This window comes from Anomaloglossus baeobatrachus, unplaced genomic scaffold (genome assembly GCF_048569485.1).
Source record: "Anomaloglossus baeobatrachus isolate aAnoBae1 unplaced genomic scaffold, aAnoBae1.hap1 Scaffold_281, whole genome shotgun sequence".
Taxonomy (NCBI): Eukaryota; Metazoa; Chordata; class Amphibia; order Anura; family Aromobatidae; genus Anomaloglossus; species Anomaloglossus baeobatrachus.
Window position 1 is genome coordinate 128,245 of NW_027442287.1, and position 144,179 is coordinate 272,423.

A 144,179-nucleotide genomic window follows, 5' to 3' on the forward strand; every position below is an offset into this window, starting at 1 on the left:
AGTTAAAACAGCAATTTATATGCAAGGTTAATGATGACAGGAGGGACCCACAACACAGTACAATTATATAAAAAAAAAAAAATAAATAAGAAATGTAATTACATGAAAAGGCCACCAGATGGCAGCTGGAGCCCAAAACAAGCGAGCACACATGGAAAACTGCCACAGAATAAATATATATATATATATATATATATATATATATATATATATATATATATATATATATATATATATATATGTGCAAATACTATAAATTATATATAAAGTGCACAACAGTAATAATAAAGTGTATAATAGTGAAAAAGTGCACTATAATTAATAATACTATGGCAGACAATTCATGTGAAGTCACATGCAAAGAGCATCAAGATAACCACCTGGGGTAAATCCACAATGCTTAGTCAAAGTTGGACTATATAAAAGTGCAATGTGCAAGCAAATAAATGTAAATACATTTAATTAGATGGGTATACCTGAAGCCATATGGACTGTGTATAGGGAGCCTCCAACCCACCCTACACGTGTTTCGGCGTACCTTCGTCAGGGGAATGTGTCAATTCCCATCTAATTAAATGTATTTACATTTATTTGCTTGCACATTGCACTTTTATATAGTCCAACTTTGACTAAGCATTGTGGATTTACCCCAGGTGGTTATCTTGATGCTCTTTGCATGTGACTTCACATGAATTGTCTGCCATAGTATTATTAATTATAGTGCACTTTTTCACTATTATACACTTTATTATTACTATTGTGCACTTTATATATAATTTATAGTATTTGCACTTATATATATATATATATATATATATTTATTTACTAGAAGGTGGCCCGATTCTACGCATCGGGTATTCTAGAATTTACGTATTGTGTAGTTAATGTATGATTTTTGTTATATATATATAGATGTTGTTGTGTGTAGTTACCAAGTGTTTGTGTTGGGGTTGTACATGTTCTGGGTGTTGTCTGGGTGTGGCGGGGGGTGAGAGCGGTGTTGTTTGTGTGTTGCGTTGTGTGTGTTGCGTTGTTTGTGTAGCGCTGTGTGTCTGTAGCATTGTGTGTGTGTGTGTTGCGTGGTTTGTGTGTGTTTTGGGGAGAGGTATGTTTTGTGCAGTGTGTGTGTTGCGCGGTATGTGCGTATATTTATGTATGCCGCAGTGTTTGTGTGTTGGGTGTTGTGTGTGTGCAGCGTTGTCTGTGTGTGTGGGTGTCTGTGTAGGGCGGTGTTTGTGTTTCCCAGTGTGTGTGTGTTGTGCAGTGCGCGTGTGTGTGTGTCTGTGTGTGTGTGTGTTGGGGGGAGGTGTGCACCTCCCATCGTGCTCCATCCCTTATGCTGCGCACCCCCCATCGTGCTCCATCCCCCATGCTGCGCACCCCCCATCGTGCTCCATCCCCCAAGCTGCGCACCCCCCATCGTGCTCCATCCCCCAAGCTGCGCACCCCCCATCGTGCTCCATCCCCCATGCTGCGCATTCCCCATCGTGCTCCATCCCCTATGCTGCTCATTCCCCATCGTGCTCCATCTCCCATGCTGCGCATTCCCAAACGTGCTCCATCCGCCATGCTGCGCACTCCCAAACGTGCGCCATCCGCCATGCTGCGCACTCCCAAACGTGCTCCATCCGCCATGCTGCGCACTCCCAAACGTGCTCCATCCGCCATGCTGCGCACTCCCCATCGTGCTCCATCCGCCATGCTGCGCACTCCCCATCGTGCTGCATCCCCCATGCTGCGCACTCCCCATCGTGCTCCATCCGCCATGCTGCGCACTCCCAAACGTGCTCCATCCGCCATGCTGCGCACTCCCAAACGTGCTCCATCCGCCATGCTGCGCACTCCCAAACGTGCTCCATCCGCCATGCTGCGCACTCCCAAACGTGCTCCATCCGCCATGCTGCGCACTCCCAAACGTGCTCCATCCGCCATGCTGCGCACTCCCAAACGTGCTCCATCCGACATGCTGCGCACTCCCAAATGTGGTCCATCCGCCATACTGCGCACTCCCAAACGTGCTCCATCCGCCATGCTGCGCACTCCCAAACGTGCTCCATCCGCCATGCTGCGCACTCCCAAACGTGGTCCATCCGCCATGCTGCGCACTCCCAAACGTGGTCCATCCGCCATGCTGCGCACTCCCCATCGTGCTCCATCCCCCATGCTGCGCACCCCCCATAGTGCTCCATCCCCCATGCTGCCCGCAGCATCAGCCTCTGTGCACACAGCATCAGCCTCTGTGCCCGCAGCATCAGCCTCTGTGCCCGCAGCCTCTGTGCCCGCAGCATCAGCCTTTTCTGTCCCCAGCATCAGCCTCTCTCCTCCAAGCCTACCCCAGCCTCAGCCTCCCCCAACATCAGCCTCTCTTCTCTCAGCCTCCCCCTCCCAGCCTTCCCCAGGATCAGCCTCTCTCCTTCCAGCCTCCTCCAGCACGCCGTGCTCCTCTGTCGACAATCACACACCCGATCGCATACACTCACACACACACACCCACCCGATCGCATACACTCACACACACCCACCCGATCGCATACACACACACATTGACGATATTACACATACGCGCTCACACTCACAACATCTGGAGATACCACATGCTTCTGGCCATGTGATCCTCCGGCAGGTCCTGAAAGCTCACAGCACAGGATCGCCGCCGAGAAGCAAGCGATATCCCAGGATGTTGTGAGTGTGTGGATGTGATGTGTGTGTGAGGTGTGTGTGAGAGTGAGTGTGATCTGATGTGTGTGTGTGTACTCACCTAGGAGTCGGGGTCCGTGTCAGTTGGGGATTGCGTGCGGGGGGCCGGGCCAGAGCGAGCGTGCATTGCGTGAGGGGGGCGGGGCCTGCAGAGAGCCGGGGCGAGAGGCCAATCCGTGGGGGGGGCGGGGCCATGGCGAGCCCAGCGGCCAATCAGCTTTGTGTCACCGTAAGGACACAATTTTGGAGCATGACAGACAGACAGACAGACAGAATAAGGCAATTATATATATAGATTCTGTGGCAGTTTTCCATGTGTGCTCGCTTGTTTTGGGCTCCAGCTGCCATCTGGTGGCCTTTTCATGTAATTACATTTCTTATTTATTTTTTTTTTTTTATATATAATTGTACTGTGTTGTGGGTCCCTCCTGTCATCATTAACCTTGCATATAAATTGCTGTTTTAACTACATTACTAATAAAGGAATATATATTTTATTGGAATTTGGCTGTTTTTCTTGTCGGTTTTATATTTATGTGAATAGCCTATTTATTGGAGTTGGGGTGTATTTAATATATTTATATATAGTGATAGTTTTTAAAAATACAAAATATCATACCCCCCACCTTGGCATTAATCTGTTTAGATAAGAATGATGTAATGTGACGTCATCAGAATCTCTCACCTCTCCAGTAAGCCGGAAGAGGATCTCTAGGGTGAGGTGTAATATCCTCTCCGCCATCTTGTCCCTGTCCATATCCATCCTTCACGGGGCAATCAGGAAAATTCTCTTCTATAGAAGATCTCCACTGAGAGGATCCGATATTGTAGGGACCTGAATGGGAAGGAGATGAGCCGATATGTAAAATTAATGGAGATGAGGGAGGTGAGATATCATTTGGATAGGAAAAAAAATTCAACATGAAATGTGCTATGTAAGTAGTAAAACCGACCGATAAAAGTAGCACATTATATTTATAAAAAAAAACCCCACAATCCTTCATACGACAATGTGAACGGAAAAATAAAAGAGTAATTGTTCCCGAAATAAAAGTAGGAAAATACAAAAGTGCAAAAACAAATAATTTCCCAGTTTTTTGGTTAAGAACAGGACAATGGGATTAGGATTTGATGTTTTCTTGTCTCTAACGGAAGAGGAGGGGCCACACATGGCGTACGGATCTGTGCACTCGCTGACGCGCACAATTTACCACCCATTTCTTGCTTGAAGGCAGAAATATAGTGGAATTATCCCAATTACAAAATGTGCCCACATTATATTTCACTCCTAAACTAGAAAAATTATGTAAATAAAGTTTATATATTCTAAACTGGTTTCGGAGCTCGTAGACTTTAACCCTTTAATGACCGCGGACAGTAAAATTATGTCCTATCGGTCAGTGTTAATTCCCTCCCACTGCTGCCGGCAGCCGGCGGAGATAGGCGCACACCTCAGATGATTTGTACAGCCAAGATGTGTGCCTAGCAGATACCAGCAGATCCGCGATCTGCCCGTGCCTGTTAACCCCTTAAATGGCGCTGTCAAAATGTGACAGCGCCAGTATAATCGCAATCGCCATAAAACTTTACTCACAGGCCTCCACCGGAAGTCACGTGACGTGATCATGTGGATTCGATGGTTGCCATAGTAGTACAGGGTCATATGAGGAGTCCTGTAGCTCACATGACTTAGGTCCTGTAATAAGCAGCCAAGTACTGCAGGTTACAGGAGGGTTGTGGCTAAATCAAAGTGGGTAGGACCTGTGGGCGTGACCAGCTTCTTTAGTGGGCGTGACGGCTTTGGTGGGCGTGGTGATGTTTTCTTCAGTCCATTATACTCATGCAAGGGGGGGCTTCACCCCCCCCTGCACTCCCCCATCTGGAGGTCTTATCCCCAGACCCTCGCTTCTATTATAATCAACTCTATGCCGATGTGGACTTAGAAGAATAATGTATCTTTTTGGTATGAACAATGTCGTGGAGGCCCCGCCCCTTTCTGGTCACATGTGCGTGATGTCAGCAGAGGTCCCGCTAGCCACTGGGATTTAGATGTTACTGTTACAGAAGATGAGTATTTTTCCCGATCTATAAAAATAAAAAAGTTACGGCTCTCAGAAGAAGGAGAGCGAATAAAACCGAAAAATCGGCTGGGGGTGAAGGGGTTAAACATCTGGGCCATCTGACTCCTACTCTATAGTGATGTTCTACAATGTCATTACATAGCAGTGCATCTATACGCAAACATGTAGCAACGGAGAGGAAATCCGTCCATCTTTACATAAGGCAGAGATGGTTTATTACTGCCTCTGCCTTCTCTGTCACTGTATACAAAACTCTGCGGAGCAATGCTGCGGGAACGGCAAGGGACCTGACAGCGACACAGATCTCTGCGTGAGAGCCCATCCACCATCGGTACTTGCCAATTGTAATTGTTTGGAGTCTGGTAAGTTTGATTTTTGTTTTGGGGGGGGGGGGTGTCAGTCTGCTTTCTTTTCGGGATGTCTGCTTTCTTTAATGAAGAGTCCTGCAGTATTCTTTAACTTTTTTAGATGCTTGGACACTTCCCTATGGAAACGCAACTAGGGCTTATTTTTAGAGTAGGGCTTATATTTTAATTACAGTATAGTCAAAAAAGCCCCAAATATCCTACTAGGACTTATTTTCTGGGTAGGCCTTATTTTCAAGGTAGAAAGAGCTGACTGTGCTTCCTCCCCCATACACAGAGGCCATGTGGTCACTGCTAAGAAGTAAATTAAAAATACTTAAATACGGAACTGATCCCCCCCACCCCCCTCCTTGGAATATGTGAAATATAGGAAAATACCATTGTGAATCCAAACCTCTGTTATTAGCCCCAATCAGGTAAAAAACAGCCATATATACAAAATAATAAGTGTTACAAAATAGCTAAGAAATAGTTACATGAGGTCATAAACATATAATAATATGAGTGTCCGGCTTTCAGTCATATAAATGCATACAGTTGCACACTGAAAAAGCCAAAAATGTACAAGGGAAAATAGGGCACTGCATGATTTAAAAGAGAGATATTTACCGTAGTTTATGTATTGGCCAATGCATATAAGCCCAGAAACCAAAGGCAAGGTATATCTCTGTTATCCGGGAACCTACCTACCTTGCCGTTGGTTCCGGGCTTACATGCATTGGCCAATACATAAACTAAATATCTCTCTTTTGCAGTAATGCAGTGCCATATTTTCCCTTGTACACTTTTGGCTTTTTCAGTGTGCAACTGCATGCATTTATAGTTACTATGTTTTTGCAGTTAGCACCTGTTCACATTTGTTGGATGTGCGGGTCAGTTTTTTGATACTTCCGGCTTTCAGTCATAGGGATTGCCCCGATGAGGTTTTAGTCTTTGCTTTACAGTGATCAGTGGTTGTATACGCGCTCTCAGCACTGACTGACAGCAGGTTCTAATGCTGAGCGGCTGTCAGTCACTGCGGGGGATCAGGGTATACACTGTGTGCAGCATTATTAGGCAAGTTGTATTTTAGAGGACTTTTTTTTTTATTATTGCTCAAGAACTATGTTCTCAATCAACCCAAAAGACTCATAAATATCAAACCTTAATATTTTTGGAAGTTGGAGTGGTTTTTTTTTAGATTTGGCTTTCTTAGGAGGATATCTGTTTGTGCAGGTAACTATTACTGTGCAGAATTATTAGGCAACTTAATAAAAACCAAATATATTCCCATCTCACTTGTTTCTTTTCACAAGGTAAACCAATATAAATGCACAAAATTTAGAAATATACATTTCTGACACGCAAAAACAAAACCCCAAAAAATTAGTGACCACTATAGCCACCTTTCTTTATGATGGCACTCATCAGCCGACCATCCATAGATTCTGTCAGTTGCTTGATCTGTTTACGATCAACATTGCGTGCAGCAGCCACCACAGCCTCCCAGACACTGTTCCCAGAGGTGGACTGTTTTCCCTCCCTGTAGATCTTACATTTTATGAGGGACCACAGCTTCTCTATCGGGTTCAGATCAGGTGAACAAGGGGGCCATGTCATTATTTTTTCATCTTTTAGACCTTTACTGGCCAGCCATGCTGTGGAGTAGTTGGATGCATGTGATGGAGCATTGCCTGCATGAAAATCATGTTTTTCTTGAACGATACCGACTTCTTCCTGTACCACTGCTTGAAGAGGTTGTCTTCCAGAAACTGGCAGTAGATCTGGGAGTTGAGCTTCACTCCATCCTCACCACACCAGAGATTGTCTGTCTGCTGTCTCTCAAAGCATGTCCTCCCTCTTTCTGAAACTGAATCTCTCCAAAACTGAGTTTCTTGTGTTTCCTCCCTCTACCAACCAATCTACACCCGACATCTCAATTACCTTCGATGATTTAATCATTATTCCCAAGCAGCATGCTCGCTGTCTTGGGGTCATATTTGACTCAGAACTCTCCTTCATTCCCCATATACAATCACTCACTCGCACATGTCGCCTACATCTCAAAAACATCTCCAGAATCCGACCATTTCTTACTTTGGAAACTGCAAAAACCCTTACTGTCGGTCTTATTCATTCCCACCTAGATTACTGCAACTCTTTATTGTTTGGTCTCCCTCGGACCAAACTCTCCCCTCTCCAATCCATCTTGAATGCAGCTGCCAGGGTCATATTCCTGTCCAGCCGCTTCACCGATGCCTCTCCCTTGTGCCAGTCACTACACTGGCTACCTATCAGCTACAGAATACAAAACAAACTCACATCCCTCACCCACAAAACTCTCCACAGCTCTGCACCACCATATATCTCATCCCTCATCTCTGTCTGTCATCCTACCCGCCCCCTTCGTTCAGCAAATGATCTTAGACTAACATCCTCCATAATACGAACCTCACACCTCCGTCTCCAAGACTTTTCTCGTGCCGCGCCAGTTTTCTGGAATGCGCTACCCCAAAGAATGCGACTAATATCCAGCCCCCAAGTTTTTAAGCGTACATTAAAAACACATCTCTTCAGACAAGCTTATCATAATAACTTACTAACCTAACTGTCCCCCGTCCCACCATCTAAATGCTACTCATAACCTTCTCTCTCCTATTTCTGTCCTCACATCCTACATACAACCAATAGCACGTAAGGACACCCAAAAGGTTACTGTCTAAAGACCAGATCATTCATCTTTATATGTAACTACCGTATTTTTCGCTTTATAAGACGCACCTGATTATAAGACGCACCCCCAAATTTGGTGAAGGAATAGAGATTTTTTTAATAAATGGGGTCCGTCTTATAATGCCAGTGTCCGTCTAACAAATAATAAAGGGTATATGTCCCTCATAGCCCCCTCATCCTAAAATTAGCCCCCTTAATCTGGATATGGCCACCTTATATTGAACACGTCCCCCAGTGATGTCACATTTCCCCTATGGCTGGCACACATCCTCTATGGCTGGCACATGGCCCCTGTGGCTGGCACACAGGCCCACTCTGGCTGGCACACAGGCCCACTGTGGCTGGCACACGGCCCATTAATGCTGCACACGGCCCCCTGTGGCTGGCACACAGGCCCCCTATTGCTGCACATGGCCCCCTGTGGCTGGCACACGGCCTACTGTGGCTGGCACACGGCCCACTGTGGCTGGCACACGGCCCACTAATGCTGCACACGGCCCCCTGTGACTGGCACACAGACCCACTGTGGATGGCACACAGGCCCCCTATTGCTGCACATGGGCCCCTGTGGATGGCACACAGCCCACTGTGACTGGCACACAGGCCCACTGTGTTTGGCACACAGGCCCACTGTGGCTGGCACACAGGCCCACTGTGGCTGGCACACAGGCCCACTGTGGCTGGCACACAGGCCCCCTATTGCTGCACATGGCCCCCTGTGGATGGCACATGGCCCACTGTGGCTGGCACACATCACCCTCTGTTAGATATCGCCCCCATGTTGCTGCTTTTAGTAAAATAAACTATTTCCTTACCTTCTGCAGCACTGTCCTGTCTCGTGTCTCCCTCCTCGGGGTTGAGCTCCTCCTGTCTCCTGCACTTCCCACTTCCTGGTTCTAGTGCCGGTCATGTGATCGGGACAGCAGAGAGATATCTCTGCGTGCCTGATCACAGCGGCAGGAGGGAGACCGGGCAGACATGCAGGAGGAGGTGAGTAAAGAATTTATTATTTTACTATGGGCAGCAGCATGGGGGCCATATCTAACACAGGGGGGGCATGTGCGATCAAAGGGAGCACAGGCAGATATAATATGTGCAGCTCCCCCAGCCCATCAGCGCGATGCAGTTTCAGCACCACGCTGATGGACAGCGGCTGTGCATATTATATGAGCGGGAGCAGGAGATCAAACGCTGCCGCCCGCAGCTTCACCTGCCTTCACCAGCACCCCCAGCACCGCTCCAGAGCGGCCCGCACCTCCACTGAACTCTATACATATATATATACACTCCCCCTCCCGTATATTCAGTTTATAAGACGCACCCCATACTAACCCCCAAAATTTGGGGGAACAAAAGTGTGTCTTATAAAGCGAAAAATACGGTAATTAACTAGCATAACAATAGCCAGCCAGATCTACAAGTGTGCTTCACCTCTTGTGTCCCCCTTCTTCCCCTAAGATTGTAAGCTTTCGAGCAGGGCCCTCATTCCTACTGTAGATGTTGAATTAAGTACTATTTTGTTTTGTATTTGTCTATACAACCCCCCACCGGATTGTAAAGTGCTGTGGAATATGTTGGCGCTATATAAATAAACTTTATTATTATTATTATTATTATTATTATTATCCTCAACTTGAAAAGGTCCCACAAGTTCATCTTTGATGATACCAGCCCATACCAGTCCCCACCTCCACCTTGCTGGCGTCTGAGTCGGAGTGGAGCTCTCTGCCCTTTACTGATCCAGCCTCTGGCCCATCCATCTGGCCCATCAAGAGTCACTCTCATTTCATCAGTCCATAAAACCTTTGAAAAATCACTCTTAAGATATTTCTTGGCCCAGTCTTGACGTTTTATCTCATGTTTCTTGTTCAGAGGTGGTCGTTTTTCAGCCTTCCTTACCTTGGCCATGTCCCTGAGTATGGCACACCTTGTGCTTTTTTATATTCAGTAACGTTGCAGCTCTGAAATATGGCCAAACTGGTGGCAAATGGCATCTTGGCAGCTTCACGCTTGATTTTTCTCAATTCATGGGCAATTATTTTGCGCCTTTTTTGCCCAACACGCTTCCTGCGACGCTGTTGGCTTTTTGCCATGAAACGCTTGATTGTTCGGTGATCACGCTTCAAAAGTTTGGCAATTTCAAGACTGCTGCATCCCTCTGCAAGACATCTCACAATTTTGGACTTTTCAGAGCCCGTCAAATCTCTCTTCTGACTCATTTTGCCAAAGGAAAGGAAGTTGCCTAATAATTAAGAACAACTTACATAGGGTTTTGATGTCATTACACCACACCCCTCCTCATTATAGAGATGCACATCACCTGATTTGCTTAATTGGTAGTTGGCTCTCAAGCCTATACAGCTTGGAGTAGGACAACATGTATAAAAAGTATCATGTGATCAAAATACTCATTTGCCTAATAATTCTGCACACAGTGTATATGTGGTAACAGACATTTCCCTTATTTTCCCACCAGTATCGCTCGACATCAGCAATAAAAAACTCGATGCTGAAGTTGGTTTCTTATTTGGATTGTTTTTCTGTTTTTTTTACAGGTTTAACAACAAACGTAAAAAAAAAATCACAATAATTAAGTACAATACAGCGAGGAGCCCGGATGTGAATACACTTAAAAGCAGTTACAAAAATTATAAAACTGGCACAAAAATGGGCATCAAAATGGGTAACAAAGGATGTTTCTGAAAGGGTTAAATGACCTTGGGTCACTAATCTGACCCCACCATTATATAGTGATGTCTCGCATCAGATTCAGGTCACCTCAGCCCGGCCCAAATGGGTTCTGGGCATCAGAACTGGCAGCAAAGTGACCAAATAGGCAATTCACCCAGATGTGAATGAGTAACTGGTGTTCTGTAAAGTTCTCTTCCGGCTGATGGAAATGGGTTTCTGGCATTAATTTGTAATCACAAAGGGAAAGCCGCCATTGTTCTCTGATTTCAGTCTATGGGCAAATTATTATGGTTTTACCTATATAGATCAGTGGCCCAAAGTCATTTAACCCTTTCCATAAACCGGGCTTTACACGCTACGACATCGCTAATGCGATCTCGTTGGGGTCACGGAATTTGTGACGCACATCCGGCCGCATTAGCGATTTTGTTGCTTGTGACACCTATGAGCGATTTAGCATCATTGGAAAAACGTGCAAAATCGCTCATCGGTGACATGGGGTCCCTTCTCAAGAATCGTTGCAGCTGCAGCTAGCGATGTAGTTCCTCGTTGCTGCGGCAGCACACATCGCTATGTGTGATGCCGCAGGAACGAGGAACTTCACCTTACCTACGTCCCGCTCATCTCCGCCCCTCCGCTTCTATTGGGCGGCGGCTCACTGGCGCTACTGTGACGTCGCTGTGACGCTGAACGAACTGCCCCCTCAGAAAGGAGGCGGTTCGCCAGTCACAGCGACGTCGCAGAGCAGGTAAGTAGTGTGACGGGTCCGCACAATGTTGTGCGACACGGGCAGCGATTTGCCCGTGTCGCACAACCGATGGGGGCGGGTACGCACGCTAGTGATATCGGTCACGATATTGCAGCTTGTAAAGCAGCCTTAACGCTCTTTGGAGCCACTTTGATGCCCATTTTAGTGCCAGATTTATCATTTTTGTTGCTGCTTTTCAGTGTATTCACATCCGGGTTCCGCACTGCAGTGGATATTTTTGTCATGTTTTATTTTTGTTATTAAAAAACGTTAAAAAAAAATAAAAAATTGCCAAACAAGAAACCGACTTCAGCCTCATCATGAAAGCAAGGAAATGATAAAGATGACGACAGTAACAGGAAAATGAAGCCGAGCAAATCACGAGAAAAGATGCAACATTTACTTGAATATCCGAACAAAGAAAAAGATTGTCACAGATCTTTAACCCCTTTATGACAGCCTTACGGATTAAAAATGCGGCAGAAAAAGGTACTTATTCTGATCCGCTGTTTTAAAACGGTGGCAAGAAATAAAGTGTACACCGTCCCCCAGCATAGGAAAATTTCCGTGGTTTCAGCTACCAGAGGTAGCTCAGACCCTGGAGAGCACGATTCAGGCCGAAAAAAAGGATTTATCTCGCAACTGGCATAGATGGCTAGATAAATAGATGTCCAACATTTATAGAATGTTCCTCCCCCCTGCATATTCTAAGCTGGCACTCTTTAGTAACTTTCATGTGGCTCTAAGGGGTGTTTAACCTTATGTTTAGCATTAAAAAAAACAGCTAAGGTAAAGCAGACGGCTGCAGACCACAGCTGGCAGCTTCACCTTGGCTGGTAATCCAAAATGGAGGTCTCTCCATGCTGTTTTTTTAATTATTTATAAATAATTAAAAAAAAAAGTGATGTCCCCCCCAAATTGAATTACCAGCCAAGGTAAAATGGACAGCTGTGGTCTGGTATTCTCAGGGTGGAAAGAACCATGGTTATTTGTCCCTTCCCTGCCTAAATATAGCAGGCCGCAGCCGCCCAGAAGTGGCGCATCCATTAAATGCGCTAATCATGGCGCTTCGCACATCTCATCCCGTTGCCCTGGTGTGGTGGCAAATGGGGTAATAAATGGGGTTGTTGGGGTTAGGGTTAGTGATATCACGGTGTCTATCAGATACCCGATATCACTAGCCTAGTCAGTAATAATAATAAAAAAAAAGATCCTCTCACATTCCCTCCTTCACTAATTTATTGAAAGGAAAAAAAAAAAAATCAGGTCCGCCGTAATCCATTTTGGAGGTCCTACAACATTGATGGCGAACCTATAGCACGCGTGCCAGACTGGGCACGCAGAGCCCTTTCTGCCGACACGCGCGCTGTCGCCACATTCAGCCACTTTGAACTGTCAGTGTGATCGCGCCGGCAGTTCAAAGTTGTATTGGAGCAGAGGAAAGATTTTGCCTCCCTCTGACACTCCTCCTCTTCTAGGCTGCAGCCTGTTGTCTAGGAGACGGCAGAGTGTCAGTAAGCGGCGCCGGTGTCTTGTAGCCGCGCAGGGAACTGAGGACCCAGCAGCGTGCAGCGGTGGAGCTGGTGCTGGAAGGTGAGTTTTTGTTTCATTTTTAAACTGTGTGCGGCTGTGCCAAGGTGTGGGGGACAGTGCCAGCACGAATGGGGGGGGATGACAGGGCCAGCACGGATGGGGGGACAGTGCCAGCACGGATGGGGGAAACATGGACAGCACGGATGGGGGGACAGTGCCAGCATGGATGGGGGAATCATGGACAGCACGGATGGGGGGACAGTGACAGCACAGATGGAGGAAATATGGACAGCACAAATGGGGGAAACACATGGCTGCAAGGATGGGGGAGAAACATGGCTGCAAGGATCGGGGGAAACATGGCTGCAAGGATGGGGGGGAAACATGGCTGCAAGGATAGAGGGGGAAACATGGCTGCAAGGATGGGGAGGGAAACATGACTGCAAGGATGGAGGGGAAACATGGCTGCAAGGATGGGGGGGAAACATGGCTGGAAGGATGGGGGGGAAACATGGCTGCAAGGATGGGAGGGAAACATGGCTGCAAGGATGGGGGGAAACATGGCTGGAAGGATGGGGGGGAAACATGGCTGCAAGGATGGGAGGGAAACATGGCTGCAAGGATGGGGGGAAACATGGCTGCAAGAATGGGGGAGAAACATGCCAGGATGGGGTACATTTAGCAGGAAGGGGAACATGGCAGGAAGGGTGACATTTAACAGGATGGGATACATGTACCAGGATGGGGGAAAACATGCCAGGATGGGGGTACATGAACATGCCAGGATGGGGAACATTTAGCAGGAAGGGGAACATATCAGGAAAGAGGACATTTACCAGGATAAGGGAACATGCCTGGATGGGGTACATTTACCAGGATGGGGGGGGAACATGCCAGAATGGGGTACATTTACCAGGATGGGGGAACATGCCAGAATGGGGTATATTTACCAGGATGGGGTCACTTAACAGCATGGGGGAACATGCCAGCGTTGAAATACATTTACAATAATGGGGTACATTTACCAGGATGTGGTACATTTACCAGGATGGAGGACATTTACCAGGAATGGGGTACATGCCGGGATGAGGTACATTTACCAGGATGGGGTCATTTTACAACATGGGGGAACATGCCAGCGATGAAATACATTTACAATAATGGGGTACATTTACCAGGATGGGGGAACATGTCAGAATGGGGTACATTTACCAGGATGGGGGAACATGCCAGAATGGGGTACATTTACCAGGATGCGGTCACTTAACAGCATGGGGGAACATGCCAGTGATTAAATACATTTACAATAATGGGGTACATTTACCAGGATGGGGTACATTTACCAGGATGGGGGACATTTACCAGGAATGGGGTACATGCCGGGATGAGGTACATTTACCAGGATGGGGTCATTTAACAGAATGGGGGAACATGCCAGTGATGAAATACATTTACAATAATGGGGTACATTTACCAGGATGGGGGAACATGCCAGAATGGGGTACATTTACCAGGATGGGGTCACTTAACAACATGGGGGAACATGCCAGTGATGAAATACATTTACAATAATGGGGTACATTTACCAGGATGTGGTACATTTACCAGGATGGAGGACATTTACCAGGAATGGGGTACATGCCGGGATGGGGCCATGATGGGGACAAATATACCAGAATGTAGGAAATATATATCAGGATAGGGGACATGTTTAACAGGATGTGGCCCAGGAAGGGAGACATAATTACACAATGAAAGGGGAGGGGAGCAACTCGTACGTCTTTATGGGTTTTCAAGATGTTCAGACTTTGAAATGTAGATGTGGATTACAGGGTGAAATGTGATTGCATTCCATGCTAAAATATCAGTCTAATATGCTGCATTTTTTTTCCAGAAACATTAATCCAACTGCTGTGTCTGGAAAGGGCAGGGGCTCAGCTTCAATGTGTGGTAAGCATGCATGAGCGTGATGCCTCCTGCTGAAGAGAAGACTGCAAAGGTAAGGTTAAAATCAATTATTTACATAATAGGATTGGTTGGCACTTCGGAAAAAAAAATTGGGTTTAGGGCTACAGTTTGGGCACTCGGCCTCTGAAAGGTTGGCCATGACTGTCCTTCGACTCTGGACCTTCCAGAATATGGGGGCACGCTCAGAGAACGTATCCCCCGTTTTCTGGAAGTGCAAACCCTGCATGTGAGGACTGTGGATACAGTGATACTGCGCTCACACTCCTCTGGTCCACAGCACGGCAGTGTGAGCTGCAGTAAGCTCAGTGTCACTATTAGCATGGAGCCGGCTGAGGGCCGCTCTGCACATGTGGCCAGGATCTTCTGAGAAGGAAGAGGATGGATCGTGGGGGATCGTCACTGCTGGAGGTAATGGGAGACCGGGGATTCACAGGGGGTGATTTGGCTGGACCTGGGGAAAACTTTATTTATTTATTTGTCAAACTTGTATGCAGCGCTTCTCCAAAGACTCACAGTGGCTCACGACATAAATGCAAATTACAAAGCCTTTAACAAATAAAACAATTAACATAAAATAAATATATCTTTTTTTTTTATATACCTTAAAAATTATAAAACCCCCAACAGACATACTCCATTCATACCCATCTTAACACAGTCATAAATTATTAGCTTTATTAGCTGTATCCGACACTAACAATCCCAGGCCTGATGGCATAGGTGAGTCTCGAGGTCTTTACAGAAAGCCAGTAAGGTAGGGGCGAGACGGAGACCTGGGGGGAGATTGTTCCAGAGGGATGGAGCTACTATGGAGAAGGCTGTAGCCTGGGAGTCACCAGTCGACAGTGAGTTATCAGCGGGACTCGAAGGAGGCCTTCCCTATGGGCTCGAACTGGTCACTGAGACACATGAGGTAATAGACGATCTGGAAGGTATGCTGGTCCTATAGCATGTAGGGCTTTATAGGTGATCACCAATACTTTGAATTGTACTCGGAGACTAATTGGTAGCCAGTGCAACTCGCTGAGTGTTTGCAAAATGTGGGAATGCCTAGGAAGTCCCACAATGGTTCTTGTGGCTGCATTCTGGACTACCTGCAGTCTCCGAATACTTTTCAAGGGTAGCCCCATGTAGAGAGCGTTGCAGTAGTCATTCCTCAAAGTAATAGGGGCAGGGGCCACTGTGCGTAGAGCCTCACAATCCAAATAAGGGCGCAACTGGTGCACCAGGTGAACCTGGGCAAACGCCCCCCTCGCCACAGCCGATACATGGTGGTCTAATGTTAGCCGTGGATCGAGGAGGACTCCCAAGTTGCGAACCTTCTCTGAGGGGGTAATAAACTCCCCCCCCCAAGCTAATGGAGGGATAGTTTGAATTGTCCCTAGGAGGCAATACCCACAGCTACGCCGTCTTGTCGGGATTCAGCCTGAGCCTATTATCACCCATCCAGACCATCACAGCCTCCAGACACCGACACATCACTTCTGCTGCTTCATTGACTTGACATGGGGAAGAAACGTACAGCTGTGTATCATCCGCGTACTGGTGGCAACGTACCCCGTGTCATTGGATGATCTCACCCAGTGGTTTCATATAGATGTTAAATAGCAGGGGCGAGAGGACTGACCCCTGAGGCACCTCAAAAAGAAGAGACCTAGGAGATGACCTCTGACCCCCCACTAATACCGACTGCAACCGATCAGAGAGATAGGAGAACCACCATAAAACAATGCCTCCCACTCCCAATCCCTCTAATCGGCGTAGGATACCATGATCGATGGTATCGAAAGCCACTGAGAGGTCAAGAAGCACCAGAATAGAGGACTCATCCCTATCCCGGGCCCGCCAGTGATCATCCATCAATGCAATCAAAGCAGTTTCAGTGGAATAGCCAGGCCTGAAACTGGACTGTAAAAGGGCCTAGGTAATCGGTCTCATCCAAGGACCGCTGTAGTTGGAGACCCACCACCTTCTCTATAACCTTCCAAATAAAGGGAAGGTTGGAGACCGGACGATAGTTATTAAAAACGGCTGGGTCCAGGGAAGGCCTCTTGAGGAGGGGACGCACAATTGCCTCCTTGTAGGGAGCCGGAAAGGACCCTTCCCTCAAAGAAGCATTCACAATTTTCTGGATCCAGCACCGTGTTACCTCTCTACCAGCCACAACCAGCCAGGAGGGGCACGGATCCAGTAAACAAGTAGCAGAGTTCACAGCTCCAATGGTCTTCTACTTTATCAGGAGACACTAGATCAAACCTATCCCAGATAACCTGCTCAAGACATGCCCCAGTACCTCGACTGAATCATTATCAGTCGACACTGCATTCTAATTGGAGTCCAGATTCGCCCGAATCTTTGAGACCTTATCACAAAAAAGTTGTTAAAATCCTCGGCACTACCCTGCAAGGGTTCTGCAGCCCTCTTGATGTTAAGGAGGGTGTGTGGTCACCTTAAACAATGCGGCCGGGCGATTTTCCACAGACGCAACCAGAGCGGAAAAGTACAAAGACTTTGCCGTTCTGAACGCTTTCAGATACCTCTTAGTACAAGATATTAGTCTGGTTCGCGCAGATTCAGACATACAGTGCCTCCACTGCCTCTCTAGACATCTACATAGATGCTTCATTCCCCTGAGTTCCTCAGTAAACCAAGGAGATCTCCTGGGTTCATCGCCGTGGAGAGGCTGGATAGGCGCAATCTGGTCAAGAGCCTCCTTGGCATCCATATTACAGGCTGATGCTAGAGACTCCGCCGAAGTATGGACAAACGAATCCGGTAATTCCCCAAGCGCCATCTGAAAGTCCTTCGGATCCATCAAGCGTCTGGGGCGGAACCACTTAATCGGTTCCGCCTCCCTGAAAGGAAGGATTGGCATCTGAAAGTCAAGCCGTAGCAGAAAATGATCCGACCATGACAAGGGCGAAGTATCTAAGCCCCTTACATCGAGATCATCTCTCAATTGCCCCGAAAAGAATATCATATCGGGGGTGTGTCCCCCCCTGTGAGTTGGACCCTGTATTACTTGATTCAGGTCCATGGTTGTCATGGAAGCCATGAACTCCCGTGCCAGCCCAGAGGATTCACCGAGCGACGGTAAATTAAAGTCCCCCAGCACCATCAATCTGGGGAACTCAACCGCCAACCCAGCTATCTCCTCGACTAGCACTGGTAGAGCTGTTGCCACGCAGCTGGGAGGCAGGTATGCAAGCAACAAGCCTACCTGAATCCCTAGGTCCAACTTCACACGGAGGAACTCACACCCCTGAAACTCGGGGGCAGAGAGTCTGCGTAGGCCAAGGGACTTCCGGGCAATAATAGCCACTCCTCCTGCTCTTCCCTGGGGTCGCGGTTGATGCCACACCTCAAACTTGGCCGGGCAAATTTCCGAGAGAGGAACCCCTCCCTCGGGTTCCAGCCAGGTCTCGGTGATACAGTCCAGGTCGGCCCCCTCATCTAAAAGAAGATCATGAACAAGGTGGGGCTTTATTTTTAACCGATCTGGCATTAAACATTAAAAACCTGAGCCCAGGGTCTGGAATTCGTCTATCTCCAGAAAACCAATAAGTTGAGCCAGAATGTTTCTGGGGAGCCGAACAAGGGACCACTATCATGCAGCGGCCCCTTGTTCCCCGAGAGAAGTCCATCCCCCGGCTCCCACCATATCTGCCCCTACCTAATACGACCGAAATATTTTAGCCCTAAACCACCATAGGATCATCCTCCCTTCCCCCGCCATTTCCTCCCTGGACAAGCCTGCCAATTCCCACTCTTCATTGATACATCTATCATACTCAGGCAAATTATTCCCACACCTATCATAATAATCAAAAAGCATTATCTCCCCCCCACAAAAAATACTTAAAAATTAAAACAAGATTAATTAATTAGGTATAAAAAATAAAAATTGTATATTATATGAGGTATCTTTGGCGGAATCCGGCAGCCTATATCTCACTGTATGAACTCTCGCCCCCTCAAACAGCAATCCGAATAGCCCGAAGCAGGAGGCTGTTTATCTGTGGCCAAGCCTGTGTACTGAGCTCCAGCTCAGTGATGCCAGTGGGAAGAAGGAGAAGCCCCAGGTCCAAGTCCTGGCAGCAGTCCCCTCGGGAGCTTCCACAACTACACCCCCTCTGCACCCCCCCCCCAGTCAAGACACCCAGCAATAAACGGGGGTGTCCTGTGTTACTGCCTCCAATATCGTTCACATGGGGATTATGAATCCTGAGATCCTGGGTAGCGGACCTGGTGGGTACAGAGCTCTCATGGGGGGGAAACCCTCCGTCGAGCACATGCAGCAGATCAAGGGGACCAACAGATGTTCGGAGCACAGGACTCCAAGCTGGCAAGCGTCCAAAGCAGCATCCAATGAAGCAGACCACTGCGGCGGACCCGGTGGGCAAACAGACAGGCAGGCAGCACGCTGAACACTCCACGCTCCCCCGGGCACAGGGCCGCACACTCACCACCCGCCATGTCCCAGGGCGTCCCTCTGTCCGGTCGGAGGTCCACCATGCAGGTTGGCAACTACACCTCCGGTAGTACTGGGAAGCTTCCTGAGAGCAGACTAGAAATGCTAAGGGCATGCCAACTTGACTTCCAGGGAACCAAGATGGCGACAGGTTCTCACTTGTCTAACCTCAGTCACTATGACTTTTAGTCAGTTCTTTCTTGCTGCTCAGGAACATTAGATGGAGCAGTACAGGTGGCTGGACTTGCCAGCAGCAGCCGGTGATGCCCGGTGGGTAGATAGCTGGATGCAGGAGTCTCCCCGGCAGTCTTTCAGTGCAGCAGGTCTCACAGATGCTCACTGCAGACAGCGGCGTTCTTCAGTGGGGCCCGTTCATGCCGGGTCTCAGGACGCCTCTGCTGGTTCAGTTGGGACCGTTCACGCCGGGTCTCAGGACATCTCTGCTGGATCAGTGGGGCTCGTGGCATGTCGCATCTGACATGCCATCTATCCATCTATCTATCCTAGCTTTTAGGTTATGTGCCCACAATCAGGATATGCAGCGGTTTGGGCGCAGAGTGTTTTGACTGCGATGTTGTGCAGTACAAGTGCAGTGGCGGGATGTTTAGGAATCTCATGCCCATTGTGCTTCTTTTCTCTGCAGCATAAACTAACTAGCGGTGCGGCTTCCTGAGCCGCAGGATGTCAGTTTATGCTGTGGAGATGAGAGTGTTCTTTGCAGGGAGAGTAAAGTCCGCAGTGGCCTGAACCCGGATCGTAGGCACGGGCAGCTGCATTCTCGTGTGGACAACACTGGCATCTGCGCAGAAGGGCTGACACTGCAGCCTAGATGAACTGTCACCAAATTGTGGGGACACAGCCTAAAGGGGGTGTTACACGCAGCGATATCGCTGGTGAAAGCACCCGCCCCCGTTGTTTGTGCGTCATGGGAAAATCGCTGCCTGTGGCACAAAACATCATTAGGAGCCATCACACGGACTTACCTGCCTAGCGGCGTCGCTGTTGCCAGCGAACTGCCTCCTTTCTAAGGCGGCGGTTCGTGCCGCGTCACAGCGGCGTCACTAAGCGGCCGCCCAATAGAAGCGGAGGGGTGGAGATGAGTGGGACGTAACATCCCGCCCACCTCTTTCCTTCCGTATTGCCGGCGGCCGCAGGTAAGCTGCAGATCGTCGTTCCTGAGGTGTCACACATAGCGATGTGTGCTGCCTCGGGAACGACGAACAACCTGCGTGCTCAACAATCAACGATTTTTTAAAAAGGAACGACGTGTCAACGAAGGACGATAAGGTAAGTATTTTCCATCGTTAACGGTCGTTCCTTGCTTTCACACGCAACGACCTCACTAACGATGCCGGATGTGCATCACGGAATCCGTGACCCTGGTGATATATCGTTAGATACGTCGGTCTTATAAGTGAGAAATTTGGCACTACAACAATATTTTTGTGAACTACCTGCTCAACATAACCCTGAATAAAATCCTTGAGTGGTGTAGTGCCAAAATGGGGTCACTTGTGGGAGGTTTCTGCTGTATAGGTACCTTAGGAGCCCTGCAAATGCGGTATGGTGCCCGCAATTTATTTCAACGTTTCCAAAATTCACATGATGCTCCTTCCGTTCTGAGCCCTCCCGTTTGTCCAAACAGAGGTTTTTGGCCACATGTGGGGTATCACTGAGCTCATAAAAATTTGTATAACAAACTGTGGTGTCCACATATTGGTGTTGCCTCTTAAAAAAGTGAGAAATGTGGTGCTAAAGCAACATTTTTGTTAAAAAAATGAAAATTTCAATATGATGACCTAAGGTTATCAAATTCTGTGAAGTAATTGTGGATTCAAAATGCTCACCATAACCCTGGATAAAATCCTTGAGGGGTTTAGTTTTCAGAATGGGGTCACATATGGGGGAGCTCTAATGTTTAGGTATCTCGGCGGCTCTCCAAACACGACATGGCTTTCGCTAATGATACCAGCTAATTTTACAGTCAAATGGCGTTTCGACCCTTTCGAGCCCTGCCGTACGCCCAAACAGTTGATTTCCACCACATATCAGGTATCTGCGTACTCATGAGAAATTGCACAATAAAATTGTATGATGCATTTTTTCCTGTTACCCTTGTGAATGAGGCTATGTGCGGACTTGTGCGTATTGCATGCAGTTATGCTGCGATCTGCACCGCAGCGTAACTGCATGCGTCCTGCGTCCCCAGCATAATCTATGAAGATTATGCATGAGACGTGCGCACGTTGCGTATTAGAACGCAGCGCTTCAGCTGCTGCCCGAAGCGCGCGTTCTAAGACGTGACATGTCACTTCTTTCGTGCGCTCTGCCTGCACCCCCCGCTCTGTCTATGGGAGGGGCTGCAATCAGAGCGCATGAAATCGGCTTTTTTTTTCATTACGGACTCTTTCTGCAGCGATTTGAAGCGCACGTGTGCTGTTCAAATCGCTGCAGAAATTTCTACAGGAACAGAACGTGCGCACATAGCCTAAAAGCTGCCTGGTTGAAGTAACAATTTTGTGGTAAAAATTTATTTTTTTATTTTCTCGGCTCAACACTATAAAATTCTGTGAAGCCTCCAGGGGTTCAAAGTGCTCACCAAACATCTAGAGAAATTCCTCCATTGGTCTAGCTTCCAAAATGGGGTCACTTGTGGGGGGTTTATGCTGTTTAGGTACCTTAGTGGCCCTACAAATGCTACATGGTGTCCGCAATATATTTCAGCCAAATTTCCTTTCCAAAATTCAAATATTGCTCCTTCTGTTTCAGCTCCTCCCATTTGTCCAAATAGAGGTTTCTGACCACATGTGGGGTATCACCGCGCTCATAAGAAAGTGGGGAACAAACCGTGGGGTCCACTTTTTGGCGTTACCTCTCGAAACTGTCAAAGTGATACTGGTCAGAATGGGGAAAAAAATGGCCGAGTCATGAAGTACAAAACTGGCTCCGTCCTTAAGGGGTTAAACTGAATGTAAATGATCCGGTCAGGAATAGCGGGAACCTGGTCCTGAACTGGTTAAAGGTGAAAATAGTTGAGAAATGAAGGGGTTAATGATAATGCTGACCCCAAAATAACAGAGACCCTGCACCTACCTCCACCTGCAGAGCCGCACACTAGATATATGGCTGCTCTGTGCTTCCAGGACCTGTGATGATGTCACATGGAGGGGAGGAGTCAGGGTCACATGATCAGCTCCTCAGTGTATGCAGGACTCTGCTGTGCTGGTTGTCATGGTGCTGGATGAGGGGAAGTTTATGTGTGGGGTCAGGAGGGGTTTACAGTGTGGATGTAGCAGAGCCGTGTGTGTACGATGTGTACGGAGCGGAGCCGTGTGTGTACGAGGTGTACGGAGCAGAGCTGTGTGTGTACGAGGTGTACGGAGCGGAGCCGCGTGTGTACGAGGTGTACGGAGCGGAGCCGTGTGTGTACGAGGTGTACGGAGCGGAGCCGTGTGTGTACGAGGTGTATGGAGCGGAGCCGTGTGTGTACGAGGTGTACGGAGCGGAGCCGTGTGTGTACGAGGTGTACGGAGCAGAGCCGTGTGTGTACGAGGTGTACGGAGCGGAGCCGTGTGTGTATGAGGTGTACGGAGCAGAGCCGTGTGTGTACGAGGTGTACGGAGCGGAGCCGTGTGTGTACGAGGTGTATAGAGCAGAGCCGAGTGTGTAAGACGTGTATTGAGTTGGGCTGTGTGTGTACGATGTGTACTGAGTGGAGCTGCGTGTTTATGATGTGTATTGAGTGGAGCTGCGTGTTTATGATGTGTAGTGAGTGGGGCTGTGAGTGTATGACGTGTAGTGAGTGGGGCTGTGTGTGTACGAGGTGTACGGAGCAGAGCCACGTGTGTGACGTGTAGTGAGTGGAGCAGCGTGTGTATGACTTGTAGTGAGTGGGGTTGTGAGTGTGCAGTGACCCAGAGTAGACACTACTAGAATGTCCCCCGATGCCCGTGTGTTTCTCTATAATGTTGCGCATTATCTGTGCCTTCTGAAGCCTTGCTCTGAGAGTTGTAGCATCTACACTGACCTCTGCTGGACGTTCTCAAAACTACCTTTGCCTTATATGGTAAAAGGAAGTGACGCAGCAGTGAGGAAATTTCCGGGTCCTTTTCTGACAGGAAAAATAGAGAAAGATGTCTGTGTCTGAGGACTCAGGAGGTGAGGACTGAGTATTGGGTGGAGAGGTGTATGACGCTGGAGGCGGTGGGGCTACTTCCAGTCACTTCTATCCTCTATTTACAGTGTTTGGTAAGAAGGAAACTCTCTGTGGAAAGGAAAATCCAGGCTGCCATTTATCCTAAATCAAGGAAGGCCCCGAACACAGCGAGATCCAGAAAGTCACAAACTGCTCAAAGCCAAGACGGTTATAGAGGCCAAGATGCTACCTTCTCCCAGGAGGAGCTTGCACCCAGCTCCACCTGTTTTATGTACATCTTTTTGTATTAATAAATCCATTTTTATGGACCTTGGAGTGGAGCCACTTTTTCTTCTTCTCTGGATAATACTTCGGACATTTTATTTCTCATCTGAGAGTGCTCCTCGTGGCTCGTTTTGTTACAAGGACTGGAGCAGCTTTCCTTCAGCCACGAAACTGAAGGTAAACCCTGGTGGTGCAGGATCAATTTAATTTTTATATTTGAAGCCCACTAGAGGTCACTAGCATCCGCAGAAGGATACAATAGAATGGTCAATCAAGCCGTAATTCAGTACCGGGAAGTCACGTAGGTACAGAGGGATAAGTGGAGCTGGAGTCAAGTGAGAGCCGAGGGTCGGAAAGCCAGGAAGTATCGTCAGGAGCCGGAGGGGAGCAGAGCCGTAGTCAGATAGCAAACCGGGGTCGTAAACCGAGAGGACAAGGAAGTATAGAGGGAGTTGAGACGGGATAACAAAGCAGAGAACGGGTTAGGGAGACAGAGAGGTAAGACAAGACAGGAAGGACGGAGGTCAGGGAAAGGAGTACTAGGTAGCGGGCAGTATCAGAACAGACTCACAGGAACCAGAAGCACACACTGCAGAGCAGGAACTATTCACTCGTGGCGTACCAAGGAAAACAGTTCCAAGATAAGGCAGCGTGACCCAACGAGGCACGACAGAATAGGGTCCTCCCATTGGACCTAACCCTGGAGAATGCAGACAGCAGGAAACCAAACACCTACAATGGCTCTCCACAAGCAAAGTCAGACAAGAATCATAACAGTAATATTTCTGATTTTATTGAACTCTTCAAGCACCAAGTCCAGGAAAGTGTCCAAAAAAATGACCCTGGCTTTTAAGGGGTTAACAGCTCAATTTTGGAAAAAGATGTATTAATGTCTTGTCCTGTATCGTATACAAATTAAAATAACCATAAAGACTCCTATAAAGGGGGTCAGCTATGAAGCTGACCCTGTCCTTTGGAAACAAGTAACTAAAGAGAATCCTCTACCAGATGCAAGGCCAATCTCAGCGTAAATGCATAAGAATGCAGAAAAGGACAGATTTATGACCGATAGAGATAAGAGCAGCAGTGGAACGGAAAAATAGCAAATAAATTCAAATCCTTTGTATCGCCTTACAGAAAATATGAATTGAGGTTTTATGAACTGCATTGTTAAATAGAAAAGTCATATTTTCAAATTTGTGATAAAACGGAGAATGCAAAGAATTGTTTTGCATCATTGGGTCATGGCCAGGGTCTCACCAAATGGATATTGGCCAAAGAGATGAAAATATCTATGCAATGTTTCCTATTTTTGAACAGATAAAATCATGAGAGGAAAGATGACAGTAATATCTTCCGCCTAGAACCTCCAGTGGCAAAGATATTGTAAAAGTTGGGAATCTCATAATTTTCTAAAGGGTGCTTTACACGCTGCGACATCGCTAGCGATAACTAGCGATGTCGTACGCGATAGCACCTGCCCCCATTGTTCGTGCGACATGTGGTGATCGCTGCCGTAGTGAACATTATCTCTACGGCAGCGTCACACGCACATACCTGCTTCGCGACGTTGCTGGAGACACCGAACAAGCTCTCCTTTAAGGGGGAGGGGCGTTCGGCGTCACTGTGATGTCACACGGCAGCCGTCCAATAGCAGAGGAGGGGCGGAGATGAGCGGCCGTAACCTGCCGTCCACCTACTTCCTAACTCATTGCCGGTAGACGCAGGTAAGGAGATGTTCCTCGTTCCTGCGGTGTCACACATAGCGATGTCTGATGCCGCAGGAAAGAGGAACAACCAGCGGCATGCAATAGCAACGACATTTGGAAAAGGAGCGACGTGTCAACGATCAACGATTTTTTCCGTCTTTTTGATCGTTGATCATCGCTCCTAGCTGTCACACGCTGCGATGTCGCTAACGGCACCGGATGTGCGTCACAACCACCGTGACCCCGACGATATATCGTTAGCGATGTCGCAGCGTGTAAAGCACCCTTAAGACTTAGACACATTCTGTAGTTATCTGAAGTCCAGCCATGTTATGTGTCACCAGAAGGGAAGTATGTGGGTGTAACTTGTGTTAATAAAATGCTAATGCCAAATATGATCCTCATTCAATGAACACAACATTGCTGTATAGGATTGTTCCACGTTCCATTGGCGTCCTTCCCTCTATAAATCAGAATCTATGTTTGTGATCTAGGTTCATTTATTTTCTCTCGTTATTCCCTTTTATTTTATGTAATTGTATATGCTGTAATGTTTTGTTCCCCTTTGTAATATCTTTTGTGTATTTTTATAAACACAGCCTACTTTTCAGATGAAATATATAAAATTTAATAGCTTATGGATTTGGGATGTTGTTTATGGAGTAAGAGGAACAAAGCTACTTGTAATGTGTGTCCAATTAACCTGCATAAGCAAAGACCCTGATTCCAGCGATGTGTCACTTACTTGGCTGCTTGCTGAAGTTTTGAAAATCAGTTTTCTTTGTTTAAAATCTACCAGTTCTTGAACTACTGCTCTGTGTATAACCCTCCCACACCACTGATTGGCAGCTGTGTACAATGAGCATAGACAGAAAGCTGCTAATCAGGGTGGAGTTATACAAAGCTTATGGAGATAGAGGATACATAGCAGCAGGTTTACTAGTTCTCTAGTGATAATCCCCTAGTGATAATACAGTGAATTTATCAAAACTACAGCAAGCAGCCCAGTAAAGAGTCCCTCTCTGTCAGAGGTGTGTCACAGGTGACAGACAGTAATGTGGTATCTGGCAATAGAAGGTCACAGCGTTTGGCTGTGCAAAATGTTCCATGATTTTCTATTTTTCCAGCTGTTAGTATTCTGTGTACTAGGTATCTCCTCTGCTGGGTTTTCATCCTTTTACTTTAGGACACTGGGGAGCTCCTCTTTCGTTCAGTTGATAATCATCTGTATTTCCTCTTGGGTTAAAATATTCTCATTTTTCCTGGGCTTGTGATGGTGATATTCAGTTCATTCACAAGTTCTGGATGCAAGCAGGTGGCTTGCACACACCAGTAGGATCGTTGTTGCTCTTTACTGAACTTCTTACTGAGTCATCTAGCAGTACGTTGTTTGTTGTTTCCCTTGTTTGTTATTCGTCTGTGTCCTTTAGTACTTAGTGAGGTTGATGAAGAGCTCATCCCATCCGTTCCCTATTTAGGGCTCAGTTCAGGGTCAGCCTAGGGTCAGGTATCTGGCTCGGCGCATAGGTGTGGAATCTATATAGGGTGGTGAAGCAACTCAGGGGCTAGCGGTAGGCTTGGTCAGGGCTCTCATATCCCCTTACCCTAGGCACAGGGTTTCCCTTCCCTTTCGCCGTTCGCTTGGTACCTAGAGTGACACTGTCAACATTATTCTGATTTTTAATTAAGTGACCGAATCCCATTGAATTCACAAAACCCCAGCATAAGTATCATAAATGTTACTTCCTCTCCACCAAGAGATAGACCCCTTTCAGTTCTGGCTTCTTTTACACCCATAATCTAAACTGGAATAAACCTTTGTGGACAGAGACGAGTGAACCTAAATAGTAAAGTTCAGTGTTTGTACCAAATACAGACTTTATACAAAAAAATCAGTGTTAGAGTTCGGAGTTTTGGTGCTTTATGTTTCCTAACCGCTCGATCTATCAGTGCTTGGCCAGGTGTGATCTACTTGTAGTGTTTGAATGGCTTTCACGGAGAGGTAAAAACATTGTTATAAGATGTATTGTGTACAAGGAAAAAACCCCGCCATCCGTCCCCCGGTAATAAATGGCTGGATGCATGTGGGCGGAGACCCGAACTACCCAATCAGTGACTTCCAACAGCGTTTAGGACCAGTCCGGTTTCCGAACTGAACTTTATCTAAAGTCCAACTGAGAAAGCTGAACCCAAACTTCAACAGGTCTGTTCATCTCTATTTGTGGGTAGCCCTACAAAAAAATAATCCATTGGATATCAGACAGATAAAATCCTTTAGTTTTTTAATTACAATAATTATCCTTTGTAAAGGGATCATTATTATAACATAAAGGGCTCAATTTATGCGGGGGCCACTACTGATTCATGAAATGGTGCTTGCCTCTTCATGAATTTGGAGCGTTTGACGAGTGGTATGTGCCTCCTAGTGCAATGCAAGAAATATTACTCCCATCAGGGACTGGAGTGAGATTTCTGTATGAAGGAAAAAGCTCTGCTACAACCATGTAATATGTTGGTGCTCATTATTTTTTTTACATTAATACTAATATTTCTGGCACGCACAGGAAAAAGATGTCAATATGGTTTTGAAGAATATTTTATTTTCATAATCTGCAAAAGGAGTCAACCAAAATGCCAATGTTTCGGCTCACATTTGAGCCTTTTTCAAGGCCTGTATATGTGTCGCTCCCATGTCAGCAGACGGGCTGCTCGGATCTGGGTGCTCGGTGGCTCGAGGGTCTCCGGACCCGGGGGTCGTGCGGCCACTCAAATGAAGGGGGATATTTACAGGGGGTAGTTAAAGAGTTTGTGACGGCACCCGTGGTATGTGGTAATTCGGAGTACCACCGCTGCAGTTGGGAGTACCCGGGGGTGATGGAAGGGGGCAGCCAGGTGTTAGTACCCTCCACGGGTAGGGGGAATGCCCCAGGACTCGGTGATGGTGTTGGGGAGCGCCGTGGGGAGAAAAGGGGGTCAGTGTCGTACTCAGTCCAAAAAGCTGACACCGACAACTGGATAAACCAAAGTTCTGGACACTGCTGCCACTGAGGGCAGCTAGTTTGGGTTCCGTCCCCGATGGTGCTGTCTGGTGTTCTGGTGTTCTCTTCCTCCTGGCACTTAGTTCTCTTCTCGGTTGGCCCCGGTAGCATAAAACTAGTCGGGTCCCGCTCCCCAGTATGGCTAACTGAGGGAGCTTGCTCTCAGGGTTCACGATTGAGATTTTCTGGACCGTATTAATGGAAAGTCCTATCCCCCTCGTTGTGCTAGTACCCCGATTCTGGAGCAGGTGGAGAGCGGATCTTGAAGGCTTCGTTCTTGTCGGGGAAATTGTCAGGTTGCCTGAAGCTACTCCCTGACCTAGGGTCCACGTACCCAGTCGTTCCCTGAGCCCAGCCCGGTGATGGTACAAGGCCGCCAGCTGTCCTCCTCGACAGTTCCGTGCCCCTTGTCATGATCCCCTGCGACCAGGAGTCCAGCTCCTACTAGGCCCAGACCACCGTCTGTCACCTAGTTACTACCAAGGAGCCCAGCTCCTGACCTCCTCTCTCCTTCACCTCTAACGCAACACTGACCTACTCCTGACACTCCTGACCTCCCCTTACCAACCCCCCCAAGTGGGCGACCCTATTCCACTCAGGCCGTCCACTGGTGTGTCTGGTGGGTGTGGTGCAGAGTGTACCTAGGACTTTAATTGACTGATGTTGGCAACACCATACAGTTGGGGACCCATAACCAAGGAGGAGATGGATATTGCACAGAAGGGCAGATTTCACAATACCCTGTGACGCCCTGATAATCCAGGGGCGTCACATATATCTAATAACAAAAGTAAATATAAAGACAATGTCAGTCAAAAGGAAAAAATAAAAAATAAATAAAAAGAAAACAAAAGTATGTACAGATATGTGCATGGGTTACATAGTGCACTTTAACCATAAACATATTGAATATAATAATTGACGATATGTCATACAGGAATCCATAAGGAAGAATTAAATTATGACATAGAATATATTTTACATCATATGGATGACTAGCATACAGTCTTAATGGCACATGGAAATTGAGGAACGAGATATATAAGCACGAAATAGTAATACCAAGAACATGGGACATGTATCTCAATGAGGAAAAGGCTAGTTGAATAAAATTTGGTACTATATGAGTAACGCAGCATGAGGCACCCATACTATGAGGCAGGTAAGCGCAAGTATAGGTGCTCGGCAGAATAGGCTTAAGCGGGCTTTATACGCTACGATATTGTTAATGATTTATCGTCGGGGTCACGTTGTTTGTGACCCACATCCGGCGTTATTAACGATATCGCAGTGTGTGAAACGTACGAGCGACCTTTAACGATCGCAAAAGAGTGCAAAATCGTTTGCCGTGGAGAGGTCGTCCTGAAACAAAAAATCGTTATCTGCTTTTTAGCGATGTGGTTCGTCGCTTCTGCGGCATCACACATCGCTGTGTGTGACACCGCAGGAACGACAATCATCACCTTACCTCCATTCACCGGAAAAGGAGGAAGGAAGAAGGTGGGCGGCATGTTCCGGCCGCTCATCTCCTCCCCTCCTTTTCTATTGGGCAGCGGTTCAGTGACGCTGCTGTGACGCTGAATGAACCGCCCCCTTAGAAAGGAGGCGGGTCGCTGGCCAGAGAGACGTTGCTGACCAGGTATGTGCGTGTGACGCTGCCGTAGCGATAATGTTCGCTATGGTAGCAATCACACAATATCGCACGTACGACGGGGGCGGGTGCTAACGCACTCGACATCGCTAGCAGCGTGTAAAGCCCACTTTAGACTAGCAAATACCTAGGGAAGATAGAGATGACATGAGTATATAGCAGAGTATAAAATCAACAGTATGAAAGGGTAGAAACATACCAGAGAATGGGGGGAGGCAGAGGTGAGTCATAGGAGACCAGGGTAAGTAGGTGATAGTGCCTGAAAAAGTAATGGTATATTTGTAAAGCTTAATCGTACAGTCTACACAAGTGAAATGGGGAGAGCGGTGAGATGGAAAGTTACCGGAATGAAAGCATGCTGGGTGCAGAAGGAACTATGTCCGGTGAACTGGCTGTCTGGTGGCAAGGTGGTGAATGGATGGCACCAGAAACTTTTATAGAAGTCAGGAGGAGGTAGTGTTTCCCGGGTGACTGTGTGGATGTGCGCGAAAGTGCAGACAGGAGGAGATAGGGAAGGTAGAGAGTGTGCATGTGCGGAGATACGCCGGGACATACGCAAAAGGTGTAAGGACGGCGTAAATATGAGGAAATGGAGTAAAGAATGAAAGTAAGAGCCTGATAGGTACGCGCATGCGTGAATCAGCGTGAAACTGTGTGAATGGAGTGTAAGAGCAGCATGTGTGTAGGAGAAAGATGTGATTGGTTTTGGAAGGCAGTAGAGAGTGCTTGAGAGTATTAGAACGGTCCTGTGGTGGGTGGATGGAGATGCCCAGGTACAAAAGCATGGTAGTATAAATTGCATATAAATAGGAATAACACTATGGATGAATAGAATATCATCACGTGATCCATATACATATCAAGACAAGTTACACAAAAACTTCGTATTCCCTGTTTAGACAAAGTGGTTCTAGGGGCTGTAGTGTGTGAATTCAAAAGGATTCACGTAGTCGTAGTCTCTGGATCTTGTTACTACCTCTGCGAGGTACAGGGATATGTTCCAGAACCTGGAACTTAAGCTGTGAAATAGACTGACCTTTGGAAATGAAGTGTGCTGGAATGGGTAGTAATGTTTGCTTGCAATGGATTGTAGACTTGTACTTGCTAATGCGATCTTGGATATGTTGGGATGTTTCACCCACATATCCGAGACCGCACGCGCATTTAATAAAGTAGATCACATAAGATGAGTCGCAGGTGAAGAAACCACGGATCAGGATTCCCTTATCAGTCCTAGGATGGAACACAAGATCTCCTTTCAATACGTTAGAGCATTGGACACAATCTAGACAGGGAAAAGTGCCATTGCGGCTTGTGGTGAGAGTAGTCTGCCGTAGAAAAAGTCTAGAGGTCCCAATGTCAGCCCGAATAAGGATATCTTTGAGATTGCGGTCACGTTTATGACAAAATAATAGTTGTGTTTGAAATTCAGGAATGTGAGGGTAGGAATTGGTTAGGAGGGGCCAGTGGTCCAATATGGTGTTACGTATCAATGTTGAGAAGGGGTGATACGTGTTCACAAAGGCCACCCTTTTTGTTTCCTTGTTTGTTCGAGTAGAGTGAGCTGTCGATGGTTTGGCAATATTGGGTGGGTAACCTCTTGCCAAAAAACGTTCGTTCATCTCTGTATGTGTGCTTTGTCGTGTATGATGTTCCGATACGATCCTCTCAACACAAACCTGTCGAGATTTAGGTAGAGATTTCTTTACATGCATGGGATTGCTGATTTTAAAGTGTAAGAGACTATTCTTGTCTGTGGATTTGGTGTAAAGGTCGGTGATAAGGTGATGAACCTCATCTATAATGACCATCGTATCCAGGAAATTAATACGTCTGGAATGATGATGTAAGGTAAATGTAATCCGTGCTGGGGTGTTGTTTAGATGAGCAAAGAATTGTGTAAGGTCATCTAGGCAGCCATCCCAAATACAGAACACGTCATCAATGAAGCGCTTCGAGGTTTTGGCATGTGACATGAAGAGGGGGTAAGGATAGATGTATAGGTCTTCAAAATGGGCCATAAAGATATTTGCATAAGGTGGTGCTGTGGCGCCCCTGACCTGGTCAGGCACCACTGAGTACTGCACCCATGCTGGGGACAGTACAAAACAGGTAATCCAGAAGGCTGACCGAGGTGTGACTACACAGGCGCATAGTGATCAGGTCTCACACATGTACCTTTGGGAGGACCCCTGGGGATCCCAGGAGGGGGCGAAGCCTCCATCTCCACTCAAGGGGTGTGGTAGAGAGCCTGGTTGCTAGGTGACGTAGGCAGGCACAAAGGGAAAAGTGGAAGAGAGGGCAGTCTGAAGCAGAGTGTGGAGGAGTGAGGAGCATGGAAGTGGAGCTCAGACAGGAGCAGCAGTGCAGGTCCCACGAGTGAGCCGGTTTAGTGTGCAGCTCAGGGAGAGCAGAAGCAGACCCTGGAGCTGTTGCAGTCTAACAGCGTCCGCGCAGTGACTACTGACGGGGGAGAACGGTCACCTAGTGGTGCCGTCCGAAATCCACACAAGGCTAAAGAAAGAGCAACGGAGTGGAGAGTAAGAGGACTGCCAGGGAGGTACCAGGCCCGAAGGGGTAACAGGTCCCAGTGCAGAGATAGATCCAGCTTTCTCCTGCCAAACCTGCTTGAGGGGGCACTTCAAACCCCCAAGACAACACCACAGAGTCCGCAGCCACGTAGCAAAGTGAGGGCCCATAGTTCACAGGAGGCAAGCAGCCGGAGTGACCTGGTCCAGGCTACAAGCAAACGGGCCGAAACGAGGGGAGCAGTAACTTCCCTGGGTGACCCCCATAGGGACTACAAGTCGGGGTTACCACAAACAACAGAAGGGCTAAGGAAGGCGAGTCAGTAGCCACCCTCACAAGTCAGCCTGAAGGACGCCTGGTTCCAGCCTGGTTCATCCCAGCTACGCCCGGGTTACTCACCCTGCCATCAACAGTGAGTAAAACCCCTGAAACACATTCTGCTTGTGTTGAGTTATTCTGCGCCTTGTGGTTCCACACACATACACAGGGACCTGGGGCTTGCCTTACTCTCAGGAGGCTATTACAACCGACTGCACCCACCATCAGCCCCAGGCATCCCTTAACCTGCAGTGGCGGTCCTCACTGACCGCAATTCTGAGAGTGGCGTCACGACAATCAAAATAGAAGATTTCCTACCTGTGACAAGATCCAGCCGCGTGGAGTCCCTGAAGGTAATGCACAGCTGCATCGACACCGCACCTCGGGGCCCCACAGTGCAACGTTACTATCCATAACGGTCCCTTTCTTCTGAAGGTAGAAGTCATCCTCAAATAAGAAGAAGTTTTTGGTTATTAAACCTGCTCATCTTGCTCATCTAAACAACACCTATAATATTACTAATTCGTGCTTATATATCTCGTTCCTCAATTTCCATTTGCCATTAAGACTGTCTGCTAGTCATCCATATGATGTAAAATATATTCTATGTCATAATTTAATTCTTCTTCCTTATGGATTCCTGTATGACATATCGTCAATTATTATATTCAATATGTTCATGGTTAAATTGCACTATGTAACCTGTGCACATATCTGTACATAATTTTGTTTTGTTTTTATATAATTTTATTTTTTCCTTTGACTGACATTGCTTTTATATTTATTTTTGTTATTAGATATACATGCCTTGAAAAAGGCTCAAATGTGAGCCGAAACGATGGCATTTTGGTTGACTCCTTATGCAGAATATGAAAATAAAATATTCTTAGAAACCATATTGACATCTTTTTCCTGTGCATGCCAGAAATATTGGTATTAATGGAGTGAGATTTCTGGCATATGGAACACCACAGCTCGTCATGAATTTAAGGAGTTGTGGTGTCACGCCCCCGTCCCACCCAAACCCTGCCAATATTAGAGTGAAAATGGCAAGAGCCCCAAAAATTTGGCACAATTATGAATTGATCCAAATTTTTGTGACTTTTCAAAGCTTTTGTGACATTTTTTTGGCATAAAAGCTTCGATAAATTGGGACCAGAATGTCTTAACAACTTCCACATATCCAGGATGCAGAATGCGATTCACTTCTACTGTATCACGGCTGAGGATAGAAGCTATACCATCCGTATAGTACAATACAAAAGGAAGGCAAAAAGAATGCCCTATCACTAGGGAAAGAGGGAAGTGGTGACCCCTGACAATACAGCTCACCCTCACCAACCCTATATAGGTTCTGCACTTGTCGACGAGCAGCAATACCACACCCTAGGCAAACCCTGATCTGGGACTAAGTAAGAATGGCAGGTATGAGTTCTTCGTCAACACCATTAATGCTAAGGGAGACAAAAGGAAACAATACAGGGGAGACACAAATGCTACCACCTGAGCCCAGTTACATAGCAAAATTCAAACACTTATCTTAGGAGCAGCTACCACAAACATCTCTGGAACAACAAGAGGAGACAACCGCTGCAAACCGCAGCCAGGATCAACTATAAACCTCACCCAAAGCACCCCAGGTGAGGTTTATAAAGGAAGTCAGAGGCTGGCAACTTAGAGGAAGGAAAAACTGACAGTTTCCCAGAGTCATAGAGTCCGCTGCTGCAGAAACAAAGAACTGTCAGTTAACAACACATTCTGCAAATCTCTGGGATTTTTCAAAACTTCTGCCACTGGATTTTCAGCCGGCCGTGACACCTCTGTGACATCCCCTCACTATTTTTGTGCTAAATGTCTACAGATCTGCCTCAACCCCAGAGGTTCTGAGGCAAAATCATCACATATAAACAATAGAGAAAGACAGGCATGAATAATATACTGTATATTTTACAAGCATTTATTAACAAAACAAGTTTTGAAATGCAATTATATACAGTGTGATATACTTAAGAGTTCCTATCTCCAATCTGGGGCTGCACTTTTTAGTAAATAAAGCAGTGGGCAACCTGAGATTAGTGAATTATCTAAATATAATCCAGTATCAAAACATTTCACAAATGTTCCTAAATGCTCTTGAAATACCCAACTTACTAGCAAAGTGGAGCTCGAATTTCCATTTTGTGGGATCTTAGTGTGCAGCATGGGATCCCACAAATCTCTTCAGCTGCTCTAAGCACAAGACATTGCTCTCTCAACTAATCCAGCGTGGTCACATACATTTTAACGTTTTACTGAACTGCTTAAGAAGGATGCCGCAGAGCTGGGGTCGTAGAGTTCACTCTTCCACTGTGAATGATCACTGATGGTTGTGGGATCTAACAACCTGGAAGTTCCTTTTGGAGACATTAGGGACAGTTCCAAAAGTTTTAGTACTGGATTATATTAAAAAAAAAAAAAACACTAATCTGCGGCTCTTCACTGTTTTAGGAAATAATAAAGGCAGCCACAGATTTGTTATAAGCACTATTTAAAGGGAAAGTCATCAAACACATAGAAACTGGGGGATATTACCCTCATAAAGTGTCAGCAGCAAATCCCCCCATAACAGTGCGTCATGACCACATACTTATGGTCTGAAAAATACGATAAGTTTAAAAAGAGAGAAAATGGTTCTTTCCCTCACCAATTCTTACTTGAGCAATTGTAGCTGATTTTTAAATAAAACCCTTTGAATTCTAGTACATCATGATGGCTTCTCCCATGTGACTCATCTGACAACAAGACCTGATTAATGATAAAAAACATTTGGCAAATTCTGCAAGCAAGAATGGCTGCTCTGCTCTGTTCTTTTTCTGATGTCGGCAAGACTTGATTTGCCAGTTGAACATTTCAATTATTCACAACATGAAAAAGGTTCCTTCCCTGTGCGGCTTCTTCACATGTTTAACAAGATCTGATTTCTGAGAATTACATTTTCTACAATCAGAACATAAAAATGGTTTATTTTGTGTGATCTTTTTGATGGTAAACAAGACCTGATTTCCTAGTAAAACATTTACCACATTCTGGGCATGAAAACGGCTTCTCCCCTATGTGATTTGTCTGATGTCTAACAAGGTGTGATTTCCGAATAAAACATTTCCCACACTCTGAACATGAAAACGGCTTATCCCCTGTGTGAGTTTTCTGATGTCTAACAAGGTGTGATTTCTGAATAAAACATTTACCACATTCTGGGCATGAAAATGGCTTCTCCCCTATGTGATTTGTCTGATGTCTAACAAGGTGTGATTTCCGAATAAAACATTTCCCACACTCTGAACATGAAAATGGCTTCTCCCCTGTGTGATTTTTCTGATGTCTAACAAGGTCTGATTTCTGAATAAAACATTTCCCACACTCTGAACATGAAAATGGCTTCTCCCCTGTGTGAGATATTTGATGCCAAACAAGATGTGATTTCCAAATAAAACATTTCCCACACTCTGAACATGAAAATGGCTTCTCCCCTGTGTGAATTTTCTGATGTTTAACAAGGTTTCTTTTCTCAATAAAACATTTCGCACACTCTGAACATGAAAATGGCTTCTCCCCTGTGTGAATTTTCTGATGTCTAACAAGGTCTGCTTTCCGAATAAAACATTTCCCACACTCTGAACATGAAAATGGCTTCTCCCCTGTGTGAGTTCTTTGATGCCAAACAAGATCAGATTTCCAAATAAAACCTTTCCCACACTCTGAACATGAAAATGGCTTCTCCCCTGTGTGAATTTTCTGATGTGTAACAAGGTTTATTTTCTGAATAAAACCTTTCCCACATTCTGAACATGAAAATGGCTTCTCCCCTGTGTGAATTTTCTGATGTTTAACAAGGTCTGATTTCCGAATAAAACATTTCTTACACTCTGAACATGAAAATGGTTTCTCCCTTGTAGGAGCCGTTTCATGTTCCACATCCCTTCTGTAACTTTTATTTTGCTTACAATTCTGTGATAAATGGGAATTTTGGACTTGTTTGAAAAGATCTGATGATAGAGTTTTCCATGAAAGGACTGAAGGTATATCTGGGACAACAGCATGCTCCTCATATGTATAATGTGTAATACTTTCATCATCTGTTTTAAATTCTGAAGATATTAGAGGTCCATCTGAACTCCTGATACCGTCATCGGCTAAAAATAAAACACAATATTATTATTTTTTAATTATATAATTTTGAAAGTAGATTTATGTTTTTAAACCATAACATCAGAAATTAAATTAGGAAACAAATTATTCTGAATCTGTTTTCCAATTTCGAGACCTAAGAGTTACATCTTCATTAATTCTGATCTCCCATTCCTAGCACCAGTTCTCTGGAATGTGCTACAGTAAATAATCTGATTGATTGTCGCAATGTGACTGTAGGATAATGAGTAATGAGGGACAGGGGGCTACTATACTTTCCGTCATGCTAGGAGACTTTAGGCTATCCCTAACCTCTGGATTACCCCTGAACGTGGAAGAAAGGGGCAGGAGTATGATGGAAATACAGATTAAGACAGATTGGAAAACCAAAATTCAGACACACTGCAAACTCCCAGAAATAAACAGTGAGATACTAAGGAGAAAAGCAAGAGAAGGAAGGCAGAAACAAAAAGACAACAAGGGTTAACACCACAACTGCTCACAGCAATAATGCACAACAACCACTAGTTTGTATCACAACACCTCACCAGACCTGTATAGGTAAACTATAGCTGGCATTAATGGAATTATCCAGCCAGCATATACAGAAGGGAAGCGAATGATACTGGCTCCCCTACAGCATGTAATCAAAGACATTAACAAGGAGCCCAGCAGAGAATAACTTGCTAGTCTTACTAAGTATGTGGTTCGATGCCTGCGTCTCCCTGCGCTGATCACAGATAACAGAGAAGTTAGCAAGCAAGAGTGCCAGAATGTGTAATTTCCACAGATCCTGATGCTGCCATGACAGTTGGCGATGCCTGCAAGCATCTCGTTGTGACATTGATCCACAACATAGACAATTTCAAAAAGGGTTTTTTTCGAAGATGAAAATATAATAGAGACAGAAGCCAAATATTTAATGGGCTTGTTCGGGACTGTAAGATTGATGGCCTATCCTTAGGCTTTGGAACCAAGCAGGTAGCATGGTCTTGCTATCTGTGCAGGTAAACATTAGTGCTCCGATTCATCAAGACCGGAGATGTACACTGAAAAATGACATCAGGGACTGGCGTGAGATTTCTGGCATAGGGAACGCCACAGTTTGTTATGAATTAGAGAAGCGGTGACATCACACCCATCTTCTGGCCAAGCTCTGTCCATTTTTGCGAAGCTGGTTAAAATTGGCGTGAAACCTCCAAAAGTCGCACAATTTATTTTTATTTACATTTATTTTTTATTGACTGTAGAATGGCTATGATGTATCAATGTTTGGAATCAGCGGTACAAAAGGATGTTGATGAAATAGAGACTCATGACTGTAAGGCACTCGGTGTTAATAAGTGCTGAGAAAACCATGCAATGTAAAAACAACAATGGTCATCATAATCAAAACAAATAAGAGACTATAAAAATATATCTCTGCAGTGCAGCCAGGCCAACCATCTGCCTTTATAAAATCCTTCTCCGGTCTTCTTTCGAAGCTTATTGAGTAATTCACTGGAGGCAAAAAGGGGGTTTTCAGGTTCCATCTGGTACCAACCATCAATGGTGTATTTACTAGTGTCAAGACCAACATAATCCAAAGCTCAAAAGGACCGATTTGGTAACGGACTTCCAATTTCATTGCAACATCCATCTCTTCTTTAGATGCATGACCTCTTTCATGAAGATGCACGAATTCCATTAGGTATGGTACCAGAAGACGGCTAACAATGAACCCTGGGGTGTCCTTACATGACACAGGGATCTTTCCTAGTGCTTTACTGAAGTCCATGAGAGAGTTAGAAGTCGTTTGGCTAGTCATTGGTGTCTTAACCCCTTCAGCCCCCGGGCACTTTCCATTTTTGCGTTTTTGTTTTTTGCTCCTTTTCTTCCGAGAGCCATAACTTTTTTATTATTCCGTCAATCTTGCCATATGAGGGCTTGTTTTTTGCGGGACGAGTTGTACTTTTAAATGAAACCATAGGTTTTACCATATATTGTACTGGAAAACAGCAACAAAATTCCAAGTGTGGAAAAACTGCAAAAAAAGTGTGATCGCCCAATAGTTTTTGGGATGTTTTATTCACCGTGTTCACTATATGATAAAACTGATGTATCTATGTGATGCCTCAGGTCGGTGAGAGTTTGTAGACACCAAACATGTATAGGTTTATGTGGCGCCCCAGGACCTGGTCGCCACAACAGCATTGCCCCTCCAAAGGGTTAATGCTGAGCTTGGAGGTAATTGGGGGGTCTATTGGCCAGTAAGTTTAACATCCAACGCAGTTCTCCCTCAGGCCAGCAGGGGGAGCTCTGAACCTGGAGTTCCAGGGAGCATTCCCTAAGTCTGGCCTGAGGGAGGAGTTAGTGGTCAGTCTGTAGAGAGAAGTCATAGCAAGCAGACGCAGAGTAGTGCTGTCTTGTGGAACTGGGGCCTGGAGCTGGAGTAGCTTGGCCCAGTGAAGCAAGATTAGCAGAGAGGCACAGAATAGACTCAGACATCGGAGTCTGTGGTTGCCAGGGTATAAAATCCTTCCCTGGTGGCCGAATCCGGAGGGCAGGAGAGCTGCAAGCCCCCTGGCCCAGAAGCAATCTGAAGGTACAGCTGCATCCCAAGGGCCCGGTGTGGACTCCTGCAGAGAAGCACCAGAGAGGGCCTGCGCAGCCTACCACACAGAAAAAGGGACGAACCACTGGTCCCAGCAGCAAGAGGGCCATTGCTAAATTCAGAGTGCAGGGTCCTATAGAAGAAAAGGAAAGATCAGGGAGCAGGCCTCATACTCAACTGGCCAAAGAGATCACCCCCAGGCACTTCCAGGCCGGCCGGATCATCTTTACCATCTGTGACGGTCTCCCTGGACTAAACTTCTGCCAAGTAAAAGAGGAGAAGGTAACGAGACTACTGTTTGTGCCTGTTTCTTTCACTGCCTGTCGGCCCTGCACCGTATTATTCACACATCACACCATAGACTCTCACGAGCACCAACTGTTCCCCGGGGCACCGCTCCACCTGTGGGGAGAAGTACCACCATTGCTGCCATTCCATCACCCCGGAGGCCTCATACAGCAGCGGCGGCTTAATAGCCGCATACCACAGGTGGCGTCACGAACACAAACTTTATTCACCTAGTCATATTTAATTGACACCCACCAGGGCAACGGAGTCGGGCCCCGCCACCACTGACGACCCCCGGACTAGTCCGGCCCGGCACCGGGTGTCCCACAGCCCTGGGGTGGGCGAGTCATTTACATGTATCTAAGGGGTTAAAAAAAATCACTAGTTTGTCCAATAAAAGTGGCGCACGTTTTGCGCCATTTTCCGAAACATGTAGCGTTCTTATTTTTTGGGATCTATGGCTCAGTGATGGCTTATTTTTTGCGCCTCGAGCTGACGTTTATAAATGGTACCATTTTTGCGCAGATGCTACGTTTTGATCGCCTGTTATTGCATTTTGCGTAAAACTTGCGGCGACCAAAAAATGTAATTTTGGCGTTTGGAATTTTTTTGCCACTACGCCGTTTACCAATCAGATTAATTGATTTTATATTTTGATAGATCGGGCATTTCTGAACGCGGTGATACCAAATATGTGTATATTTATTTATTTTTTAACCCTTTAATTTTCAATGGGTGAAAGGGGGTGATTTGAACTTTTAGGTTTTTTGTTTTTTTTTATTTTTTAAAACTTTTTTTTTTACCTTTTTTTTTTATTTTACTAGTCCCCCTAGGGGGCTATAGCTATCAGCAATCCGATCGCTATTATCTATCTGCTGATCACAGCAATACAGCCGTAAACAGCAGATTCAGTCACTTTGTTTTTCCCTCTGCTCTCGGCCGAGGGAAAACGAAAGTGAAACTTCGTAGCTGCAGGCGTCATCACATGACCCTGTGCTACGATGGCAACCACCAATAGTCACGAGATAAAACACGTGACTTCCGGTGGGGGCGGCGGTAAGTAAAAAACATGGCCGCGCGCATTTAGATCTTGCTGCCAGACTTTGGCAGCAAGATTTAAGGGGTTAATGGCCGCGGGTGGAAGCGATTCCACCCGCGGCTAGCAGGCACACATGTCAGCTGTTGAAAACAGGTGATATGTGTGCCAATCCACGCCGCCTGCCCGCGGCAGGGGGCGGGGATTAACGGGACACAATCCTGGACGGATAGATCCGTCCAAGGTCGTGAAGGGGTTAATGACCTCCACCAGCTTCATCATTGGTACTGTATTAGGCCTCTGCCACACTCACGTGAATTTCACGCACGTGCCGAGAGACACGTATTTTCCCTGCGTTTTGCGTGCAGGTAAGTACGTGTCTCTGGTACGTGCGTGACACGTGTGTTCTACGTGTGCTATCCGCGATAGCACACGTAGAATCGGTAATTATTATACTCACCTGGTCCTTCCTGATGTCCGCGCTGCTGTCCGTGGTGCTGATCTTCGGCTCCAGCTCTCCCGTCTCCCCGCTGCTGCTGCTGCCAGGCAGTGAAGTGAATATTCTATGAGATTAATGAGCGGCGGTCGGCAGCAAGAGGCAGCAGCGGCAGAGACAGGAGGGCTGGAGAAGGTGAGTTAATGTTTTTTTTTTTTTTTCACTGACATGTGTGTTTTCTCCGGCGCGTGTCACACGGGACCGCATCCACACTACACCCGTGTGGTACGGGTGCGGGCCGTGTAACACCCGTGCTGCCGGAGAAAACACTGACATGTCAGCGCTTTGAAAATCGCACACACGTACAAACGCACACGGACACACGTTCCGTGTGGTTTTACGTGTGTGTGCCTGCTACAATAGGGTAGCATTGGTTAAAGTGTCTCCGTGCCGCCGGTACGTGTAAAAAATGACAAACACGTGCCGGCAGCACGGATGTGTGGCACAGGCCTTAAAGAAATACAGCCCTACGAACTGATCCTGCCTAGTTGTGGAGTTGGCTATGTCAATAAGAATGTGTGTGTTCTGGTGCAAATTTGTCCAGTGTCTTGATTAGTGCGTTTTTCCACTTTCAAGTTTTCTATTATGGCTTCCACCACCAGATCATTGCTGTGCACCACGGCCGCTGGGTCTGTGCTTGTGCTGAAGTTTGAGAGGGTTTTGCTGATGAACTGTGAATTAGCCTCAGGCTTGTCTGCAAACATCTTCTTAGTGACCCTTTTCAAGCTGTCTTCAATACTTTTTGCAGACTTTTTCAAGATGTCATCAGTCTGGTCCACTAAAACAACAGTGTGTCTGGTTGCTGCAGCTACCTGTGCTATCCCGACACCAATCAGACCTCCTCCGATCACAGTCACGTGCTTGATAGTCAGATTATTCGCAGTGGCGAAGGCCATGGCGAGGCCATGTCTGCTTGTACTGCTGGGAGCTGAAGGACATACGATTGGTGTCAGCACAGCGCACCATGATGATTTAGTCGCACAATCTTTTTTCACAACTCTGTGTTGCACAAAAAATTGATTGAAAAGTGATTTCTATCAAAATTCTAGCATAATTGCTTTGAAGAATCAGGTTCTAGGTGTCAAATCTCCTTCTGTAGGTGTCTCCAATCCTTCCAGAGTAGTTTGCCAGTAGTTCACATTCTCTAAAGCAATAATTTTATTAGATATTTTATGGTAGTTTAAAAATGTGGTATTTCAGTGTGCGGCTGTAGTCTTTTTTTCTATTATCTAGCTATCTACACACACACACACACACACACACACACACACACACACACACACACACACCAGCCTGTCTCCTCTTCAGCTTTAGACTCGTGCAATTAAGAGACCTTTGGTCACATGACGTGATGTCAAAAAGGTTCTTAAGCAGTCCTAATCGGCATATAAACACTGGGGCCGCTAGGAAAATGGGGGCCCTGTGAAATTGCCCAGTTTTCTCTCCCTTTTCCCTAATGCCAGTCCTGCATGCCAGCCTGTCCTCTGTTCAATTCTTTTAGACTCCTGCAATTAAGAGACCTTTGGTTACATCATGTCACATGACTTCATCAGAGGTCCTTAAACAATCAACTTCCGAATGCAACTGATGGTGACCGTAAAGGCCACTTTACACACACAGATAAATCTGCGGCAGATCTGTGGTTGCAGTGAAATTGTGGACAATCAGTGCCAGATTTGTGGCTGTGTACAAATGGAACAATATGTCCATGATTTCACTGCAACAACAGATCTGCCAAAGATTTATCTGTGTGTGTAAAGTGGCCTTAAGAGACGGGTTCCTAAAAAATTGCACAGTTTGACTCCTCCCAATGCTGGCCCTGACTGTAACGAGGGCATATTTTTAGGGAAACAGAGTATTCATGAACCCTCTGCAGGTCTTTGAGTTGCCTTCATAACGACATAGAGAAGGGACTAGAAACAAACAGCAGAAGAAGCAGAAGCAAAGAAAATACAGCTGAAAAAAAAAAACACAGAGCAGAAAACCTTAAAATGTAAACACAAAATTAGTGCAGAAAGTACATGAGTAGATATCTCTTACTGGATAGAGCTGGAGGAAACACATCCTGAGGAACATCGGGATCTTCTTGTTTACAGTCCTGTGGGAGAAGAGGACGGGGACATCTCTCTGGTGTTGTCCTCTTACTGGATAGACCTGGAGGAGACACATACAGGGACTGAATTCATTCCTTACATACAGATAATTATAGGCCGTGTGTATTTAGTCCTGTCTATTACCTGGTGATGTGAGGGGCTGGGGATCCTCCATCATGACGTCCTTGTACAGATCTTTGTGTCCTTCTAAATACTCCCACTCCTCCATGGAGAAATAGACGGTGACGTCCTGACACCTTATAGGAACCTGACACATACAATGATACCGTCACCCCCGATCCCTTCATAGCGTTACTGTATAATGTCCCAGCATTCCCAGCAGTGTCACCTCTCCAGTCAGCAGCTCAATCATCTTGTAGGTGAGTTCTAGGATCTTCTGGTCATTGATGTCCTCATGTATCGGGGGGTGAGGTGGAGGCCCCGTGATTGGGCTCAGGGGTCTTCCCCATCCCTCAGACACAGGGGCCTGACAGCGCTCACTAGAGGTCTTCTTCACTACTGTGTAATCCTGGTTATGGAGAGACACAGTAATAAATCTCACTCCACACATTTCCAGAGTCCTCACCTCTCCAGTTCTGTCCATCTGTTATTCCCATAGATAAGAATGGTGTAATGTGACGTCATCAGAATCTCTCACCTCTCCAGTAAGCCGGAAGAGGATCTCTAGGGTGAGGTGTAATATCCTCTCCGCCATCTTGTCCCTGTCCATATCCATCCTTCACGGGGCAATCAGGAGAATTCTCTTCTATAGAAGATCTCCACTGAGAGGATCCGATATTGTAGGGACCTGAATGGGGAGAAAAAAGGAGCCGAGGACTGAGGGCAGAAAGGGGCCGAGGACTGAAGGCAGAAAGGGGCCGAGGACTGAGGGCAGAAAGGGGCCGAGGACTGAGGGCAGAAAGGGGCCGAGGACTGAGGGCAGAAAGGGGCCGAGGACTGAGGGCAGAAAGGGGCCGAGGACTGGAGGCAGAAAGGGACGAGGACTGAGGACAGACGGGTTTCCTCACTTCCGGCCTCTCATAGTTGGGGCGTCGGTATCTATCAGAGGAAAAAGAACAAAAACCTCATTAGTCATAGAAATTAGCGAGAAAAAAACATCAATAAAGTCTCAGAGCTGAAGGGGTTAATGCCCCCTGCCCCAGTAATGGGGAATCTCCACACACCTCCACCTGCAGAGCCGCGCACCGGATATATAATACCCTGCACCTACCTCCACCTGCAGAGCCGCACACTAGATATATAATACCCTGCACCTACCTCCACCTGCAGAGCCGCACACTAGATATATAATACCCTGCACCTACCTCCACCTGCAGAGCCGCACACTAGATATATAATACCCTGCACCTACCTCCACCTGCAGAGCCGCACACTAGATATATAATACCCTGCACCTACCTCCACCTGCAGAGCCGCACACTAGATATATAATACCCTGCACCTACCTCCACCTGCAGAGCCGCACACTAGATATATAATACCCTGCACCTACCTCCACCTGCAGAGCCGCACACTAGATATATAATACCCTGCACCTACCTCCACCTGCAGAGCCGCACACTAGATATATAATACCCTGCACCTACCTCCACCTGCAGAGCCGCACACTAGATATATAATACCCTGCACCTACCTCCACCTGCAGAGCCGCACACTAGATATATAATACCCTGCACCTACCTCCTCCTGCAGAGCCGCACACTAGATATATAATACCCTGCACCTACCTCCACCTGCAGAGCCGCACACTAGATATATAATACCCTGCACCTACCTCCACCTGCAGAGCCGCACACTAGATATATAATACCCTGCACCTACCTCCACCTGCAGAGCCGCACACTAGATATATAATAACCTGCACCTACCTCCACCTGCAGAGCCGCACACTAGATATATAATACCCTGCACCTACCTCCACCTGCAGAGCCGCACACTAGATATATAATACCCTGCACCTACCTCCACCTGCAGAGCCGCACACTAGATATATAATACCCTGCACCTACCTCCACCTGCAGAGCCGCACACTAGATATATAATACCCTGCACCTACCTCCACCTGCAGAGCCGCACACTAGATATATAATACCCTGCACCTACCTCCACCTGCAGAGCCGCACACTAGATATATAATACCCTGCACCTACCTCCACCTGCAGAGCCGCACACTAGATATATAATACCCTGCACCTACCTCCTCCTGCAGAGCCGCACACTAGATATATAATACCCTGCACCTACCTCCTCCTGCAGAGCCGCACACTAGATATATAATACCCTGCACCTACCTCCTCCTGCAGAGCCGCACACTAGATATATAATACCCTGCACCTACCTCCTCCTGCAGAGCCGCACACTAGATATATAATACCCTGCACCTACCTCCTCCTGCAGAGCCGCACACTAGATATATAATACCCTGCACCTACCTCCTCCTGCAGAGCCGCACACTAGATATATAATACCCTGCACCTACCTCCACCTGCAGAGCCGCACACTAGATATATAATACCCTGCACCTACCTCCACCTGCAGAGCCGCACACTAGATATATAATACCCTGCACCTACCTCCTCCTGCAGAGCCGCACACTAGATATATAATACCCTGCACCTACCTCCACCTGCAGAGCCGCACACTAGATATATAATACCCTGCACCTACCTCCACCTGCAGAGCCGCACACTAGATATATAATACCCTGCACCTACCTCCACCTGCAGAGCCGCACACTAGATATATAATACCCTGCACCTACCTCCTCCTGCAGAGCCGCACACTAGATATATAATACCCTGCACCTACCTCCACCTGCAGAGCCGCACACTAGATATATAATACCCTGCACCTACCTCCACCTGCAGAGCCGCACACTAGATATATAATACCCTGCACCTACCTCCACCTGCAGAGCCGCACACTAGATATATAATACCTTGCACCTACCTCCACCTGCAGAGCCGCACACTAGATATATAATACCCTGCACCTACCTCCACCTGCAGAGCCGCACACTAGATATATAATACCCTGCACCTACCTCCACCTGCAGAGCCGCACACTAGATATATAATACCCTGCACCTACCTCCACCTGCAGAGCCGCACACTAGATATATAATACCCTGCACCTACCTCCACCTGCAGAGCCGCACACTAGATATATAATACCCTGCACCTACCTCCTCCTGCAGAGCCGCACACTAGATATATAATACCCTGCACCTACCTCCACCTGCAGAGCCGCACACTAGATATATAATACCCTGCACCTACCTCCACCTGCAGAGCCGCACACTAGATATATAATACCCTGCACCTACCTCCTCCTGCAGAGCCGCACACTAGATATATAATACCCTGCACCTACCTCCACCTGCAGAGCCGCACACTAGATATATAATACCCTGCACCTACCTCCACCTGCAGAGCCGCACACTAGATATATAATACCCTGCACCTACCTCCACCTGCAGAGCCGCACACTGGATATATGGCTGCTCTGTGCTTACAGGACCTGTGATGATGTCACATGGAGGGGAGGAGTCAGGGGTCACATGATCAGCTCCTCAGTGTTCTCCTATACTGGTGTGCACACATTTGATGAGGCGTGGTGTCAGTGGACGGTTATAGTAAACTATTGTTGCATATGTATGTGACCCCTGTTGCGTATGTATGTGACCCCTGTTGCGTATGTATGTGACCCCTGTTGTGTATGTGTGTAACCCCTGTTGTGTATCTATGTGACCCCTGTTGTGTATGTGTGTAACCCCTGTTGTGTATCTATGTGACCCCTGTTGTGTATTTATGTGATCCCTTCACACTCTTATTTCAATCTTTGCTTTATTTAATTCTTTATTGATAAGTTCAGGTGAGGAGAAGATTTATTGAGCGACTTTAAAATAAAGACGTTTGGACCTGATCGGTCTTGATCACAAGTTGCTGAAAATGTGTGTATGACGTATATGGAGCAGAGCCGCATGTGTACGATGTTTACGGGACAATGCCATGTGTCTACGATGTCTACATAGCGGAGCTGTGTATGTAGCGGAGCCGTGGGTGCATGACGTGTATGTAGTGGATAAACTCTTTTACCAGTTTATTAATCCACAAAACACCCGTGCAGTTCCAACATAATCCAAACGAGGTCCCACGACGATTCAATCCCTGCTACATGTAAAGTTACAGCGTGCTATCATGGCACATGACTGCCTTCTATGAGGTTCATGCAGAGACTGAGCAGCAATCAGTGGTGACGTTACTTAGTTTAGCAACGGCCACAACTGGAGGTTCACACGGTCCACCACTTGTGACCGCAGGTAACTTGACCTCAGGTGGCTTCAGTGACCTCACCTGAGTTCATTCACAGCTCATCACATGACTCACTCAGTCTGTGCCTGACCATCACAGTGTACGTAGCAAATACTGTGGATAGAAGCACAGGACAGGGTGTTACCAGGTAAGGTAACAGATAAGCCAAGGTAATTTAAACCCAGAACTGCTGCTTTTGAATCCAGTAATTTGCATGATTTCACGCCAAATTTCATTACCACATACAGAAATGACAGTGTTTTTATTAGAAATGTTTTGGAAAAACACTGAAACATGTTATTAAAAGATCCTATTTTAAAGGATGTTATGCCTCTTCATCCGGGTATCACTTTTAAAAGGGCCCCTACCCTGAGAAATATTGTAGCCCCCAGCAGGTTGAGAAGTTCCATGGGTATGAAGTCCCCACGGGGTCTTGGGGATTACTCGTCACTGGACCAGTGTTGGTTTGGAATGTCACAGCGGCCGGGCCTGGTTCCGTGACCCAGCGGTGTCAATAATAGTGGGGATGGGGTGTGGAGTTTGCATTTGTGATGCCATCTGTGGCGTGCGGCCAAGTATTAGTCGCTGCTGCGGGAGGTCTTCTCTGGGGCGGATGATCACGTAGCTTGGATGGTACAGCTCTCCACAGGCAGAGCTCAGGCCCCAGGGAGGATGTTGGTTGTAGTAATTGCCTATGGCGCAGGGGTGCGATGATGGGAGCGTCGGCAGTGATGGGATGACACAGAGGTTGCAGTCAAACTTCTTTACTCACTAAGATTACACCGCCTTTGGAGTCCTGCGCTCTGCTGGTATGGGCTCCAGCCGATCCAGGATAGTTTGGAGGTCAAGGCCAGTGTTTCCTTCTGTGTGTCCTTTCTAGTGGTCTTCCCTGCATCCCAGCTTCTGAGTCGTGGAATGGGTCACGGGTGGTTGCTGCACTCCTCGTGAACCCTGGGATTACCCTTCTTCCTAAAAACGCGGGTCGAGTCTCCAGCCCTGGACCACGGGCCCCTTTCTATTCTGTCTTTTTTTCCTGACATCTCTTCCTGATGCGTTCTTGACCCCCTTCCTGGGTGTTAACCTGGCACTAACTGAATTCTGTGTGAGATGGCTCCGAACTTCCCCTGAAGGTGCCCCGCCTCCTGGGTTGCTGAACTAGTGGGCAGGAGGTTCCATACCTCATGATGGCCACCCCCGGCACCTACCCTGGCTCTGTCCCAGTGAAAGAGCTCCCGTGTTATGTGTTGGATGTGTTATGGTGGTTTACCGGTGATGACGTCCTCCGTATCCAAGATGAATGAGGTGCAGTACCCTGTGGCGCCTGAAGCTGCAGGGGCAACACAAGTACAGTGAACTCTGTGTTGCAAGCAGGCTCATATAGATGCTTTGCAAAAAAACTGTTTATTCTGTAAGTCAATCCAACATCCAAAATTAGAGGAAATCATTTTGCTCTTCCTCTGGTTCGGAAGCTTTTCTGATAAAGGGCCGTCTCAGATTCCAGTCTTATTTTATTGTATACCTGATAGAATGCGACTGTAATAAACAGTATGTGGGCAGGACCTCTTGAACACTCCATGCAAGTGTAATAAACAGTATGTGGGCAGGACCTCTCAGACACTCCACAACAGACTTCATTCCCACAGGCGGAATATTAAAACTCTTTTTTACTACATGGACTCTCTAGGCATTGTATGGTAGTTCATAATAAAAATATGGCTTTAAGGCTGACCCCATCGAACAAATCCCTCCTAATACCCCTAATAGAGTGGAGGTATTAAATAAAAAGGAAACATTCTGGATATACAAATTAAACACTTTGAAGCCTATAGGTTTAAATGAGGTGACAGATCTGTGTTATTAATATAATTTTATCAATATATTTTTATTCAATTTAATAGATTTCTTGGTTTTATATTATTTATTTATATTATATTAATTTTATATTATCTTAATTCAGGTCCCGACTTTTAAATATGTTTCATTTTAATAATGTTTATATTTATACATTTACATAACTATAAATTGTATATGATTGATGTTAATGATTCATGTTTCTAATTGAGGGAAGGGGTGCGTGATTATGGGATCCTGTGTGTGGTTATTCCGGCACTGTCCTTCGCACTGTAGTCATGTGGGAGGGCTTCTCGTTTGAAGCTTGGGAACTTTCCGTAATCTGCGCAGACGCAATGAGGTAATTCCCACGGTCTGAACTCTATTAACCCCCACGCATGCGCTGTGTGGTTCTCTCCCACGGACCTGAACTCCTGTTACCCTTCACGCATGTGCACTCCTGCTTTGCTCTGGCACTCGCTTTCTGAACCTTCACAGCTAGAATCACTATACTAAGGAATACAAATATATGGTGCACATCAACACTCCCCACCAATAACTAATATTATATAATTCCATTAAAATTCATTATTTTAACATTCCTTTTTGTTTTTAAAACTGAAGAAATGTTCATTAATTACTTTCCTCCATGGATTTTTCTTCATTGCTTCCTGAGCGGCTTCATCTGTATTTGCACATGAAAACCCGCAGGCGGACCGTCACCTCCATGGCTTCTAACTGGGTCTGTTTCGGGCCCTTATACAAAAAAATGTTTAGTTTTTACACACATTACTTTTTTGCTTATATGAACTCCTTCTAGTACGTTACCCTCATATGTACGATTGCCGCACGCGATCTCTGCACACACACTGTATATTATGTCTGCACTACTATATGAAACCTCTCAACACTTCTTACCCATAAGGACTTTCCTGCTCGTGGTCTCTGAACATTCGCACTGCATATCAATTTTTGCACAACCCGTCACTATACACACGCAATTTTTTATTTTGCTTCAGTTTTTCCCTTTGATAAATAATACACGATTGTGAGATTCCAAGTTTTTCATTATTTTTAGTTATTTTTTTTCTCTCTGTAATATCATCATCAATTTAGTTTTTTCAGGACAACCCCCCCATTTTTTACCACAATAAATACCATAACCTTTCTGCTCTCCCCATTGTTTATCATGATCCCCTATATAGGGCTGTGGATAGAGCCTCCAGCCAGTGTATTACTACGATCCCCAGTAAATCCCACAGTTCTAGACTCTCAGCATTCTGTTATATTGCCAAGAAATACTTTTGCATTATTCTTTTTCTCTTTTTCTCTTTTTGCTTTTTGTTTTGTAATTTCTATATTGTTGTGATATTTGTTACTTCCAGGACTTTTAAAGTCGTCTTTTAATACATTATGCTTTAAATCTTGTTGCTGTTATCTGATTAGTCGATTGTCCCTCCAGTATTGGAAATACAGCGGGCGATCCTCTGACGTATCTGTATGTATATATATATATATATATATATATATATATATATAGGTTCTTTCCTCTGTAGCAGACTGTTGATTTTTCCTTGATGTCCTGATGAAGGAGACAGAGTTCTCTGAAATGCGTCAACCTGAATAAAAGCATAAAGAGATGAAATAATAAACATCTGATTTTCTGGTGATAGCGCGGCATACACCCGATCTCTCCCCCGTTACGTCTGAATTTGCTTTCCAGGGCTGCAGCTGTCACCATCTTTTATGTGAATTTAGGAGTAGTGGCTGGCACAACCCTTATAGGTGAATGAAATTACCTTTGCTTATGTGTTACCTTACCTGATAAGACCCTGTCCTGCGCTTCTATCCACAGTATTTCCTATGTACACTGTGATGTTCAGGCACAGACTGTCCCGTGATGAGCGGTGAATGAACTCCGGTGAGGTCACTGAAGTCACCTGAGGTCAAGTTACCTGCGGTCACAGGTGGAGGACCGTGGGAACCTCCAGCTGTGGCCACAACTAACCAGAGTGACGTCACCACTGATCGCTGCTCAGTCTCTGCCTGAACCTCACAGCGTGTGGCAATGTGCCATGATCACTTGCTGAGTAGAGCTTGAATCATTGTGGGACCTCGTGTGGATTATGTTGGACTTGCATGGGTGTTTTGAGGATTAATAAAGTGGTATAAGAGGGTATCTGCTACATACACGTTGTACACACACGGCTCTGCTACATACACGTCATGCATACATGGCTCTGTTACATACACAGCTCCATTACGTAGATATCATACACACATAGCACTGTCCCATACACATTGTACACATGCGGCTCTGCTCCATATACGTTATACACACATTTTCAGGGACTTGTGATCGAGACAAATCAGGTCCATACGTTTCTTCTAAAGTCGCTAAATAAATCTTCTCCTCATCTGAACTTATCAATAAAGAATTCAATTTAGCAAAGACTGAAATGAGTTTGAAGGGGTCACATACATACGCAACAGGGGTCACATACATACGCAACAGAGGTTTACTATAACCATTCACTGACACCGCACCTCATCCAGTGTGTGCACGCCAATATAGGACTACACTGAGGAGCTGATCATGTGACCCCTGACTCCTCCCCTCCATGTGACATCATCACAGGTCCTGTAAGCACAGAGCAGCCATATATCCGGTGTGCGGCTCTGCAGGTGGAGGTAGGTGCAGGGTATTATATATCTAGTGTGCGGCTCTGCAGGTGGAGGTAGGTGCAGGGTATTATATATCTAGTGTGCGGCTCTGCAGGTGGAGGTAGGTGCAGGGTATTATATATCTAGTGTGCGGCTCTGCAGGTGGAGGTAGGTGCAGGGTATTATATATCTAGTGTGCGGCTCTGCAGGTGGAGGTGTGTGGAGATTCCCCATTACTGGGGCAGGCGGCATTAACCCCTTCAGCTCTGAGACTTTCTTGGTGTTTTTGTCTTGGTGATTTCTATGAATCGTGAGGTTTTTGTTCCTTTTCCTCTGATAGATACAAACACCCCAACTATGAGAGGCCGGAAGTGAGGAAACCCGTCTGCCCTCAGTCCTCGGCCCCTTTCTGCCCTCAGTCCTCGGCCCCTTTCTGCCCTCAGTCCTCGGCCCCTTTCTGCCCTCAGTCCTCGGCCCCTTTCTGCCTTCGGTCCTCGGCCCCTTTCTGTCCTCGGTCCTCGGCCCCTTTCTGTCCTCGGTCCTCGGCCCCTTTCTGCCCTCGGCCCCTTTCTGCCCTCGGTCCTCGGCCCCTTTCTGCCCTCGGTCCTCGGCCCCTTTCTGCCCTCGGTCCTCGGCCCCTTTCTGCCCTCGGTCCTCGGCCCCTTTCTGCCCTCGGTCCTCGGCCCCTTTCTGCCCTCGGTCCTCGGCCCCTTTCTGCCCTCGGTCCTCGGCCCCTTTCTGCCCTCGGTCCTCGGCCCCTTTCTGCCCTCGGTCCTCGGCCCCTTTCTGCCCTCAATCCTCGGCCCCTTTCTCCTCACACAGTATAATGTTCCCCCAGAATGTTCTCATTATATGTTTCCCCTTATTATCTCCAGTAATTGTATTATTACAGCGGATTCTTTATGATGTTACATCGTCATCTTCTCCCCATTCAGGTCTCTACAATATCGGATCCTCTCAGTGGAGATCTTCTATAGAAGAGAATTCTCCTGATTGCCCCGTGAAGGATGGATATGGACAGGGACAAGATGGCGGAGAGGATATTCCACCTCACCCTAGAGATCCTCTTCCGGCTTACTGGAGAGGTGAGAGATTCTGATGACGTCACATTACATCATTCTTATCTATGGGAATAACAGATGGACAGAACTGGAGAGGTGAGGACTCTGGAAATGTCTGGAGTGAGATTTATTACTGTGTCTCTCCATAACCAGGATTACACAGTAGTGAAGAAGACCTCTAGTGAGCGCTGTCAGGCCCCTGTGTCTGAGGGATGGGGAAGACCCCTGAGCCCAATCACGGGGCCTCCACCTCAGCCCCCGATACATGAGGACATCAATGACCAGAAGATCCTAGAACTCACCTACAAGATGATTGAGCTGCTGACTGGAGAGGTGACACTGCTGGGAATGCTGGGACATTATACAGTAACGCTATGAAGGGATCGGGGGTGACGGTATCATTGTATGTGTCAGGTTCCTATAAGGTGTCAGGACGTCACCGTCTATTTCTCCATGGAGGAGTGGGAGTATTTAGAAGGACACAAAGATCTGTACAAGGACGTCATGATGGAGGTTCCCCAGCCCCTCACATCACCAGGTAATAGACAGGACTAAATACACACGGCCTATAATTATCTGTATGTAAGGAATGAATTCAGTCCCTGTATGTGTCTCCTCCAGCTCTATCCAGTAAGAGGACAACACCAGAGAGATGTCCCCGTCCTCTTCTCCCACAGGACTGTAAACAAGAAGATCCCGATGTTCCTCAGGATGTGTTTCCTCCAGCTCTATCCAGTAAGAGATATCTACTCGTACTTTCTGCACTAATTTTGTGTTTACATTTTTAGGTTTTCTGCTCTGTTTTTTTTCAGCTGTATTTTCTTTGCTTCTGCTTCTTCTGCTGTTTGTTTCTAGTGTCTTCTCTATGTTGTTATAAAGGCAATTCAAAGACCTGCAGAGGGTTCATGAATACCCTGTTTTCCTAAAAATAAGCCCTAGTTACAGTCAGGGTCAGCATTAGGAGGAGTCAAACTCCGCAATTTCTCAGGAACCCCACTTTCTTAAGGACCCCATCAATTGTATTCAGAAGTTGATTGTTTAAGGACCTTTGATGAAGTCATGTGACATGATGTAACCAAAGGTCTCTTAATTGCAGGAGTCTAAAAGAATTGAACAGAAGACAGGCTGGCATGCTGGACTGGTGTGGCGCCCCTGTGCCAGCAGCCAGTGCTGCTCGGATCCGGATCTACGGTACGACTCGAGGGGTTCTCCGGACCCGGGGGTCGCGCGGACACTCCAAATAAAGGGGGACGTATTTATACGGGATTGGTTGTAAAATGTCTGTGACGCCACCCACTGTGTGCGGTGAGATGCAGCACCACCGCTGCCGTTGCGGGGCTCCCGGGGACGTTGGGCTGGCAGCTGGATGTTAACCCCTCCATGATGTCAGTGTCTCTATGCTGAGGATGGTGACGCATGCGGCCAGGCCGGGGATGTTACTCACGGTCAAATAAAGCACACAAGTCTTGTGGTAAACCAAGGTGATGGTGGCCGGCTGCCGCAGACGGGTGTATCTGGTCCCACACCCGGGCTGGTAGTCAAAGTCTCTCTCCTCTGCTCTGTGTGTTGTTGGTAGGACTTCCCAGTTTGAAATACGGGAGTCCGCTCCTGGTCCTTTGGTTGGGAACCGTGCCCGTCTGACGCTGACCCTTGGGATCTACAGGCCCTGGCGGTTGCCCTATCCCTCTCGGTGGGTGGTTGTCTACTTTTCGGGACTTAGGTTGGGACAGGACCTAAAATCCTGCCCTCAATTGGTTAATTAGCTAGGCCGTCCGTGCTAGTCCTGGCTTCAGGGTCCAAGTACCCGCTCTGTGCACACGGTTTCTGGATCGGTTCTCCGGTGTCGGTACCGGAAGGCTCCAACCCTGTCCCGGTCCACCTCGGATCCCTGGCAGCCGTCTTCCCGTCTCCTGCAGACTGTGGCTACCTTCTGCCACCTAGCCAAGGTGTCAGGGCTCCGACCCTGACACCTGTCAACTTGGCACCTCCACTCAACTCCAACTTGAACGTTAACTGACTGTTTTCCCGCCCCGACTCTCCAGACCTCTAGGTGGGCGTTTCCTAACCACCTGTTCCCGCCCACTGGTGTGTCTGTCCTTCACTGGGGGGGTGACTAGGGTTTCAGGTCGGCTGATTTAACCCTTTGTGGGATAGGTGTTATGCGGGGGCCTATGTGTACATCTACCTGGTTTTCCAGGGCGTTACACTGGCATTAGGGAAAAGGGAGAGCAAACTGGGCAATTTCACAGGGCCCCCATTTTCCTAGCGGCCCCAGTGTTTATATGCCGATTATAGGACTGCTTAAGAACCTTTTTGACATCACGTCATGTGACTAAAGGTCTCTTAATTGCAGGAGTCTAAAGCTGAAGAGGAGATAGGCTGGTGTGTGTGTGTGTGTGTGTGTGTGTGTGTGTATTGCTAGATAATAGAAAAACAAAAGTTACAGCCGCACACTGAAGTACCACATTTTTAAACTACCAAAAAATATTTCATTAAATTATTGCTATAGAGAATGTGAACTACTGGCAAACTACCCTGGAAGGATTAGAGACACGTACAGATGGACATTTGACACCTAGACCTTGATTCTTCAAAGCAATTATGCCAGAATTCTGACAGAAATCACTTTTCAATCAATTTTTTGTTCAACACAAAGTTGTGAAAAAAGATTGTGTGACTAAATCATCACGGCGCGTTGTGCTGACACCACTCGTATGTCCTTCAGCTCCCAGCAGTACAAGCAGACATGACCTCGCCATAGCCTTAACCACTGCGAAGAAGCTGACGAGACTGTGATCGGAGGAGGTCTGATGGGTGTCGGGATAGCGCAGGTAGCTGCAGCAACAGACACACTGTTGTTTTAGTGGACCAGACTGATGACATCTTGAAAAAGTCTGCAAAAAGTATTGAAGACAGCTTGAAAAGGGTCACTAAGAAGATGTTTGTGGACAAGCCTGAGGCTGCTTCACAATTCATCAGCAAAACCCTCTCAAACTTCAGCACAAGCACAGACCCAGCGGCCGTGGTGCACAGCAATAATCTGGTGGTGGAAGCCATAATAGAAAACATGTAAGTGGAAAAACGCACTAATCAAGACACTGGACAAATTTGCACCAGAACACACCATATTTGCCAGCAACACATTCTTATTGGCAATAACTGACATAGCCAACTCCACAACTAGGCAGGATTAGTTCGGAGGGCTGCATTTCTTTAATCCAGTACCAATGATGAAGCTGGTGGAGGTCATTAAAACACCAATGACTAGCCAAACGACTTGACTCTCTCATGGACATCAGTAAAACACAAGGAAAGATGCCTGTGTCATGTAAGGACACCCCAGGGTTCATTGTTAACCGTCTTCTGGTACCATACCTAATGGAATTCGTGCATCTTCATGAAAGAGGTCATGCATCTAAGGAAGACATGGATGTTGCAATGAAAGTGGAAGCTCGTTACCCAATGGGTACTTTTGAGCTTTTGATTTATGTTGGTCTTGACACTAGTAAATACATCATTGATGGTTGGTACCAGATGGAACCTGAAAACCCCCTTTTTGCCTCCGGTGAATTGCTCAATAAGCTTGGAAAGAAGACCGGAGAAGGATTTTATAAAGACAGATGGTTGGCCTGGCTGCACTGCAGAGCTATATTGTTATAGTCTCTTGTTTGCTTTGATTATGATGACCGTTGTTGTTTTTACATTGCACGGTTTTCTCAGCACTTATTAACACCGAGTGCCTTACAGTCATGAGTCTCTATTTCATCAACATCCTTTCGTACCGCTGATTCCAAACATTGATATGTCATAGCCATTCTACAGTCAATAATAAATGAATGTACAAAAAAGAAATTGTGCAACTTTTGGAGGTTTCACGCCAGTTCTAACCAGCTTTGCCAAAATGGGCAGAGCTTGGCCAGAAGAAGGGTGTGATGCCACCGCTTCTCTAATTCATAACAAACTGCGGCGTTCCCTATGCCAAAAATCTCACATCAGTCCCTGACATCAATTTTCATTGTACATCGCCGGTCATGATGAATTGGAGCCCTAATGTTTATCTGCACAGACAGCAAGACCCTGCTACCTACTTTGGTTACAAAGCCTAAGGATAGGCCATCAATGTTACAGTCCCAGACAAACCCATTAAATATTTGGCATCTGTCTCTATTTTATTTTCGTCTTCGAAAAAAAACCTTTTTGAAATTGTCTATGTTGTGGATCAATGTCACAACGAGATGCTTGCAGTCATCGCCAACTGTCATGGCGGCATCAGGATCTGTGGAAATCACAGATTCTAGCACTCTGCTTGCTAACTTCTCTGATATCGTGAGCAGCACACGGAGATGCAGGCATCAAACCACATAATTAGTAAGGCTAGCAAGAGTTATACTCTGCTGAGCTCCTTGTTAATGTCTTTGATCAGATGCTGTAGGGGAGCCAGTATCATTCGCTCCCCTTCTGTATATGCTGGCTGGACTATTCCATTAATGCCAGCTATAGTTTACCTATACAGGTCTGGTGAGGTGTTGTGATACAAACTAGTGGTTGTTGTGCATTATTGCTGTGAGCAGTTGTGGTGTTAACCTTTGTTGTCTTTTTGTTTCTGCCTTCCTGCTCTTGCTTTTCTCCTTGGTCTCTCACTGTTTATTTCTGTAAGTTTGCCTTGTGTTTGAATTTTGGTTTTCCCGTCTGTCTTAATCTGCATTTCCATCATACTCCTGCCCCTTCCTTCCACGTTCAGGGGTAATCCAGAGGTTAGGGATAGCCTAAGGTCTCCTAACATGAGGGAAAGTATAGGAGCCCCCTGTCCCTCATTATCCTACAGTCACATTGCGACAATCAATCAGATTATTTACTGTAGCACATTCCAGAGAACTGGTGCTAGGAATGGGAGATCGGAGTTAACGAAGATGTAACTCTTAGATATCGAAATTGTAAAACAGATTTAGAATAATTTGTTTCCTAATTTAAATTCTTATGTTATGGTTTAAAAAATAAATCTACTTTCAAAATTATATATTTAAAAAATAATAACATTGTGTTTATTTTTAGCCGATGACTACATCAGGAGTTCAGATGGAAATCTAATATCTTCAGAATTTAAAACAGATGATGAAAGTGTCACACATGATACATATGTAGAGCATGCTGCTGTCCCAGATATACATCCAGTCCTTCCTTGGAAAGCTCTATCATCTGATCTTTTCAAACAAGTCCAAAATTCCAATTTATTACAGAATTGTATGCAAAATAAAAGTTACAGAAGGCATGTGAAACATGAAACATCTCCAACAAGGGAGAAACCATTTTCATGTTCAGAGTGTGGGAAATGTTTTGTTCAGAAAATAAACCTTGTTACACATCAGAAAATTCACACAGGGGAGAAGCCATTTTCATGTTCAGAATGTGGAAAATGTTTTAATTGGAAATCACAACTTCTTGAGCATCAAAGATGTCACACCGGGGAGAAGCCATTTTCATGTTCAGAGTGTGGGAAATGTTTTATTTGGAAATCAGTTCTTGTTTGGCATCAAAGATCTCACACAGGGGAGAAACCATTTTCATGTTCAGAGTGTGGGAAATGTTTTATTCAGAAATCAGACCTTGTTAGACATCAGAAAAAGCACACAGGGGAGAAGCCATTCTTATGTTCAGAGTGTGGGAAATGTTTTATTCAGAAATCACACCTTGTTAGACATCAGAAAAATCACACAGGGGAGAAGCCATTTTTATGTTCAGAGTGTGGGAAATGTTTTATTCAGAAAATATGCCTTATTAAACATCAGAAAATTCACACAGGGGATAAGCCATTTTCATGTTCAGAGTGTGGGAATTGTTTTATGCGGAAATCAGATCTTGTTTGGCATCAAAGATCTCACACAGGGGAGAAACCATTTTCATGTTCAGAGTGTGGGAAATGTTTTATTCAGAAATCACACCTTGTTAGACATCAAAAAAATCACACAGGGGAGAAGCCATTTTCATGTTCAGAGTGTGGCAAATGTTTTATCCAGAAATCACACGTTGATCTTCATCAAAGATCTCACACAGGGGAGAAGCCATTTTTATGCCCAGAATGTGGTAAATGTTTTACTAGGAAATCAGGTCTTGTTTACCATCAAAAATATCATACAAAATAAACAATTTTTATGCTCTGAAGGTGGAAAATGTTATTCTCAGAAATCAGATCTAGTTAAACATGTGAAGAAGCCTTACAGGGAAGGAACCTTTTTCATGTTGTGAATAATTGAATTGTATAACTGGTAAATCAAGTCTTGCCAACCATCAGAAAACCAACAGACTGGAGCAGCCATTCTTGTTTTCAGAATTTGCCAAATGTTTTTTATCATTAATCAGGTCCTGTTGTCAGATGAGTCACACGGGAGAAGCCATCATGATGTACCATAAGTCAAAGGGTTTATCCAAAACTCGGCTACAATTGCTCAAGTAACAATTGGTGAGGGAAAGAAAAATTTTCTCTTTTTAAACCTATTGTATTTTTCGGCCCATAAGACACACCTAGGTTTTGAAGGAGGAAAATAGGGAAAAAGATTGAAGGAAAAATGTGGTCATGAAGCACTGTTATGAGGGATCTGCTGCTGACACTGTTCCGAGGGTAATATCCCCTAGTTTCTAGTGCAATGTGTTTGATGACTTTCCCTTTAAATAGTGCTTATCACAAATCTGTGGCTGCCTTTATTATTTACTTAAACAGTGAAGAGCCGCAGATTAGTGAATTGTTTAAATATAATCCAGTACGAAAACTTTTAGAACTGTCCCTAATGTCCCCCAAAATGAACTTCCAGGTTGTGAGATCCCACAAATCTCAGAGATCATTCTCACCATGAAAGAGTGAGCTCTACAACCCCAGCGCTGCGGCATCCTTCTTAAGCAGTTCAGTAAAATCTTAAAAAAGAATGTGACCGCGCTGGATTAGGTGAGAGAGCAATGTCTCGTGCTTAGAGCAGCTGCTTAGATTTGTGGGATCCCGCTCTGCACACTGAGATCCCACAAAATTAAAATTCGAGCTCCACTTTGCTAGTAAGTTGGGTATTTCAAGAGCCTTTATGAACATTTGAGAAAGGTTTTGATGCTAGATTATATTTAGATAATTCACTAATCCAAGTTTACCCACTGCTTTATTTACGCAGCCCCAGATTAGAGATAGGAACTCTTAAGTATATCACATTGTATATAATTGCATTTCAAAACTTGTTTTGTTAAATACTTGTAAATGTATATTCTTCATGCCTGTCTTTCTCTATTGTTTAGATGTGATGATTTTTCCTCAGAACCTCTGGAGTTGAGGCAGAGCTGTAGGCATTTCGCACAAAAATAGTGAGGGGATGTCACGGAGGTGTCTCGGCCGGCTGACAATCCAGTGGCAGAAGTGTTGGAAAATCCCAGAAATTTGCAGCACATGTTGTTATCTGACAGTTCTCTATTTCTGCAGCAGTAGACTCCATGACTCTGTGAAACGGTCAGTTTTTCCTCTCAGTTGTCAGCCTCTGACTTCCTTTATAAACCTCACCCTGCTGTGCTTTGGGTGAGGTTTATAGTTGTTCCTGGCTGTGGTTTGCAGCGGTTGCCTCCTCCTGTTGTTGATGGGGGGTATATCAATAGGATGGGAGTATATGAGCAGGATGGGAGTATATGAGCAGGATGGGGGAATATGAGCAGGATGCTGGTATATGAGCAGGATAGGGGTATATGAGCAGGATGGGGGTATATGAGCAGGATGGGGGTTTATAGCAGGATCATATACAAGGTAGGAGGATCATTACCAGGATGGGGTACCTTAGTAGAGACTTTGGGGACATTACCCCCATATGTTATGATCCGGAACCATGGAAGATCACCACACATCATTGGCAAAAAGGTGACAAGAGCCTTGGCAACTAATCTGGCCGCCATCCCCTTACTAACCAACACAACTAGAAGTAGCCAAGGGGTGAACTAACATCCTGTGCACCGCGAACCCAGCCGGAGAACTAACTATCCTAAAGGTAGGAAAGATGAATAACTCTCTGCCTCAGAAAATAGACAAGAATAGCAAGCCCCCCACATTCAAAGACTGCGGTGATATAGGAAAAACGCAATACACAGGTAGATGACAGGATTAACAAAAGGTGAGGCCCCCGCTGACTAAAATAGGAAAGGACAGGAAAGGGACTGATGGTAGCTAGAGAAAAACCCTACAAAATACCAACTTCCTGATAGTACAAAAAGGCCCTCAGATCGCTCGATCTGAACTCCGTCCTATACCAGGTGCCGTTGTCATACCAATGAACAGAAAACAAGAATTATAACAAATTCAACAAGCCATAAACACATGGACCCAAAGGAGCTATACTCCACACAGAACTGCAGGGAGTTCCTCAACAATCCACTGAGGGGGAAAATCCCTGGAAGGAAATAAACTGAAACCAACCACAACAAAAGACAAACCCAGATAAACAAAAGAACCAGACAATAAATAAAGAGCAAGCACTTATCTGGGGAAGATGTGGTGTAGAGCAGGATTAAGCAGGCTGAAAATACAAAGTACAACTGACATCCGGCAACAGCCTGCAATCAGACCAGGACTTAAATAAGCAGAGAATTAGGAAAGGAAACACCCACTGCACAACCCACCTGGTCTCTGTCCAAACCCTTCCTGGCCACCAGAGGGAGCCTCCCAGCAGCCAAGACATAACTAACATTCAAAACACCCATAACAGTGTCAGCAGCAGATCCTCGCCCCATAACAGTGTGTCATGACCACATTTTTTTGCTTAAAGTTTTATTTTCCTATTTTCCTCCTCTAAATCCAGGGTGCGTCTTATAGTCCGAAAAATACGGTATGCTCTTATCTCTATTGGTCATAAATCTGTCCTTTTCTGCATTCTTGTGCATTTAGGCTGAGATTGGCCATACATCTGCTAGAAGATTCTCTTTAGTTACCTGTTTCCAAAGGAGGGGGTCAGCTTCATAGGGGTGTTGTTGGGTCTTTATGAATTTTCTAATTTCTATATGACACACCACTACATATTGATGTTTTTTCAAAATCAAGCTTTTATAACTTTGAAAGCCAAGTTCATTTTTTTAACACTTTCCTCTACTTGGTACTTGAAGAGTTCAATAAAATCAGAAATTTTACACTCCCATCTACACAAAATAACCTAAATAAAAAAAGAAAAGGTTGCACGAAATCATTCTGCAATGATTCAGATATAGTAACTATCAGCCGACAAGGGGGATAGAATAGTCATCCAAAACAGAGATGACTATATAAGGAAGCTCAGATTATTCTCTCCAACCCCATACACTAAGGGATTACAACTATAGAGCCTTTTTCTACATTTAAAACAAAATATGCTGTCCTCATCACAAAAGCTTTTGAGAAAGGAATCTTAACGGAGAACCAACCACCAGGATTTTGCTATATGAAGTAAAGGCAGTGCCATACTGGCACAAGGATGCTGAATCCAAGCAAACCTGTTATAGAAACATGGGTTGCTGAAATATCTAATCAAAGTTGCAGAAATGCACTACACTTTGAGTGAGTTGTGCATTGTGGGTGGGCTTTGTAGGTCGGGTGCTGCTGTGTTCACCTACCTCTGTCTGCTTTCCTAGATGGGAGGGGCGGGGGAGAAAGGTCAGGACTCAGAAGAAAAAGAAGAATGGCAGCACTCTGCGGTGTAAGTTGATTTTTAATAACGCTTCATGCAGACAGGCGAGACTGACACAGGGATGCAGAGGGAGGAGAGCACGAGGACGACGGTACCGTTTCGCACCTCTAAGGGTGCTTTCACGGATCCATACAGAGAAAACATGGGTATTAGCCTTTTATATAGGGCGTTTTCAAACACATGTTACAATTAAAAACAATTAAAACATTCACAGAAAAATAACACAATCCATTGGCAGAGAAATATGTTAGCAATAGTTCTAGTTTAAGAAGTTATTTCTGGCAGAAAGAATAGAACAACATGATAAATAAATAGACCTATGCTACCACAGTACCTGGCACAGCATGTTATTATCTATATATAAATCCTGTTAAAATAACATTAGATATAACTTTATATATAATATAACAATTTATCATCCCTTGGAAAAAGGGGGGGAGTGGGGCAAAAACATATATCATTATCCATTGCATTATGTCATGCTGTACCAGTGGCCATGGGCACATATAACTTCAAAATATCTATAAAAAGATTACCAGGTCATTTTTATCATTGAAGCCTATGGGCCCCATAGCTTTAGTCTCCATGATCCAGCGTGCCTCTCTTCTTAAGAGGTATTTATGTGTGTCGCCTCCTGCTGGGGATGGTGTAATTGTATCTAAACCCGCAAACTGCAACAATTTCTGGTCACCATTATGTACCTCATGTATGTGTGTAATAAGGCGTGTGGCTCCTATAGCTGTGCTTATGTACCTCATGCATATGTGTAATAAGGCGTGTGGCTCCTATACCTGTGCTTATGTACCTCATGCATGTGTGTAATAAGGCGTGTGGCTCCTATACCGGTGCTTATGTACCTCATGCATGTGTGTAATAAGGCGCGTGGCTCCTATACCTGTGCTTATGTACCTCATGCATGTGTGTAATAAGGCGTGTGGCTCCTATACCTGTGCTTATGTACCTCATGCATGTGTGTAATAAGGCGTGTGGCTCCTATACCTGTGCTTATGTATCTCATGCATGTGTGTAATAAGGCGTGTGGCTCCTATACCTGTGCTTATGTACCTCATGCATGTGTGTAATAAGGCGTGTGGCTCCTATACCTGTGCTTATGTACCTCATGCATGTGTGTAATAAGGCGTGTGGCTCCTATACCTGTGCTTATGTACCTCATGCATGTGTGTAATAAGGCGTGTGGCTCCTATACCTGTGCTTATGTACCTCATGCATGTATGTAATAAGGCGTGTGGCTCCTATAGCTGTGCTTATGTACCTCATGCATGTGTGTAAAAAGGCGTGTGGCTCCTATACCTGTGCTTATGTACCTCATGCATGTGTGTAATAAGGTGTGTGGCTCCTATACCTGTGCTTATGTACCTCATGCATGTGTGTAATAAGGCGTGTGGCTCCTATACCTGTGCTTATGTACCTCATGCATGTGTGTAATAAGGCGTGTGGCTCCTATACCTGTGCTTATGTACCTCATGCATGTGTGTAATAAGGCGTGTGGCTCCTATACCTGTGCTTATGTACCTCATGCATGTGTGTAATAAGGCGTGTGGCTCCTATAGCTGTGCTTATGTACCTCATGCATGTGTGTAATAAGGCGTGTGGCTCCTATAGCTGTGCTTATGTACCTCATGCATGTGTGTAATAAGGCGTGTGGCTCCTATACCTGTGCTTATGTACCTCATGCATGTGTGTAATAAGGCGTGTGGCTCCTATAGCTGTGCTTATGTACCTCATGCATGTGTGTAATAAGGCGTGTGGCTCCTATACCTGTGCTTATGTACCTCATGCATGTGTGTAATAAGGCGTGTGGCTCCTATACCGATGCTTATGTACCTCATGCATGTGTGTAATAAGGCGTGTGGCTCCTATACCTGTGCTTATGTACCTCATGCATGTGTGTAATAAGGCGTGTGGCTCCTATACCTCTGCTTATGTACCTCATGCATGTGTGTAATAAGGCGTGTGGCTCCTATACCTCTGCTTATGTACCTCATGCATGTGTGTAATAAGGCATGTGGCTCCTATACCTGTGCTTATGTACCTCATGCATGTGTGTAATAAGGCGTGTGGCTCCTATACCTGTGCTTATGTACCTCATGCATGTGTGTAATAAGGCGTGTGGCTCCTATACCTGTGCTTATGGAAGTGTAAATGTTCTCTGAATCTTATAAAGAGGGGTCTGATAGTTTTGCTATGTAAAAAATCCACAAGGGCAGAATATAATATACGCTTCATTTAGTGTGGCAAGTAATCAGTTCTTTTACTGTATGCCATTTCCCTCCAATCTTTACGGTTTGACCCGTCAGGTGTTGGTTACAGTAGGAACAGTTGCCGCATCTGTGGTTACCTATAGGGGCTGCGTTTTCCAACCATGTTTTTTGTGGAACAAATCTTCTTTTTATTAACATGTCCCCTAAGTTTTTCGACCGTCTGTAGGTAATTTGGGGTTTGTGTACTGCTATCTCTTATACGTGTTTATCATTCTCTATAATGTGCCAATGCCTATTAATTACAGATGTTATTGTTGTATCCATTCGTCCAAATTTAAAATTGAACCTGAACCTCTCTATTTTACCAGTTTATTTGTGAGATTTTGATTGTTATTTATTTCACTACCTGGTTAGATTTCTAGGGCCTTAGATATTACATCTTGCGGGAATCCCCTCTCTCTCAATCTATCAGCCAGGCTATTTGCTTGTTCAAGAAATCGTTCCCTACTGCTATTCAGTCTTTTAATCCTCAAAAATTGAGAGTATGGCACTGACTTTTTTATGTGATCTGGGTGAGCACTATCATGTCTCAGTAGTGTATTGACTGATGAAGGTTTCCTGTACATACAGTCATATGAAAAAGTTTGGGCACCCCTATTAATGTTAACCTTTTTTCTTTATAACAATTTGGGTTTTTGCAACAGCTATTTCAGTTTCATATATCTAATAACTGATGGACTGAGTAATATTTCTGGATTGAAATGAGGTTTATTGTAGTAACAGAAAATGTGCAATCCACATTTAAACAAAATTTGACCGGTGCAAAAGTATGGGCACCTCAACATAAAAGTGACATTAATATTTTGTAGATCCTCCTTTTGCAAAAATAACAGCCTCTAGTCGCTTCCTGAAGCTTTTAATGAGTTCCTGGATGAAGGTATATTTGACCAGTCCTGTTTACAAAACAATTCCAGTTCAGTTAAGTTTGATGGTCGCCGAGCATGGACAGCACGCTTCAAATCATCCCACAGATGTTCAATGATATTCAGGTCTGGGGACTGGGATGGCCATTCCAGAACATTGTAATTGTTCCTCTGCATGAATGCCTGAGTAGATTTGGAGCGGTGTTTTGGATCATTGTCTTGCTGAAATATCCATCTCCTGCGTAACTTCAACTTCGTCACTGATTCTTGCACATTATTGTCAAAAATCTGCTGATACTGAGTTGAATCCATGCGACCCTCAACTTTAACAAGATGCCCGATGCCGGCATTGGCCACACAGCCCCAAAGCATGATGGAACCTCCACCAAATTTTACTGTGGGTAGCAAGTGCTTTTCTTGGAATCCTTCCCCTGAACAAATATGTTGAATAATCTTTGTTTTCAGATCATTTGAGAGTTGTTTTGAGGAGCCCATGATGCCACTCTTCATAGGAGATTCAAATAGAAGAACAACTTGCAAGTGGCCACCTTAAATACCTTTTCTCATGATTGGATACACCTGCCTATGAAGTTCAAAGCTCAATGAGATTACAAAACCAATTTAGTGCATTAGTAAGTCAGTAAAAAGTAGTTAGGAGTGTTCAAATCAAGAAATTGATAAGGGTGCCCATACTTTCGCACTGGTCAAATTTTGTTTAAATGCGGATTGCACATTCTCTGTTAGTACAATAAACTTCATTTCAATCCAGAAATAGTACTCAGTCCATCAGTTATTAGATATATGAAACTGAAATAGCTGTTGCAAAAACCCAAATTGTTATAAAGAAAAAAGTTAAACATTAATAGGGGTGCCCAAACATTTTCATATGACTGTATCTGGTTTTTTGTTGTTGTCTTGTATTGTTATCTTAATATCCAGAAATTCTAAAGAGGCCCCCCCAAATACACTGGTGAAAAACATATTGTACCTGTTTGTTGAATTTATGAACGTGATAAATCTTTCAAACTGAACCTGTGTGCCATCCCATACTATTAGGATGTCATCCACATAGCGGAAAAAATGTTTTATATGGCACAGAAATTCGTTTGTGTGGTTATAAATCACGTCACCCTCAAATCTTGCCAAAAACAAATTGGCCAAAGTACATGCTATGCGGCTGCCCATGACCACACCCCCATGCTGTAAATACCATGCATCTCCAAATTTGAAGACATTGTTTTTTGGACTAATGTTAGCGCTTCATATACAAAATTACAAAATTGGTAAAGAGTATGGATTCTCCCATATGTTCCAAAAAATGTCTTACCGCCTCCACACCCAGATCTTGTGGGATCCGGGTGTAGAGGCTTTCGACATCTATTGAAACCAGACTATAACCTGGTTGCCACTGAATCTCCCTTAAAGCCATTAGGCAGTCTTCTGAATCTCATATATAAGATCGAATTTCTCTCAGGAGTGGGTTCAGCAACTAGTGTAAATAACTGGATAGTGGTTCTGTTACTGAACCCACCCCTGACACTATACTGTAGGCCATCCCGGTGGTTTCACTAGTGACTTGTGGATCTTCGGAGCGAAGTACCAGTGAGGTCTATTTGGGTGTGGGGGCAACAAGCTCTCTGCTTTCTTGTTGGATATTGTTCCTAATGTTACTTGTCTGTTTAGAAAACTGCATCATTTTTCTTTAATTTTGGCCATTGGGTTTTCTTTAAGTCTTGTATATACTGTGGGGTCAGCTGTCTATTGGATTCTTGTATTCTGTACTTAATATTACAGTTGCTCCCCTCTTGTCCGCTTTACGTATTACTACGTCTTCCCAAGACTCCAATGTTTTAACTGCTAATGACTCTGCCTTTGTTAAAGTGGGGGACATGGTGGGATAGTTTAAACATTCTACGAGTATGTCACGTAGAACCAACTTTTGAAATACTGTAGATCTATACAGTTCCCTTGGGCTACTGGTGGAAAAAAACAAGATTTTATACCAGTATATAAGTGCTGTTGCGTTGCTCTGTTAGCTGTTAAACTTAACAGTGTTAGGGCGTCCTCTCTTATTTGATCAAAGGTTGAACCCTCGAAACTGAAACCCAATGGGCCTATGTTGCACGGTCGCTCTGCTATATCTAATTCTTTTTTTGGGGTGTTAGAATCTGCAAAATATTTTTTTAAATGTATTTTCCGGCAGGATTTGTATAGATCTATTTGGAAATCCGTAGAAATAAATTACACCATCCCCAGCAGGAAGCGACACACATAAATACCTCTTAAGAAGAGAGGCACGTTGGATTATGGAGACTAAAGCTATGGGGCCCATAGGCTTCAATAATAAAAATGACCTGGTAATCTTTTTATAGATATTTTGAAATTATATTTGGCCACGGCCACTGGTACAGCATGAGATAATCGATAATGATATATGTTTTTGCCCATCTTCCCCACCCCTTTTTTCAAGGGATGTTAAATTGATATATTATATACAATGTTACATCTAATGCTATTTTAGCAGGATTTATATAGAGAGATAATAACATGCTGTACCAGTTACTGTGGTAGCATAGGTCTATTTATTTATCATGTTGTTCTCTTCTTTCTGCCAGAAATAACTTCTTAAACTAGAACTATTGCTAACATATTTCTCTGCCAATTGAATGTTATTTTTCTGTGAATGTTTTAATTGTAACATGTGTTTGAAAACGCCCTATATAAAAGGCTAATACCCATGTTTTTTTGTATGGAGCCGTGAAAGCACCCTTAGAGGTGCGAAACGGTACCGTCGTCCTCGTGCTCTCCTCCCTCTGCATCCCTGTGTCAGTCTCACCTGTCTGCATGAAGCGCTATTAAAAATCAACTTACACCGCAGAGTGCTGCCAGTCTTCTTTTTCTTCTGATGGACTTTCTGCACTATGGCATCAGCACCGCGGGTTAGTCATCAGCTGTTCTCCTCTAGCCGTATGGACTTGGCAGAGATTCAGAAGGCGCACAGCGCTCTGCTACATGCTGAAGGACTGCACATGGCTGTTTAATACTGAACGGACCCGCTGAGAAAACCGCTGCCAGGATTTTACATATGGTAAGCAGTGCTCTGCATATTTTTCCTCCTACTTGCGTTTCTTTAGAAACATTACTATAGGATGGGGATAAGGCTGGGGACATTACTATAGGATAGGGAAATTACTATAGGATAGGGACAAGGATGGGCACATTACTATTGGATGGGGACATTACTATAGGATGGGGACAAGGCTGGGGACATTACTATAGGATAGGGAAATTACTATAGGATAGGGACAAGGATAGGCACATTACGATTGGATGGGGACATTACTATAGGATGGGGACAAGGCTGGGGACATTACTATAGGATAGGTACAAGGATAGGCACATTACTATAGGATAGGCACATTACTATAGGATGGGGATAAGGCTGGGGACATTACTATAGGATAGGGAAATTACTATAGGATAGGGACAAGGATAGGCACATTACTATTGGATGGGGACATTACTATAGGATGGGGACAAGGCTGGGGACATTACTATAGGATAGGGAAATTACTATAGGATAGGGACAAGGATGGGCACATTACTATTGGATGGGGACATTACTATAGGATGGGGACAAGGCTGGGGACACTACTATAGGATAGGGAAATTACTATAGGATAGGGACAAGGATGGGCACATTACTATTGTTTGGGGACATTACTATAGGATGGGGACAAGGCTGGGGACATTACTATAGGATAGGTACAAGGATAGGCACATTACTATAGGATAGGCACATTACTATAGGATGGGGATAAGGCTGGGGACATTACTATAGGATAGGGAAATTACTATAGGATAGGGACAAGGATAGGCACATTACTATTGGATGGGGACATTACTATAGGATGGGGACAAGGCTGGGGACATTACTATAGGATAGGTACAAGGATAGGCACATTACTATAGGATAGGCACATTACTATAGGATGGGGATAAGGTTGGGGACACTACTATAGGATAGGGAAATTACTATAGGATAGGGACAAGGATAGGCACATTACTATTGGATGGGGACATTACTATAGGATGGGGACAAGGCTGGGGACATTACTATAGGATAGGGAAATTACTATAGGATAGGGACAAGGATGGGCACATTACTATTGGATGGGGACATTACTATAGGATGGGGACAAGGCTGGGGACATTACTATAGGATAGGGAAATTACTATAGGATAGGGACAAGGATAGGCACATTACTATTGTTTGGGGACATTACTATAGGATGGGGACAAGGCTGGGGACATTACTATAGGATAGGTACAAGGATAGGCACATTACTATAGGATAGGCACATTACTATAGGATGGGGATAAGGCTGGGGACATTACAATAGGATAGGGAAATTACTATAGGATAGGGACAAGGATAGGCACATTACTATTGGATGGGGGCATTACTATAGGATGGGGACAAGGCTGGGGACATTACTATAGGATAGGTACAAGGATAGGCACATTACTATAGGATAGGCACATTACTATAGGATGGGGACATTACTATAGGATGGGGACAAGGCTGGGGACATTACTATAGGATGGGGACAAGGATGGGGAACATTACTATAGGATAGGGAAATTACTATAGGATAGGGACAAGGATAGGCACATTACTATAGGATGGGGACAAGGCTGGGGACATTACTATACGATAGGGACATTACTATAGGATGAGGAGAAGATTGGCACATTACTAAAGGATGGGGACATTATTGTAGGATGGGCACATTACTATAGAATGGGACAACTATAGGATGGGGACAGTACTATAGGATGGGGACAGTACTATAGGATGGGGACGGTATTACAGGATAGGGAGATTGCTACAAGGGGACAAAGATGGGGAAAATTACTATAAGATGGGGACAAAGATGCACACAATACTACAGGATGGGCATATTATGATAAGATGGGTACAAGGCTGGGGACATTACTTTAAGATGGGGATAAGGATGGGCACAGTACTACAGGATAGGGACATTACTATAGGATGAGGACAAGATTGGCACATTACTATAGGATAGGGACATTACTGTAGGATGGGCACATTACTGTAGAATGGGACAACTATAGGATGGGGACGGTACTACAGGATAGGGAGATTGCTTCAAGGGGACAAGGATGGGGAACATTACTATAAGATGGGGACAAAGATGCACACATTACTACAGGATGGGCATATTATGATAAGATGGGGACAAGGCTGGGGACATTACTATAGGATGGGAACAAGGTTGGCACATTACTGTAGGATGGGCACATTACTATAGGATAGGGACATTACTGTAGGATGGGCACATTACTATAGAATGGGGACAGTACTATAGGATGGGGACAGTACTATAGGATGGGGACAGTACTATAGGATGGGGACAGTACTATAGGATGGGGACGGCACTACAGGATAGGGAGATTGCTTCAAGGGGACAAGGATGGGGAACATTACTATAAGATGGGGACAAAGATGCACACATTACTACAGGATGGGCATATTATGATAAGATGGGGACAAGGCTGGGGACATTACTATAGGATGGGGACAAGGAGGAGCACATTACTGAAGGATGGAGACTAGGATGGGGCACAACACTATAAGGGGCAAGGATGGGCACATTACAACAAGATGGGGAATATTACTAAAAGATGTTGGCCAAAATTTCTATATAGTGATAATTGTAACACTATTAGTTACAAGAAAGGGATAAAATGTAAAAAAAAAACCCTCAAAATAAGGTATGACTTTTTTTTTAATCATCACATTTTTTTTATATATATATTTAAATAAAGAATGTGCACTATTGTTATGATAAACAAGTGAAAATGTTCAAAATCAGTGATCCACAGGTGTGTAAAAAAAAAATAATATATGGTACCAATAAAAATGTCACTTTTTCCTGCAAAGAATGCGGCCCCCCCAAATTATTTTTTTCTCTGTGTGGCCCATACACCCAGCTGAGTTTGAGACCCCTGTATTAGAGGAATGTGATATGTGCATTGTGTAATGTTCAGCAGAGATTTGGGTAACAGAAGAATGACTTTCACTATCTGCAATTATTATTTTACTTGATAAAGGATAAAAATAAATGTTATTCACTGATAAAGGGGAGAATAGATCAATAGAGAATTAATCAATAGATGTAAGGGGAAGGGAAATTCAGAGTTGTCACAATTTTCTGGATCATTGTTGGATATTTGTCTGACAACATCCACTTGTTACACGCCTGTCCCGTGTCTGGGATCTGCCCCTTCCCCCGCTCTGCTGAACTTTCCTGTGCTCCACGTTGGGCTTTGTAAGTAGCCGGACACGCTCCATGTGCTGAGCTTAACTGGCCTATATAAGGCTACCAAGATACACCCCTGTGTCCTGGTATTAGGACTATTAGTGTGTGCACAGCGACCTGTCTGCAGTCTCCAGAACATCTCCAGACTATCTGTGGCCTCCAGCACCTCAGCTACCAATCTGCCTGTGGCTTCCAGTATGTCTGCACCTGCCTGAGGTCTCCAGGACGTCTGCGGCTTCCAATACCTCAGTTACCTGTCTGCCTGTGGGTGTCAGTACCTCTGCAGCCTGTCTGCAGTCTTCAGGACTTCTGCTGTATGCCTGTGACTGATAGTGCCTCTGCTGCTCGTCCCAGGTTTTCCAGAATATCTGCTCCATGTCCGTCCACGGCTTTCAGTCTCCTGTCTGCCTACAGCCTCCATTACCTCACTTAGTGAGCCCTTCACAGAAAACCAAGACCATGGCTCCCAATGGCGCAGCTATGAACTCTTTTGGGAGCATTTCGATGCGGCTCCGCTCCATTCACTTAGTACACACACGGCTCCGGTCCGTACACCTCGTACACACACGGCTCTGCTCTGTACACCTCGTACACACGCGGCTCTGCTCCGTACACCTCGTACACACGCGGCTCTGCTCCGTACACCTCGTACACACGCGGCTCTGCTCCGTACACCTCGTACACACGCGGCTCTGCTCCGTACACCTCGTACACACGCGGCTCCGCTCCGTACACCTCGTACACACGCGGCTCCGCTCCGTACACCTCGTACACACGCGGCTCCGCTCCGTACACCTCGTACACACGCGGCTCCGCTCCGTACACCTCGTACACACGCGGCTCCGCTCCGTACACCTCGTAAACACGCGGCTCTGCTCCGTACACCTCGTACACACGCGGCTCCGCTCCGTACACCTCGTAAACACGCGGCTCTGCTCCGTACACCTCGTACACACGCGGCTCCGCTCCGTACACACGCGGCTCCGCTCCATACACCTCGTACACACGGCTCCGCTCCATACACCTCGTACACACGCAGCTCTGCTCCGTACACCTCGCACACATACGGCTCTGCTCCGTACACCTCATACACACACGGCTCCGCTCCTTACACCTCGTACACACGCGGCTCTGCTCCGTACACCTCGTACACACACGGCTCCGCTCCGTACACCTCGCACACACACGGCTCCGCTCCGTACACCTCATACACACGCGGCTCCGCTCCTTACACCTCGTACACACGCGGCTCTGCTCCGTACACCTCGTACACACACGGCTCCACTCCGTACACCTCGCACACACGCGGCTCTGCTCCGTACACCTCGTACACACACGGCTCCACTCCGTACACCTCGCACACACACGGCTCTGCTCCGTACACCTCATACACACACGGCTCCGCTCCTTACACCTCGTACACACGCGGCTCTGCTCCGTACACCTCGTACACACACGGCTCCACTCCGTAAACCTCGCACACACACGGCTCCGCTCCGTACACCTCATACACACACGGCTCCGCTCCTTACACCTCGTACACACGCGGCTCTGCTCCGTACACCTCGTACACACACGGCTCCACTCCGTACACCTCGTACACATACGGCTCTGCTCCGTACACCTCATACACACACGGCTCCGCTCCTTACACCTCGTACACACGCGGCTCTGCTCCGTACACCTCGTACACACACGGCTCCGCTCCGTACACCTCGCACACACACGGCTCTGCTCTGTACACCTCGTACACACGGCTCCGCTCCATACACCTCGTACACACGCAGCTCTGCTCCGTACACCTCGCACACATACGGCTCCGCTCCGTACACCTCGTACACACACGGCTCTGCTCCGTACACCTCGTACACACACGGCTCTGCTCTGTACACCTCATACACACGGCTCCGCTCCATACACCTCGTACACACGCAGCTCTGCTCCGTACACCTCGTACACACACGGCTCTGCTCCGTTCTCCTCGTACACACTCTGCTCCGCTCCGTTCACCTCGTACACACACGGCTCCGCTCCGTACACCTCGTACACACACGGCTCCGCTCCGTACACCTCGTACACACACGGCTCCGCTCCGTACACCTCGTACACACACGGCTCCGCTCCATACACCTCGTACACACACGGCTCTGCTCTGTACACCTCATACACACGGCTCCGCTCCATACACCTCGTACACACGCAGCTCTGCTCCGTACACTTCGCACACACACGGCTCTGCTCCGTTCTCCTCGTACACACTCTGCTCCGCTCCGTTCACCTCGTACACACACGGCTCCGCTCCGTACACCTCGTACACACACGGCTCCGCTCCGTACACCTCGTACACACACGGCTCCGCTCCGTACACCTCGTACACACACGGCTCTGCTCTGTACACCTCGTACACACGCGGCTCCGCTCCGTACACCTCGTACACACGCGGCTCCGCTCCGTACACCTCGTACACACGCGGCTCTGCTCTGTACACCTCGTACACACACGGCTCCGCTCCGTACACCTCGTACACACACGGCTCTGCTACATCCACACTGTAAACCCCTCCTGACCCCACACATAAACTTCCCCTCATCCAGCACCATGACAACCAGCACAGCAGAGTCCTGCATACACTGAGGAGCTGATCATGTGACCCCTGACTCCTCCCCTCCATGTGACATCATCACAGGTCCTGTAAGCACAGAGCAGCCATATGTGTACTGTGCGGCTCTGCAGGTGGAGGTAGGTGCAGGGTATTATATATCTAGTGTGCGGCTCTGCAGGTGGAGGAGGTGCAGGGTATTATATATCTAGTGTGCGGCTCTGCAGGTGGAGGTAGGTGCAGGGTATTATATATCTAGTGTGCGGCTCTGCAGGTGGAGGTAGGTGCAGGGTATTATATATCTAGTGTGCGGCTCTGCAGGTGGAGGTAGGTGCAGGGTATTATATATCTAGTGTGCGGCTCTGCAGGTGGAGGTAGGTGCAGGGTATTATATATCTGGTGTGCGGCTCTGCAGGTGGAGGTAGGTGCAGGGTATTATATATCTGGTGTGCGGCTCTGCAGGTGGAGGTAGGTGCAGGGTATTATATATCTAGTGTGCGGCTCTGCAGGTGGAGGTAGGTGCAGGGTATTATATATCTAGTGTGCGGCTCTGCAGGTGGAGGTAGGTGCAGGGTATTATATATCTAGTGTGCGGCTCTGCAGGTGGAGGTAGGTGCAGGGTATTATATATCTAGTGTGCGGCTCTGCAGGTGGAGGTAGGTGCAGGTTATTATATATCTAGTGTGCGGCTCTGCAGGTGGAGGTAGGTGCAGGGTATTATATATCTGGTGTGCGGCTCTGCAGGTGGAGGTAGGTGCAGGGTATTATATATCTGGTGTGCGGCTCTGCAGGTGGAGGTAGGTGCAGGTTATTATATATCTGGTGTGCGGCTCTGCAGGTGGAGGTAGGTGCAGGGTATTATATATCTAGTGTGCGGCTCTGCAGGTGGAGGTAGGTGCAGGGTATTATATATCTAGTGTGCGGCTCTGCAGGTGGAGGTAGGTGCAGGGTATTATATATCTAGTGTGCGGCTCTGCAGGTGGAGGTAGGTGCAGGGTATTATATATCTAGTGTGCGGCTCTGCAGGTGGAGGTAGGTGCAGGGTATTATATATCTAGTGTGCGGCTCTGCAGGAGGAGGTAGGTGCAGGGTATTATATATCTAGTGTGCGGCTCTGCAGGTGGAGGTAGGTGCAGGGCATTATATATCTAGTGTGCGGCTCTGCAGGAGGAGGTAGGTGCAGGGTATTATATATCTAGTGTGCGGCTCTGCAGGAGGAGGTAGGTGCAGGGTATTATATATCTAGTGTGCGGCTCTGCAGGTGGAGGTAGGTGCGGGGTATTATATATCTAGTGTGCGGCTCTGCAGGTGGAGGTAGGTGCGGGGTATTATATATCTAGTGTGCGGCTCTGCAGGTGGAGGTAGGTGCGGGGTATTATATATCTAGTGTGCGGCTCTGCAGGTGGAGGTAGGTGCGGGGTATTATATATCTAGTGTGCGGCTCTGCAGGTGGAGGTAGGTGCGGGGTATTATATATCTAGTGTGCGGCTCTGCAGGTGGAGGTAGGTGCGGGGTATTATATATCTAGTGTGCGGCTCTGCAGGTGGAGGTAGGTGCGGGGTATTATATATCTAGTGTGCGGCTCTGCAGGTGGAGGTAGGTGCGGGGTATTATATATCTAGTGTGCGGCTCTGCAGGTGGAGGTAGGTGCGGGGTATTATATATCTAGTGTGCGGCTCTGCAGGTGGAGGTAGGTGCGGGGTATTATATATCTAGTGTGCGGCTCTGCAGGTGGAGGTAGGTGCGGGGTATTATATATCTAGTGTGCGGCTCTGCAGGAGGAGGTAGGTGCGGGGTATTATATATCTAGTGTGCGGCTCTGCAGGTGGAGGTAGGTGCGGGGTATTATATATCTAGTGTGCGGCTCTGCAGGTGGAGGTAGGTGCGGGGTATTATATATCTAGTGTGCGGCTCTGCAGGTGGAGGTAGGTGCGGGGTATTATATATCTAGTGTGCGGCTCTGCAGGTGGAGGTAGGTGCGGGGTATTATATATCTAGTGTGCGGCTCTGCAGGTGGAGGTAGGTGCGGGGTATTATATATCTAGTGTGCGGCTCTGCAGGTGGAGGTAGGTGCGGGGTATTATATATCTAGTGTGCGGCTCTGCAGGTGGAGGTAGGTGCGGGGTATTATATATCTAGTGTGCGGCTCTGCAGGTGGAGGTAGGTGCGGGGTATTATATATCTAGTGTGCGGCTCTGCAGGTGGAGGTAGGTGCGGGGTATTATATATCTAGTGTGCGGCTCTGCAGGTGGAGGTAGGTGCGGGGTATTATATATCTAGTGTGCGGCTCTGCAGGTGGAGGTAGGTGCGGGGTATTATATATCTAGTGTGCGGCTCTGCAGGTGGAGGTAGGTGCGGGGTATTATATATCTAGTGTGCGGCTCTGCAGGTGGAGGTAGGTGCGGGGTATTATATATCTAGTGTGCGGCTCTGCAGGTGGAGGTAGGTGCGGGGTATTATATATCTAGTGTGCGGCTCTGCAGGTGGAGGTAGGTGCGGGGTATTATATATCTAGTGTGCGGCTCTGCAGGTGGAGGTAGGTGCGGGGTATTATATATCTAGTGTGCGGCTCTGCAGGTGGAGGTAGGTGCGGGGTATTATATATCTAGTGTGCGGCTCTGCAGGTGGAGGTAGGTGCGGGGTATTATATATCTAGTGTGCGGCTCTGCAGGTGGAGGTAGGTGCGGGGTATTATATATCTAGTGTGCGGCTCTGCAGGTGGAGGTAGGTGCGGGGTATTATATATCTAGTGTGCGGCTCTGCAGGTGGAGGTAGGTGCGGGGTATTATATATCTAGTGTGCGGCTCTGCAGGTGGAGGTAGGTGCGGGGTATTATATATCTAGTGTGCGGCTCTGCAGGTGGAGGTAGGTGCGGGGTATTATATATCTAGTGTGCGGCTCTGCAGGTGGAGGTAGGTGCGGGGTATTATATATCTAGTGTGCGGCTCTGCAGGTGGAGGTAGGTGCGGGGTATTATATATCTAGTGTGCGGCTCTGCAGGTGGAGGTAGGTGCGGGGTATTATATATCTAGTGTGCGGCTCTGCAGGTGGAGGTAGGTGCGGGGTATTATATATCTAGTGTGCGGCTCTGCAGGTGGAGGTAGGTGCGGGGTATTATATATCTAGTGTGCGGCTCTGCAGGTGGAGGTAGGTGCGGGGTATTATATATCTAGTGTGCGGCTCTGCAGGTGGAGGTAGGTGCGGGGTATTATATATCTAGTGTGCGGCTCTGCAGGTGGAGGTAGGTGCGGGGTATTATATATCTAGTGTGCGGCTCTGCAGGTGGAGGTAGGTGCGGGGTATTATATATCTAGTGTGCGGCTCTGCAGGTGGAGGTAGGTGCGGGGTATTATATATCTAGTGTGCGGCTCTGCAGGTGGAGGTAGGTGCGGGGTATTATATATCTAGTGTGCGGCTCTGCAGGTGGAGGTAGGTGCGGGGTATTATATATCTGTGTGCGGCTCTGCAGGAGGAGGTAGGTGCGGGGTATTATATATCTAGTGTGTGGCTCTGCAGGTGGAGGTAGGTGCAGGGTATTATATATCTAGTGTGCGGCTCTGCAGGAGGAGGTAGGTGCAGGGTATTATATATCTAGTGTGCGGCTCTGCAGGTGGAGGTAGGTGCAGGGTATTATATATCTAGTGTGCGGCTCTGCAGGAGGAGGTAGGTGCAGGGTATTATATATCTAGTGTGCGGCTCTGCAGGTGGAGGTAGGTGCAGGGTATTATATATCTAGTGTGCGGCTCTGCAGGTGGAGGTAGGTGCAGGGGCTCTATTATTTTGGGGTCAGCATTATCATTAACCCCTTCATTTCTCAACTATTTTCAACTTTAACCAGTTCAGGACCAGTTTCCCGCTATTCCTGACCAGCTCATTTACATTCAGTTTAACCCCTTAAGTATACCTCCCAACATAAGATGAGAAAGAGGGACAAAGTCTATATGCGCCACTAGGACACGCCCCTAACCACACCCATTTTGCAATCTGTCACGCCCACATCCAATCTTTTTCAGTATTGCTGATCACATTGTGTAAGGCCGGTTTCACACATCCGGCGCTCTCCCATACAGTGACTACAGTACAGTGACAGCGCAACAAGCGCCGGTCACGTGCTGTCATGTGACCGGCGCATGTGACCCGGAAGTTACAGCGCTGTCACTGTACTGTATTGTCTGTACGGGAGAGTGCCGGATCCGGCAAACCGGCGAAAAGCCGGATATGTGAAACCAGCCTAAGGCTGCATGCCCACGATCAGTATTTGCAGCATTTTGGATGTAGCGTGTTTTTGCTGTGTCTAAAACGCCGCATTGTACAGTACAAGCACAGTGGAGGGATTTCTAGAAATCTCGTGCCCACTGTGCTTGTTTTTTCTGCAGCAAACACTAACCTGCGGAGCGTCTTTCCAGACTGCAGCATATCAATTGTTGCTGCAGTTGCATGCGTCCTCCGTAGGGAGAACACAGCAGGAGACCACAGCACACTGAACCCCGATCGTGGGCACAGGCAGCTGCGGTCTCCTGCGGAGGAGACGTGCAGCCCCGCAGGTCAGGACCCGCTGCCTCCAGGACACAGTGAGTGCTGATCGTGGGTACAGGCATACGCACATATACGGTACATATTTGAAGACAAATTCCCTAAAATACATATAAACAGACAAATCTATACGCAGTCATCTGCACTGACATACATAGATATATACATCATACATATACACACATTGGAGGTAATAATATGGGGAAAGCCGGCAGCAGCCGCACTCACCTACCCCGCTTGTCTCTGTCCAGCTCCTCCTCGGCATGTGATCACTTGGCTTCACTTTAACAGACCTAGCCACACACAGTGCACACTGACACTGCTGTGTATGTATCACAAGGGAGGATGGGGGTTTTATATACTCATATACATATACACACTGTATATATACAGTATATATCACAGAAGGGGCTGGGGGCTACAGTATATACATCACAGGAGGGGCTGGGGGCTACAGTATATACATCACAGGAGGGGCTGGGGGCTACAGTATATACATCACAGGAGGGGCTGGGGGCTACAGTATATACATCACAGGAGGGGCTGGGGGCTACAGTATATACAGCACAGGAGGGGCTGGGGGCTACAGTATATACAGCACAGGAGGGGCTGGGGGCTACAGTATATTCAGCACAGGAGGGGCTGGGGCTACAGCATATATAGCACAGGAGGGGCTGGGGGCTACAGTATATACAGCACAGGAGGGGCTGGGCTTATAGTATATACATCACAGGAGGGCCTTGGGGCATAGACCGTACTTGAGGGGCATCCATATTAGGCCTGTTTCAGATGTCAGTGATTCTGGTATGTATGTGCTAGTTTTTATACGTACCTGAATCACTGACCTATGCAGACCCATTATAATCAATGGGTCTGCACACACATCAGTGATTTTTCACTGACCGTGTCTCTGTGCAGCGTACATGCGTATCCGTGATTGCCACACAGAAACATGTTCGTTTTTTCGTTTTTTTTTTCTGGCATCACTGATGTCCCACAGACCACACTATGGTGTGATCCGTGAAACACGTACCAGAAAAACACAGACATTTAAAATAAAAAGCTTTTTCAACTCACCTTCTCCAGCGATGCTGAGTTCGGCAGCTGCTCTCTGCTTTTTCCTGCCTGGTTCATTATGGCATGCATATTCATTTATGCAGCCAGAGCCAACCCGGAAGTAGCTGCAGAGGTGAGAGAACGGTGGCTGGATGCTGAATCATGGGACTCTTCAGCACCACGGAGAGGAGGAGCGGGGGCAGGTGAGTATATGTCCATGTGCAATCACGGAGTACGGATCACGGATTGCACATGGACAACCACTGTGTGCCGTTAATCACGGAGTATGAAGGGACATATGCATGTTTAACACGTCAGTGAAGAACGTCTGTGTTTTTCACTGAGGGGCATACACGTTACTAAGAGGTATACACATTACTGGGGGAAATACACTTTACTGTGGGGCATACAAATTACTGATAGCATAGATATTACTAAGGGGCATATAGCTCTGGTGTTGGGGCTTATACAGCTCTGGGGGCACATACAGCTCCAATGGGGAGCTGGGGGCATACAGATCTGGTGGGAGGGGCTGGGGGCATACAGATCTGGTGAGGCGGCTGGGGGGCATACAGATCTGGTGGGGGGGTGGCTGGAGGCATATAGCTCTGGTGAGGAGAGGGCTGAGGCATACAGATCTGGTGAGGGGGGCTGGGGGATACAGATCTGGTGGGAGGGGGCTGGAGGCATACAGAGCTGGGGGGTGCTGGGGGGAATATAGATCTGGTGGGGGGGCTGGGGGGCATACAGATCTGGTGGGGGGGCTGGGGGGCATACAGATCTGGTGAGGGGGCTGGGGGGCATACAAATCTGGTGTGGGGGCTGGGGGGCATACAAATCTGGTGAGGGGGCCATACAGATCTGTGAGGGGGGTGACTGGAGGTATATAGCTCTGGTGAGGAGGTGGCTGGGGCATACAGATCTGGGTAGGTGGGGGGGTCACATACAGCGTTCCTTGGTGCTGCAGCTCTCCAATCCCTCCAGTCTTTTCATCTGTGGACAGAGCTCAGCATGTTGCGCGGTAGCTCCGCCCACAGATGCACTTCCGCACACAAGCAGCCCAGCAGGGAGCAGTGCACTGGGCTGCAGGTGCCGGATTTAAAGCGCCGGCAGCCAAGAAAGTGCTGCTGCCGCCGACCCATAACAGCGGCAGCACACAGAGCCAGAGCAGTGAAGTAGCGCTCGGCTCTGCTCATGTGGATAGGAGGGGGAGAAAGTCAGGCGGGGAGAGAGCGGGTGGGCGGAGCCACAGGACACATGGCTAACGATCGTGATACCGGGACACCCGCTCAGATCCGGTACAGTCCCGCTGTATCCGGGACAGTTGGGAGGTATGGCTATACTTTATATTTCAAGTGTAGGGGTGGCTCTTATGTATTTGGTGTTATGTTGACACTATGCTCCCTGTCAGGAAATGTCACCTCTCCACACAGCAGCTCTGCTCGTTGCTGAGGATTTCCCCTGCTTCAGCTCCTGTAGTCTAAGTGTAGCGCTGAGCCATGCTGGAGTTACTTGTACGGGGCTCCTCTTCTCCTTGTTCCCCCGGATCCACCACTTTAGCTCTTCTCCTCACCATGGCCCAGCCACCCTTTGGAACCATAGATGCACCCGGGCACCGCAGCAGGGCTTCAGAGAAGGCACCGGAAACAGGTACGTCGCAGGAGCTAGCAAGGCCTCGCCGGATCCACAGGCTGCAGTTGGCAGGAGGGCTTCAGATGTGGACAGGTGACTTGCAGGCAGCAGGGGTTCAGAAGGCGATCAATGTCTGGAGTGCTACAAGGGTTTTGCAGACCGCGGGAGACCACTAACTAGGCCATGGGGTCAGATAGGTCTAGGGGACTGGGGATCCACGCAGGTCAGGCTGACCACGGGCAGCAGGCTTCACCGTCTCCAGTCCTGGCTTGGATCCAACTCCAGGCACGGGGCTCCCAGCACCGGCCCCTCTGTGTGTGTATTTGCGCTGCTCACCTCTGGTCTAGTGAGTTTGACTGGAGGAGAGAGAGACACTTCTCCGTATTGCAGGCCGCAGACCCCCACAAGGACTAGGCTTCACCTCCACCACGGCCTAGAGTATCAACGTGGGTGGGCCAATATTAGATGAGGCAGACTCACACAGGTGTGCTATGACCCTTACTGCACTAAAGGGTGTTCAAGGGAGCTTTGCAGCAGCCTGATGATTCGGATTGGCTCTGCTTACTGGGAAGCTCCCTCATGCATGTCTGTCCTCCTCGGTGGCCACCTTGGAATCTATTATTGTGATATTTTTATGTTTGCTGTTAAACCTGTAAAAAAAAAACCCAGAAAAAAATTCCAGATAAGAAACCATCTTCAGCCTCAAATAAGAAACTGGACCAATAAGAAACCAACTTCAGCATCAAGTTTTTTATTGCTGATGTTGAGCGATACTGGTGGGAAAATAAGGGAAATAAATGTCTGGTTTTACCGCACATATACCCCTCCCCCCGCACTGACAGCCACTCAGCAGTGGAACCTGCTGTCAGTCGGTGCTGAGAGGTATACTGAGTGGTGACTAAAACCTCATCGGGGCTATCCCTATGACTGAAAGCCAGACACTGTCATATTATGTTTATTATCACATGTAAATATTTCTTAGCTATTTTGTAACACTTATTATTTTGTATATGTGGCTGTATTTGTTTACCTGATTGGAGCTAATAACATTTGGATTGACAGTGGTATCTTGCTATATTTCACACATTCGTGGGGAGGGGGTTATTTCCGTATTTAAGTATTTTTATTTTCAACTTGCTTCCCTTGTAACTGGGGCTGACATAATCATTCAGCTGTGACCATATCCTCTGTATATGGGGGAGAAGGCACCATCAGCTGTTTCTTCCCTGTTTCCTCGAAAATAAGACCTACCTGGAAAGTAAGCCCTAGTAGGATTTTTGGGGATTTTTTGAGTATACTTAAAATATAAGCCCTTGTTCTGTCTTCTCTACATGGGCCCTGAGGCGTGTGAGGCTTGAAAGGCAGCTAAACCTTTACCCACCATAGCTTAATATGGAGACTGTTGCTTGAAGTCTGTTTTTATTAAACGTTGCTAAATGTGTTTGTACATATTTCATTGTTCCTAATTTCACCAATCAGCACGTGTATAATACAGCAGGGAACATACATACAGAAGCCTGACAATATACATACAAATGTACCAGAAGCTTGAATCTAACTTAGTAAATGCAGAGAGAATCCAGAGCTGCAGATGGCAAAAAACATAGATTTCCTTACCAGCGATGCTATCACAAGGGGCATAAAATGGAAAATGTCCTCAGTATGTGAGTAATTAGAAAATGGAGACTTCCGACCCAGAATGCACCACAGACGGGAGGAGAAAAGAGGCATGAAAAACAAGGCTGGTGCTGATAAAGTTTGGTCACTAGATGGAGCTAAAGTACATCTTAGTAAAAAACATGTACAACAAATCAAACAATAAAGAATGCAGATTAAATGCAAAAGTCAGAACAGCCCTACTCCAAAAATAAACCCTACTTGCAGTTCCATAAGGAAATATCCAAGTAACTAAAGAAGTTAAGGAATACAGCAGGAATTTTATCAAAGAAAGCAGGCACCCCGAAAAGAAAGCAGACACCTTCCCCCCACCCCAAAAAAAACCATACCCCAAACAATTACAGTTGGCAAGTAGCGATGGTGGATGGGCTCTCGCACAGATCTGTGTCGGTGTCAGGTCCCTCGCTGTTCTAGCTGCATTGCACCGCAGAGCCGTGTATACAGTGACAGAGAAGGCAGAGGAAGTAACCATCAGTGCCGTCCTCTCCGTTGCTACATGTTTGTGTGTTGCTGCGCTGCTGTTTTATTTTTCTGCCCACATGCCATATCAAGGATTTTTTTTTTTCAAAGATGACTCATAGTTTTTCATTTTACCATTAAATGTGCTGGAAATTTAGTGAAAATTCAAAGTACACTGAAATGGTGAAACAATAATGGGTGCACACTACATCCGATCACGCTGTTGTTACCCCCAGTGCGAGCCGATCAAACACTGCAAGCGGCTCACACTGGGCTGAGCACCGAGCGTACCCGAGCACAGCGATGCTGACGAGAGTGGTTTACATACATAAAGCATCCGATCTCCGCACCTTCTTGGATAAGTCTGAGTTTGTACCGGACACTGAACTTCAGGTTCGCTCATCTCTAGTGATGAAGAAAAATCACTTTTGTAAAAAACAATCAGTTTGTGTCGCCATTTTCTGACACCGGTAACATTATTCTTTTTGCGTCAATGTAGTTAAGTGAGGACTTGTTTTTTTCTTGATGAGCCGACATTTTCATTGATCCCATTCTAGGTGCAATATGGATAATTCATCACTTTTCATTGTATTTATATTGCTATAAAAATAATGTGGTAATTTTATGGGTCAGTTTTACTACTTACATAGCACATTTCATGTTGACATTTTTTTCCTACCCAAATGATATTTTATCTCCCTTATTATCTGCAGTATTTTACATATTGGCTCATCTCCTTCCCATTCAGGTCCTTATAATATCAGATCCTCTCAGTGAAGATCTTCTATAGAAGAGAATTCTCCTGATTGCCCCGTGAAGGATGGATATGGACAGGGACAAGATGGCGGAGGGGATATTACACCTCACCCTAGAGATCCTCTTCCGGCTTACTGGAGAGGTGAGAGATTCTGATGACGTCACATTACATCATTCTTATCTATGGGAATAACAGATGGACAGAACTGGAGAGGTGAGGACTCTGGAAATGTCTGGAGTGAGATTTATTACTGTGTCTCTCCATAACCAGGATTACACAGTAGTGAAGAAGACCTCTAGTGAGCGCTGTCAGGCCCCTGTGTCTGAGGGATGGGGAAGACCCCTGAGCCCAATCACGGGGCCTCCACCTCACCCCCCGATACATGAGGACATCAATGACCAGAAGATCCTAGAACTCACCTACAAGATGATTGAGCTGCTGACTGGAGAGGTGACACTGCTGGGAATGCTGGGACATTATACAGTAACGCTATGAAGGGATCGGGGGTGACGGTATCATTGTATGTGTCAGGTTCCTATAAGGTGTCAGGACGTCACCGTCTATTTCTCCATGGAGGAGTGGAAGTATTTAGAAGGACACAAAGATCTTTACAAGGACGTCATGATGGAGGTTCCCCAGTCCCTCACATCACCAGGTAATAGACAGGACTAAATACACACGGCCTATGATTATCTGTATGTAAGGAATGAATTCAGTCCCTGTATGTGTCTCCTCCAGGTCTATCCAGTAAGAGGACAACACCAGAGAGATGTCCCCGTCCTCTTCTCCCACAGGACTGTAAACAAGAAGATCCCGATGTTCCTCAGGATGTGTCTCCTCCAGCTCTATCCAGTAAGAGATATCTACTTACAGTATGTAATTTCTGCACCAATTTTGTGTTTACATTTTTAGGATTTTTGCTGTTTTTTCAGCTATATTTTCTTTGCTTCTGCTTCTTCTGCTGTTTGTTTCTAGTGCCTTCTCTATGTTGTTATGAAGGCAACTCAAAGACCTCCAGAGGATTCATGAATACCCTGTTTCCCTGAAAATATGACTTACCACGTAAATAAGCCATAGCATGATTTTTTGGGATTAAAAATAAGCCCTAGTTACAGTCAGGGCCAGCGTTCAGAGGAGTCAAACTGCGCAACTTCTCTGGAACCCCACTCTCTTAGGTTCCCCATCAGTTGTATTCTGATTTTAATTGTTTAAGGACCTTTGATGACTTCAAAGTCAAGTGACATGATGTAACCAAAGTTCTCTTAATTGGAGGAATCTAAACTGAACAGGACACAGGCTGGCATGAAGTACTGGCATTAGGGGAACGGGAGAGCAAATTGGGCAATTTCATAGGGCCCCCATTCTCCTAGGGGCCTCAATGTTTATATGCCAATTATTGGACCGCTTAAGGACCTTTTTGATATCATGTCATGTGACCAAATGTCTCTTAATTGCAGAAGTCTAAAGCTGAAAAGGAGACAGGCCGGTTGTGTGTGTGTGTGTGTGTGTGTGTGTGTGTGTGTTCACACCAATTGTAACCAGCTTTGCCAAAATAGGCAGAGCTTGGCCAGAACAAGGGTGTGATGCCACCGTGTCTGTACTGTGACGGGGTATGCGACAGAGCAGTAAGGGACACCAGGCTGAGGAACAATCCAAAGGGCTTTATTGGAACCACAAAGATAAAGCACCAAACATGAATATAAATCCTTAAAGTCTGGAAGGAGTCCACAACAAAACTACAGATCTGGGGCGCCTCCCGGTATTCTGACGCCAGGGCAAATATGGCAATGATCCTTATATGAGTTCCTTGAGTCTAAAAGGGTGAACAACAAAACACAATCCCACATGGCCACTGATCTCCAATCTGTAACAGTCCATACACAGGCACTAGGATGTAGCCTCAGCTTTAGATCCTAGTCCTTCTTCAGCCGAGATCCAACAACTGACTGACTTTGGTCTCATTGTTCTCTCCTCCTGGGATCAGCCCCTTAGGTGGGCAGAAGGGCCCACTTCCCCACTGCACATTTGATACCTGAAAGGATTCTAGATGTCCTGGCTCTATTCTGTCTACCAAGTTGCGGATTGGATGAGCCCCATGCTGAGAAGAACAAACAATCCCCCACCACAAGTAGTACATACAGAACAATCGAGGAGAGACAGACTATTACACCATGAGCACAGTCGGGGGAGGGACACGCTGTTACATTTAAATCTTAACAAACTTCAGCGTTCCCTACGCCAGAAATCTCACTCCAGTCCCTGACATCATTTTTCAGTGTACATTACCAAATCTTGATGAATGGAGCCCTAATGTTCATCTTCATAGACCGCAAGACCCTGCTACCTGCTTTGGTTATAAAGCCTAAGGATAGGTCATCAATATTACACACCTGGACAACGCATTTAAATATCCGGCATCGGTCTCTGACAGAGGCGGCTCTTAGCCTTTTAACTTGCATGTCCATTTTTAACAGCATCATCAAAATGGAACTCACATACCAACTCCTGTCTGCGCCCTGTAATGCGATTGCGGGATGCTGAAGAGTTAGGCTAAGACCACACTTTGCGTTCTCCTACTTGCAGTTCTAAACGCACGTTTTGGGCTTAATTGATTTGACCAAAGTTGCCTTTTTCAGAACTTTAGGGCTGAAAACGCATGCGTATTTACCGCTTTTAAGATGCGTTTTCAGCGCTTTTTACATGCTTTTTCACTTGCGTTTTGACTGATGCGTTTTGAACATCAAGACACTGCTAAATAAAGATTAAATAGTCAGAATGAAAAAATAGAAAAAAGGAAAACATATAATTTTGGAATTAATATAGAAAAAAGTTATATTTAATGAAATTAGAGCGGTTATATAATATTTAATGCTAAAATAGCAAAAAAACCCATAATTTTCCTTATTTTAATTGTCGAACTGTGTGTGTGTAAAGGGACATATTATTCCATTATTTTAATGTCAGAAAAACATGCGTTTTTGAAGTCCAAAACGCATGTTTTCTGCACCAAAAAAGCAGGTGAAAAGCAGGAAATTTGAAGATTCTTGGTTTTTGCCATTTCTCATTGACTTCAATGTTAGCAAAACGCACCCAAAATGGCAAAAACAATTGACATGCTGCTTCTTTGAACGCATGGTTTTTGCCACAAAATATGCAAATTAAACGCAGCGTTTAGAAACGCAAAGTGCAGTCTGAAAATCACCATTTTCCATTGACTTTGCTGGAAAATCAAAACGTAGGCCTTTTGGCATGAAAAAAGTGCTTCTCAAAACGGACCTAAAAAGCAGCGGAAACGCAGGTGGAAACGCAAAGTGCGTTCTTAACCTTACTAAGTTCCCCATCACTGCTGTATTGTTACTCTTCTCAAGCTGAAAATATAAAATTAATTACAACTAGAGATGAGCGAGTACTGTAATATTCGTAATCTCTATAATCGTAACGAGTACTTTTTTAATATTCGTGTATTCGTTCTGATTAGGGAGTACAGTGCAAGTCAATGGGAAATGCGAATAATTTTCTGCTGGACCCAACAAAGAGGTCTGTGGGCCTGATGAAAAGGATGAAATGGATGGGAAAGTGATGAAACTGAATGGGGAGAGCCTGGAGGATATGCCTGCATACATTTTTGACTCGCATATGGTTTCTAGGAATGAGGATGTCACAGTATTATCCCATTTTTACAGATGCACATGAACACCTACCACACCTAACCTAAATTGCATTTTACAGGCCAGAAACGTTAAGAAACAGTTTTTTTTGCATAATCAATTGTATATAACGCTAAATAAACCAGAGAAAAAAAAGTACCTTTTAACTTTTGTTCACATGTAGTGTTTTTGACTTTTTTTTACTTTTAAAATTGGGAGGGGTCTGACTTATGCATTTTGTATGTCCCTCTGTCATACATAATTTCTAGTTAGCTATTCCCCAGTACTTTACAAGGCCAGCTAGAACGTGCCCATTGGTATCTTGATCATTCACTTGAGAGGCCTCAAGTGGTCCTGTAACATACAGTACAGACCAAAAGTTTGGACACACCTTCTCATTCAAAGAGTTTTCTTTATTTTCATGACTTTCATGAAAATTGTAGATTCACATTGAAGGCATCAAAACTCTGAATTAACACATGTGGAATGAAATACTTAGCAAAAAAGTGTGAAGCAACTGAAAATATGTCTTATATTCTAGGTTCTTCAAAGTAGCCACCTTTTTGCTTTGATTACTGCTTTGCACACTATTGCCATTCTCTTGATGAGCTTCAAGTGGTAGTCACCGGAAATTGTCTTCCAACAGTCTTGAAGGAGTTCCCAGAGATGCTTAGCACTTTTGTGCCCTTTTGCCTTCATCTCGATTGGGTTCAGGTCTGGTGACTGTGGAGGCCAGGTCATCTGGCTTAGCACCCCATCACTCTCCTTCTTAGTCAAATAGCCCTTACACAGCCTGGAGGTGTTTTTGGGGTCATTGTCCTATCCAATCTACAATTTTCAGAGTCTTAAAAATAAAGAAAACGCTTTTAATGAGAAAGTGTGTCCAAACTTTTGGTCTGTACTGTACGTTTTGGAGGGACTCCTGTTACTTATACATTTGGGCGGTCCCTCCCTCATTGAGACTCAGATGATGGAATACATATTCCATAACAGTTTACAATGTGCCCATTGTAGCGTTGGGCTTTACCCTCCTCCTCCTTCATTTCATTCTGCGGCCCTCAATTCAAGTTTTCAGAGGGCCTGCAGGTGTCAGGAAAGCTGAGTTTGGTGAGGGCCCTGAGGTGTCCCAGTAACATACGTTTGGGAGGGACTGTGCTCACTTATACATTTGGGCAGTCCCTCCCCCATTGAGACTCAGATGATGGAATACATGTTCCATGGCAGTTTACAATGTGCCCATTGTGGCACTGGGCTTTACCATCCTCCTCAAATTTGCTGGTCTGGAATGTAAACGTGTGTAAGCCAGAATAGCGAGAGCAGATTCTGTCTTGGATGGACAACAAGGTTTCTTTGCATTTTTCAAGCAGCAACAAATCTTCCATGACCACACAGTCTACTGTAGATACACAGAAGGGTGGCCCATCCAATCTTCAACCTGGTTCTCCTTCCTCCCCCCATCATCAGTCACATGAGACATACTACCCCTAGCTTGGCCACTCTGAGGATCTGTGTTGTACATATCCTTTGGTTGGCTCTGGCTTCTCACTGTGCAGCATTGAAGAGTGACGGGAGACGGTGGCGTGCGTTGATGCGCAAGTATTTGAGGACCTACAGCCAGAAGAAAGCCACTTTGAGGAACTTGATTTACTGTCTCCAGAGGTGGAGGCTGCTGATGATGAGATACAGTTTCCATCAGGTCCGCCTACAATCTCAACTGTGAAGGAAAATGATATGGAAGATGAGGTGGTCGATGATGAGTCCACTGATCCAACCAGAACCGTTGACATGCATAGCCAGCACAGCAACACAAAGGAAGATGGATATGTCCACCAACACAGGCACCAAGGGGTAGTGGTTTGCCCAGAGTGAGAACTTGGTCAACTGTTCCGAACTGCACCCCCACTGTGGTCCAAGTCAGGGCAAGGAGGCCTTTAGCCGCTGTCTGGAAGTTTTTTTTCTGAAAGTCCTTCAGAGAAAAACATTTTAATCTGTAGCATCTGCCATCCAATTTGAGCAGAGGCCAGGGCAAAGGCAACCTGAGCACCACCAGTATGCAGAACCACATGGCAGCCAAGCCAATAATAATAATCTTTTTGTCTATAGCGCCAACATATTCCGCAGCGCTTTACAATTCAGAGGCACATATCTAAGCAAGTAACAGTTATGGAAAATACAATTATTATAGCAAAAAAAGACAACCCTGCTGATGAGAGCTTACATCTACAATGAAGTGGTGGAAGAGACAAGGTACAGGTGCTCATTTCCAATGACAATCCAGCCATCTCAAAGAAATGGATGATAGATAAAGGTTGCCTGAACCAGTCAGCCAATCTTTGAGATGCTTTTGGGTGGAGTTTGATGGAGAGTTATGTTGTGAGAAGTCATGGATGGACTATGTGAATTTAATTCAATTATGAGTGTGATAGGCCACCCTAAAAAGCTGTGTTTTTAGAAAACATCTTAAGCTGAGTAAGTTGTGGTTCGTCCTGGTTTCTTGGGTCAGAGCATTCCAGAGGATTGGTGCAATTCGGGAGAAGTCTTGGATCTGGAAGTGTGAGGTTTGGATTAGTGTGGATGTTAGTCAAAAATTGTTTGCGGAGCAAAGAGAACGGGTAGGGTGATAGACAGAGATGAGAGTGGAGATGTAGGGGGGTGCTGCACTGTGGAGAGGTTTGTGGGTGAGAACAAGCAATTTGAATTGGATCCTGTGATATATGGGCAGCCAGTGCAATGACTGGCACAGAGCAGAAGCATCCGAGTAACGGTTAGCCAGGTAGGTGACCCTGGCTGCAGCATGAAGGATGGACTGTAGAGGAGAGAGTCTGGTTGGGGGAAGACCGATTAATAGAGAATTGCAGTAGTCAAGGCAGGAGTGGATCAGGGCCACGGTATGGGTTTTTGTAGTTTCCATGGTAAGAAAGGAGCGGATTTTAGAGATGTTCTTGAGGTGCAAGCGACAGGAGCGGCCAAGAGATTGTCTATAGGAGGTGAAGGAGAGATCAGTGTCGAGCATAACCCCCAGACAGCGAGTCTGCTGCCTAAGAGTTATTGTGGTACCACACACAGAGAGGGGAGGTTAGAAGATGGAGGGAATAGAAGTAGTTCAGTTTTGGAAAGTGAAGTTTCAAATAAGGAGCAGAAATTACGTTGGAAACTGCAGAATGACAGTAGGTGGGCAGAACACCAGGGTACTAAATTTGTGTCTGCGGGTCAAACCACTGCCATGTCACCTGTGCTACGTCCTTCACAATCTGCTGTCCAGGAAGCAGGCACTCATACATCCTGCCCACAAGCTGTGATTGCACAGACACAGTAAACATCAACCACATCCACTTCCTTGTCCCAGCGAAGTGTCCAGTTGTCCGTGCCTGAGAACTTTGAAAAGAAGCGTAAATACCCAGCCACGCACCCACACGTACAAAACCTAATCTCACACATTGCCAAATATCTAGCCATGGAGATATTGCCTTTTAGGTTTGTGGGAACACAGTGTTTCCGTGATCTCTAGGCTGTAGCTGCCCCACGATACAGTGTTCCCAGCCCCCACTATTTTGTCCGGTGTGCCGTCCCTTCGTTACACAAGTACGTGTTTATACAATGTCAACCGCGCTTTGACAGACGCCATAACCGGGAAGGTCCACCTAACAACAAACACGTAGACAAGTTGTTGTGGACAGGGATGATAAATATCTGTCATGGCACACTGGATGAACATGTTGGAGGCTGGGACAGAATCGCAAACTGTAACATCACACATTCTACACATGCCAAGAATAGCGAGCCCAACTTCTACCAGTGTTTCCACCTCATCATATGCCACTTCCTATCTCCCCTCCTCCTGCTCCTGCTCCTCATGTACCATACTATTCTGCGAACAAATACACTTGCTCATCACTAATTACAACAATCAGTAAACACTGTAAAGAGAAAAACTGATGAAAATGCCAGATGTGCTTTTTATGGTCACTACTCCCTGATCAGTCGCACAGCAGCAGGAACTGCGGAATGGATCAGATACAGGTGAATTGTCACATAGGAACTAATAATTATTGATTACATCTGGCTTTAACTATTTTATTTTTGTCTTTGAAAAAACAACCTCTTTGAAATTGTCTATGTTGTGGATCAATGTAACAAGGAGATTTTGCAGGTTTTGCAAACTGTTATGGCGGCGTCAGGATCTGTTGAAACTACACTCTGCCTGCTAACTTCTCTGATGTCTGTGTTGCAGCGCAGGGAGACGCAGGCGTCGAACTACAGACTTAAGTAGGCTAGCAAGAGTAAGGGGTACTTTGCACGCTGCGACATCGCTAGCCGATGCTAGCGATGCCGAGCGCGATAGTACCCGCCCCCGTCGCACATGCGATATCTTGTGATAGCTGCCGTAGCGAACATTATCGCTACGGCAGCTTCACACGCACTTACCTGCCCTGCGATGTTGCTCTGGCCGGCCGACCCGCCTCCTTCCTAAGGGGGCGCGTCGTGTGTCGTCACAGCGACGTCACACGGCAGCCATCCAATTGAAGCGGAGGGGCGGAAATGAGCGGGACATAAACATCCCGCCCACCTCCTTCCTTTCGCATAGCCGGTGGAGGCAGGTAAGGAGATGTTCCTCGCTCCTGCGGCTTCACACACAGCGATGTGTGCTGCCTCAGGAACGAGAAACAACATTGTATCTCCTTTTGGTGCGACATTATGAAAATGTCCGACACTACACATCACCGATTTACGACGCTTTTGCGTTCGTTTATCGGCGCATCTAGGCTTTACACGTTGCGACATCGTTACCGACACCGGATGTGCGTCACTTTCGATTTGACCCCGACGATATCGCAGTAGCGATGTCGCAACGTGCAAAGTACCCCTTAATCTCTGCTGGACTGCTTGTTAATGTCTTTGATTACATGCTGTAGGGGAGCCAGTATCATTCGCTCCCCTCCTGTATATGCTGGCTGGACTATTTCATTAATGCCATTTATAGTTTACCTATACTGGTCTGGTGAGGTGTTGTGATCCAGACTTACGGATAGTTGTTGTGCATTATTACTATGAGCTGTTGTGGTGTTAACTCTTTTTGTTGTTGCCATCTTGTTCCTGCTTTTCTCCTTAGTCTCTTGCTGTTTTATTTCTGTGAGTTTGCAGTGTGTCTGAATTTTGTTTTTTTCCATCTGTCTTAATCTGTTTCCATTATATTCCTGCCCCTTCCTTCAGTGGGGGATAACAGATTAGATCTGGTCAGGAAAATAGTAAGGCACAAGACTCTGGCATCTCCACCTTCAGGGGTAATTCAGAGGTTAGAGATAGCCTAAGGTCTCCTACATGAGCAACAGTATAGGAGCCCCCTGTCCCTTGTTATCCCTCAGTAAAATTGTGATAGTCACTCAGATTATTTACTGTTTGACATTTAAGAGAACTGTTGCTACTGGAGAGATATCTTGGAGACAGGAATGGGAGGTCCGAATTAATCATGATGTAACTCTTAGATCTCGAAATTGGAAAACAGATTCAGAATACTTTTTTTTCCTAATTTAATTTCTGATGTTATGGTTTAAAAAATATATTTTCAAAATAATATTAAATAATAATAACAGACCCCAGCCACATTTCCATGATTAAACAAGCAGACGGCTCTTCGACTCAGAACCCAACTCTCATCGCGGAACAGTTCCAAAAGTATTATAGAGACCTATATAACATAAAGGGCAAATTTGGAGACATGCCACATGACGCATTAGAAAATAAAATAAACGACTACGTATCCAGAACGGCCCTACCGGTTATACCCAGTGCTGAGGTTGAAAATTTAGAGACGGACTTTACAGAAGCAGAAGTGGCATCTATCATTAAAGAATCTCCCTCAGGCAAAAGTCCGGGTCCAGATGGGTTCACCCCTAAATTTTATAAAATATTCCAAACTCAGCTATCCCCGTTCTTGACTAAAGTATTTAATTCCATCTCAGAAAAATCCCAATGGGTGGCGCAATCTCTCGAAGCCCATATATGTGTTATCCCCAAACCGGGGAAGGATCACATGTTAGTTACAAATTCAGACCCATTTCACTGATCAATCTAGACCTAAAACTTTTTTCCAAAGCCTTAGCCAACAGACTTGCTCCTTCCTTGCCCGGGATAATACACACAGATCAAGTGGGGTTCGTACAAGGTCGGGAGGCGCGTGACAATACCAACAAACTGTTCCTCCTGATGACCCGGTCGAGGGCTCATTCTCTTCCCATGTGTTTACTCTCAGTGGATGCGGAGAAGGCCTTTGACCGGGTCAGTTGGAATTTCATGATGGCCGCTCTAAAGCAGGTGGGTTTGGGCAAAAAATTTTTAGATAGGATTGCGTCCCTTTATTCGAGACCCTCAGCAAAAGTTAGGACGAATGGGTTTCTGTCGTCATCGTTTCAGGTCCACAATGGAACAAGGCAAGGATGTCCATTGTCACCTCTACTCTACGTCATTGTCATGGAGCATCTAGCGGTCGCCATAAGAAATAATGCTAGTATCCATGGGATAGAGGCCGGGGGAGGGAATCGCAAGTTAGCTTTATTTGCTGACGACCTTCTCATGTTTATTTCCCAGCCACACATATCCTTCCCGTCTTTGCTCAAAGAGTTCGAGGAGTTTGGTAACTTAAGTAATTTTAAAGTGAACTTCTCTAAATCAGAGGCTATGAATGTGACCCTGTCGGCGGAAGATCTAGCCCGTACAACCCAAAATTTTCCCTTTAAGTGGCAACCATCAGCTATAAAATATCTGGGGGTAGTTGTACCTCGGGATCCAACAAAAATTATGCATCATAATTTTCTACCCCTGTTAGAGAGGACAATTAGGGATTTAAAGAAGTACGACAAAAAAAGACTATCGTGGTTTGGGCGTATCAACGCTATTAAAATGGATGTTCTTCCTAGGTTTCTTTTCTTGTTCCAAACGGTACCTATTCAGCTGCCGGGGAGTTACTTTTCCAAAATTCGGACGGCTTTGTCAAGGTTCGTTTGGGGGAATAGGAGACCTCGGACAAGCATAAAAACTCTTACCAGACACAAAAATAATGGAGGGGCAGGGCTCCCAAATTTCCAGTTATACTACAGGGCAACTATTCTAACGAGGATAATGGATTGGCACTTCCATAGGAACTCGAAACAATGGGTCGCGATCGAACAGGACGGATTGGGAGTCCCTTTGCACTTCCTCTCATGGATGGGAAAGGAGAGTAGGTCACAGATAGAGAAGGGAATGGAGTTTATTTGGACAGTGATGGGGACGTGGGACGGTGAGGTTAAGAGGGGTTCTCTCTCACAGGGGAGGGGTCCACTTACCCCCCTCTTTGGCAACCAGGAGTTCCCTCCGGGGCTTCATTCCAATAAATTTCTGGGATATACTCGGGTGGAGGAAACTCGTTTTTTTCATGTGCTCCAGGGAAATACCCTGCCCCCTTATGCATCTCTACGGGCCACAGGGAGAGAGGTTTCCTGGATAGAATATATGCAGCTGAAATCGTTTCTATCCAACCAGGACAGGGAGAGGAAGTTGAGGACCCCCCCTACTCCATTTGAGAAATTGTTCTTGCAGGGTTCGTCACCTGGGCATGTCATCTCTCTTATTTATAAAATGCTGAACCAGAGAGACATGTCGGACAAACCCAAATTTGTCTATAGATGGGGAGAGGAACTGGGAGAGGACATTTCGGAGGACAGATGGAGCAGGGCGTTTCTGTGGACCCACAAACTTTCTCTGGCTTGTGCCGCCCAAGAGAAAAACTATAAAATTCTCACAAGGTGTTACCAATACCCGACCAAATTGCATGCTATCTTTCCCTCAGTGTCCGACATGTGCTGGAGATGTGGTACAGAAAAAGGGTCTATGTTACATATATGGTGGAGCTGTGCTAAATTGCAACCATTCTGGGACTCAGTGTTTTCTCTGTATAAAAAGATGAGTGGGGGTGAGGTGGAGAGATCTCCCCAGGTGGCCCTCCTCTCTATCCTCCCAGGTTCATTCAAGTCACAAAAGAGGGACCTGCTGCGATTTTGTTTAGCGGCAGCCCGTATAATTATTCCCAGATACTGGAAACAGACTAGATGCCCCACGTTAGCTGACTGGGTAGAGGAGATGGCAAACCTCCAGAGAATGGAGGAACTCACAGCTGAACTTAATGGGCTCACGGAAAAATTTATCACAGTGTGGGGACCGTGGATTACGTTCATGGAGTCTCCTGAGTTCACGGTGAGTCTGGCAGGTTATTTGGGATGAGAAATGGTGACATACCTTGTCTTCCCCTCTCCCCACACACTTTTTTCCCCCACCCCCTTTTTACCCTACTTTCTTCACTCTATTTGATTCCTTCTTTTCTAAGCTTATATCTGTTCTTTTTTTTTTCTTCTAGTTTTCTACTTTTTCTTAAATGTTTATTCAATAACTTAAAAGGGGATTGTTTTATGCTGAGAGTGGTCTTGTCAATTATCAGGAAGACATGTTTCGCTGGAACTCTGATTTCTAGTGTATGGTTTGTCATGGAGTGTTAGCATAAGGATAGCTTATAGAGTTCCAATGAAATCTACAATGTGATGTTATTTTTGTCATTCCGAAACTGAGAGATCACTGTTTATGTTTTATAATCTTTATAAATGTTCAAGATGTATGCTTGATTTATAAACTTAATAATAAAACAGATTTGAAATAAATAATAATAACATTGTGTTTATTTTTAGCAGATGACTGTATCGGGAGTTCAGATGGACCTGTAATATCTTCAGAAGCTAAAACAGATGATCAAAGTATCACACATGCTCCATATGAAGCGCATGTTGTTGTCCAAGATATACCTCCAGTCCTTCCTAGGAAAGATCTATCACCTGTTCTTTTCAAACAAGTCCAAAATTCCAATCATCAAAAAATTCACACTGGGGAGAAGCCATTTTCATGTTCAGAATGTGGGAAATGTTTTACTCAGAAATCAGACCTTGTTAGACATCAGAAAATTCACACAGGGGAGAAGCCATTTTCATGTTCAGTATGTGGGAAATGTTTTATTCGGAAATCAGAACTTGTTTGGCATCAAAGATCTCACACAGGGGAGAAGCCATTTTCATGCTCAGAGTGTGGGAAATGTTTTATTCAGAAATCAGTTTTTGTTAGACATCAGAAAATTCACACAGGGGAGAAGCCATTTTCATGCTCAGACTGTGGGAAGTGTTTTATTCAGAGATCACATCTTGTTTGGCATCAAAGATCTCACACAGGGGAGAAGCCATTTTCATGCTCAGAGTGTGGGAAGTGTTTTATTCAGAGATCACATCTTGTTTCGCATCAAAGAATTCACACAGGGGAGAAGCCATTTTCATGTTCAGAATGTGGGAAATGTTTTATTCAGAAATCACATCTTGTTGAGCATCAAAGAATTCACACAGGGGAGAAGCCATTTAAATGTTCAGAATGTGGGAAATGTTTTATTCAGAAATCACATCTTGTTACACATCAGAAAAATCACACAGGAGAGAAGCCATTTTCATGTTCAGAATGTCGGAAGTGTTTTATTCGGAAATCAGAACTTGTTGTGCATCAAAGATCTCACACAGGGGTATAATATATACAGCAGATAATCAAGGGGTCCTCAAATAAAAAAAACCACTAAGATAAAATACCCCATAAAACATCTTTATTACAAAAATTAGCAATCCCACAAACAGGAAGAAATCATAAAACAATAGTACACAAGTGTGTCCCAAAGGGAATAAAGGGAAAGGCACAAAGGTAAACGCCCTAAACAGATTGTTCCATAACATAACCCCTAGGGAGGTTTCTCAGATAAACATTATTATTTCCCGACTATATCCCTGTTAAAAATAGGATTGACGTGAATAATCAGCCCAGTACTTAAAGATTATTCAGAGAGAAAAATGAGGTAAAATACATGGGTTTATTTAAAATTCAAAAATCATTAAAAATGATACAGTAAAATAATGCCTTGTTAGTGAAAGATTCAGTATTTAAAAAGAGTCCATTGTATCTTACATATAGCTGTGATATCACGGCAGTGATGCTTCTTGGCAGTCTTCCATCAGCTTCCTTGTGACAATGGTAGAGCCTTCTATCTCCCATGAGCCGTGGCCAGCTTATATACTGTTTTGCCTTGGCTATCACTCACCTACTCGTGACTAAACATGGTTCTACAGTGAGCTTCAGAACCCAATATACAACTCATTTCCAATCTTGGTTTTGCATGATGCAATTATCGATAGTTGAATATGAGCTTTTAAGCTGGTGTCAAACACAGCGACAACGACAACGACGTCGCTGCTACGTCACCATTTTCTGTGACGTTGCAGCGACGTCCCGTCGCTGTCGCTGTGTGTGACATCCAGCAACGACCTGGCCCCTGCTGTGAGGTCCCCGGTCGTTGCTGAATGTCCAGCTTCATTTTTTGGTCGTCACTCTCCCGCTGTGACACACACATCGCTGTGTGTGACAGCGAGAGAGCGACGAAATGAAGCGAGCAGGGAGCAGGAGCCGGCGTCTGGCAGCTGCGGTAAGCTGTAACCAGCGTAAACATCGGGTAACCAAGGGAAGACCTTTCCCTGGTTACCCGATATTTACCTTCGTTACCAGCCTCCGCTCTTGCTGCCAGCGCCGGCTCCTGCTCTGTGCACATGTGGCTGCAGTACACATCGGGTTAATTAACCCGATGTGTACTGTAGCAAGGAGAGCAAGGAGCCAGCACTAAGCAGTGCGCACGGCTCCCTGCTCTCTGCACTGTGACATGTAGCTGCAGCACACATCGGGTTAATTAACCTGATGTGTACTGTACCTAGGAGAGCAAGGAGCCAGCGCTAAGCGCGGCTCCCTGCTCTCTGCACTGTGACATGTAGCTGCAGCACACATCGGGTTAATTAACCCGATGTGTACTGTACCTAGGAGAGCAAGGAGCCAGCGCTAAGCGCGGCTCCCTGCTCTCTGCACATGTAGCACAGCGACGTTATGATCGCTGCTTCTGCTGTGTTTGACAGCTAAGCAGCGATCATAACAGCGACTTACAAGGTCGCTGTTACGTCACCGAAAATGGTGACGTAACAGCGACGTCGTTGTTGCTGTCGCTTAGTGTGAACCCAGCTTAAGTTGTAATGGATATTTGCACATAGCTTGAAACACTCTCACGGCTTTACTATGGATATTTTAGTTTACCATATGTCCTCGCAGCCTGTAATGTATATGTCTCCTTATCAAGGTTGCAACTAATTACAGTTCTAGCTAGGAGAAAACAGCCTTGAACTGTCATACTGAATAATTACCAACAGGTGGTCGGCCAGCTTTTTCAAAATCAATTCGTACTCTAAACTTTAACCCTGTACATTCAAACCATAATGGCTTAAATGTAAGATTCATTAAAAATATTCATGAATCCTTATTATTTTACAATCTTCCCCTGAAATGAATTTTTGAGGAATCCCTGGAAATCATAATTAATTTTCTCACCATTCGTATCACATTCATTCTTTTGAAGATCCTGGGCCAACACCTTGATTGGCAACCATCCAACATGAAGCTTTTTGTCAAAGAGTCATGTGTTTGCGTCTTAGCATTTCTCTTAGGATATTATCTTCTTTCTTCATCTCTATTTTCATATTCTTATATATCTTTTGCACATTGCAATAACTTGATTTATAATGCAAACCAAAACTAATAAAAATATGATTATAATAGGAATAAATAAAATATTCCCTACTGCTGTCTTCACAGAAGGCTGTGACCAAGTTTGTACTGATTTTCAAAAACGTTTCCACCAAATTTTACCTGACATTGCGTTCCATTCGTGCTCAATATCATCCAGTTTACCTTGTCCATGCTGGAATATAATTTCTGCTTCCTTTAATTGTTTTGTTAATGAATCTAGCAATCCTTTATCCTTCTTTATCTCACTTGTCCACATATCCCAAGGGAAATCATTAATCTGTGATTAATTGAATTGTACTGGGGATACCATGAAGTTTCTTTTTCCTATAGAAGTGATATTGAAATTTCCTTCCTTCTTTGAAATAGATCTCACATTTCCCTCTATACAATACAATCCCATAGGTAAATCTGACTTATGTACACAAGTAGGATAGAAAGCAGAAACAGCTTCTGTCTCAGACATGACCTGGAAACAAATCTTATTTGGGCTTACTGGGGTCACCAGATCATGTATTGTCTGTACAGTCTCTATTCTGGCATGACAAGAGGAATGATTATGGAAACATGAATGATAGATCACCTTATCCTGTCCAGGTAAACACATCGCCTTAGAAGCAAAATGTAAACATGAAGAAATGTCTAATTGTTCAATGTTTACTCCATCAAATGCACAATCTGTGTATTGCAATTGATAAAACACTAATTGTGTATTACTGACAAGAATCCCCAAAACTGTTACAGGAACGATCGTTCCTTCTCTTCCGATCACTGGGATTAGTGATGTTCCTACACAAATGTTTTGTTCACATCCTAACCACTTATTTACACACAAATCTGTGTGATTTAATGCAAAATTATACTCTGCAGGTAAATTCCTCAGTATTTTGTAGGATTGTCCAGCAAACAGGTCCAAAATTTAAAAGTAAAAAATCTTTTCTTTATTTCATTGTAGTTAAAATTCCATTATGTCAAGTACACAAAGCTTAGAGCAGGAGGATGTATTTTGGATATCACATCCTTATTCTGTCTCTATACAGAACATAATGAAACAAGCCTTTTAACCTCATAACGACGGCCATACGACTTAAAGCGGCGGAAAAACAGGGTGCTTATTCTATTCCGACGCTTTAAGATGTCAGGCTGAAAAAAGCCTGTAGCACCCCCCAGGGACCAAAAATCTTGGGAATTTCAGCTACCGGGGGTAGCTGAGACCCACCCAGATTATGAATCGGGGTGGTTTTTTTGGACCCCGATAATGTGATCGCCAGTATACACCGTATACCGACGATCACGTAAAAAAAAAAGAAATGGCTGGTAAAACTGATTTCTTTTTTCATCTGACGTGATCAAACATGCCAGATGAGAAAGAAATTTAAACTCCTAGTGCCCCCAATACCCCAGTACTGGAGAATACCACCACCCACACCACCCCCTCCGGAACATTCAAAATGGCACCGAAGCGCACCGAAAACTGCCGCCGCCGCCGGCTACATTAATTTCCCTCCGATCTGAAGTGATCAAACATTTCAGATCAGAGGGAAATGTCCTCCCCCTGAACCCTCCTCCGGTACACCGGAGCCCTCTGGTCCGCCGGACCCCTCCGGTTTTCCAGAGATTCCCCCCCCATCCGGAGCATGCAAGATGGCGACGCGCACAGCAGCACGCCGGCCTCTCTGGTCCTCCTCTCATTTCTGTCGCATTTCTGTCGCAAATAATTGATTTGCACCACATATAAGGTATCACCAAACTCAAGAGAAATTGCACAATACATTTTATGGTGATTTTTTTTTCCAGTTACCCTTGTGAGAAAAAAAGCTACCTGGTTGAAGTAACAATTTTGTGGTAAAATTTTATTTTTTTATTTTCATGGCTCAACGTTATAAATTTCTGTGAAGCACCTGGGGGTTCAGGGTACTCACCAAACATCTAGATAAATTCCTTGAGGGGCCTAGTTTCCAAAATGAGGTAACTTGTGGGGGATTTCTGGTATTTACGTACCTTAGGGGCCCTACAAATGCGACATGGTGCCCGCAATCTTTTTCAGCCAAACTTCATTTCCAAAATTCAAAAATTGCTCCTTACGTTCCAAGCCCTCCCAATTGTCCAAACAAAGGTTTCAGACCACATGTGAGTTATCACCACGCTTATAAGAAAATGGGTAACAAACGTTGGGGTCCAATTTTTTTATTACCTCTTGAAAAAGAGAAAATTGATGCTAAAACAACATTTTTGAGAAAAAAATGAAAATTTTCAATATGACAACATAATGTTATCAAAATCTGTGAAGTACCTGTGGGTCCAAAATGCTCACTATACCCCTAGAGAGAAGCCTTGAGAGGTCTAGTTTCCAAAATGGCATCACTTGTGAGGGGTTTCTGCTGTTTAGGTACCTTAGCGGACCTGTAAATGCAACATGGTGCCCACAATCTATTTCAGCCAAATTTGCTTTCCAAAATTCAAATATTGCTCCTTCTGTTCTGGGTCCTCACATTTGTCCAAACGGAGGTTTCTTACCACATGTGGGGTATCGGCGCGCTCATAAGAAAGTGGGTAACAAGTTTTGGGGTCCATTTCTTCAGCGCTCTATTGGGAGACCCAGACGATTGGGGTATAGCTACTGCCCTCCGGAGGCCACACAAAGCACTACACTAAAAAGTGCAAGGCCCCTCCCCTTCTGGCTATACCCCCCCGTGGTATCACGGGTTCTCCAGTTTTCAAGCTTTGTGCGAAGGAGGTCAGACATTCCATGCATAGCTCCACAGATTTTAGTCAGCAGTAGCTGCTGACTATTTCGGATGGAAGAAAAGAGGGCCCATATAGGGTTCCCAGCATGCTCCCTTCTCACCCGTAGATGGTGTTGTAAGGTTGAGGTACCTATTGCTGGTACAGGGGCTGGAGCCCCACATGCTGTTTTCCTTCCACATCCCCTTGTAGGGCTCTGTGGAAGTGGGATCCTGCCGGCCTCAAAGCTCTGACGCCGGGCTCCATCCACAGACCTATAGCACCTGGTGGATGCCGAGCAGGAGTACCATCAGGGACAAGGCCCTGCATCATACAGGTACTCTGTGTCCCCGGCAGGCACAGACACACTCCGGGCTGGCTGGGTGTTGTAGTGCGCCGGGGACCGTAACGCTAGAGCTAGTGTTCCTACAGTATAACTGGGGGACTTTTTTCTGTGTTGTGGGAACGCAGCGCCGACCCCCGCTGGACCGGCGGCGCTGCTGTGACTTTTAGTTCGCCGGGGACACGCCGACCGCGCTTTTACGGCGGTGGCGTTTATAAATCTAGTCCCCGGCTTTTGCGGCCTAGGACGCCGGCATCTCCGATTCGTTCCCGCCCCCACCCTGTCAATCAGGGTAGGGGAGAGACGCTGTTTCACGGCAGCGACGAGGGCTGGAGCCTGATTTACATGCTCCAGCCCTCTCACTAGGCACAGAGGGAAGCAGGCTTCCCGCTCTTAGCCAGGAACGCCCAGGGCCCGCCCCCCCTCCTCTCTCAGGACGCCGGCAGCCATTACATGCATGTCTGGCTGGAGGAAGGACGCAAGGCTCTGGGAGACCTGGACTAGGGGGCTTTGGAGATCACACACCCGCTCTTAAGCGGGCGGTAAGCGGCTTTTCAGCTGGCCCCTCTAGTGCCTCAGTGTGTATTAGTGTACTGTGTCACTGGACATATATATATATTTCCTTATTGCTTGCACTGTGAGGTCGCTTCCTGGCTGTATACCCAGATCGCTCTGAGGAGGCAGCAACATGTCATCCACAAAACGCAAGGCTGCCAAGGCTAGGGCTGTGTACACTGCGTGTGCTGCATGTGGGGCTGCTCTACCAGCAGGCTCCAAGGACCCCCATTGTGTGCAATGCTCAGATCCGGTGCTGCTTCGCCAGCCGGAGTCAGGAGAGATAGTGACCCAGGCTGAGACGCCTGTAAGTCCTGCCCCGGTGTCAGGGACAGACTTTGCAGTTTTTGCTGATAATATGTCTGTGACTATGGCAAAAATCCTTGAAACTTTGCAATCCATGCCTGGGGCTCAGTCTATGGACACGGCGAGGTCTCTGTCCTCTAATCCCCCTCAGTTGGATTTAATCCAGACTGCAAGGGGGTCCCCGGCTTCACAGGCTGAGTATTATGACTCAGATGATAGCCCCAGCCACCCTAAGCGAGCTCGCTGGGAAAGACCCTCAACGTCATCACACTGCTCAGGGTCTCAGCGCAATCAGTCGCCCTGTGATGCGTCTGATGAGAGTGATCAGGAGTCTTATCCTGGAACCCCTCTCAATCTGGATACCCCGGATGGGGACGCCATGGTAAACGATCTTATATCAGCCATCAATAGACTGTTAGATATTTCTCCCCCAGCTCCTTCAGCAGAGTAGGCAGCTGCAGAGCAGGAGAAGTTTCGTTTTCTCTATCCCAAGCGTAAATTAAGTGCTTTCTTGGATCACTCTGACTTCAGAGAGTCAATCCAGAAACACGACGCTCATCCAGAAAGGCGTTTCTCTAAACGTTCTAAGGATACACGTTTTCCTTTCCCCCCTGATGTGGTCAAGCGCTGGACCCAGTGTCCAAAAGTTGACCCCCCGATTTCCAAACTTGCAGCTAGATCCATAGTTGCAGTGGAGGATGGCGCTTCACTTAAGGATGCCAATGACAGACAGATGGACCTCTGGTTAAAATCTGTCTATGAAGCTATCGGCGCGTCGTTTGCTCCAGCATTCGCAGCCGTATGGGCACTCCAAGCTATTTCAGCAGGGTTAGCAAAAGTGGATGCTATCTTACATCCAGCGGTGCCGCAAGTGGCGTCCCTTACCTCGCAGATGTCCGCGTTTGCGTCTTACGCTATCAATGCGGTCCTAGAATCTACCAGCCGCACCTCAATGGCGTCCGCCAATTCGGTAGTTTTGCGCAGAGCCTTGTGGTTAAAGGACTGGAAAGCAGATGCTGGTTCCAAAAAATGTTTAACCAGCCTGCCTTTATCTAGAGATAGACTGTTTGGCGAGCCATTGGCTGACATCATTAAACAGTCCAAGGGTAAAGACTCCTCCTTACCCCAGCCCAGATCAAGCAAACCTCAGCAGAAAAGATGGCAGCAGAAGTTTCAGTCCTTTCGAGGTTCGGGCAAGACACAATTCTCCTCGTCCAAAGGGACTCAGAGGACGCAAAGAAGCTCAGATTCCTGGCGGGCTCACGCGCGCCCCAAGAAAGCAAATGGAGGAACCGCTTCCAAAGCGGCTACCTCATGACTTCCAGCTCCCCCCCTCCGCATCTCCGGTCGGGGGCAGGCTCTCCCGCTTTTCCGTTATTTGGATGTCACAGGTCAAAGACCGGTGGGTGACAGACATTTTGTCTCGCGGGTACAGAATCGAGTTCAGTTCTCGTCCTCCAGCTCGGTTCTTCAGAACCTCCCCACATCCAGACCGAGCAGATGCCCTGCTGCAGGCGGTGGACTCCCTAAGAGCGGAAGGAGTAGTGGTTCCTGTACCGCCTCAGGAACAAGGGAGAGGGTTTTACTCCAATCTCTTTGTGGTTCCAAAAAAGGACGGCTCGTTCCGTCCTGTTCTGGATCTAAAGCTGCTCAACAAACATGTGCACGCCAGGCGGTTCCGGATGGAAACCCTCCGCTCTGTCGTGGCCTCAATGTCTCAAGGAGACTTCCTTGCCTCAATAGACATCAAAGATGCTTATCTCCACGTGCCAATTGCTACAGAACATCAACGTTTTCTACGTTTTGTGATAGGAAACGAACATCTTCAGTTCGTAGCTCTGCCATTCGGTCTGGCGACAGCCCCACGGGTTTTCACCAAGGTCATGGCGGCAGTGGTAGCGGTCTTGCACTCTCAGGGACACTCGGTGATCCCTTACCTAGACGATCTACTTGTCAAGGCACCCTCTCAAGAGGCATGCCAACTCAGTCTACATGCTACACTGGAGACTCTACAGACGTTCGGATGGATCATCAACTTTCCAAAGTCGAATCTGTCTCCGACACAGTCACTAACGTATCTTGGCATGGAGTTCCATACTCGAGCAGCGAGAGTGAAGCTTCCGCTGAACAAGCAGCGGTCACTACAGACAGGGGTGCAATCCCTCCTTCAGGGCCAGTCGCACCCCTTACGGCGCCTCATGCACTTCCTCGGGAAGATGGTGGCAGCCATGGAAGCAGTTCCCTTTGCGCAGTTTCATCTGCGTCCACTTCAATGGGACATTCTCCGCCAATGGGACGGGAAGTCAACGTCCCTGGACAGGAAAGTCTCTCTTTCCCAGACGGCCAAGGACTCTCTACAATGGTGGCTCCTTCCCACCTCATTGTCTCAGGGAAGATCCTTCCTGCCCCCATCCTGGGCAGTGGTCACGACAGATGCGAGTCTGTCAGGGTGGGGAGCAGTGTTTCTCCACCACAGGGCTCAGGGGACGTGGACTCCGCAGGAGTCCACCCTTCAGATCAATGTTCTGGAAATCAGAGCAGTGTATCTTGCCCTACTAGCCTTCCAGCAGTGGCTGGAAGGAAGGCAGATCCGAATTCAGTCGGACAACTCCACAGCGGTGGCATACATCAACCACCAAGGGGGGACACGCAGTCGGCAAGCCTTCCAGGAAGTCCGGCGGATTCTGATGTGGGTGGAAGCCACGGCCTCCACCATATCCGCAGTTCACATCCCCGGCGTAGAAAACTGGGAAGCAGACTTCCTCAGTCGCCAGGGCATGGACGCAGGGGAGTGGTCCCTTCACCCGGACGTGTTTCGGGAAATCTGTCGCCGATGGGGAGTACCGGACGTCGACCTAATGGCGTCCCGGCACAACAACAAGGTCCCGGCATTCATGGCGAGGTCGCGCGATCAAAGAGCTCTGGCGGCAGACGCATTAGTTCAAGATTGGTCGCAGTTCCGGCTCCCATACGTCTTCCCACCTCTGGCACTCTTGCCCAGAGTGTTACGCAAGATCAGATCCGATTGCAGCCGCGTCATACTCGTCGCCCCAGACTGGCCGAGGAGATCGTGGTATCCGGATCTGTGGCATCTCACGGTCGGTCGACCGTGGTCACTGCCAGACCGACCAGACTTACTGTCCCAAGGGCCGTTTTTCCATCAGAATTCTGCGGCCCTGAACCTGACTGTGTGGCCATTGAGTCCTGGATCCTAGCGTCCGCAGGATTATCTCAAGGAGTCGTAGCCACAATGAGACAAGCTAGGAAGTCTACGTCTGCTAAGATCTACCACAGAACGTGGAAGATTTTCTTATCCTGGTGCTCTGCACAGAGAGTATCCCCTTGGCCATTTGCATTGCCCACCTTTCTTTCCTTCCTGCAATCGGGGTTGGAAAAGGGCTTGTCGCTCAGCTCCCTTAAAGGGCAAGTCTCGGCACTATCCGTGTTTTTTCAGAAGCGTCTAGCACGTCTTCCTAAGGTGCGCACGTTCCTGCAGGGGGTCTGTCATATTGTGCCCCCGTACAGGCGGCCGTTAGATCCATGGGATCTGAACAGGGTACTAGTTGCTCTCCAGAAGCCGCCTTTCGAGCCTCTGAAGGAAGTTTCCTTTTCTCGCCTGTCACAGAAAGTGGCGTTTCTTGTTGCGATCACATCGCTTCGGCGAGTGTCGGAGCTGGCAGCTCTGTCATCCAAGGCTCCCTTCCTGGTGTTCCACCAGGACAAGGTAGTGCTGCGCCCCATTCCGGAGTTTCTCCCTAAGGTCGTATCCTCGTTTCATCTTAATCAGGATATATCCTTGCCTTCCTTTTGTCCTCATCCGGTTCACCGGTATGAAAAGGACTTACGTTTGCTAGATCTGGTGAGAGCACTCAGAATCTACATTTCCCGCACGGCGCCCATGCGCCGTTCCGATGCACTTTTTGTCCTTGTCGCTGGTCCGCGCAAGGGGTTGCAGGCTTCTAAAGCCACCCTGGCTCGATGGATCAAAGAACCAATTCTAGAGGCCTACCGTTCTGCGGGGCTTCCGGTTCCTTCAGGGCTAAAAGCCCACTCAACCAGAGCCGTGGGTGCGTCCTGGGCATTACGACACCAGGCTTCGGCTCAACAAGTGTGCCAGGCAGCTACCTGGTCGAGTCTGCACACTTTCACCAAGCATTATCAGGTGCATACCTATGCTTCGGCGGATGCCAGCTTAGGTAGAAGAGTCCTGCAGGCGGCAGTGACACCCCCGTAGGGGAGGGCTGTTTTGCAGCTCTAACATGAGGTATCTCTTTACCCACCCAGGGACAGCTTTTGGACGTCCCAATCGTCTGGGTCTCCCAATAGAGCGCTGAAGAAGAAGGGAATTTTGTTACTTACCGTAAATTCCTTTTCTTCTAGCTCTTATTGGGAGACCCAGCACCCGCCCTGTTGTCCTTCGGGATTTTTTTGTTGTTTGCGGGTACACATGTTGTTCATGTTGAACGGTTTTTCAGTTCTCCGACGTTATTCGGAGTCAATTTGTTTAAACCAGTTATTGGCTTCCTCCTTCTTGCTTTGGCACTAAAACTGGAGAACCCGTGATACCACGGGGGGGTATAGCCAAAAGGGGAGGGGCCTTGCACTTTTTAGTGTAGTGCTTTGTGTGGCCTCCGGAGGGCAGTAGCTATACCCCAATCGTCTGGGTCTCCCAATAAGAGCTAGAAGAAAAGGAATTTACGGTAAGTAACAAAATTCCCTTCTTTGTTGTGTTCTTTCTTCTAAAAGTGAATTAATTTGGGGTAGAGCAACATTTTTAGGTAAAATTCTTTGTTTTGCTTTTTTTTCATTCCACATTGCTTTAGTTCCTGTGAAGCACCTGAAGGGTTAATCAACTTCTCGGATGTGGTTTTGAGTACTTTGGGGGGTGCAGTTTTTAGAATGGTGTCACTTTTGGGTATTTTCTGTCACCTAGGCCTCTCAAAGTGACTTCAAATGTGATGTGGCCCCTAAAAAAATTGTAAATTTTGATGTAAAAATGATAAATTGTTAATAAACTTTGAACTCTTCTAACTTCCTAACAAAAAAAAATTTGTTTACAAAATTGTGCTGATGTAAAGTAGACGTGTGGGAAATGTTATTTATTAACTATTTTGTGTCACAGAACTCTCTGGTTTAACGCTATAAAAATTCAAAAGTTGAAAATTGCTAATTTTTCAAAATTTTTGCCAAAATTCAATTTTTTTTTATTGTCCAAAATTTGATACCAACATGAAGTCCAATATGTGATGAAAAAACATTTTCAGAATCACCGGGATCCGTTGAAGCGTTCCAGAGTTATAATCTCATGAAGTAACACTGTTCAGAATTGCAAAATTTGGTCTGGTCATTAAGGTGAAAATTAGCTCCGTCACTAAGGGGTTAAAAGCACAAGTAAACAGGACATGAGGTCACAATAGCAGTGGCAAATTGAATTAATTAATCAAACATCATGTATGTGCAAAGGGGAACAGGAAAAAAGAGAAGAAAAAAAAAGGAAAAACAATCAATACAGAAGCATTAAATCATTTTTAAGCTTGAGACCTGCAGGTGATCTCGTTTTCATATCCAAAATCCAATGTGCTTCTTTACGTAGTAAAATGTTTTTTTATATTACCCCCTCTACGTGGTAACAGAATTTTTTCCAAAGCATTCCCCTGTAAACTATCAGGGTATGTGCGCACGTTGCTTTTTACCTGCTTTTTACCTGCTTTTTTGCTGCTTTTTCTTCTGCGCTGTTTAATGCCAAAATGGATGTGTTCTTCTATTCAAGCAAAGTCTATGGGAATTTGGGTTTCTTGTTCACACTATGTTGTTCAAAATGCTGCCTTTTTGTGGCAGAACTTTGGTCAAAAACTCAGCTTTGCAGTGCAAAACCCAAATGGCAAAAACAATTGACATGTTGCTTCTTTGAAAAGCTGAGTTTTTGACCAAAGTTCTGCCTCAAAAAGGCAGCATTTTGAACAACATAGTGTGAACAAGAAACCCAAATTCCCATAGACTTTGCTTGAATAGAAGAACACATCCATTTTGGCATTAAACAGCGCAGAAGAAAAAGCAGCAAAAAAGCAGGTAAAAAGCAGGTAAAAAGCAACGTGCGCACATACCCTAAAGGTTACCACCATGAACACTCAAAAAATGTTGTGAAGCTCCCGATAGATTTCTGGTAGCCGCATTAGAAATCTCATAAACATGTTCTGAGATGCGTTTTCTGAGTGTTCTGGTGGTATACCCTATATACTGCATACGGCAAATAGTACAGGAAATCATATAAATTAAGTTGGATGTCCCACAATTAATAAATGTTTTTAAATCAAATTTGCGACCATTTGAGTAAGATTCAAAAGAGGTGATATTTGGCATGAATCTACACAAACCACATGCCTTTTTCCCACATTTAAACAAACCCCTAGTGGGAAGCCAATTTTTCTCATCAGACCTGTTTTTATTGAACCTCTTCAAATGGTCGCTTGGTGATAAAATTGCCCTTAGCGTAATGTTCCTTTTTGGTACGAATTTTATGCCGTTACACAGTATTTTTTGTTAATGTCTCATCTGTATTTAGAACTGGAAGAAATTTTTTTTATATAATGAATGATTTCACAATAATTTTTACTATATTTTGTGGCAAAAATAGTTGAGAAGAACTCACTTGAGTGTTTTTAGGTTGACTTTTATTTTTCAAATAATGGTCTCTATCTTTAATTTGTTTTTATTTTAGCTTTTTCTAAATTATTTTTTTAATTCCCCCTAGCTATAAATCTACCATTGATTTTATATATTTTTTTCCGTCTCACCTTATAACTCCCCTGCTACATGTTTACCAAAAACGCACAAGGTAAAACTATCCCCCAGTTTTCGTCCAATTGTATCGGGAATAGGTTCTATTACTGAGTACTTCTCTACTTGATTACCATCTGCAGTCCTTGGCTAGGGCATCCCCAGGTTTTGTGCAAAACAGCAAACATGTATTAAATCTACTCAAAAATAATAAATGGGATTCTGATAATTGCTGGATCACAGTGGACGTTTGCACACTGTACACATCCATTCCTCACTACCTAGCCCTGTTGTCGTTAAAAATGCACCTGTCAAAATATTCAAATTATTCTTTGGATTTACAGCAGTACATTCTTGATGTTACCTCTTTTCTTTTAAAAAACAATTACTTTTTGTACATGGGAGATTTTTTTTTATAAATTATAATTTTTATTGATTTTTAAAAGCAAACAAATCATTACATAGAACAAATAATATTAATAATATCAACAATATTATCAGCAAAATGACAAGAAAATTGTATATCGCTCCTTTTACAATTCAGTACTACAACATCTAATCAATGTTCACAGCATTCACAGTAAGAATCAGAATCTTTAACCCCTTCAGCCCCCGGGCACTTTCCGTTTTTGTTTTTTTGCTCCCCTTCTTCCGAGAGCCGTAACTTTTTTATTTTTCCATCAATCTTGCCATATAAGGGCTTGTTTTTTGCGGGACGAGTTGTACTTTTAAATGAAACCATCAGTTTTACCATATAGTGTACTGGAAAATGGCAAAAAAATTCCAAGTGCGGAAAAATTGCAAAAAAGTGTGATCGTACAATAGTTTTTGGGATATTTTATTCACTGTGTTCACTATATGGTAAAACTGATGTATCCATGTGATGCCTGAGGTCGGTGCGAGTTTGTAGACACCACGTGTATAGGTTTACTTGTATCTAAGGAGTTAAACAAAAATTCACAAGCTTGTCCAAAAAAAGTGGCGCACGTTTTGCACCATATTCCAAAACCCGTAGCCTTCTCATTTTTCGAAATCTGAGACTCAGTGATGGCTTATTTTTTGCGTCTCGACCTGACGTTTTTAACGGTACAATTTTTGCGCAGATGCTACGTTTTGATCACATGCTATTGCATTTTGCGCAAAATTTGTGACGACCAAAAAAACGTAATTTTGGCGTTTGGAATTTTTTTGCCGCTACGCCATTTACTGATCAGATTAATTGATTTTATATTTTGATAGATCGGGCATTTCTGAACGTGGCGATACCAAATGTGTATATTTTTTATTTTTTTAACCCTTTAATTTTCAATGGGGTGAAAGGGGGGTGATTTGAACTTTTAGTTTTTTGTTTTTTGTTTTCATTTTACTAGTCTCCCTAGGGGGCTATAGCGATCAGCAATCCGATCGCTCTTATCTATCTGCTGATCACAGCTATACAGCTGTAAACAGCAGATACAGTAACTTCCTGTTTCACCCTGCTCCGAGCCAGGTGAAAACGAAAGTGAAACTTCGTAGCTGCAGGCGTCATCACAAGACCCTGTGCTACAATGGCAACCACAGAAAGTCACGTGATCATGTCACATGACTTCCGGTGGGGTGGGGTAACTGTCATGGCGGCGCCTATATACATATCGCTGTTAGATTTTGGCAAAGAAATGTAAGGGGTTAATGGCCGCGGGTGGAAGCGATTCCACCCGCGGCTAGCAGGCACACATGTCAGCTGTTGAAAACAGCTATGTGCGCGGATCGCCGCCGCCTGCCCACGGCAGGGGGCGGGAATTAACAGCACATGATCCATGACGTACCCAGTACGTCATGGGTTGTTAAGGGGTTAATACCTCACGGAAACCCTTGTAACTAACTATATGAATGAATTTGCAACCATCCTGTTAAACTCTCCTTATCCCCCCCCCCCTCTGAACCCTCCTCTACTCAAACCCACTCCCATCCAGTCACCTTCAACCCCCACCTCCAATCCTCCAAGTGTACCTCCTAATTTCTCAGAGTGATACCACGCCGACTCCTTAAATGGTGACATTAAGCATTCTATTTCCTCCGAATTGAAGTAGGTTATAATAAACTCCCTCCACTTTTTGAAGTGACTGCCCAATCGTCCCGACTTCCTTCTAGCATCAAGGCTTTCTAACTCCATCAGCCGTTTTATGTGGATTATTACTTCTTCGAACGAGGGTACTTTTGACTCCAACCAATATTTCAGTATCATCCTCTTTGTTGCAAGTATGATTATATGTATAAGTAAAGCGGGATGTCTTCTCCTCCTGCCCTCAACGCTCACCCCTTCCCACGCATGGAACAGAACCAGAGTAGGGGAGAGAAGGAGTTTGATGTCCCAGAGTTTAGCAACACACTTTGATACTTGGGCCCACAGTGGCTCAAGGTGGGGACACATCCACAATCCATGGTAGAGATCCGTTGCTTCTAAATTACATTTCGGACAATGAGTAATCCTCTCAGGATTCTCAAACTTTCTGGGCAAATTGAATGCATTGATCGCCCGATGCATCACTTTATACTGAGTCTCCCGCCACTGTTCACTCAGTATTGCCTTTCGTAGGGCCCTCCACCCCTCTCTGATCTTTGTTCCAATGTCTGGGTCCCCTAGTTGCTTTTCCCATGGCTTAAAGAAACTCTCTGGCTGATAGCCAGTCAACTGGTCTCACATTGCCCCATATAGAGATGAAATTGACGAGGACGTTTGTGCCAACTTGACCAGGCCGTCAAATGTATTAAGTGACACCTCCGACGATATGTCTTGCAATTGAGCCATAACCTTATGCTTCACCTGATCATACTGGATCATTTGGTTAGGATTCAACCCATAATTGCCTACCAATTCTTCACTCCCCAACCATCTTGGCTCAGAAGGATGAAAAAGATGGGAGACTCTCTGTATACCTTTCGGCCTTCTTTCTTCAAATAGTGTATTGCTAATTCCCTGGCTGAACTCTGGATTATCCCATAGGGGTAGATATTTAGAAATTTTATATGCAAACTTGTAATGCTTCCTCACTGCCCTCCAGGCTGCTATCGTATCCTTAAACAGAGAAGGCTGCTTAATTTTTTGGGGTAGATTAGCTTGACTGGTGTGAAGAAGGGCCTTTAAATCCCATTGAAACGCATAATCTCTCTCAACTCCAAGGGACACGTTTTTCTGTGAGGGGTGCTTCACACATAGCGAGATCGCTACCGAAATCGCTGCTACAGCACGGTTTTGGTGACGCAACAGTGACCTCATTAGCGATCTCGCTGTGTGTGACACTGAGCAGCGATCTGGCCCCTGCTGCGAGATCGCTGCTCGTTACACACAGCCCTGGTTCGTTTTCTTCAAAGGCGCTCTCCCGCTGTGACACACAGATCGCTGTGTGTGACAGCGAGAGAGCGACGAAATGAAGCGAGCAGGGAGCAGGAGCCGGCATCTGGCAGCTGCGGTAAGCTGTAACCAGGGTAAACATCGGGTAACCAAGGTGGTTACCCGATATTTATCTTAGTTACCAGCCTCCGCAGCTCTCACGCTGCCTGTGCTGCCGGCTCCGGCTCTCTGCACATGTAGCTGCAGTACATGTAGCTGCAGTACACATCGGGTTAATTAACCCGATGTGTACTGTAGCTAGGAGAGCAAGGAGCCAGCGCTAAGCAGTGTGCGCAGCTCCCTGCTCTCTGCACATGTAGCTGCAGTACACATCGGGTTAATTAACCCGATGTGTACTATAGCTAGGAGAGCAAGGAGCCAGCGCTAAGCAGTGTGCGTGGCTCCCTGCTCTCGAGGTTATGATCGCTGCTTTGGCTGCTGTGTTTGACAGCTAAGCAGCGATCATAACAGCGACTTACAAGGTCGCTGTTACGTCACAGAAAATGGTGACGTAACAGTGACCTCGTTGTCGCTGTCGCTTAGTGTGAACCAGCCCTGAGCCATGAATCCAATCTATCCAATACCTGGACAAACAGGCCAGATTCTAACCCCTAACATTTGGCAAGTTTAATCCCCCATTATCCTTTGATGCAGTCAGCTTCCTTATACCAATGCGAGCTCATTTCCCCCCCCCCCCCCCGCACAAACCTCAAGAAACTTCTATTAAGAAGTTCAACATCCTTATGTCTCAAGAGCAAAGGTAGAGTTTGGATATGATACATCAACGTAGACATTGACATCATCTTAATTAATTGTGCTCTGCCCATGATGTTCATTGGGAGGTCCTGCTATCTCTGGAGGTCCTGAACTATTTGATTTATAAGAGGTGGGAATTTTAGGTTATATAAAGAAGTCTGCCCCTTACCAATTCTAATGCCCAGATATGTAATGTATGATCTTGCTATAGAAATATGCTCACACTGGCCAGCCTCCTGCAAATGAGCCTTCCCATTGCTAAGTTACAGCGATTCACATATAGTTAGGTTAATTTTAAAGCCTGAGTAGCTTCCGTATTCTCGCAATATATCTAATATAAATGGTACCTGAGTTTTAGGATCAGAGAGAAACGTCGTCGTCGGCAAAGAGTGACACCTGTATTCGCATCTTATTTATGAGGATCCCTTGAAAAGTGCGATGGTCAGTTAACAGCCTTGCCAGGGGCTCCAAAGCCAGGTTGAAGAGAAGTGGTGAAAGGGGACAGCACTGCCTATTCCCCCTATGCAAATGAAAGGGAATCGAGAGGAAACCTGGAATATAAACCTGTGCTCTAGGATTTGTATAAATCTCACGTACCACATTGTAGAAAGACCCCGAGAATAGCATTGTGTCTGAAACTCTATAGAGCCAAGGCCACTCCACATTATCGAAGGCCTTCTCGGCATCTATTGTTAATAATGCTGGAGTCTCATTGACCAGATCCTTAGAGCTCACCCTATCAAGGCCCAATAAAACTTTACGAATATTTTGCGTCGCTGATCTATTTTTAATGAAACCTGCTTGAGCTGGGTATATTAAATGGGCCAGGATTATGGCTAAGCGGTTAGCCATTATTTTTGAGAGTAACTTTATGTCCAAATTAATGAGTGAAATTGGCCGGTAAGAGCCTGGGGATAGCGGATCCTTACCCTGTTTCAGAATTAATTTTATATAGGCTAGGTTGCGAAAAGACGCTTCACCCTCCAGGACATTGTTGTATATTTCTAACAAGATAGGAGAGGTCTCATCTACCATCGTCTTGTAGAATTCAGCCGTGAACTTGTCTGGCCCTGGCGCTTTGTTGTTCTGCATACTTTAGAGAGTGCCAACTACCTCTTCCCCTGAAATTCTAGCGTTCAAAAAAGTACGTTGTTCCTCTGTGATCCTAGGAAGGGTCATATTAGTTTAAATATTGTTATCTGGAATTGTGACTTATATGACCCCCGTATATAGTTCCTTGTAATATGCTCCCACTATTTCGATTATCCTCCCAGGATCATTGTGTACCTCACCCGCACGATCCCTCATTTGCATAGGTCCTTGCAGTGTCCCTCTAATTTTTACCAGATTGGCCATCAGTTTACCCGCCTAATTCCCAAATCGATGAAGGGTCGCCTCCTGGGCTGTTTTTAATATTTATTCCCTCCTTACTGCCCACCTGTTAAAAGCCCCCTGCTCCAGGAACCAAACATCCCTATGGGCTTTGTCTGGGTTTTCCTGAAAGGACGTAAAAGCCTGCCTCAACTTTAAGAAAGTTTCAATAAATTTGGTCTGAATTTTCTCCCTCATTGGCGAAACATAACCTATTATTTTGCCCCTTAGGACCGCTTTTGCCGTGTCCCACAATAGCATCGGAGTATCTCGATGCTGTGAGGGCCGGGGAGGACTGGTAGGCCCAGGAGGTGGATCCACTGGACCGAGCACTCCACCTGGAGGGCAGGGTGCACGGTAGCTGGAGCACTAACGTGGCAGGAACGGGTGCAGGTATCAGGAAGCAAAGACAGGACCAGGTCACTAAGGTCACAGCGTACTTTAAGGCAGTAATAAGAAACAGGAACAAAGACCTGAGGACTTAGCTCACAAGACAAGGCATAGAAACACAAGCGATGATCAGGCGCCGCCCACATGGAGAGGCCAGTCTTATATACTCAGCACAGCCTCAGGTCATTTCCTGATGCAGCAGTGCTGGGGCTATAAGACCAGGTGAGTGGGCGCGGCCCGGTCCTATACAGAACATTAGTCAGAATCAGACTCCTGAGACCAGGAACAGGACTCTGGGGAGCATGAGCGGGAATGGCAGGCGTGACCGGTGGACGCATGGACTGGACCAGTGAGGAAGGAGCGGTGGGACGCTGGCGAGGCTGGATCAGTGGGTACAGAGCGGTGGCGTGACGCAGATGTGACTGGCTCAGTGGTTACGGAGCGGTGCCTGGATGGTGAGACTGGCTTAGTAGGTAAGGAGCACTGCTGGGACACCGGGAGCGTGACAGATGCTGTCTATTGTGATCCACAATCTCGGACCACCACTCTTTCAGTCTCAGTGAGAACTCCTCGTTTTCATAAAGGAAGGTTGGATATCTCCAAAGATAGTCTGAGTCTCTGGGGAAAGCATCTGTCAAAATCAATCACCACCGGTGCATGGTCCGATATTACTAAGTCTCCCACCTCCACTACCTCCAAATTGCTCAACAGCCCTCCAGAGATGAGAAAGTAGTCAATACGGGACCATGTATTGTTTGCGTGCGAGTAATAAGTATACTCTCTATCCTGGGGATGCAAGCATCTCCAGGTGTCTTTTAGTGCTGTAGACATCCACAGAGGGCCCATGACCCTATCATGACTACGATGATATTTAGGATTTCCACCCAGGAATTTTCTATCCTCCTGTACAGAGGCCACTGAATTAAAATCTCCTCCTACTATTGGGTGTGGGTGTTCCAGAATTTTAATTTCAAGGTGGTGAAAAAAGGGTTTGTTATTATCATTCGGAGCGTAAACATTAAAGATGTTATACAACTTCCCTCCCGCTTCCAGAGCCAGAAATAAAACCCTGCCCTCCTTATCCATATATTGATCAGTAACCTGGTGTTGTAGTTTTTTATTTATTAGTGTTATCACCCCCGCTTTCTTTTTTACTGAAGGGACCCCGTAAGCTTTCCCTACCCATAACTTGCACATTCTCTGTATATCCTTTCCCTCGAGATGTGTTTCTTGCAAGAGTGCTATGTCAGGTTTGAAGTGACTGAGATGTCACAATATTTTAAGCCTATTTTGTTTAGAACGTAGCCCCTTAACATTCCAAGTAATTATCCGCATATTTGCCCCGATGACAAAGAGTATTACTGCTGTAGCCTTTCATTTTGCCAATATCGCCTACCACTGAACCAATACTAAACCTAATCTTAACAGAACAGTCTAAACCACTGTTTATAACCAACATAATTAACACTTTATGGGGAAAAACATTTCCCACTAATAACCATTCAGCTGTTTCCCCACAGCCTCCAATACACTTCACTTTTTTCCAACCATGACCCTGAGATCAGTCAAACCTCCAAACTTTTCCATGTAACAACCTTCGTAAGAGGATATTCACACCACCGTGGCGGGGAGGGAGAGAGGAAGAGAGAGAGGGAGAGAGCGAAAAAGAGAGGTAAAGAAAAAAAAATATATAATAATAGGGAGAAAGCAAAAGAATGAGAGGTAAAATGGGAAGAGAGGGAGAGGTAGAAAAAGAGAAATAGGGGAAGGAAGAGAGAAAGGGAGTAAAAGAAAGGGAGAAAGAAGTAGAGGTCGAGCGAAATAGGGAGAGAAAAATAAAAGAGAAAGAGGGTGAGAGAAATAAAAGAGAAAGAGGGAGGGACAAAGAGAGGGAGGGAGGGAGAGAGAAAGAGAAAAATGGGGAGCGAGAGAAGGGGGGAGAGTAAGAGAGGAAGAGGGAGAGAAAGAGAAGGAGAAAAAGGGAGAGAGAGGGAGATAGAGAGGGAGATGGTGAGAAAAGCAAAAATAAAAAAAAGTGATCACTCCCTCCCTGCCCCGCGTTACCACCTCAATGTACAAAGACTTTCATAACCTCCCCATAACCAATGGACAGTGTTCCTGTACAATTGTCCACACATATAAAGGAGTACTGCTACCCCCAAATTCAATCGAAAACTCTGCTGGGTCAGAGTCTCTCTCAGCTGGTTTTGTGCTGCCGACCGGAATGATTCTTCCCCTTCGATGCTGCCGGCGTAGACCTCTCCGAAGCTCCTCCCGCCGAACCCTTCTCAGATGAATTGTTATGGCCAGACCCTGGGGATTTTCTGGAACCAGGTGGACTGATCATATTCTCCACATAGGTTTCCGCCTCCTTCAGGCTCGTGAAAGAATGGGAGGAACCATCTTGATGCCGTATAACCAAAGTAGCCGGGTACCTCAGCTGAAAACGGACCTTTTTCTTGAATAGAGTCAAGCAGATGGAAGAAAAAGCTCTCCTTTGCCTTGTCACTTCTGCTGAGAAATCTTCAAATATCAAGATACGTGATCCCTGCACCTCCAGAGGCTGTGGTCTTCTCTTGTATGCCTGGAGTATTTCTTGTTTGTCTGAGTAATCCAAGTATTTTGTAATTACTTGTTTTGGATGTTTGGCTTTGTCTTCTTCCGAATTATTCCTAGGTGGCCCAATGCAATGCACTCTCTCTATTCTTCTGCCCACTGCAATGCCCAAGGTCTTGGGTATGATTTTTTTGTAAAGAGTACGCAGTTCTCCGTAGGGGTAGGCCTCAGGGAGACACACTATACGCAGATTACTGCGCCTAGAGCGGTTTTCCAGATCGTCAATCTGGTCTCGCAATATTAGATTCTCCCTTGACAAGCGCATCACTGTAGTGTGATCCGAACCCATGTCATCTTCTAAGGTTGATAGTCTGTTCTCAATAGCCGTGACTTGCTCCGCTGTCTCATCCAGCTGATTTTGCAAAGCCGTGAGTGCAGCCCTTACTGAATCTTTAACTGTGACAGAAATATCAGGTAATATACTATTTGCCACCTCATCCGCCAGTTGTTTATAATCAATACATTATATTTGTCTGAAGATTTCTGGAGTGCCCGGTGTCACATTAGACGCTACCACCTCCTCATCTTCTGGGGCCATAGTGGAAGGTGCAGACCCATGTGTAGACACCATGTTATCCCCCTGAGTGATGAGCTGTATATTATTCTCTATGGCTTTTGTACCACTTCTCAGCAGATTTCTTTCCATTAAAATGGGGGATTAGCTTTATTTGATAGAAAGGAACCAAAGCACACTCAGAGTTTCACCCAGCAGGGCATCCCCTTATCTCTACAGCCAGAAATGCTTTATGACAAGACCTTCCATTTACAGGCTCACTGATTACAAATATCACAGCCGGTCTCCTGCAAGTAGAGCCTTAAGGTCATGTCACACACAACGACAGCGACATCGCTGCTAAGTCACCATTTTCTGTGACGTAGCAGCGACGTCCCATCGCTGTCGCTGTGTGCAGAGCCGGCGTCAACACCCGGCATACCCGGGCAAATGCCGGGGCCCTGGAGAGTCGGGGAGCCCACTCGGCCTCGTCAGTTCTGCTGCCCCCGGGCCAGGCCCACTCGCCTTTAGTTCTGCTGCCCCCGGGCCGAGTTCCGGGGACCGCAGTCCTCGTCAGGAAACTGTGGCTGTCGTCCCTTTAAGGTGCGCAGACCACAGCGTTCGCTGCGTCCTCCTGGTTGAACTTCATCTGTGGGCGGAGCTACCGCCCGGCGTCCTGCTCAGTCCCACAGATGAAGAAGGTGCAATGCCATCCAGCGACCCCCAGCACAGTGCTTCTCTCCGTCGCTGTGTGGGCCCCATCTACATGACCGAGCGGTATGTGCTACACCCCTCCCCCCCGAGATGTATGCCCTGACACCCCCCCAGAACTGTGTGTGTCTGTATGCATGCAGCAGAGGTGTGTGTGTCTCTATGCATGCATGCATGCAGCAGACCTGTGTGTGTCTGTATGCATGTGTGCAGCAGAGCTGTGTGTCTGTATGCATACAGCAGAGCTGTGTGTGTGTGTCTGTCTGTATGCATGCAGCAGAGCAGTGTGTGTATGTATGTATGTATGCAGCAGAGCTGTGTGTGTCTGTATGTATGCAGCAGAGCTGTGTGTCTGTATGCATGCATGCATGCAGCAGAGCTGTTTGTGTCTGTCTATATGTATCCAGCAGAGCTGTGTGTGTCTGTATGCAGCGGAGCTGTGTGTGTCTGTATGCAGCAGAGCAGTGTGTGTCTGTATGTAGATATCCATATATAAAAATTTGCGCTGAACCACAACAATGTATTGAGGAATAATGTTTTATTTTGTTTTATTCTCCACTCACACCAAAAAAAATATAAACTCTACTAAAACATCACATATCATTTAAGCATATGAAGCCTCGGCCGACGGCTATCATATGCTGATGATCAAAAGGACAAATATACAAGTACTTGATTATGATTTAAAACAACTGAATATAAATCTCAAGAAAGGATTTTATATGAATCTTTACAAAATACACAAAAGCCCATAATATAGATGAATAATAATTTGTGTTACTACACCACAGAGTCCTCAAATGTCACTTTGAGTCACGCACTTCACATAAGCTGCAGTTGTCTTTATAGGGTTAAATATTAACAACACATCTAGCGCATTACCGCTAGATGTGTCCAAAATGTAACAATTCAGCAGGCAATGAAAGTCTCTGCACTATATGTTTATTTCTTCAGTGCAAGGCTCCAGCAGATTAAAGACAACTTTTGCGCTGTGGATTTTATAGTGTGCCTGAATACAAGTTTACGACAGGACACCGCAGATTCCTCCTTTGCAGGCTCCTGGATTCCTAGAAAGCAGATATCACTTGAGTGTTTAAATAACAACTTGAATACACAGGCTCCGGCAGATTAAAGCAATTTCTGAGCTACCGGTTTTTAAATGTAAAAACAAAAAAGTGAGCCGGAGTATGAGATGGTATACATGGAACTTGTGAGCTCATGTTCACACTGGGCATGAGACAAAGAGAAACCAAGGAAAAAATTGTGAAAACATACCCTGCTGTAACTAAATTAAAGCATAGTGCATATAAACATAGGGTACTTAGTAAACACTGTTTTTGATCAAAAAAAGCATAAAGCTATCCCACCAAACGTCAAGGTGTACCCAGTTGGGATAGTACCTACACTCACTAATATTAAAACCTTACCATGGGTCTAAAATAGGCCTCAATGTGGCTAAGTATGGGGAGAACACTGTTTTATGCTTTTTTTGATCAAAAACAGTGTTTACTAAGTACCCTATGTTTATATGCACTATGCTTTTATTTAGTTACAGCAGGGTATGTTTTCACAATTTTTTTCCTTGGTTTCTCTTAGTCTCATGGCCAGTGTGAACATGGTCTCACAAGTTCCATGTATACCATCTCATACTCCGGCTCACTTTTTTGTTTTTATGTAGTTTTTTTGTATTCAGTACAAACAGGGAGTGGCCCCCTTCTCAGCGAGCTGGACATTTCATTCTGTGAATCCCCCTAACTGTGTGTGTCCTGTTGGGACCCGGTCACTCTCAGCCCTTAGCCACATTGAGGCCTATTTTAGACCCATGGTAAGGTTTTAATATTAGAGAGTGTAGGTACTATCCCAACTGGGTACACCTTGACGTTTGGTGGGATAGCTTTATGCTTTTTTTTATCAAAAACAGTGTTTACTAAGTACCCTATGTTTATATGCACTATGCTTTTATTTAGTTACAGCAGGGTATGTTTTCACAATTTTTTCCTTGGTTTCTCTCGGTTTTTAAATGTGCCAGATTGCAGGTCCACAGCAGGGCACTGTAAACTTCTCCTGTGCAGGCTCCTGGATTCCTAGAAAGCAGACACCGCTTGATTAACAACCACGGGACTCCAGGGTATGAATGCCTTCCTGGGTAAGAAGTTTGAATGAAGGACACAGTCCACTTATTCTGCCACAGATAAATTAACACTTTGACAGGTAGACAAGTCTCTGTAATGTGGGTTATTAAGGGTACTTGATCGCAGAATTTTCAGCGGGGATGCAGTGATTCCTCCCCTATGTAAGCTCCTGCGTTCCTGTAGTGGAGATACCGCCAAGGCTTTTAGTTTGCAGCAGAGCTCCAAGGTACAAAAGTCCTTCTAGATTCCGAAGAATTGATTAGGGCGTTCACTCTTTCCAGCAAAGTTAAACTTTGGAGGTTTGAATCCACACACAATCCGGCTGTTTCGCCGTAGGAAGAAAATAGGTGCAAATGAGCTTGATCCGACATGCGTTTCGGGGCGTTACCGGTCCCCTTCCTCAAGGATAGCCCAACCACCATCTGAGACCCTATTTATACTCTGGTTCATTACAATGCATTAGACTGAACCACAAGGACATAAATTTAAATAGTATAAAAACATGGATTTAACTAATCAGTTATTTACAACCTAAAAAATAACTATTCATTTAATAAATATAATACAATACATACATGAAATAATTTAATTTAAAATTCTATTAATAAAGGTTAAAAAATATGTACATATATCTACCTATAACATATACATCATACCAAAACGGAGACCCATTCTATTTGTTACCATTTGGAGGGTACCGCAAAGATAGCCATAAATAACAATAATTATGTGTCTGTATGTATGCAGCAGAGCTGTGTGTGTCTGTCTTTATGCATGTATGATGTGTATCTATGTATGTCAGTGTATATGACTGTATAGATTTGTCTGTTTTATATGAATTTTTGTGAGTTTGTCTTTAAATATGTATATGTATGTGTATGTCTATGTGTGGATGGGGCCCACTGGGACTCTTCCGCCCGGGGCCTACAAAAACCTGGAGCCGGCCCTGGCTGTGTGTGACATCTAGCAACGAGCTAGCCCCTGCTGTGAGGTCGCCGCTCGTTGCTGAATGTCCTGGTTCATTTTTTGCTTGTTGCTCTCCCGCTGTGAAGCACACATCGCTGTGTGTGACAGTGAGAGAGCGACGAACTGAATGTGCAGGGAGCAGGGAGCCAGCTTCTGGCAGCCTGTGGTAAGCTGTAACCAAGATAAATATCGGGTAACCAAGGGAAGCCCTTTCCTTGGTTACTCGATATTTACCTTAGTTACTAGCGTCCGTCGCTCTCACGCTACCAGTGCCGGCTCCCTGCACACGCAGCTGGAGTACACATCGGGTAAATAAGCAAAGCTTTGCTTATTAACCCGATGTGTACTCTGGCTAGGAGTGCAGGGAGCCAGCGCTAAGCGGTGTGCGCTGGTAACCAAGGTAAATATCGGGTAACCAGCGAAGCATTTTGCTTGGTTACCAGATATTTACCTTAGTTACCAAGCGCAGCATCGCTTCCACGCGTCGCTGCTGGCTGGGGGTTGGTCACTGGTCGCTGGTGAGATCTGCCTGTTTGACAGCTCACCAGCGACCATGTAACGACGCAGCAGCGATCCTGATAACGTCAGGTCGTCTGTCGTGATCGCTGCTGCGTCGCTACGTGTGACCCTAGCTTTAAGAGTTAATTAGCTGAGCCTGTTATCACTCCAGATCATTCACTCTCCAGTCACTGTTTTTGTTTAGTTTTGTTTGTTTGTTTACTTATTTGTCTGTCCCAGACTGTCACACTGCAGACGCTGCAGAGTTCTGAAGCAGGGGGGACGGGGCGCAGATCCAAACTCACGGCTCTATGCTGCCTCGTGGCCGGAGAGCAGACTCATAGGGTATGTGTGCACTAGGTGTTTTTTTCACGCTGCGTTTTTATGTGCGTTTTTGTCTTAAAAAACGCACCCGCGGCAAAAAAAAGCATGCGTTTTTACTGCGTTTTGGTGCGTTTTTTGCTGCATTTTTGCTCACTGCGTTTTTAATCAGTGAATAAATGCCATTAAAGATTGTTGATGAAAAAAAAAAAAAGGTCTGATGTCATTTCCTTCTTCAATATGTTCTTCATTGTATGCAGGAGAGCAGACAGCTGCAGAACTAGTGTATGCAGGACAGCAGACAGCAGCTGCAGAACTACAAGGCTCAGCATCCTCCATCCAGGACTGTATGCAGGAGTTTTTTGCCCCCCAAAAAAAAAAAATGACATGGGCTTCGCTATATTTTTGTATTCTAGCCAGGTACAGCAGGCAGGTACGGGATGACCCCAACCCCCAGCTGCCTATTTGTACCCGGCTGGAAACCAAAAATATAGGGAAGCCCTTTTTTTTTATTTCATGAATTTCATGAACTAATTAAAAAAAAAAATGACGTGGGCTTCGCCCAACTTTTGAGTCCAGCTAGGTACAACTAGGCAGCTGGGGATTGGAATCCACAGTGCAGGGTGCACATGCTTTCTGGGCACCCCCGCTGCGAATTGAAGTCCGCAGCCGCCCCAGAAAATGGCGCTTTCATAGAAGCGCCATCTTCTGGCTCTGTATTCAAGTCTTCCAGCTGCCCTGATGCCGGGGTGGCTCGCTGGGTAATAATGGGGTTAGGGCTAGCTGTATATTGTCAGCTGGCCCTAAGCCCGAAATTCATGGTGTCACGCCAATATTAGACATGGCCACCATGAATTTCTAGTAAAGATAAAAAAAACACACAACACACAGAAAAATATTTTTATTAGAAATAAAACACAGCACAATTAGTGACTCCATCTTTATTGAAATAAAGAACCCCCCTCCGCAGTAATCCTGGGTCAAGGGTCCCGCGCCGTCCAATCCGGATCCAATATCATCTGATCGGTTTGCTGGAAGGCAAAGCGATCAGATGATGTGTCAAGATCAAGGACGTGAATCACATCACACAGCAGCTGATTGTATAAACGGCTTTTATACAATCAGCTGATGCATCAGTAGAAAAAAAAAAAAATACTGAGTCACGTCCGTGTTGATTACCGGCAGCTCCTGGAGCGATCGGATGAGAGTCTGATCCTGTCCCATCACTGCAGGAGCTGCCGGTAATCAGCTGATGAAGTCTCCTGACGGCAGGATCAGCTGATAAGTTAAGCCGGCCGGGTGCTAAAAAGCCGGCGACACCGCGAGAATTACGATCAGCTGATGCGTCAGGTGACTGCATCAGGTGATCCATCGCCAGGTCCTGCAGGCTTCGTACGTGCCTGAGAGCACACAGCCGGAGCGGCGGTACCGGGAGAGGAGCTGGGAGCGGACATGGCATCGGGACCCTGCAGACAGGTGAGTATGACATTTTTTTTTCGCCACTGCCTCCACCTCTCGCCCAGACATGGCGCCGCACGGGAGCCGACATACACAGGACTGGAGGTGGAAGCGGCGGTGACAGTACCGGAGGATTCACGCTTCTGTGTTTACCAACAGAATGAATCCTCTTCCTGTATACGTCACTTTAGTACCCACCCCTTGCGTTTATAGCTGCGTTTTTAATCATAGAAACGCAGCTATATGCGTTTCTCATTGCGTTTTTGAACATCTCATTGAACTCAATGGGTGAAAAACGCAGTGAAAAACGCAGAAATAATTGACATGCTGCACCACAAAAACGCAGCTACAAAAAAACGCTGTGTGCGAACAGCAAAAATGAAAACTCATAGACATTGCTGGGGAAGCAATGTCACTGTGTTTTCAGCGCAAAAACGGGAAAAAAAACGCTGCTAAAAACGCAGCAAAAACGCCTAGTGCGCACAAGGCCCTAGATGTACTCGGATCCTTTTTAGTATGCAATTTATGTAGCATAAATTTCCGCAGGAACAGGTTGAGGTCCTTAATTACTGAAAATAAATCAAAATTAGATTGGGGAACAAAAGTCAAACCCAGTTGAAGAACTTCAATCTGGGAGCTGGTTAATTGATGTTTAGATAAATTAATTACCTCACGACCTGTGTTCCCATCTTTTTTACTAGATGGAGGAGGAGCACCACGGACACCACCAGGGGTTTTAAATCTATTTTTTGCATGGGCAGCTCTCGTGTTAGGTCATAGAGATCCAATATTGTCTGCTACACCCTCCTCATCCAATGAAGAAGCAGATGATGCAGATATTGACATTGATGATGCATGATGTTTCTTTTTATTACTGAGTGAAGCACCTGGCCACCAGTATACTTGACCATGTTTGTAATCCGACACATCACGTTGATACTTGCTAGTCTTAGTACTCAGAATTTCTTTTTCCCACTTCGTAAATTCATTCTCCAATTATTGATTAAATTTAGTTAACTCATCAGGTGACAATTCTAAAGATAACTGTGTTTGGGTCTCAGTAATGTTGCTCTCCACCTCCTTAATTGAGGGCTCGTTGATTTCAATAAGGAGCTGCATAAACGTTTTTGAGCAAGTTGATGCTGCCTCTTCCCATCGTTTTTTGAAAGAATCATCGGAGACTGTAAAGGAGGGAAAAACCCTCACACGTAGTCCCCCTGTAATCAAGCTACGCTCCAAGTACCTCCTCATCAATGCCACATTACACCAGAGGCGGTTTTTTTAATTTAATAATGACTTCATGCTATTCATATGGTCCAGAGCGGATCTGGAACCCAAAACATGTACATCACCCCCCTCGGTTTCAAATACCCGATCCAATTGTGAGGCCCACGTTTTTTCGCGGGCCTTATGATCCATAGGACCCTGTGAAGAGGCTGTGAAAAAACACAGTAATAAATTATAGAGAACAAGAAAACAGGGACCTGACATGAATCTCCTATCACGTGTCAAGCAACAACTTCAAGGAACATCAGAACACAGAACAAAAGAGAGAAGTCTTTAAATTTTGCTAGCTAGTGAAAAACCATCTCATAAAGCCAAAATTCATGCAATATAAATATTTATTATAACAATGCTTCAAGATAGTATAAATCAGACAAACAAACAAAGATCAACAGGTATATAAAGTGCAGAGGGGAAATAGAAAAGACCCCACGTGCCCCTGGATAGATGTTTTAATAATAGGATGGGTAAGTCATGCTGTATACAAGGCAGAGTAAAAAGGCAGGTGCAGAAAATTGCCCTAGTTAAATAGCCATGTCAAAACAGTCAAATTACAATGTAAAAACTCACCCATATTTAGTAATTATAGGACCAGGGGTGCACGTGGGGACCAGCGTCCCGACACGTGTTTCACGTCTCAACGCTTCTTCGGGGGACAGATAAAAAAGTGTGGAGATGTGCAGCCTTATAAGCCTCCCGTGTAAGCCCCATCACACCACATCACGCCAAGCTGTTACTGCGCACGGCCGGTGTTCTGAGTGCAGAGGCATTCAGCCACCCGGCGTCCACAGTGGAGATAGGAGGGAAGAAAACTTCCTGTGACGTCAGTGAGTAAGTCCAGGTCCCCGCTGCTAAGGACGCTGTTGTAACCATGCTTGCAAACAGACACACACGGCCGCGCGTCAGGAACGGACGGCTCCCCTATCCTGGATAAACAAGGTATTAACCCTTTACTGCATACATCAAAAAAGACAGGCTAATAACGTCCAAATCAGTACTATAGATGCAAATACTAGCGATCAGGAAAAACAAATTCATCATCTCAAAAATATGTCAGTATGCATAATATGTCAGTTTCTCTGAGAATGTGAGCAAGAGCAGGACATTGCAAGATGAGAAAGGTTAGTTGGAGGACGTCCAGCGTCTGCTTGCACAGAGATGAGACAGTGTCTTGCTGTAAAAGTCAGCAGCGTTCAGGGCTTTCAAAGTCACAAATTTGGCCACTGTCAGACATGAGGCTGGGACAGTCAGTGTCAGTAGCCAGGATGTGAGAGCGTTCTTTACAAAGTCACACAACATGCCGGTGTTCACACCAAACCGACAGTGCTCATCACAAATGGCAGGTCATCCACATACACACATACAAGAAATCACAACCTGTCAGCAAAACTGCCAGTCAGTCAAAAAGTCAGTTACAGACATTGCAATCAGTCTTCAAGTACACTTGCTGCAATGTTTTTACAATCACACAAAGGTTACCAAACACACAGAAACCACAAAGTCCCTGGCTTGTTCCCAGCACCTACGTCCCTTCTGAACGGAAGCCTCAAATGGTGTACGACCGTTCCCTGCCTATAGTGATGCGTATCTAGATCTTATACTCACCTCAGTCTCCTCTGAGTAAAGGCTACTTTACACACTGCGATATCGGTCTCGATATCGCTAGTGTGGGTACCCGCCCCCATCTGTTGCGCGACACGGGCAGATCGCTGCCCGTGCCGCACAACATCGCCCAGAGCCGTCACACATAATTACCTGTCCGGCGATGTCGCTGTGACCGGCGAACCGCCTCCTTTCTAAGGGGGCGGTCCGTGCAGCGTCACAGCGACGTCACTGAAGCGTCACTGAACCGCCGCCCAATAGCAGCGGAGGGGCGGAGATGAGCGGGACGTAACATCCCGCCCACCTCCTTCCTTCTGCATAGCAGCCGGGAGGCAGGTAAGGGGAGCTTCCTCGTTCCTGCGGTGTCACACGCAGCGATGTGTGCTGCCGCAGGAACGAGGAACAAGTTCGTTACTGCTGCAGTAACGATTTTTAAGAATGGACCCCCATGTCGCCGATTAGCGATTTTGCACGTTTTTGCAACGATGCAAAATCGCTTATCGGTGTCACACACAACAGCATCGCTAATGCGGCCGGATGTGCGTCACGAATTCCGTGACCCCAACGACTCCGCATTAGCGATGTTGCAGTGTGTAAAGCCCCCTTTAGTCTATCAAGCTCAAAGAGCGACAGACCTGGTCTATCAAATCCTTCAAACACGTGCCAGGGTCTGGGTAGGTCTTTACACATGAATGTTAGAGTTTCAGACCCTCAGTTTCAACTGCTATACACATCAATCTCAGCAGATGTCCCTAGATATAGACAAAACAAACAGGTCCCTGGCCGGAGGCGCCTCACATGGGTCAGCTCGTGGAATCGCAGGGGACCTAAGTTTCTCACGGTTAGACCACTGTATACAGGGCCCCTTCTCCTTTTTCACGGTTGGACCCCTGTATACAGGGCCCCTTCTCTCAGCCTCCCCCGTAAGAGGCTTATACACATACTCAGACTCATACGCCTACAGACAATAGCACATATAAAGCAACACTCATTGGGGACTAGGCAGCAGGATGCCTGCACGACACACCCCAAACCACAAGGACAGCACAGGAGGCAGTCAGTAACACAAGGGGTTACTTACCGCCTTTTGTCCTGCATCCAGTCCTGTTCCTGTGGGGGGAGATGTTGTGAGGCTGCAATTTTGCACCAAAAACTGTTATGGCAATCAGCAAAGCCACGAGCCACGTGCCCAATGAATGCTTCGCTGGCTGGAGGAAGTCAGCAATGACAGATGACAGTCGTGTGGTTCCCCATCTGAGCAAGTGCCCAGGAGGTCATTTATTCCAAAGCTCTAACATGTAAGTCAATGTACCCCAACATTCATTGGTCAATCCCAACACTATTACATAATGATTGGTTACACCCTTGTTTATCATTTATACTGATTGGTTCAGGTGAAATCTAATATATAAAGCTGAGTGTATGTGTGTACAGTGCTGGCCAAAAGTATTGGCACCCCTGCAATTCTGTCAGATAATACTCAGTTTCTCCTTGAAAATGATTGCAATCACAAATTCTTTGGTATTATTATCTTCATTTAATTTGTCTTCAATGAAAAAAAAAATTGTCAAAAAGCCAAATTGGATATAATTCCACACCAAACATAAAAAGGGGTGGACAAAAGTATTGGCACTGTTTGAAAAATCATGTGATGCTTCTCTAATTTGTGTAATTAACAGCACCTGTAACTTACCTGTGGCACCTAACAGGTGTTGGCAATAACTAAATCACACTTGCAGCCAGTTGACATGGATTAAAGTTGACTCAACCTCTGTCCTGTGTCCTTGTGTGTACCACATTGAGCATGGAGAAAAGAAAGAAGACCAAAGAACTGTCTGAGGAGAATCCAAATTGTGAGGAAGCATGAGCAATCTCAAGGCTACAAGTCCATCTCCAAAGACCTGAAAGTTCCTATGTCTACGGTGCGCAGTGTCATCAAGAAGTTTAAAGCCCATGGCACTGTGGCTAACCTCCCTAGATGTGGAAGGAAAAGAAAAATTGACGAGAGATTTCAACGCAAGATTATGCGGATGGTGGATAAAGAACCTCGACTAACATCCAAACAAGTTCAAGCTGCCCTACAGTCCAAGGGTACAACTGTGTCAACCCGTACTATCCGTTGGCGTCTGAATGAAAAGGGACTGTATGGTAGGATACCCAAGAAGACCCCACTTCTTACCCCGAGACATAAAAAAAGCCAGGCTGGAGTTTGCCAAAACTTACCTGAGAAAGCCTAAAACGTTTTGGAAGAATGTTCTCTGGTCAGATGAGACAAAAGTAGAGCTTTTTGGGAAAAGCCATCAACATGGGGGTTACAGAAAAAAAAAAGAGGCATTCAAAGAAAAGAACACGGTCCCTACAGTAAAACATGGCGGAGGTTCCCTGATGTTTTGGGGTTGCTTTGCTGCCTCTGGCACTGGACTGCTTGACTGTGTGCATGGCATTATGAAGTCTGAAGACTACCCACAAATTTTTCAGCATAATGTAGGGCCCAGTGTGAGAAAGCTGGGTTTCCCTCAGAGGTCATGGGTCTTCCAGCAGGACAATGACCCAAAACACACTTCAAAAAGCACTAGAAAATGGTTTGAGAGAAAGCACTGGAGACTACTAAAGTGGCCAGCAATGAGTCCAGACCTGAATCCCATAGAACACCTGTGGATAGATCTCAAAATGGCAGTTTGGAGAAGGCCCCTTCACATCTCAGGGACCTGGAGCAGTTTGCCAAAGAAGAATGGTCTAAAATTCCTGCAGAGCATTTTAAGAAACTCATTGATGGTTACCGGAAGCGGTTGTTCACAGTTATTTTGGCTAAAGGTTGTGCAACCAAGTATTAGGCTAAGGGTGCCAATACTTTTGTCTGGCCCATTTTTGGAGTTTTGTGTGAAATGATCAATGATTTGATTTTTGTTTCATGCTCTTTTGTGTTTTTTCATTGCAAAATAAATGATAATAATACCAAAGAATTTGTGATTGCAATTATTTTCAAAAAGAAACTGAGTATTATCTGACAGAATTGCAGGGGTGCCAATACTTTTGGCCAGCACTGTATGTATGTCCGCTAAAGGAATCCGCACCGTCGCATTTACAATCACGAAATTTTGCACAGTCACTCCATGTGACTCAGGGAACGTCATAGACTATGTTTGGGCGGGAAAATTTAACTCCGCGCTTTACAGTTACTCTTCAAAAATCCTACCTCCATTAAACTGAATAGTGGTTGCTATAGGAACAAAATAAACTGTTAGTATAAGAAGCTTATGTGTGAAGTAAAAAGATGTCGGTGGGAAGACGGATAGAGAGAGACAGAAAGAGAGAGAGAGAAAGACAGACAGAGACAGACGTGGAAAGAGACAGACAGAGACAGACGGGGAAAGAGACAGAGAGCTAGAGACAGACAGAGACAGCCCTGGAAAGAGACAGCCCTGGAAAGAGACAGCCCGGGAAAGAGACAGACCGGGAAAGAGACAGACCGGGAAAGAGACAGACCGGGAAAGAGACAGACCGGGAAAGAGACAGAATGAGAAAGAGACAGACCTGGAAAGAGACAGAAGGACAAAGAGACAGACGGGCAAAGAGACAGACGGGCAACGAGACAGATGAGCAAAGCGACAGATGAGCAAAGCGACAGATCGGGAAAGAGACAGATGGGAAAGAGACAGCTGGGCAAAGAGACAGCCGGGCAAAGAGACAGCCGGACAAAGAGACAGCCGGGCAAAGAGACAGCCGGGCAAAGAGACAGCCGGGCAAAGAGACAGCCGGGCAAAGAGACAGCCGGGCAAAGAGACAACTGGGCAAAGAGACAACCGGGCAAAGAGACAGACGGGGAAAAAGAGAGACAGAAAGACAGACACAGAGATGGAGACAGATAGATTGATACAAATACAGACAGATAGAAACAGACAGACAGAGACATACACACAAATAGACAAGGAAAGAGACAGAGAGACAGACAAACAGCGACAAACAGACAGAGACTGGGAGAGAGACAGAGAGACAGTTACTATCCCGGGCAATGCCCGGGTACTACAGCTAGTATTACATAAATCAGAGACCACCTGATTCAAATGGATGGCAATATGATATTCTTGGCATGCTGCATGCTCCAAGATGGTCTTTATCTTGTTCTTACATAATCTAGGGACCTTTTTAATATCAATTTATGTAATGTTGAACATGCAGAGCCATGTGCATCAGGGGACTCTCTTAGAGATTGTTCTTACAGTTTTTGACCAAAGTTCTGCAACAAAAAGGCTGCAGTTTGAACTGCATAGTGCGGACAAGAAACCCAAATTCCCATAGACTTTGCTTGAAAAGCAGAACACAACCATTTTGGCATTAAACACTGCAGTTGAAAAAGCAGCAAAAAAGCAGGTAAAAAGCAGGTAAAAAGCAACGTGCGGACATAGCCTAAGAGTCTCCAATTCATTCATTTTGTTTGAAAGACTTCTTGCATTTGCCAGTAGACATTTTATACTATTAACGCATTCTTTACTCCTTGCCTCCCTACTTTCCTTGTATGTCCCAGCCCCCCTAATCCTTCATTGACCCCTACAGTCTCACTATCTTTTTCTGCTCTATTTATCCCCTTATTTGCTCCACTACCCTCCCTCCCCCCAGATCCTAGTTTAAAAGCTCCTCCATCCATCTGACCATTTTCTCCCCCAGCACAGCTGCACCCTCCCCACTGAGGTGCAGCTCATCCCTACCTTAGAGCCTGTAGCCGACTGACAAGTTGGCCCAGTTCTCTATGAACCTGAACTCTTCCTTCCTGCACCAATTTGTAAGCTACATATTTATCTCCCTAAGCTCCCGTTGTCTTTGTAGTGACGCTCGTGGCACCGATAGTATTTCTGAAAACAGCACCTTGGAGGTCCTGGACTTCAGCTTCTCTCCTAGTTTCCTGTAATCATCCACCTGCCTCTAATCTTGTCATTAGTACCAATGTGCACCATGACCGCTGGGTTTTCCCCAGCCCCACCCAGCAATCTGTCTATCCGACCCGCAATATGCCGAACTCAAGCACTCGGCAGACAACACACTGTTCAGCATTCACAGTCTCGGCGACAGATGACCCTGTCTGTCCGCCTAATTATAGAGTCCTCTACCACCAACATCTGTCTGGGCTTTGCTGCACTCCTATTTCCCTCCTTCCTACAGCAGCCATTTTCCTGGTTGCTAGGAGTAACGTCCTGCTGTAGAGATCCTAGTCCTGGCCCTTCATTCCTAATATCCGCCACACAGGCATATTTACTAGGCTGTGCCAGATCAGGACTAGGCTCCCTGACATTTCTCCCCCCTACCTCTTCGTCTGTTACCCAGCTACCTACCTCTGGGTCCTGACCTTCCCCTCCTCCACCCTCCTCCATAGCACTGGCCCCAGCCAGAGCCGCTCAGTGAGCTCTAAACTCCTCTCTAGGTTTGCAATGCCCCTGAGTGTTGTGAGCTGCATATTTAGATCAGTTACCTGGGCTTCCAAATATGTAACACGCTGGCATTGAGAGCAGGCATATTCACCCTCCAACGGCTGCTCAAGGCAGGCATACATCTGACAAGACACACACCTGGTAGCATTGTCCATGGAGCCGCTATTAATGGGGATGAACAGTGCAGATAAAAGCAAAAAACAAAGGAAAACTTGTAAGGAAAACTCCAAACTATGATATTGTTTTTAAACTATGCACTTCCCGGCCCCCTCAGACTTTACTGCCCCTCACAAGCTCAGTGACCCTCGCTTACTGTGGCCGGGGTAAATAGTTCTGGAACAATCTAGAAACAGCTGTGGCTACTGCCCCCTCAGACTTCACTGCTCATCCCTGGATTTCCAGGATATCTGCTCCATGTCCGTCCACGGCTTCCAGGATGTGTCCTGTCTACATACAGCCTCCATTACCTCACTGTGACCCCCTGACATAAACTTCCCCTCACCCAGCACCATGACACCCAGCACAGCAGAGCCCTGCATACACTGAGGAGCTGACCATGTGACCCCTGACTCCTCCCTCCATGTGACATCATCACAGGTCCTGTAGGCACAGAGCAGCCATATATCCGGTGCGTGGTTCTACAGGAGGAGGTAGGTGCAGGGTCTCTGTTATTTTCTCTCCTTTTTTCATGTTTCTGTCGTCTTTTCTTTGTTGCTATGACGACGCTGAAGTCGGTTTCTTATTCAGGAATTATGTTTTCTGTTTTTTTCCTCTTTTTACAGGTTTTTATCTACAAAAATAAAAACAATATAATACACTGCAGTGCGGAGCCCGAATGTGAATACAACAACAAAAATGATGAAACCGGCAGAAAAAACGGCATCAAAGTAGCACCGAAGGGAGTTATGGAAAGGGTTAAAGGACTCCGCACTGCATTGCACTTTATTGTTATATTTTTGTGTTTGCTGTTTAACCCCTTAACGACTGCCGATACGCCTTTTAACGGCGGTAATTAAGGGTACTTCTTCCAATCCGCCGCTTTTTAATGGCGGTCGGAAAAAAGGGTATAGCACCCCCCAGAGTCAGAAAATCTCCGGGATTTCAGCTACCGGGGGTAGCTGAGACCCTGGAGATCACGATCAGGGTCGGTTTTTCCGGTCCCCATTCACGTGATCGCCATTACAAACCGTGTAACAGCGATGACGTGAAAGTTAATGTTGCGCCGGTAAAAAAATGATTCTTCTCCCATCTGGCATGATCAAACATGTCAGATGGGAGATGAAAGTCCTCCCCCGGTCGCCGGTGTGGCAAAAATCTCCTCACCCCTCCAGTCCCCGTCCCCCGTCGCTGAAAGTGTCTGGCAAGTGTGCAGACCCCTCTCATGTCAGGGCTCACCCACTTGTGAGCACGATTCCCACAAACCAAAAACACTCCCTCTGGGAAAATGCAAAAGTGAGTTTGACTTTGTACACAATAAAGCAGATTCAGAAGCCCCTTCATGACTTTATGAGCACACCACGTATTGTTCATTTGTTTTCCGGTCATACCAGAGATACATTTACCCCACTCCCCCCTCAATGTCCTTCTAGTAAATGTTGATGTACAGCCCTCAATACCCTTCTGATATACTGTCTCATTGTCCTTGGTTAAGTCATGTGCATGTATATAGAAACAGTTATTGTCTTTTCCACAATTTCCAACACCATTGTATTGAAGACTGAACCATAATCCATCATAGGGAATGGGGCCTGAATGAGGAATCTTAGTCTTTATTTTGGCAATTATGCCCTTGTCTGAATCGTATTCCATCCACCACGAGTATCCATCAGGCCGTGTGATATTTAGCTGGAACCAGGGTTTAGTGACCCATCCAACTATAGTCAATGTAGCAGATACATCGCGAGGTACATCTTCTCCCAAAAATCTAGATTGAGTCCAGGTTTCATTGTGTATACAGTCTGGTATCAATACCTCCTGTGGTTCCAGAGGTAAGGCTTAATATGGCATAGTCTTTGAAGAAATAGGACTGTGTGTGCAGATCCAACAGTCCTTTGGATTTTCTCCTTCCATGTCCTTAGTAAGAGAAATATGGTGGCGAATAAGTTTATTGTCCCAGTCCATATTTAAAAGGATGTTCAGTGTCTTTGTTGGGTGCAGCAATCCTGGTACTCCCATCAGGATAATTAGCAAAACTGTCATTCTGCCGGTGGAGTGACCTTTTAACAGTGACTGGCGTGGATCCAGGTGGGCTTTCCCTCAAGTTTCACTGAGGTGGATGTGGTCAGTTGGACTTGGAATGGGCCATCAAAGCGTGGATCTAGGCTCCTTCTCACGTGTCTGCGCACGACCACCCAATCACCTGGATTCAGCTGATGCACATCTGCACTTGCATTGGGATCTGGAATGGATGAAAAGACATATTTATGCACCACATTAAAGGGAAAGTGTCAGCAGAAATTTGGGGCATACTGGGCATGCGCGGGGACCGCTGGAGCACTGGGCGGCATCATCAGGTATGGAAAGGAGCGATGGGGGACGGCATAAAGGACCAGGAGGGAGAATAACGGACGCAAGAAAGCCCGCCCCCGTGACTATAAAAAAGATTGCCATACAAAAAGGTAAGACTTTATAAAGTCTTTATTTTGGTCTCACATGGGGCACAATAACAACAGGAACCTTTCCAGAATGCAGCACAGGAGCTGCAGAGGAGGAATCTTTTAGGTTTTGGGCGAAATTTCTGCTGACACGTTCCCTTTAAGTCTTTCCTGTAAGGCCTGAACATAGGCTGTCATAGTGCCATGTTGCATCTGCACTTGCATTGGGATCTGGAATGGATGAAAAGACATGTTTATGCACCACATTAAGTCTTTCGTGTAAGGCCTGGACGTAGGCTGTCATAGTGCCGTGTTGCATCTGTAACACTTGTGGAAAGTACAGACCTGTTTTTGGGGCACTACCAAAAAGGACTTCAAAAGGAGACAAGCCTGTCTTTCTATTTGGAGTGTGTCTGACTGAAAAGAGTGCCATGGATAAGCACTCTACCCAATTGTTTCCTGTCTCTGTCATGGCCTTTTGAATTTTTAGTTTAAGTGTCCCATTTAATCTCTCTACTTTTCCACTGCTCTGTGGATGATAAGGGGTATGGACGCCTGCTCTATTCCCAGGGCCTGCATAATTTCCCTCATTATTTCTCCAGTGAAGTGTGTACCCCTGTCACTTTCTATGGTTTTTGGGATGCATACCTACAGACTAGTTCCTTCATTAGTTTATCTGCAGTTGTTTTAGCATTTGCACATTTTACTGGATAGGCCTCAACCCATCCTGAGAAGAGATCTACACATACCAGGACGTATTCATACACTCCTACCTTGGGTAGTTGTATGTAGTCTATCTGCCATCTCGGGTAGAGCGGTCTGGGTGTTGCTTTCTTAGGGACTTTTACTGTTTTACCTGGGTTGTGTTGTGTGCAGATAATGCAGGATTGTAAGTGTTTGGAGGCTATGTAACAGAAGCCAGGAGAGATCCGGAAGGTATTCACCTGGTTACACATGTGACTTTTTGAGGCGTGAGTGGGGCCATGTGTTGCTTGTGCCATCATAGGGAGCAGGGACCTTGGTAAACACAACTTATCCCTACTTTCCCATACTCCATTCGAGTTCAGCTCAGCTCCCATTTTCTCCCAGTGTTCCTTCTCTGTTTGGGCAGCCTGATGCTGGAGGGATTTCAGGACATCCAGACTCACTGTGGCTGGAACTTGCTGGCTCCCTGCCACTATCCTCTGATCCCTAGGCCTCTTTGCCGCTGCTTTCGCAGCCATATCCGCCCTTCTATTGCCCGGTACCTCCAGTGAGTCACCTTTTGTGTGTGCTTTCACCTTAATGATGCCAACCTGGACTGGTAACATTAGTGCCTCCATTAACCATTTTACCAATTCTGCATTTTTAATAGGCTTACCAGCTGACGTAAGAAAAGCTCTACTTCTCCAAATAGGGCCAAAATCATGACAGATCCCAAATCCATAATTTGAGTCTGAATAAACATTAATTTTCCTACCTGATCCCGCTCTACACGCCTCAATGAGCGCTGTTAGCTCCGCCTCCTGCGCAGACATGTGCGGCGGGAGTGGTTCAGCTCGGATTACCTCATGTGAGGATCCTACTGCATATCCAGTGTAGAATCTCCCATTCAGGTGGTATCTGGAGCCATCTGCAAAAAACTCAAAATCTGCATTAGGAATAGGTGTATCGTAGACATGTGAAAAACCTGCTGTCTCCTGACTCATCAGCTCTATGCAGTTATGTTCGTGCGTCATGTCAAAGTATTCATCCTCGCTTGCTACCATTGTCACCAATTCCCCCTGTTCTGAATCTACTGGCAAAAGGGTGGCCGGATTCAGAACATTACACCTCTTGAGGGTGACATACTCTGGAATCAGAAGGGCACATTCAAGTCTGAGCTGTCTGGCCATAGACAGGTGTTTCAGTTGGACTTGCACAAGTATAGCATGGATGTCATGCGGGGAGTAAATTGTTAAGGGAAATGTCAATGTGATCTCACAAGCGTTCCCTAGCAGTTCTGTAGCAGCCGCTACAGCACGGACACACGTGGGAGACCCTCTGACAACTGGGTCCAATCGCGCTGAGTAGTAAGCTATTGGTCTTTGTGTGTCACCATGTTGCTGTGTGAGGACGGCTGTCGCAAGCCCTCACTGTTCTGTGCAAAACAAGAAAAATGGTTGATCGTAATTTGGAATACCCAGGGCCGGGGCAGATACAATGAGTAGTTTAAGGGAATGAAAGGAATCAATAGCTTCCTGAGTGAGGTCAAAGGGGTCAGATGACAGACAATCATAGAGGGGTTGCATCATTTGCGAGGCAGACCTTATCCAAGGCCTGCAGTATGACACTAAGCCCAAAAAGGTGCGCAGTTGCCGGTGGGACCTGAGTAAGGGGAGATTTTGGACTGCTTGTTTTCTCTCCTCAGTCAGGTGTCTAGAGAGGACGGAGCATTGCCCCCCCTCCCCCCCCCGGGGCATTTGCGGAGGCCTGCATGACCCCTGATTGGTGGGGAGGTCAGGGTGTCATGGGTGGGGGAGGGGGAGCGAGCCCGTTTTGAATGGATTGGAGGGGCAAAGGGGAGGAGCGGCACTTTCCCGCTCCCCTGGCTGAAGGACGAGTCGCAGCCACATTACCTGCGGCAATGGAGTCCGTTGAAAACATCCTGGAGCGGCTGCGAGCGGCGGCTGGCGACCATCCTCCAGGCTGGTTGCAGGCGTCTGTGCAGGGACTCATCGGAGGGAGTCGGGAGGCGGTGGGGGCTCCCCCCCCACGTGAGCGGCGCCTCCGGAGATCCAGACCGCCGGAGCGGTTATCACCTGAGGTGACTCCCCGGGCCCGGCGACGCATTAGAAGCCCCTCCGGGGACCCTCCAGGCCGGGCGCCATGTGCAAAAAAGTCCAGCAGGCCCCGGTCTGGGAGGAATTCAAGAATGCGGCCGGGTCCAGCGGTGGAGAGCAGGCCTTCCCTGGAGTTGGGGGCGGGGCCTGCTCCCACTATGTCAACGGTGGCTGTCGGAGCTGCGGCGGGGCGCTCTGGTGATGTGCCGGCCGAGCGCCCTGAGCCCTGTCTGCGGTGGAGGTCGGATGAGGGGGCGGGCCCTAGCGGAGGGGGCGGATCGCGACGGCTGGAATCGGTAGTGCACCGGGCCTGGCGTGCAGGGCCCTCATCAGCAGAGGCCCCGAATGTCGGGGGGGCCCCGTGGAGTGGGATGTGGGAGCGGCGTCGGCAGGATCCAGAGGACCGCAGACAGCCCCCTCTGGCAGCCGGCTGGGGGGGCGGACAGCAGCCGCAGGATCAGCTCCTGGAGGGATCTTCCGGCCCTGCGGCAGCAGGGGCTAACGGCGGCGGAGCGGAGGCGCGGGGCCAGGAATCTACTGAGCAGCCGGAGGGACGACAGGAGTCTGGTAGTCCGGCTGACGGGGCCGCTACCCTCGTGCAGCCCGGTGAGTATGGTTCTATGTCTTGTTTGTCTTCCCAGTATTGTCAGGTACAGAATGCAAGGGGGGATGTAGGTCACCCAGGGTTTCGGCAGGGGTTACCCACGGGGGGTGGAGGAGAGGTGTCAGGTGGGGGGGAGGTGGTAGAGCTTATAGGTTGTGTGCGTACGTTGCTGGAGCGGATTGGGGGGGCACGGGAACACGCAGGGCCAGTGGGGGCTTGGATTAATCCGCCTCCCTTGGGCATTAGTGGAACGCCAGTGGCGGGTATTGCTTCCCCGGTGTCGGTGTCGGTTCAGACGGAAAAGAATAAGGAGGACAGGCTTCATTTGGATGATCGGGCGCGGGGGGAGGTTTTCGTCTGTTTTGAGGGTCCCTTGGGTTCCCATCTTAAGACAGAGGTGAAGGAGAAGATATGGAAGGATGAATACGTAGAGATCTTCTCCCTGCTGCCGTTGGCAAAATTTAATTTAGACAAAGGTAAAAAGGACGAGAGCAAGAAAGAGGAGGAGAAGAAGCGGCGGTGGCGCTTGATCCCTCAGACGTTCACTAATTGGTTGCAGGCTTTTGCTATTTTGGCGAGTGTGATAGGCGAGAAGGCGCCGGAGAACTGTTCACATTTGTTTTGCTATATGGACGCTATTGGTGAGGCGTACAGGGTGTATGGGGGACAGACATGGCTTAGGTATGATGAACAGTTTCGTCAGCGGAAGGCCGTTCGACCTTCTATTAGATGGGACCAAAAGGACATCGGGTTGTGGTTACGGGTTATGGCGCCGTCGAGATATGGCCAGCCCTTTCAGGGCGGGGCCGGGTCTGCCGGCCAGTCCGGATCGCAGGGTGCTGGTAGTCAGCCAGGTCAGGGGGGTTCGCAAAAGCCCGGTGTGTGTTGGCAATTCAATGAGGGGCAATGCAAGTTCGGGGCCACCTGCCGTTTTAAGCACCTCTGTACCCATTGTAATGGGACCTCACATGGAGCGGCAAAGTGCTTTAAGAAAGGCAAATCCAAGCCCGGCACCACTCATACCCAAGGGTCTGACGCCGGTGAGGTTAGCCGCGATGCTTCCGTACCTAAATAGGTACCCAGATAGAGAGAAAGCTGAAGTTTTGCGGTTGGGATTTGGGGAGGGTTTCAGAATTCCGGCTCCCACTTTTGCAGTGCCGGCGGCGACAAAGAACCTTTTGTCAGCTTATCAGCATTCGGGGGTTGTGGCCGAGAAATTAGGCAAGGAAGTGGCTTTGGGGAGGATGGCGGGGCCGTTCCAGGCCCCTCCTTTTCCTGATCTAGTGGTCTCGCCGTTGGGGGTGGTGCCAAAAAAGGAGCCGGGAAAATTCCGGCTGATTCACCATCTGTCTTACCCAAGAGGTAGGTCGGTAAACGACGGGATACCGGCTGAACTGTGTTCGGTGGTTTATACGTCATTTGATGAGGCCACAAGTTGGGTAAAAAAATGCGGAAGGGGAGCGCTTATGGCTAAGACGGATATTGAGTCAGCTTTTCGGCTGTTGCCAGTGCATGCAGATTGTGTCCGGTTGTTGGGTTGCTTTTGGGAGGGAGCGTATTTTGTAGATCGCTGTTTGCCCATGGGGTGCTCAATCTCCTGCGCATTTTTCGAAACGTTTAGTTGCTTTTTGGAGTGGGTTGTTCGGGACGTTTCAGGCTTGTCAGCATTGGTGCATTACCTCGATGATTTTTTGTGTGTAGGTCCTGCCGAGTCGGCTCAGTGTGCCGGGATTTTGGCAACTATGGAGTGGGTTGCGGATCGATTTGGGGTCCCCCTGGCGCCGGAGAAAACGGTGGGACCAACTACTAGTTTAAGTTTTCTGGGCATTGTAATCGATTCAGTGGCCTGGGAAGTCCGGCTTCCTGAGGACAAGGTTGCGGCCATGAGGGACGAGGTGGCAAGGGCAAGGCGGGTGAAGAAACTGCAATTAAGGGAAGTGCAGTCCCTACTGGGAAAGCTTAACTTTGCTTGTAGGGTGATGCCAATGGGCCGGATTTTTTCGCGACAACTGGCCAGGGCGACGGCGGGGGTGCTTGCTCCGCACCATTACGTTCGGTTATCAGCAGACCACAAAGCGGACCTAGCAGTGTGGGGGCAGTTTTTGGAACACTACAACGGTCGTTCATTGATAATGGAGGATGCAGTGGACAATTTTGACTTGGAGTTGTTTACGGATGCGGCGGGCAGTTCAGGTTTCGGAGCTTTTTTCAAGGGTCAGTGGTGTGTGGGTCGGTGGCCGGACAACTGGACGGCTGAAGGCCTGACAAAGAATGTGGCGCTGTTGGAAATTTTTCCAATAATGGTGGCACTTCATCTTTGGAGAAGCCAGTTGGCAAACAAAAAGATTCGTTTTAACTGTGACAACATGGGGGTGGTGATGGCGATTAATCAGTTTTCGGCGTCCTCTCCTCCGGTCGTGCGGGTGTTACGTGAATTGGTGTTGGTTTGTTTGCAAATTAACGCATGTATTACGGCGACTCATGTGCCAGGTGTTCAGAATCTAATAGCTGATTCCCTCTCTCGTTTTCAGTGGGATCGGTTCCGGGTTTGCGCACCAGAGGCAGAGTCCAACGGGTTGGAGTGCCCGGCACACCTTTGGACCGTGGTCTTCGGGCAGCGGGACCACTAATTCGGGCGTCCTTGTCGGGTAACACGTGGACAGCATATCAGGCAGCATGGGGGCTGTGGGAGCAATGGTTGCAGGGTGGAGATTTTTCTGAAGAGGATCAGTTGGGTATATTGCTGGAAAAGTTGGGGGAGGTGGCAGTAGCAGGATGGTCGGTTGCGAAGGCAAATCGTTTTATGGCAGGGTTAGCATTTGGTTTTCGGTTACGAGGGTTACGAGATTTAACTAAGTGTTTTTTGGTTGTCCAGGCGTTGAAGGGTTTTCGAAGGGGACGAAAGATATTGGATGGTAGACGACCTGTGTCATTCGGATTATTGGAACGGCTGGGTGGGGTGTTGGGGGAGGTATGTACATCTCCGTTTGAGGAACATTTGTTTAGGTTGGCGTTTTCCTTGGCGTTTTTTGGAGCCCTGCGGGTTGGGGAATTGGTATCTCCCAGTAAGGTGTCCCCCGGGGGTTTGAGTCGTGGTGACATTATGGCGGTGGACAGGGGAATTGAATTTTGGATAAGGAAATCTAAGTCTGACCAACGGGGGGTAGGGAAGCGAGTGTGTTTGGGAGCGGTTAGGGGATCGGATATGTGCCCGTTGAGGTGTTTCATTAATTTTGAACAGATTCGTAAAAGGGGGGATGGCCCGCTGTTATGTCATGACGACGGGTCTTTCCTATCACGATATCAGTTTGTGAGCGTTTTCAGGGCATGTTTGAAGTCGTTGGGGTTAGATCCTAAGTCTTTCGGATCGCACTCTTTTCGCATAGGGGCGGCAACAG

The 144,179-nt window shown here is 46.3% G+C and overlaps 2 protein-coding genes and 1 pseudogene across 2 annotated transcripts; 2 read left to right on the plus strand and 1 right to left on the minus strand.

Moving 5' to 3' along the window:
* Positions 1-34,919: 34,919 nt before the first annotated feature.
* Positions 34,920-38,905, minus strand: LOC142265996 (uncharacterized). The gene is made up of 2 exons (XM_075332300.1): positions 38,542-38,905; positions 34,920-37,103 (listed from the first exon to the last, which is right to left on the minus strand). Exons 1-2 carry the CDS (start codon positions 38,903-38,905, stop codon positions 35,932-35,934), a joined length of 1,536 nt encoding a protein of 511 aa, XP_075188415.1. The 3' UTR covers positions 34,920-35,931.
* An 8,926-nt stretch (positions 38,906-47,831) lies between these two features.
* On the plus strand, positions 47,832-99,517 carry LOC142265997 (uncharacterized). Its single transcript, XM_075332301.1, is given in 9 exon segments — positions 47,832-47,946; positions 54,115-54,228; positions 58,546-59,626; positions 59,628-59,688; positions 85,439-85,510; positions 85,640-85,819; positions 85,901-86,024; positions 86,108-86,221; positions 97,731-99,517. Coding segments are annotated over 9 exon segments (2,736 nt in total). The 3' UTR covers positions 98,606-99,517.
* On the plus strand, positions 56,208-57,153 carry LOC142265992 (hydroxyacyl-coenzyme A dehydrogenase, mitochondrial pseudogene; annotated as a pseudogene).
* Positions 99,518-144,179: the final 44,662 nt, after the last annotated feature.

Excerpts from the sequence above, each read along its gene's own strand:
- LOC142265996 (XM_075332300.1), bottom strand. The coding sequence starts at position 38,905 with ATGACTAGCCAAACGACTTCTAACTCTCTCATGGACTTCAGTAAAGCA. Across the intron at positions 37,104-38,541 it reads GGATTTTATAAAGGCAGATG|CCGATGACGGTATCAGGAGT; the intron begins GTTGGCCTGGCT and ends TTTTATTTTTAG.